The 144,179-nt window shown below is 34.9% G+C and overlaps 1 pseudogene; it reads right to left on the bottom strand.

Annotated features, from left to right (window-relative positions):
- Positions 1–33,097: 33,097 nt before the first annotated feature.
- On the bottom strand, positions 33,098–123,852 carry LOC125138193 (60S ribosomal protein L7a-like; annotated as a pseudogene).
- Between the last annotated feature and the right edge of the window lie 20,327 nt (positions 123,853–144,179).

The following is a 144,179-nucleotide window of genomic DNA, read 5'->3' as shown; positions in this document are numbered from 1 at the left end:
ACATGATGGCTAATCTGTACTACAGATATGTCACTCAGTGATAATGACGGAGATTTTTAAAAAGTATAAATCCAACAGTACTAGGAGAAAAAATATAAGATAACAGGGATATCAACTATTTTTTAAAGATGCAGTGTAGATAGCTGAGTAGAAGCCAAACTAGAAAATCTGAGTGCTAAATGGGGGAAATCAAGATACAAAGTATTGTGAGAAAGAAATTCAGAGAGGCTCAGGAATCTGAAGTACCGAACATGTACAATGTGAGGTGCTATGGTACGAGGGGAAGAAGATATGTCACTGGAAAGATGGCAGTAAAGCTAAGAGAACCAAGACAGAGGGCAACTAAAAGATTGGAACTTAACCAGAACTCTACCGAATGTTCCTCCTACCTTGCATTTTATCACCAAACCAACAGGGCTTCAGTCTAATAACAGTGGATTACATCTGAAAGAGGAGAAAGAAACAGATTCTCTTGGAGGAGTATATATGGAACTCCCAAAGTCGAGAGGGGAGATAAAAATAAGAACACTAGTAAAAACAGAAGCCTGGTACCTTTATCTCCAATAACAAGCTCCAGAAATCATTAAAAAATGAAACCTCTAGCTAGAGGAACAGACATCATCACATTAATGGCCCACTTACCTCACTTTCTATTGTTCCATACATTAAAACCCACATAAACTTTAAACTAGACTTTAACACAATCTTACAAAGCATGGAAAAAGGCAAGGAAAAAAAAAAACACTTTGAAGAAACAAAGTTACAAAAACCAAACTCATAAGACATAGATTTTGGAATTATCAGACAGAGAAATTAAAATAACTAAAATCAGTTTTGATCTAGGGAAAAAACTTTTTTTTTTTTATGGCTGCACCTGTGGCATATGGAAATTCCTGGGCCAGGGACTGAATCTAAGCCACAGCTATGACTTATGCCACAGTTGCCCCAATGCTGGATGTTTAGCCTTTTCCTCCAGCCATGCATCTAACTGCACCTCCGAGGGACCTGAGCCACTGCAGTGGGATCCTTAACCCACTGTGACACAGCAGGAACTCCAGATACCACTATTTTTTTTTTTTTAATAAGGGTAATTAGTAAGCACAGAGAATAGAAAAGACATAAGTTATATACCATACTTCATTAATGCCAGAGAAATTATTAAAAAGGGAAAGAAAAAGAAACAGAAAAACTGAGCTAACAGAAAGCAGTTTAGAATTTGGTATACTATAATCAAACTGTATCAACAGTCACCTTATATGTAAATGTCCTAAACTTAAAAATAAAGGATACTCTAAGAGTGAATTAAAAAAAAAATCTGTAACATATATATGGTATCTGAAGTAACTCAAGTCTCAGTTAAATGTAAGAGAATGCAGAGAGATACACATGTGAGCATTTAAAAAGAAAGCTGAAGTAGCTATAGTCATTTAAGATATAGAATTCATAATAAGAAAATCTATAATGATAAAGACCAACATTGTTACATAATAGTTATTGGTTCAAATTTATAATAAAAATAAGCATTAAATATGCATGGACCTCATAGAACTTCAAAATACATGAGATAAAAATGGTAGAACTGAGAATAGAAATAGAAAAATCTACCAAAATAGTTAGAAACACCAACACCTCTCTATCAGTAATTTACAGATAAAAAAGGTAGAAAATCAGGAGGGAATAGATGATATAAAATGTGCTATTAACCAATTTGATCAAATTGATATCTAGAGAATACTCCATTTCACAACAGGAAAATACATTTTCTTTTCATAGTGGCTCATATGGCTCACTCACCAAAACAGGCTGCATTCTCAATTATAGAACACTTCCTAAAAATTTATAAGAACATAAATGTTCCATGTTACCTATGCTCTCAAACTACGTGGAATTAAACTAAAAATGAAGTAAAAATTAAAAACAAAAAGCTAACTGGAATTGTCCCCAGAATATTCTGAAAATAAACAGCATGATTCTAAATAATCACTTGGTCAAAAAAGAGGTCTCAAAAGAAATTTTAAGTTTTGTGAATTAAATGAAAAATGAAAACAAAACTGATCTGAATTTGCAGGACATGGTAAAAACAGTAATTAGAGGGAAATTTATAGTTAATTGAATGTTTTGTTTTGGTTTTTTTTTTGGTCTTTATTTTTGGCCATTGTAATTTCCTATATGATAAGAGAAAAAAACGATGAAAGAATCTTTTGTTAAAATATTTGGGTTTTGCTCCCAGTTCTCAAAATAGCTATGGAGAGATAAAAGTGAAAGGAGCATTTTTGTTATTCATAACATGCTCCTTTAAACCACAGTGTATGTTAATGAGGTGATTTTTGGAAAGCTCTTGGATGGAAGCTGGTTGCCAGGGGAACCAACCACTTGATTAGAGGGTAGGAACTTCCAGCCCCACTCTGGGCCTCTGGGGAGGGAAGAGAGGCTGAAGATTGAGTTCAATCACCAATGATTTAATTAATCATGCCAAGGGACATAATGAGGCTTCCATAAAACATCTGGAGTTCAAGGAGCTTGTGAGTTGGTAAACACATGGAGGTATTGGAAGGGTGGCACACTTGAGAAGGGTATTGAGCTTTGTACTACTACTTGCATATGTTGCCCTATGCATCTCTTCCACCTAGATGTTTGTGAGTTGTATCCTTTTATAATAAATTGGTAATATAACAAGTAAACTTATTAAATTCTGCAAGCCATTCTAACAAATTATCAAACCTGAAGAACGGTAGTGGGAATTCTGATTTATAATCAATCAGTTAGAAGTACCAGAGGCCTGAACCTGAAACTGGAATCTGAAGTTGGCGGCAGTCTTGCAGGCCTGGGCTTTTACCCTGTAAGATCTGGTGATAACTCCAGGTAGACAGAACTGAGCTGAATTAACCTGAATTGAACAGCAGGGAACCCAACTGGTATCCAAAGAGTTGAAAAAATCAGTTGGTATAAGGGAAAAAAAAAAACACATATTTGGTGTCAGAAGTATTATGTGTGCAATACAATGAAAGAATATCTTCCCTTTTAGAACTAATGAAAATTTGAGCAAAATTATGAAATCAAAAGTATAAAAATGATAGAGAAAATCAACAAAATAAAGTTTTTCCTCAAAAGATCAAGAAAAGAGAAAAAAACATAAATTATATCAGAAAAAAAGATAAGTTCATCACTAAAGATTTAATGGATATTAAAAGAATACAGAAGGAATAATACATTAACGTCTATGCCCATCATTTAAACAACTTAGGTGAAATTGACCACTTCTTTGAAAGACACAAACTACCCCACTCACACAAGAAGAAACACATTATAAATACACCCTGACATATTAAAGAGATTGAATGAATAATCAACAAACTCCCAAAAAAGAAAGCATAAAACTCATATGGTTTTACTAGTGAATTCTACCAAATACTTCAGGAATAAATTATATTACTTTCCCATAATTTCTTCCAAAATTTAGATGCAAAACTAACATTTCCAACTCATTCTGTAAGGCCAGCATTATCCTAACAACAAAAACTGATAAAGACACCACAATAAAAGAAGGCATCACACTTAAGTCAATAATTTCCCAATTTCCTGCCAAAATTAGGATTAGGACCAGAATGTCCTTTCTTACCATCCTTTTTTTATTTTTTTAACATTATCCGTTTTCCAAAAGAGATATTGAAATAAAAGATTTGTGTTCAAAATGACAAGATTGTTTATTTAGAAAATACAAAGATTCTACTACAATAATCTAGAGCTAAAAAGCAAGTATGCAAAGGCTATATGATACAAAGTCAAAATGCAAAAGTCATCCACTTACAAGAAAATCACTTTCCTATATACCAGCAGTAAACAACTGGAAGCTGAAATACATTTAAAAAAAAAAAAAAAAGGCCTAAATGGTGAATAGGCATGATCACATATTGGCAAACTCAATATTGTGAAGATGTTAATTCTTTCCAATTTGATCAACTGATTCAACACAATTTAGATTGCTGTTTCAGAAAGCTGTTTTGTAGATACTGCAAACAGATTTTAAAATTTATATGGAAAATCGCAGGACTTAGAATAACCATGACATAAATGAAGAGTACCATCATTTGGTAACATTGGTTTACCATCAGTGCTACCAATATATAAAATTATTTGGAAGTGTGAATCAAAATATAATGATAAGATTTAAGAAAATATTTCTGTATTCACTCAAGTAAAAACAAGAGAGACAGAAAAGAAGAGAGAAAAAAGGAAGGAAGGAAAGGGAAGAGAAGAGATATCTATTTTTTTTAATTCTCTTTAATTAATTATTCCAATCCAGGAATATGGGATATCTATTTTTTTAAATTCTCTTTAATTACCTTAATTAATTATTAATTAATTAATAACATTAATTATTCCAATCCAGGAATATGGAATATCTTTTTTTTTATTCTCTTTAACTACCTTTATTTATTTATTTATGTCTTTTTTTTTTATCTTTTTAGGGCCACGCCCATGACATATGTTCGTTCCCGGGCTAGGGGTCTAATCAGAGATGTAACCAGTGACATATGCCACAACCATATCCACAGCAACACAGGATCCAAGATGCATCTGCAACCTACACCATATCTCGTGGTAGTGACATATCCTTGACCCACTGAGCAAGGCCAGGGATTGAACTCACAACCTCATGGTTCCTAGTTGGATATGTTTCCACTGCACCATGATGGGAACTCCTAATTTCCTTTATTAAGGTTTTACAGTTCTCAGCATATTAGTCTATGGTTTTTTGGGTCAGGTTTATTCCTAGGTGTTTTATTTTTGAGGGTGCAACTTCAAAAGATATTTTTACATCCATTTTCTACTATTTCTTTGTTAGTATACAGAAATGCAACAGATTTCTAAATGTTAATCTTGTAACGTTTCATTCCTTTTATTTGTCTTATTGATGTGGCTAGGACTTCCAATACTCTGTTGAATAGAAGTGTTGAGACTGGGCTTCCTTGTCGTGTTTCAGATTATAGCAGGAAGGCTTTCAGCTTTTCTGTGTTGAATGTTATATTGGCTGTGGGTTTGTAAATAATTTACTTTTATTATGTAAAGATATACTCCCTCTATATCCACTTTGGTAAGAGTTTTCTTTTTGTTTTTAATCATGAATGGATGTTGGATTTTGTCAAATATTCATGTGTTGACTTTTTTTTTGTAAATGTGGTATATTACATTGATTGACTTGTGTATGGTGAACCACCCTTGTGAATTTGGGATGAATCCCACTCAGTCATGGTGTATGATAGTTTTTATGTGTTCTCATTGTCTGACTTTGGTATTAGGGTGATGGTGGATTCATAGAACGAGTGTTCCTTCTTGTTTAATATTTTTCAATATTTTTAAAAGAATTAGTATAATTTATTCTTCGTAGGTTTGGTAGAATTAGCCTATAAAGCCATCTGGTCCTGAACTTTTGTTTGGAGGGAATTTTTTTTTTTAGAAATTATAACGATTTTTATTTTTTCTGCTATATCTGGTTTACAGTGTTCTGTCAATTTTCTACTGTATAGCAAGGTAACCTAGTCACACATACATGTATATATTCTTTTTTCTCACATTACCATGCTCCATCGCAAGTGACTAGATATAGTTCCCAGTGCTATACAGCATGATCTCATTGTTTATCCATTCCAAAGGCAATAGTTTGCATCTATTAACCCCAAATTCCCAATCCATCCCACTCCCTCCCCTTCCACCTTGGCAATCACAAGTCTGGAAGAAATTTTTTTATTACATATTCCATTTTATTTCTAGTGATCAGTCTGGTATTCCCTATGTATACATCAATTACACTTATACTTATTTTTTTATAACTGGAAGTTTGTACCTCTTAATCCCCTTCACCTATTTCTTTAATCCCCCAATCCTTCTCCCTTCCCATCATGGTACATTATGAAATCACTATAATTTAAATCATAAAGTATTTTTTTTCTAATTTACTTTCCTCCATGTATAAACCATATATTTTTTTATCCATTCATCTGCCAATGGACACTTAGGTGTTTCCATATCTTGGCTATTGCAAACAGTGCTGTGACAGACATAGGAGTACATATATCTTCTCAAATTAGTGGTTTTGTTTTCTCTAACTACCCAGAAATGGATTTGCTAGATTGTACAGTAATCCTATTTTTAGTTTTTTGAGGAACCTCTACACTGTTTTCCAGTGACTTTACCTACTTACATTCCCAGCAGTAGTGCAGAGGTCTTTTCTCCACAGCTTCATCAACAACAGTTTCCTGTTTTTAGGATAACAGTCATTCGGATAAGAGGGAGCTGGTATCTTACTGAGGTTTTGATTTTCACTTCCTTGATGATTAGTGATGTTTAACAACTTTTCAGGGGTTAGTTAGTCAGGCCATGTTTATTTCTTATATGTAAAAATCTATTCAGGTGTTCTCATTTTTAATTGAGTTGTTTGGCTATTTGATGTTATGTTATATGACTTTCTATATTTTGTGTACTGGTTATTGGATATATTGCTTGAAATATTTTTCCCATTCAGTACGTTGCTCTTTTCTTCTGTTGGTTGATTTCCTCCACAGAACAAGTTTTTTTTTTGGTTTGACATAGTCCCATTTGTTCATTTTTGCTTTTGTTGTTCTTGCCTGAGGAGACAGAGTCAATAATTTTTGCTAAGACAGATGCCAAAGAGGATACTTTTTAACTTTCCTTCAGGGAGTTTGATGGTTTCAATATCTACATTTAAGCCTTTAATCACGTTCATGTTTATTTTTGTTGAGGTATAAAAGTGGTCCACATTCATTCTCTTTCTGGTACCTGTCTGTCCTTTTCCCTAGAACCATTTATTAAAGAGAATGTCTTTTCCCCATTGTATATAGTTGTCACCTTTGTCACAGGTTAATAAACTATATGTGTGTGGATTTTTTCTGCAGTCATATTCTGTTCCATTGATTTATATCTCTGATTTTGTGTGAGCACCCTATTGTTTTAATTACTGTAGTTTTGTAGTATAGTTTTAAGTCAGGGCTCATGATACCTCCAATTATCTTCTTTTCTTCTCAAATTATTTTGGCTATTCTGGGTCTTTTGTGGTTACGTACAAATCTTAGATTGCTTGCTCTAGTTTTGTGAAAAACAGCACTGGAATTTTTATAGAGATTGCATTAAATCCAGAGGTTATTTGGGTAATATGGGCATTTTAATGATACAGACTATTCCAGTCCATCAGAACATAATATCTTTCCACTTATTTGTATCTTCAATTTCTTTCACTAATACATATATATATATATATATATATATTTTTTTTTTGGTCTTTTTGCCATTTCTTGGGCTGCTCCCATGGCAAATGGAGGTTCCCAGGCTAGGGGTCTAACAGGAGCTATAGCAGCTGGCCTACGCCAGAGCCACAGCAATGTGGGATCCAAGCCGCGTCTGCAACCTACAACACAGCTCAAGGCAATGCCGGATCGTTAACCCACTGAGCAAGGGCAGGGACCGAACCCGCAACCTCATGGTTCCTAGTCGGATTCGTTAACCACTGTGCCATGTTTGGGAACTCCTCACTAATATTTTATATTTTCAATATATAGGTATTTTACCTCCTTGGTTAAATTTATTTCTGGGTACTTTATTCTTTTTGGTGCAATTTTATTTTATTTTTTTAATTTTTTTTATTTTCCCACTGTACAGCAAGAGGATCAAGTTATCCTTACATGGATACATTACAATTACATTTTTCCCCCACCCTTTCTTCTGTTGCAACATGAGTATCTAGACAAAGTTCTCAATGCTACTCAGCAGGATCTCCTTGTATATCTATTCTAAGTTGTGTCTGATAAGCCCAAGCTCCCCATCCCTCCCACTCCCTCCCCCTCCCATCAGGCAGCCACAAGTCTCTTCTCCACATCCATGATTTTCTTTTCTGAGGAGATGTTCATTTGTGCTGGATATTAGATTCCAGTTATGAGTGATATCATATGGTATTTGTCTTTGTGTTTCTGGCTCATTTCACTCAGGATGAGATTCTCTAGCTCCATCCATGTTGCTGCAAATGGCATTATGCCATTCTTTTTTATGGCTGAGTAGTATTCCATTGTGTATATATACCACCTCTTCCGAATCCAATCATCTGTGGATGGACATTTGGGTTGTTTCCATGTCCTGGCTATTGTGAATAGTGCTGCAATGAACATGCGGGTGCATGTGTCTCTTTTAAGTAGAATTTTGTCCAGATAGATGCCCAAGAGTGTGATTGCGGGGTCATATGGAAGTTCTATGGATAGATTTCTAAGGTATCTCCAAACTATTCTCCATAGTGGCTGTACCAGTTTACATTCCCACCAACAGTGCAGGAGGGTTCCCTTTTCTCCACAGCCCCTCCAGCACTTGTTACTTGTGGATTTATTAATGATGGCCATTCTGACTGGTGTGAGGTGATATCTCATGGTAGTTTTGATTTGCATTTCTCTTATAATCAGCGATGTTGAGCATTTTTTCATGTGTTTGTTGGCCATCTGTATATCTTCTTTGGAGAACAGTCTATTCAGGTCTTTTGCCCATTTTTCCATTGATTGATTGGCTTTTTTGCTGCTGGGTTGTATAAGTTGTTTATATATTCTAGAGATTAAGCCCTTGTCAGTTGCATCATTTGAAACTATTTTCTCCCATTCTGAAAGTTGTCTTTTTGTTTTCTTTTGGGTTTCCTTTGCTGTGCAAAAGGTTTTCAGTTTGATGAGGTCCCATGGGTTTATTTTTGCTCTAATTTCTATTGCTTTGGGAGACTGACCTGAGAAAATATTCATGATGTTGATGTCAGAGAGTGTTTTGCCTATGTTTTCTTCTAGGAGTTTGATGGTGTCCTGTCGTATATTTAAGTCTTTCAGCCATTAGGAGTTTATTTTTGTGGATGGTGTGAGGGTGTGTTCTCATTTCATTGCTTTGCATGCAGCTGTCCAGGTTTCCCAGCAATGCTTGCTGAATAGACTTTCTTTTTCCCATTGGATGTTCTTGCCTCCCTTGTCAAAGATTAATTGACCATTGCTGTCAGGGTTTATTTCTGGATTCTCTATTCTGTTCCATTGGTCTGTCTGTCTGTTTTGATACCAGTCCCACACTGTTTTGATGACTGTGGCTTTGTAGTATTTCTTGAAGTCTGGGAGAGTTCTGCCTCCTGCTTGGTTTTTGTTTCTCAGGATTGCTTTGGCGATTCTGGGTCTTTTGTGGTTCCATATAAATGTTTGGATGGTTTGTTCTAGTTCTGTGAAAAATGTCATGGGTAGTTTGATAGAGATTGCATTGAATCTGTAGATTGCTTTGGGTAGTATGCCCATTTTTACAATGTTGATTTTCCCAATCCAGGAACATGGAATATCTTTCCATTTCTTTACATCTTCTTTGATTTCTTTGATTAAAGGTTTATAGTTCTCGGCATATAGGTCCTTTACCTCCTGGGTCAGGTGTATTCCGAGGTATTTGATTTTGTGAGGTGCAATTTTAAAAGGTATTGTGTTTTTGTATTCCTTTTCTAATATTTCATTGCTGGTATACAGAAATGTGACTGACTTCTGAATGTTAATCTTATATCCTGCTACTTTGCTGAATTTATGAATCAGTTCAAGGAGTTTTGGGGTTGAGTCCTTAGGGTTTCTATGTATAGTATCATGTCATCTGCATACAGTGACAGTTTGATCTCTTCTCTTCCTATATGGATGCCTTTTATTTTGGTTTGTCTAATTGCTGTGGCTAGGACTTCCAAAACTATGTTGAAGAGCAGTGGTGAGAGTGGGCATCCCTGTCTTGTTCCAGATTTGAGTGAGAAGGCTTTCAGTCTTTCCCCATTGAGGATTATATTTGCTGTGGGTTTATCATAAATGGCTTTGATTATGTTCAGGAATGTTCCCTCTATACCCACTTTGGCGAGGGTCTTGATCATGAATGGATGTTGGACTTTGTCAAATGCTTTTTCTGCGTCTATTGAGATGATCATATGATTTTTGACTTTTTTTTTGTTAAGGTGGTGTATGATGCTGATTGATTTGCGTATGTTGAACCATCCTTGTGAACCTGGAATGAACCCTACCTGGTCATGGTGTATAATTTTTTTGATATGTTGTTGGATTCGATTGGCTAAGATTTTGTTGAGAATTTTTGCATCTATATTCATCAATGATAGTGGGCGATAGTTTTCTTTTTTGGTGGTATCTCTGTCTGGTTTTGGAATGAGGGTGATGGTGGCATCATAGAATGTCTTTGGGAGTATTCCTTCTTCTTCAACCTTTTGAAAGAGTTTAAGGAGGATGGGCACCAATTCCTCTTTATATGTTTGATAGAATTCACCTGTGAAGCCATCTGGTCCTGGACTTTTATTTGTAGGGAGTGATTTTATGACCTCTTCAATTTCATTTCTAGTGATCGGTCTGTTCAGTTGGTCTGTTTCTACTTGATTCAGTTTTGGCAGGCTGTAAGATTCTAGAAAATTGTCCATTTCTTCCAGATTGCCAAACTTGTTGCCATATAGTTGTTCATAGTATTCTCTTATGGTTTTTTGTATTTCTGCTGTATCCGTTGTGATTTCTCCTTTTTCATTTATAATTTTGGTTATTTGGGTTCTTTCTCTCCTCTTTTTAGTGAGTCTGGCCAGGGGTTTGTCCATTTTGTTCACCTTTTCAAAGAACCAGCTCTTGGTTTTATTAATTTTCTCTATTGTTTTTTGAGTCTCTATTTTATTGATTTCTTCTTTGATCTTTATAATTTCCTTCCTTCTGCTGACTTCAGGCCTTTTTGTTCTTCTTTTTCTAATTCATTTAGGTGGAGGGTTAAGTTGTCAATTTGGGATCTTTCTTCTTTTTTGAGAAAGGCCTGTATTGCTATAAATGTCCCTCTGAGCCCTGCTTTCACAGCATCCCATAGATTTTGAGCAGTTGTGTCTTCATTATCATTTGTTTCAAGGTAGTTTTTAATTTCCTTCTTGATTTCCTCGTTGACCCATTGGTTTTTTAGTAGCATGTTGTTTAGTCTCCATGTGGTAGGTTTTTTCTCTTTCCTTTTCCCATGGTTGGTTTCTAATTTCATGGCATTGTGGTCAGAGAAGATACTTGAGATAATTTCTATGCTTCTTTTTGGTGCAATTTGAAAGAGGAATGCTTTCTTAATTACTTCTGATAATTTGTTATTGGTGTATAGTGATACAGTAGATTTATGTATTTTAATTTTGTATTGTACAAATTTACTAAATTCATTTATCAGTTCTAATAGTTTTTGGGTGGAATCTTTGGGGTTTTCTTTATATAGTTTCATATCTTCTGCAAACAGTGAGAGTTTTACTTCTTTCTTTTCCAATTTTCTTGCCTAGTAGTTGTGGATAGGACTGAATAGAAGTGGTGAGAATGTTCCTAATCTTAAAGGACAAACTCATGGTATTTTATCATTAAGTATAAAGTTAGCTGTGGGTTTGTCATACAAAACCTTTATTAATTCGAGGTATATTCCTTCTATAATCACTCTACTAAGAATTTAAATCATAAATGGGTGTTAAATTTTATCAAAAGCTTTTTCTGCATCTACTGAAATTATATGATTTTTTATCCTTTGTTTTATCAATGTAGTATAATACAGTCATTGATGTATAAATTTTAAGCCATTCTTGCATTTCTGGAATAAATTTCATTAATCATGGCATGTGATCTTTTTAATGCATTGTAGGATTGGGTTTGCTAACATTTTGTTGAGTATTATTGCATCTATGTTCATCAATGATATTGACCTGAAAAAAAATTTTATTATTATTTTTTATTTGGTTTTATGATCAGAGTAAGGCTGGCCTCATAAATTAAGCTTGAAAGTGTCCCTTTTTCATCAAATTTTTGGAATAATCTTAGAACAGTCAATATAAACTCTTCTTTAGATATTTGATAGAATTCACTTGTGAAGTCAGGTGTACTAGACTTTTGTCCTGCAGAAGTCTTTTGATTACTGACTCAATTTTGTTACTAGTAATTAGACTATGTAGCTTTTCTACTTCTTAATTACTCAGTCTACAATATTTATGTTTTAAGAAATTATTTTTTTCTAGGTTTAACTTTTGGCATATGCTTGTATATAGTATTCTCTCATGATCATTCATATTACTGTGGTTCAGCTGTAATTTCTCCACTTGATCTCTAATTTACTTATGTTGGCTTTACCTCTTTGTTTCCTGATGAATCTGGCAAAAAGTTTATCAATTTTATCTTTTTAAAAACCCAGCTCTCAGTTTCATTCATTTTTTTTTAATTCTGTTTCATTTATTTCTGCTCTGAATTTTATCATTCCTTCCTTCTACTAACTTTGGGCATTGCTTGTTCTTTTTTAGTTCATTTATGTGCACATTTAGATTGTTTGAGATTTCTGCTGTTTTTAAAGGTGGGCCTGTATCACCATGAACGGTACCTCTTAGGATTGCTTTTGCTGCATCCCATAGATTTCAGACAGTTGTGTTTCTATTTTCATTTGTTTCCAGGTATTTTTTGATTTCTTCTTAATTTCTTTCTCAGCTTATTGATTGTTTAGCAATGTGGTTTATGGTTTCCATGTGTTTGTGTTTTTTCTAGTTTTCTTCTTGTAGCTGATTTCTGTTTTCATACCTCTATGGTCAGAAAAGATGATTGCTATGATTTTGATCTTCTTAAATTTATTGACGTGTTTCACAGCCTAACTAGTGTTCAATCCTGGAGAAAGGTCCATGCACACTTGAATAAAAAAGGGAAATTCTGCTACTTTTTTTTTCTGTCTTTTCTTGGGTCACACCCGCAGCATGTGGAGGTTCCCAGGCTAGGGGTCTAATCAGAGCTGTAGCCACCAGCCTATACCAAAGCCACAGCAATGCAGGATCCAAGCCACATCTGCAGCCTACACACAGCTCATGGCAACATCGGATCCTTACCCCACTGAGCAAGGCCAGGGATCGAACCCGCAACTCATGGTTCCTAGTCAGATTTGTTAACCACTAAGCCATGACGGGAACTCCCCTCTGCTACTTTCTAATGGAATACTTTGTGTATGTCTATTAAGTTCATCTGATCTAATGTGTCACTTTAGGCCAGTGTGTCCTTATTGATTTTCTGTCTGGATGACCTATCCATTGATGTAAACGGGCATTAAAATCCCTTATGACTAATCTATTGCTGCCTCTTTCTCCCTTTGTTAATGATAACATAGGCTTTATATATTTAGTTCCTATTGTGGGTGCATAAGTGTTTACAAGTTTTATACCCTCTTGTTGGATTGACCTGATCCTTTTACCATTATGTAATGTCCTTCTTTGTTTTTGTTATAATTTTTGTTTTAAAGTCTATTTTTATGAGAATTGTTATGGCAGTTTTCATTCCTTTTCCATTTTCATGGGATAATTTTTCCACCTCTTCACTTTCAGTATATGTGTGTCTTTTTATCTAAGGATATATTCATAGCAGCATATTCATGGGCCTTGTTTGTTATCCACTCTGTTACCCTTTGTCTTCTGATTGAACCATTTTGTCCATTTACACATAAAATAACTTTTGGCATTAATGTCATTTTGTTCATTGTTGTCTGCTTATTAGTTCTTTACCTTAAAGTAGTGGTTTGTAGAATCATTCAGTCTTCAGACTGATGAACATCATCATATCATTTAATATTTGAACATGATACTATTTCAATTGTAGGAGTCAATTACAAATTTTTCTAAGTTTATTAGAATGGTTTATGCTGCCAGAATATGCAAAAGTTCTAGAAAAATCAAGAAAAGTAACAGCACAAAAGTAATTAAATTTTGGAGACCCCATATTTTATTCCACCTGTATGAATCATAATGGTCTAACTCTCTGTTAGAGAATTTTACTGTTATGAAATCATGTAGAAAAGTAAAATTTAGCTATTTTATAAATTCATTAATTACATGTCTTGGTATGAAGTATCATCAGAACTCCTATTTAATGGACTTCTTTTAATAAATCTTCATATCAGTAACTCCAAAATCACTTTCTTCTAAGTTTTCCACTATTTTAAAAATAGATATTTCCTATTTTACATCAGATCATAAGTGCTATAAATGGAGTATTTTATATTCAGCAATATTATTTTTATAACTGCATAAAGTTAATGTTTCACCATTAAAAAATACAGAATGTCTTTTCATTATAGGATATTTTAAGAATATAGAAAACAATAGTCATCCATAGGCCTATAATTTGGAAACAATTACCATTGACATTTTGATATATTGCTTTTCAGATATTTTTCTAAGCATAGTTTTTCTGTAATTCTTATTTATTATATAGATAATATTGAACAGGAATTAAGAGTGTGAGCTGAGAGTCAGCAAGAATAGGTTTGAACACATATGCAGCTATTCCTTTATTTTACTGCCCAGTTTATCCATCTGTAAAAATGGGTGGCAAAAACTTTGGAAATTTTTAATTCAGAGAACAGTAGTAAAAATTAAAGAGGATAATGCGTATAAGTAACAGGTTTGGCATAGGAACTCATTTAAGTTAGTGCATAACTATGTATGTATAACAAACTTGTGGATTTATTCTGTCATCTTCTTTTTATATTTATATTGTAAACATAAATATAAATGTGTACCATGTGTTCTAGAAACTTTTCAAACATTCAAAGTTATGATACTATTTGAAATTTATATAACCATTAAAATATAATTAAATGTCTAGATTGGCTCAATACATTAGTAAAGGCAACTGTGATAAAGGATTCAAATAACAATAAACTTCTGTAAGTTGTATACTCCAAATCAGCACATTTTATAATTTTTCATAACTGTTCAGACGTTTGTTATAAATAAGTAAAAATTTACAAAAAATATAGTTTCTTATTTTGTCTTTTTTATTTTCTGTTTCTCTTACTAGAGGCAATCATTATAAACTTTATGTGGATATTTTACACATTTTTATATACATATAAACATATATGCACTTGTATTATAATATTCTTCAAACTTATGCAAATATCATAACAGTATTATGGATTTTATTGGTTTATTTGTACAATAATTATATTTATCCAATTATACCAATTCATTGTTAATCTTAAAAATGGCCCCCAAATATTGCCCACATCGTAAACCCTGAAACAGCTGAATGTTACCTTATGTGGCAAAAGAGACTTTGCATGTGTGATTGTCTGATCTTGATCAGGAGATTATTGCAGATTATGCAGGCATTAGAACCATAACAAGAGGAATGAAGTAGGCGTCAGAGTCAAAAGAAAAGGCCACATGAGGATGGAAGCAAAAATTAAAGTGTTGTGCTTTTAAGATGAAGGAAGGGGGACTCAAGCCAAGGAATACAGGTGGCCACTAGAAGCTGAAAAGAGTAAGGAAATAGATTGTCTCTCCCCTCATAGTCTCCAGAAAGAATAACCCTACTAGAGTTATTTTAGACATCTGTCCCCCAGAACTATATATTTATATGTTTAAGTAATTTAAAGCCATTAAATTTGTGGTAATTTTTTTCAATAGCATATTTTTGGAAACTAATACACTATCTTATATTCATGGTCTTTTGATTAGCTTTTGACTTAGCTCTTCACAGTTTTAACATTTAGTATTGGTGTATTTTATGGGTAAATCAAGCAAAAATCAAGTTTAAAAATATCGGTTTGAGGTGAATGCAATCCTTTTGATGTACTGAAATTGCTGATATAATTTATTTCTTCTTAGTTTGAGTGTTCTGTTTCTTTTCCATAGTTTTCGATTTGCACACTTGTTTTGCCTCTCCACTCCATCATCTTCATATCTATTAGATAAGATTTTCTTCATTTATTTCCATATGTTGTCTTCTGATACTCCTAGCTCTATACTGAATTCTGAATCTTTGCAATTATTCCCAGTTTTTTTTCAAAAAGCAGAAACATTAACTCCCAAAGTCCAAATTTATTTGTAAATTTATGCTCTTTTAAGTGGAATAACCTTAGCATATTTTAATTACCCACTATATTAGCTCTCTGCAGCATATGTTTTGTTTATGGCCATTGTTCCTCACATCTCACTTCTTCTTTTTAGGTTTTATTTTATTCTTACTGAAAATTATTCTTTGGTAGTTGACTCAGCATGAATATGTGTGCTGTAAACTGTCTTCACTTTGGTACATTTGAAAATATAATTTTACCCTAAATCTTGATTGTGCCTTTAGCTTGATGTAGAATTCTAGCTTGACAGTCATCTCACAATTATTGTTGCCAAAGTGAAGACAATGCACTGTTGAATGTCATTCCTTGATATGTAATTGGTGCCTTTTGTATAGTTTGGCTTTTTTTTTTTAGATTTTATTTTCTTATTTAACATCAGCTCTTAGAAAATGACTATTTACATTTACTTATCTTAATAATCCTTCACTGAATTTTCAGCCAGGTTTTCTTCAATTCTAGAAAAACCTGTTATTATGTCTTAAAATATTGCAATTCTAATATGTCATCTAATCTTCACTTCAAGAACTATTTTTGGATGCTTTCAACATATCATTTATTCTTTTATTTCTTTAGCTCTTTGTGTAGATTTCCGGGTAAAATAATCAACACTATCTTCAATATTTCTAGCATTTTCTTTGAGTAATTTTTAGAATCCATCCCAAATATTGTGATACTATTTTAATAGTCAATAACTATAATTTTACGCCTAATATTTTCATCGTTTTTTATAACTATCTGTTTTGACTGGTCACTATTTCCATGTCACTAGTATCTGCTAATTTATCACTTTTGTGTTTTCTATTTTTATCATTACCACTTTGAGGAAATTAAACATACTTATTTTAAATTATTTTTAGAGTACTCTAACTTATGCTTATTTTGAGACAAATTGATGACAACTGGATCTTAGTGGGGAGTTTTCTTCAAGCTCTTTGAAGAGGTTCATTGCTGTATATTCATCTTGAATATGAGTGCTCTGTGGTGTGTGTGGGTGTGTGTGTGGGGGTGTGTGTGTGTGTGCGCTGGTTATGCGTCCACTATGACTAACTAACATTTCATTCTTAGTCTTGTGAATTCCTTAATGAAAGTTAGGTTTTCTGGTCTCAGATGATATAATTAATATTACAGATCTTTCCACTCAACCAGTCAACACTTTGGCAAAAGTCCTATTTTGTGGCCTCCTCCTCCTTCTTTCCGATTATTGTAAAAGTTTGATGAAATTGGCAACACTTAAAGAGTCACCACAGTTTCAGTTTGTCTCCACATTTTAAAGGAGTACAGAATACTGCTCAAGATACTGATATGAAATGATGGGACTCATTGAGTCCTCAATGACAGAATGGGAAATTTGATCACAGACACCAGAGTAGAATCAAACTTCTCCAAGGCTCTTGCTGAAAATCATGAGCCTCATGGGATTACCCTCCACATAACATTGTGAGAAAAGTTTTCCACTTTTTGACTGCAGAGAAATTTGTCATCTTTTGAACACAGTCATGAATTTTAATATACGTTAATATGTTCTCATTATGTTCCCCACATGTTATCTGGAGCTCCAGAGACTTCAAGTAGGTGCTAATCATACTATCTCCAATACAATGAAATTGATATCTGTGTGTGTGCATGCATGGGTGTGTGTGTGTGTAAAATACATACATATTTCCATTTTAGGTTATTTTTAGGCCACATTTCCAGAAATTGAATTATTATTTAATTATGAGAGTATGTACTTTTTAAATTCTCTAGATATTACTATCTCTAGATTAATTCTCTATAAATTACAAATTTCTGTTCTAAAGGGTTAAAAATTCATTTTGCATTGCTGTTTCCAAAGGTACTTTTTATTTTAAGCTAAAAATGCTGTAAATGGCTGAAAATATTTTAACAACATTTTTACCTGGCACAGTCAGTCATAAAACTTGCTCTAATTCCTGAGAATTTAAAACATTCTAAGTGTACTATATTTATGTGTTTTATCCAATTATCCATAACTGTTGTGCTTATGAAACTCAAGAAATAATTCATGTTTTCTTCTGTCAGAATCAACACTTCAAACTGAATTATTGTTTAGCCAAAAAGCCTGCAATAGAAAGAATTATCCCTAAAGATCAGAGTGGAATGAGTCATAGATATGATAACTAAGACTGAACCTCTTTAAAGATTTTTGTAAAAACCTACTGATGAAGGAGAAATACAAAATTCTCATAGTGTTGACAGTATAAGAACTGGGATGCAGACACAATTAAATATACTCTCCTAGTAAAACAGAAAATGAAGGGAAATAGTAAAAATTAATACATATTTTTCATACTGTAAAACTACCTCATTCAAAATATATGAAAAAATACCAGTTCACAGCAAAGTGAAAAAGCCAAACATAGTATTAGGGAATGATTTGCTCTTGGCCAAGAGTTCCTTCTCATCAGATTAATTATTTTGTTAAGAAATAAAATGTTAGTCAGTTATTTGATAAATATGATAATCTAACTGGCTTTTATTTATTGTATTTAGTAACTTCTTTTGGTAACATGCTAACATAGCAAAAGCCTTCCTGAAAGTTTTCAGGATATTTATTGATAAGTAGCATGGGTGAAATAAAATCTAAATAAATTTCATACTCTTTTAGCATATATTCCAGGATAGTTGATAAAATGCTAGTGAAATAATGAGCCTGGTTTTGTAGAACCATGAAATGTGTTAATGCATTCTTAGTTCCAAGTAAAGTATGCTAGGGACATGAGAAGAGGAGAGAAACTCTTAGCAAGAGTCTCTTAGTTGATCTTGGATAGGACTGATTCAGGGAATTTGGAGGCTGAGATATAGATGAGGGTACTATTTAGCAGTGAGAACCTCCTTATAAAGGGTATGAATCATTTGAGTCTTAGGACACAAATATTCCTTAACTACTTCACCTAGAATTACAGAATCTAAGCAACCAATTTTATCAGCTTTACTGTTTTTTTTTTCTCTTTTATCATGGAAGATGGTGGTTTTGCAAAAATAATTATGATAATGTAACTGACAGAAAGATAACAGCAGACAACAGATCTAGATGAGTTCCTTTAATGTAATTAAATGCAATGTAATTTTTGCATTTATGTAATGGTAAAACATTTAACCATTAAACAACACAGCGATTAGGGGTGCTGACTCTTGCATAGTGGAAAATCTACCTACTGCTATCTCTGCCTCAAAAACAAAGGAGTTGATAAATGACTCACCCAAGGGTAGGAAGCTGAGTTGGCTGAGGATTGAGTCAGAATTCAAACCCTAGTTGGATCCATGCAGTTCAAACCCATATTGTTCAAGGGCCAACTGTATTTTCTCAATGACAGAGTGGTGCTAATATCTGGGGACTAGCTTCACTAGTATTGAAATCTCAAGACACTCAACTATAAAAGATAATCTCATATCTTTCAAGAGATGAACTTCACCAGTCTCGCTTTATGGAAAAGTATTTGAATTTTTTTTATCACCTCTGGGAACTCTCCCTGGCTACCTGCCTGCTTGTCCACCATTTTCAAATAATTTCAGAACTTTCTTGAAGGATTACTATAAATTTCAATGAATCATTTACCAGTTTTCCTGTACACAATTCCTTTAAGAGGTTTTGGATTCTGGCTAGCCTAAATTCTATTTCTGTAGCCATTATTTCCATCAATGAAAAGCTCTTGAGTTTTTTTTTTTTTAATCAAATAATTCCAGATTTATACCCTAGTACACAAAAAAAGACCATCAGCCTTGGCAGTTGAATTTTTGAAAAAAAGGGAAAAAATTAAATGTCATTAAGCAGAGATATGTTATTTTTCTATGTCTGGGGTTCTCTTGGATTTCTTTTCCTTTTCCAATTTCATTTTTTTAAAGATAAATTGAAACGGGTAGGTACCTTTGCTTTTGGAATTGGCCATGCTCTTTGACATATTCCATGACAAGAAAGTCTCAAAGAGTCTATCAGGCTTTCTTCTTATTTAAGTTTTGTGTTAAGGCCCAAAACATTCTCCAAGCTTACACACGATCCGACACAGTTACTCTTTGTAGGAGAGCAGATAAGAGATTGGGAAAATTGCCCAGATATCAACAGAAAATACACTTTCTTGCTATTTATTCCACAATATATGTGGCAGGAAGTGTCTGGTTTAAAATTCGAGACTCAAGACCTCCTCTTCTTACCCCCCCCCCAGATTTCAGTGCAATAAATAGCAGTAGAAGAATTTGAAAGAGTCAACGTCCTTTGCAAGTCCTATCTTGTCTATACTTTCACTCACAATAGCCTCTGGGTTTTAATATTAATATAACCAAGGGACATATGTACATAAACAAACAGCATTAACATCTTTGTAATATAGTTTAGGATAATAACCTTGCTTCTTTCATACTATCAATTCAGTTTATTAAATAAACATTTACAAAGTTGTCTACTATGTAAAAACCAATAGAGAGATTTTGGTAAGCCTTAACCTGAGTCAGACAGTCATCTATGAAATCTAAAAGTTAATGTTTAACAAGTTATAAAACATTTTTATTCTTCCTATTTTAAAGACATTAAAAATGAGATATGGATATATTAATTGACTCTCCCAAGGTAACAGAATTAATAAAATGAGTTGGGGTATAACTCAAAAAATCTGGTTCTGGAATATATATTTTGAACAATGAACAATGGGAGATAAATATTACATAGTTTTGTTTTTCCTCCACTATGGAAAATTACAAACTGCTGATAATGAAGTTTAGCTATTAAGCAATCTTTCTAATGGCAGATGGTTTACCATCACGCTTGCTGCATCACCATACATCATCTGTTCATCCATCCCAGGATCACAGGCTCTTTGGACTAGATGTTATCTCAGACAGATATGACAAATCCTGTTTTTTTTGTTTTTGTTTTTGTTTTGTCTTTTTGCTATTTCTTGGACCGCTCCCGCAGCATATGGAGGTTCCCAGGCTAGGGGTCCAATCGGAGCTGTAGCCACCAGCCTAGGCCAGAGCCACAGCAACGCGGGATCCGAGCCGCGTCTGCAACCTACACCACAGCTCAGGGCAACGCGGGATCGTTAACCCACTGAGCAAGGGCAGGACGGAACCCACAACCTCATGGTTTCTAGTCAGATTCCTTAACCACTGTGCCACAATGGGAACTCGCAATCCTAGTTTTTTAACAAAAGAGTTTGGAAAGTGAATCTTCTTAGTAATCCCAAATTTCTTCTTACTAATCTTACTAAATAATCCCATGATTTCTATTTGCATTCTTTTTTTACGAACATAAATTCCTCAGGCTGCAGATTCATCTCCCATTTGTTCTCGTGTTAACAGTATATAAATATTAAGATAAATATTATTAGAAACTGCTATTTATTTTGTTTGTTTTTTCAAGTGTATTCCCACATTTCTTATTGGGTAATTTATTTATTCAATTGTATTTCATGAATCTTTTCTTAAATTTAGAGTTTAAAATTGGACATGATTCTTTAGTCCAGGTGTGTTCAGTCTAAAGTACAAGAGAAAGATTTTCCCTGTTTTTCCAAGTATCATGTAAATATTTGTTGATCCCAATATCTGATTACTTATTTAGCAAGAGAATTGTTTGCTAAATCTATTTTTATGGTGGTAACTGATACGTCTGCTTAAGTTTCTGACTGGCAGAAATTATTTTTCATTTTATACAATTTGAGAGCTTCTGCTTCCAAAATTACACATTTATGTCTAGATATGTTGAAATGCATCTTTTAAAATTTTTAACGTTACATTTTGTACAATGGCATTTTTTAATGTCTTATTCCATACAGTGCTTTTCTAAAGTACTAACTATTAGATAATTAGGACAGAATTCTCATTTTTAATACAAAAATACCCTATTTCAATAAAACATAATTTTGTGTTATAGCTAATATAAGTCAGTATATTGCATTAGGAAATTTTCCTAATATTTTGGTAATCATAATGATGGAATTATCTCCGTAGCTTTATAGAAACTTGCCTAGTCACTCTAAGTAAATTGGATTATTGGATTAGATAACACCTTAAGATATTTGGTATTTTATCAATGCCAGTCCATCCACTTAATGTCAATGTACATGTATAAAATATAAATTCCTAAACCATTATTATATTTAAACTATTCTTAATAGTGCTAGCGTGTACAAAAACTATATAGTTCAAGTGAATGACACACCATGTGGAGGTTTTTGACATAATCATCATGGAGCTAATCAGAAATTTCATTCTTAATATGATCTCACCACATCTGATTCTAGAAAATAGAAATGGACTAAGCCATTAAGCATTATCTCTGAATTTATCTTATTTTAGTATCTGCTATATGACATTATTTCTTTTAATTATCTTTCTTCTGACCAAGATAAAGTCTTTTAGACAAGATACTCTCTCAATCTGGTTCATAAACTTTTATTTTCTATCCTTCTTGATATTACATTTAAAAGAGAAACTTAAGAAATTTTGCTTAAGTTCTGTTTTCAGTATCTCTATTGCACTGTGTCTTGGCACATTCAGTTTTCCCTGAACAAAATACTTCCCCAGCCCTGCCTTAGAACTTTTCTTCACAGACTGTGAATCATTATATTTACAGTTGCTGTGATTACTATATGAGTTAATAGATATATATGTAATATCTATATATCTGTATCTATCTACCTATGTATCTATCTTTATGTAAAGTAATTGGGACAGTGCCTGAGCTATATGTGATATATAACTCTTAGATAAAAAGAGGAAAAAAGCTACATTTAAATAATGTGGCATATCCCTTTCTTAGAGTTTTGTGAATGTTACTAAAGATTTTGTCAAGACATAATACTTAATGGATTTCTTTTCTATCTTCTCTGCTGGGCACCAAGCTAGTCAAGAGCTGGTACTATGTCTCATTCATCTCCATATCATCAATGCTTAACATAGTGGTACCAATGGAGTTCAGCAGTTTCAAGTATCAGATAAAACCTAGTCTTCTTAAATTTTATTTGGCTGAATTACTCATCAATAATCAAAAAACACTTAGGTTGAGAGAAGAATAATTACTCCTTCCAAAAGATTTTTTCCAGTCTAATTCAATTTCATATCAAATTGTTTTTCTTCTCTAAGATACACTGAAGTTATTGAGATATACTGACTCCTATTTAACTTATATAGTATTTCTGAATGAATTAAATCAGGAGTCATAGAGAGTCTTTCTGTAAAAAGCTCAATAGTAAATATCAGAGAGTTTGTGGGCCATGTGATCTGTCACAACCACTCAACTCTGCTGCTGCAGTGAAAAATCAGCCACAGACAATGTGTAAATGGATGAGTGCAACTGTTCAACCACACTTAGAAAAAATGGGCAGTGGAACAGAAATAGCTCATGAACCAGAGTTTGCTGAGCCCTGGATTAAATCAATGAATTATTTATACTAAAAGCTGAGAATTCACTGAATGGAGAGTTAGGTTAATTTACTTATTGAGTTCTCATTAAGGTATATAAATGCTTGGTCATCATTTGTTATAATACCTTGTAAAATAAGGAGTTTGGATTAAATCAGTTTCCTCAAAAGGCTATTTCAAGATACACTGATAACTGCTATTTGAATAAGAATTATGTGATTAATATGTCTGGAATAAAGGCATTTAAATAGTTTACTGTGTGTTGCAATACTTATTAATACGCTAATTTGTCTTATAATTGTCTAACTGGAGATATGGTAGTGAAGGTCTCCTAAACCTATCTGACAAGAAAACAAATTTTCCAATAACAATTTCATTGGACATTTATCCCAGGGAGTATAGCTGGAGAACACTGGAAAATATGAACATTTCTATCCCTTTTAGTTGTGACTTTCCACTTCTAAAATTCAAACTTTTTTTCAGATAATAATAATAATACCTTAGTTGTTAGAAATAATGATGGTCACTGTCTCAACAGGGAAGATGGGAATTTTTAACATTTCTGGAATATTTCCACAGGGAGCTTCTTACAATCAATACAGGTAGTCTCATTTTCTTTCCTCAGAATCTCGCCTGATTTCAAACTTTTCAGCAGGGTGGTAAGGGATGTCCTGACTAATCATTATAATTTATTGTAATCCTTTCTCTTTGTTATCTCTTTTGGGAAAAAAATAATTATCTTCAAATATTCATTTTTCTTCTTCTTTTTTTTTTAAGTCTTTGAACTTCCAAATTTTAGTTGAGTATATGAGTCCCTAGCTGGAGATTGTATTCATAGCCTCCATGGCAGCCAGCAGGAAACATGCTTAAGTTCTGAAAAATATGATACAAGCTTCTTTCATTTCACCCTCATTGGATGGAAACTGCTTGTCCTCCATTCCCTCTTCTCCCTTTGGTGGGCTGAGAAGTGGGCCTGGTTGTGGTGAACTATCTCTGGTCATGTTACCAGGCGACACAATGCAGGGGCTAGAACAACGAAATATAAGAAGCCTGGATGCCTACCTGACCTGGATGCCTACCTGACCATCACTTTGCCACTCCAAGCACATCTCACTTAATACAAAAGAGAAATAAACTTCTACCATATTTATACCACTGACATTTTTTGGATGTAGTTTAAAAAAAAAAAAAAAACAAACAAATTTGGGAGTTCCCTTCATGGCTCAGTGGTTAATGAACCTAACTAGGATCTATGAGGATGTGGGTTTGATACCTGGCCTCACTCAGTGCGTTAAAGACATAGCACTGCTGTGAGCTATGGTGTAGGTTTCAGATAAAGCTCAGATCTAGCATTGCTGTGCCTGTGGTGTAGGCTGGTAGCTACAGCTCCAATTCAACCCCTACCCTGGGAACTTCTATATGCTGTGAGTGTGGCCCTAAAAAGCAATAGAAAAGGTAATAATATACTTTATTGTTAAAATGTCAGAATTTTGGGTTATTTTTGTTTCTGCACTCTTGTCTACTAGTCAGATCTACCAGTAAAACTGGTATATAATGTTAACCCATAGTTTTTCCTGTAGACTAGTAACACCCTGGTATTATAATTGGACCACATCAAATACAACCAACCTAGAGGAGAGTTTGAATTACCTACATAGAAACATCAATTCATAGATTCGGTTCTAGAGGTAGGAACATACATTCTTTCCACTCTGTGTTTAGTCTGATGGTGTTATTATCTGCATGTAATTTGGTAGAAACCACTTCTCTTTATCAACCACTTTGAATCATTTACTTACGGGAGTGACAAATGAGGGATTTATTTGAATAAACGTGTGTGAAAATATTTCTGTGTATGTGCATTTGACCAACAGCAATTTTCTGAATTACCTTCTATTTTCAATTATCCATGCTTCCACAGTCTTCCATCAGCATGGATAATCAAGTAGGTTCAGTTAACAAACACGAATGTCTGGAAGGCATTAATAATGCTTGCAAAATGCATTACTAAGTATTATTTTTATGTTGAATGGAATAAAACAGAAAGATCAGTTTACATGTTAAAGAAACATGGAGCAATTTGATTACGGTTCCCTGTATATATAACTTTTTATATGAACAATAACAAATAAAATCTTAGGTGAAACATGATTATAATTTTTTACTAAATCGAATAGTCTATCTGAAGGCTGTTACTTTAATTAATAAAATTCAAAAGCTGTATTTTATTTTAATGAAGATTCATTCATATAATTACTTATCTGCATAAACTTGAAATTCAACACAGGAAACAGGAAATTCAAATGCTATGACAAATAAGAAAAAATACTTAAAATTAAACCTCTGATTCTAGCTTGATTTTATCCCTTTGCATCTATTTTTTTTATAAACTAATGTATTATTCACATTTTGGAAATTTTATGGCTTTTTATTTTTAAAATAATCTAAATGCCACATTAACAATTTTTAAAAAACAGCTCAATTATAGATGCATAAGTTCATTTGGCGATATATACATTATGGGTTGGGAAATGTCATCACATCCTTCATCTTCACATTTTTTATGGCTTCCTGTGGTGAACACCTGTGGCTTGCTGGCAATGAGTTTGCTTCTCAAGACTATTAAGCACTCTATATTTTTAGAGTGGATCAACTCAGAGTTATTTAACACAGGTGTTTCTATAATTATTAAACATTGGGAAATCTATAGTGCTCAAAATCTTTCAGGCTCCCACTTCTACCTGGGAGATAAAATCATCTGTCCCTTACGCAATGCAGCTTTATTGAAGTATTAAGAGAAGGTTAAACTTAAGTTTGCTTAATTGACTTTTAATAAACTAGGCAGATACTTCCTTTTAAGCATCTGACATTTAGCAATATATAGAATAGTTTTACAAGTTTATTATTTTCATAAGGCAAACTAATGTATCGTAAAGATCTTAAGGAAATATATATTATACTTAAAGACTATACCAACTGTATACTTACATTTGTAGAATTTTTGGAGTCCATTATTTTATACACTGTTATACATACTTAGCCTTTGAGTGCATTTATAGATCTGGCATCCCCACTGAATTTTTATATTCCAAAATATAAGAGATACTTTAACATTACATGTTATAGAAAATATAGTATACACGTGTGTGGGTTTAATTTAAGGCAGTGCATGAACAGAGACCAGTTATCTTTAAGCAAATAAAATTATCAGTCATAGCCAATCCCCCTTATCTAATTTTAGATATTTCAAAATTTTTCTTTAAAGCCATGTAAACTCCACTATGCTCTACACTGATTTTTAGATTTTTATCAACAGAAACCCTTGACTGACACCACCAAAGATAAGTATCTTTCCCAAAGAAACACAAATTTATAGGGAACTCACTTGATTTAATAGTATCCTAATCTCATGTTCACTTTCATAACCAGTACTCCCTTATCCCATTTACTCTGAAATGGAGGTGAAGGGGCTTGTTCAAACTACCTGTCAACACGAATAACAAGGGAGAGAAATGGCCTTAGCGACCTCAGTGTATGCATGAATTTGCTCTGCATTGGAGCTGCTGCTGGGGCTTTGGACTCTGTTTCACTCAGTTGTGTATCCCCCTTGCCTAGGCAAGTCATGTGACACACAGTAAGCACCTAATAAATATTTCCAAGTACATGTCTGGGTAAATGGTAACTGGAGACAGAGTCCTCAAGCCTCTTGAGACTTTCAGAGGCTCCTGTTTTACAAAGGTTTCCAGAACATCATGATGATTCCTGCTGCTACTGTCGCTGCTGACAACTCTATCCCCACTAATGGATGAGAACATTATTCAGAGAAAAAAAAAAAAAAAAAACCAGCAGCAATGTGCAGCGTGGATATAGGGCAATATGTACTATGCAAATGGATAGAAAGCACAATAATTTCTTAAACACTTGATGGACAAATAACATAAAACAGGGGAGTTAACAACCATAAAAAATAATACCCTAGATCTCACATCCTCCCCCACAAAAAATGAAGTTTGATGAATAGTTAGTGTTTTTATAATTCTAACAATGTAACAGCAGGTTTTAATTTTTCCTGCATTCACAGGCATATGTGAGCCTACAAAGACAATACCATTATTTTGACACTGTTTATTTTCCTGTTTGTTTTTATTTTTTCTTTTTTTTAGGGTCATACCTGTGGCATACAGAAGTTCCTAGGCTAGGGGTCAAATCAGAGCTGCAGCTGAGGGCTGTGCCACAGCCACAGCAACACATCTGTGACCTACACCACAGCTCGCAGCAACACTGGATCCTTAACCCACTGAGTAAGGCCAGGGATCGAACCCACATTCTCACAGACATGGTTTCATGTTCTTAACCTGCTGAGCCATGAAGGGAACTCCTGGTATGTATTCTACCAGGACTTTGGAGAGATTTAACTTTACAAATAAGGCTTAGCTTAAATTTTCCAGATAAACTGTGTTGTGTGAATGAACTCAAAGAAATAAAAAGGCAGATTCTCTCCTCACCTTCACTATGGAACAGGAAAAGCCCCAGAGCCCAAAGGGAAGAAGCAAGATTTCTTCTCCTCACAGTATGTATTTCATTCACTTGCTAGAAATGTCCTCAGCTCCAGCATCTTGTATATGTCTTTGCCTATCAAAATGGACTTCAGTAAAGAAGTATCTATCAGCTCTTTATACTTTCAAGTGACTGAAGGCAGTAAATATGCCTACCAAGGAACTGTATGCTGACTCATCTTTTAAAAATGCAGTAAACTGTCTTCTATTCATGGAGTTTCAGTTGAGGAACACTGGAGGAGGGGCAGTTAGTAAAATGTTTCCAGGGAAACCTTTTCAGCAGGAAGTGGCAAAACATTGCCCTGTGAAACAGTTTTAAGTATTACGGCACCAGAATGCTAATGTCTCTTGATAAGAAATGTGAAGGCCAGGTATATTCATGTTTCCTTTTCCATCATCCTCTGGCCATTCTACTCCAGTAACTGTAACTTCCATTCATTTCAGACTATTACAGTTTCTCAAATATCACGGCAGACTTCCAATTTTTTTTTCCTGTTTTCTCTGCTTATAACACGTCTCCTGGAGGAGTCTAAGGAGCTACTGTGCATCTTCAAAATTCAATTTAAATGTTTCTTTCCCTTACTTCATCCCTTCATGAATTCCTACTTCCTATCAAACGCTTTCCTAATTAATGTCATTCTTTTAGCACCTGCAGTTTAATTCTCATCAGTGTTTTTGTAACTCTTCATTTGCTTCCCAACACATTGGAAACAACTTAAAGCCAGGAGCCTTCTCTTGTTTCCCTTTGTTTCTCAAGGACCATAAAAACAGTATTACTAAAATTTTTGAAGATATGATCAATGTTTTGCAATGTTCTTCTCTTTGGGGGGGTTTTCTTTACAGTTTCTAAACTTTAATGAAGTACCCTGAATAATTTTAGCTTTTTTCTATATCTTTCACTTTTAATAAAAAAAATTAATACTTATTTGTTAATGTCTGGATTTAGAATAAGATTTTATATTATCTATCAAGAAATGCTTGTAATTTCTTACTTTATTCTACTATCTCTGGCAACTTTAATGTGTTCTACCAGAGACGTCTATTAAAATTGAAGTTTAACATGGAAGCAATTATTTAGATTATTACATATCCTAATTTGGGCAAATTTGTTTAAATGGCTTGAGTGAAAGCAGAGGTTTTCTGTTTTCTAAATAATCCCCACACTTTCTTAACTTGCTCTGCTTGTAATTGTAATTTTTTTCTTATCTCCTCATGCTAGGATTTTGTAAAATTAATGTTAACAGTGGTGGACATTGTTTTTTTGTCTTTAAAGATTAGGACATTCTTAAAAGGAAATGAACTGGGGCCATGTATGAAAGTTTACTTAAGAATCTATGTGCTGTCAATGAATCCCTGTTGTGAAAATAAAAGCTGTTTATTATGCAGAAAGAAATTAAAGTTCAGTTGTGAAAATTTCCACCTCAAAAGAGAGAAACTTAAGTATCACAGTTCATTATACAATAGGAAAAATATCTTTTCAGTATTATGCAATAAATACATACATATCCTTACCCATTCTGTGTCAAAACTTTGTTCCCCTTCTTAAAGCATAAAATAAATATCTAATATACCTAATCTTCTAAATTATAGCAATAATGCCAAACCTTCTTCTATGAGTTCCTGTTCACCAAACATATTTTAGGTATTTTAAGAGTATGGGTTATCTTGTTCTCATAGTAAACATTTATGAAAATTGAGATTAAACAAAAGAAAAATAACTTACTTGAGGTAACACATCTATTTGGTGGTAGAGCTAACATTTAAACCTAGATAGCCAACCCCCAAAGATGCAATTGTTTGATCCTAGAGCCACATTGTTACTAATCGTCATACTATACGTTGACATTTAGGCATTAACATCAAATCAAAAACTTCCATATATAGCAGTAATTATAAATTCGACGGTGAATTTAGCAGATTATTCATAAGTAACATTTGACTGATAAAAATCCTAAATCAGTATGTGTCCTTCTTGCCTGAGTTAACTGCTGAAACAATTAATGCAGCTTTTCCTTTCCCTTCTTATAGATACTATTGAGTGATTTATTGCTAAGCACAGGTTTTTGGTGTGAAAAATTTTCTAATATATTTGATGAATTGGACCTAGGAAAAAACATCTCCCTTAAACAACCAATTTCTGGATCAACTGAGTATGATATAAGGTTCAGAGAGAAGTACTGTCTCCATTGGGACTACATATCTCTTTGATTGGAGTAGTCTTCCTGGCTTTCCTGGTCAGTTTATTCTCAGGATGAATTATGGGGTGGAAAAGCTTATATCAGGAGAAATAAGCAGTCAGGGAGAGGATAAACTGAACCTCATTTTAAAGACAAGATGATCCTCATTATTCTGGTTCATTGCTGCATTATGTATTTTCTCGCAATAAGAAAGGAGATTGTATTGCCCCCCCCTCGCCCAAATATAGTGTTAATTATAATGCGAGGTCATTCAGAGGTAGAACACAATTTTAGATTATTTATGAGTGTTGAGAAGCTTCTGCCTACTTTCTTACAGTAATTAATAATACAGACACTATTAGAACCCAAGAATATCAACCCCAAATCTGCAATTTGGGACTATTTTCTCAACTGTCTACAACCTTGAACTTTGCAAAACTGAAGTTCCTATAATAATAGTTAAACTTGATAATTAGGTCATTACAAACAGAACAGTTGATAAGTGTTTTGAATTTAAATAAGTCAATATTTTCCCTAAAATATCTTATTCTGAAACATTGAGGGTAAAATAAAAACAAAAAAACTAACAAAAAGTATATAAATAAAGTTATTCCATTAGATTGTGATTTTGAATTTTCATGACCTACATATAATAAACAGGATGATTCCTTTAAAATATAAATCTAATCATGTCACTTTTCTTCGAAAGACTACAATAGTTTCCCATTACACTTAGAATAGAATAAAACTAAGACCTTTATCAAGATGTACGGGAGAATTTTAGAAATTATGCAAGTTGCTTTGTTTATCCCTCTGACTGTGACACAACTGCATTTTGTAAGGCCAGAGAATAGGACATTCTTAAATTAAAAGATAATACCACACACAAAAAAGAACTGCTGTGCATGTTTCAGTATTCTTTATTGTCTGGCTTAGACTGAAACATCACTTTAAATGTAAATTACTTTCCCATTTCAAAAGACAAAAATTATGCAAATCAGGTGAAGTTAGGACTGCGTTTTCATCAAAATTTTGCTTATGAGTGTTGAGAAGCTTCTGCCTACTTTCTTACAGTAGTATTGTTCACTTTTTGAGCAACCATATATAACCAAGTGGCTGTCGAGTTGTCAATTCAGACTCCAGGTACAGCTACAAGCATCACAGTAATTCTACATTTGAGGGCAAGCATCTAGCAGCTTTGTTGTGTAATAAAGTGTAGTTGTGCCTTTGTATTGAAATGCATACTTTTGTAAGTTATTTTATTTTTACCTTTCCTTCAGAGGACTGTTAAGACATTATATCGCCTTTAACAATATTGTGCACACATGGGTTAAAAAATGTATGGCTTTCATTTAAAGATGGCAAAATTTAAAATGTAGAGAAGATGAAGAATAAGAAAATTTCCTCTGCCCTCCAAGTTTCTTGGTTAGGGCCCTGTGAATTAGACTGATGAAAGAAAGGTTAACGAGAAATAAACAAGTGGAGTTTATTATCATATGCAGTGTGCACACATGCAGGCAAAAGTGGGTGATGATAACTCAAAGGAATGGTTAGACATTTAGCTTATCTAGAATGTTAGCAAAGAACAATAAGTGTGTAGAGAAGTGACAAGACAAAGGAAAATGTTTTAGGCTTCCAAAGTGGCATATTTTAAGGCAAATATATGGGGGAAACTAATGGAGCAATGTTTGTACTGGCGTGTTTGATGGCAACTTTCCCTCGCATCCTGGCTTTACAACTTCCCAGTAGAGGGGATTTCAGGCATATCTCAAAAGTTTTGTCAGATAAAGAAAGCTCTGGGAATGCTTCTTTCCCATGTGTTGAACTCCAAATGCCTTCAGTTCAAATTTAGGAGGCAAATTTTGGGGTGTCATATTTTGATCTCCTATAATACATTTATATATGTATTCACATACAGATTTGTTAAAAGTGAAGGTGCTCAATTCAATACAATCTGGAAGCTTGTCCTACACCTTCTACACCTGACCGACACTAATATTTAAACTCCTACCATTCTTATTCATTACTCAGCTCCAGCCGTATTATTCTCCTTATATTGTTTGAACACTCTCTTAAACCTGCTCCTACCTCAAGGCTTTGCAGCTGCTGTTCCCTCTACCTGGATGCTGGGCCCTCAAACATTTACATAACTACCCGCTTTTGTTTAAAAGTCATCTCATCTGAAAGGACCACTCTTTCAATTCTAATGAAATATAGAAACTCTCTGTCACAACCTCATGTCCTCTCTGCTTCCTATATCCCACCCATAGCACTTTCCACTCTAGAGCACAACATATAATGGTATGAGCTTTGTCTATTTCTTCTCAACTATCTTAAAAAGCTGTAGATTTAATTTATTTTTTAACTCTTCCCTTTTCTAGAGGCACAATGCAATGGAAATATGAAAGAGAACAGTGACAAAGGGTTTGGGATTAACATTTCCAAAATGTTTTACTGTTCAGGGCAAAATAGATTTACACCTAGTGTAAAGGACAGCCAAATATCTCCTATAAATGGGACTCAAAATATCATCTGAGTGAATGCAAAATCAGCAAAGTATTTAAGCACAAATTACAAGAGCAGGGAAGTACCTTAAGTAAAGATGCTGATAGAGACCTTTTAATGGTTCTATAGAAAAACAAGGTGACATTGGTTTTATTGAAAGGAAATATATTACCGTCTAGTATTTTTAAAATGCATACAAGTTACAGAATTTAGAAGCAAGAGTCTACTTCATCTCTTTGTACTGAATGACTGTTGAGAAATAAGTACTTTCTTGAAATGATATTGAAAAGCACTGTATTAGCTTTTGTAAAGAGTATGTGAGAAAAATAAGAGGGAGAAGGATAGAATTCTTGATCCAAGGTGAAGAACTACGGAAGTGAATATCAAAGATAGCATATACTCAAAACTTAGAAATCAATGGATTATTTTAATATGTGTAAGCCATACATGTTAACAGAAATACTCTATTCTAAGTTATTTTTCATTTTGCTTTTTTCTCAGTTAACACTGGCTGAAGGAGAATTTGTATTTTACATACAGGAAACTCATAGTATATACTTAGCCCAGTTTGGTGGCCAGTTCTTTGCCCTTTGCTTTTTCCAGCTTGGTAATGTGAGCCACCAATTTTGGACCCAGAACATACCTCTCCCAGTGATGGGGACCTCATCATATCTGTCCTTATAATTGGTCCTGATAGCTTCCACCAGCTTAACCAGAGCCCCTTGGTATTCTGAATAAACTTGCATGAAGGTGACAGTGGTGCAGTTCTTGCTGTGGACTAGATGGCCCAGCCTGGCCTTTCCTTCAAAATTACAGTAGGAAACCCTCACTTTAAGACACAGGACAGGGAGAAAGATAACCAGCCCAATGGGATCCACATGATGTGCAGTTACTACCAGGTGAGCCATCTTTGTTCTTCACCAAGGTGGGGACAACATTAACCCCAGATTGAAGGATAGGTGGCCTCTTATTTGGGACATTCCCTTTGCCGGCAGCTTTTTTTCTCAGGCGGAGTCAACAATCTATTCCTTTGTCTGTGATCTGTACTTGTGAGCCAGTGTAAGCAGTTGTGTCGCTCTTTGGTGGTCCCAGGCCTGGTTAACTGGGTGAACTGGTTAACTACAAGATGCACTTTCGACTGCTTATAGAAGACAGACCTTTTCCACAGCAGCTCAATGCAGCTGGGCAATTAGACAAAGCAGGTGAGGTGCGTTTTAGGCTGAGCATCCTATCCAATGACAAAATGCTCAAACAGGGGATTTACCACCTTCTTGGCCTGCTGTTTCTTCCATGAAAGCAGGGGCCAGGGCTACCTTCACAATAATGCTATCAAGTAAATGCCATTATTTTCCACTGTTAACAAAAGGAAAATAACATATAATTATGTGAGTTAAATATAATGAGATCAGGATTATATTTGTGGACACATCTTGACAGTCACCAGAGACTAACGTTTTAACCGTGAAATATAAAAAATCGTGTACAGTAAATTTTTAAAAACAGATTTTTTTTTTAACCCATGGTCCACGAAAAGGAATACAAATACTTACTCCATGTTCTTTTTGAGGCACTGTGCCTGATATTCATAACACAGGCCTATATCATGAAGGAATAATCTCTAGTTATTCATGGAAATCTCAGAACTTTGGAAAACACAAAGCAATGATACAGTTTAAAAAACAAAACAAGGGGGTAAAAGGAGGGAAAAAAGAGGGAGGGCAGAGGGCAAATCACTTAAATGCTCTACAGCTTCTAGTCTGGAAAACCCTTGCTCATTCTTTTTTGACCAAACTGAAATCTCTCCTCCTCAAACATTTTCTATCACCAATGCATTGTTTCTCATTCCCTTGTACTTCACAATATTTTCTTCAAAACACTAGAGTAGTACACAAATTCTTGCACACCGATAGTTATATGACAAGTTGTGTTATTTACATTTAGTACATATCAAACATTATAAAATGTAGAATGAGACTTTATAACCTGGCAGACTCAAGGATTTATGATTAATTTAAATGAGTTTCTATTTATTTGCTTGATGAGAGATTTTAGAATGTCACTTAACAACATGGCAATATGATTGAAAAATATTTACAGAATGCAAGATTAGTTTATGATTATGACAATGAGATAAACATGATATACATAAATCCAAGAATCAAAAGCATATGATATGCAGTTTTTGGTACATGCTGCAGGTATGTGTTCATAAAATAATTATATCACAGCAAAATAGGAAATACAAATACTGGTTTTAATCTATTTTGCAATCTATCATTTTTTTAGCCGTAAGTAAAACTCATAGCATGGGAAAAAAATTGTAAGTATCTTGTCATATTTATGTAAAATGTTCAAACAAGATGTAATAGCTGCTATTAAAGTGTGAAAAAGCTGCTTGAGCAATAGAAATCTTAAATATGTTACTTTGCAAATAGCAACACTAACACGGCAGAGCTCATTTAACAACTGGTACCCATTTATAAAAGAAGTCATTCAGTTCCTGATAGCTGCTGGTGACACATATAATATTGATATATCTTCAAAATATTTTCATTTCTTCCACAAGACCTATTGTAAAGAACTTTTCTATATCTCTTGCAGGGAAGATGCTAAAATTAGTGGATGTGCAATGAAATCAGAAACGCAGATGAAAATCCAGATGATTTTGTTTTCTTGAAAAACAATTAAATGGCATCATTCCCAAATTTACACACCTACAGCTAAGTACTCAGATGAATTTATAAAGCAGCAAGTGGAGCAAATATAAAACAAATTTGAAACAAAATTCAACTGAAAGCAACAGCCTTAAATCTGTTTGGAAACTTATTCAGAAGGCTTCTTCTGCAAGCAGTGTATATACAGCTTCAACTTGTCAAATTGCTTAAAAGAAATTGCATCATCTCACCATTGACTATATCTCCAAATCTACAAGTGAAAGACAAGATAAGACTTAAACTTAGACACTCCCCATTAAGGAAGAAGGAAAAAAAATGTTTCTCCCCTTAACTTGGCTGAAAATGAGCATCAATATAATATTTCAAAATTGCATTATAGTCTCTATAACAGGAATCTGGCAGGTCACAGTGAGAAAACTGCTGTTTTCTGTTGTAACAAAAGAGACTCAAAGATTTTGAAACCAAACCTATGGTTACCAAAGAGGAAACATTAGGAGGAGGGATGGATTGGGAGATCGGATTTGGCATATACACACTACTATATGCAAAACTGATTGGTAATATGGACCTATTACATAGGCTCTGAGAAATCTATTCAATAATCTGTGATGGCCATGTATGGAGAAAGAATCTGAAAAAGAATGGACATATATGTATATGTGAGTCTGTTCACTGTGCTCTGTACACCTAAAACTCACATAACATTGTAAGTCACCTATATTGCAATGTTTATTTTTTTTAAGTTTAAAAGCTAAGTTGTAATAAGTTTGATAAAATTTCACATTTATTCATAGAAAAAATATTTGTGATAGAGACGTTTGTACTCACTCTCAGCTTTGATCAAGACAACAGGATTTGGATAAAAAAAATCCAAAAAGAAATGGAAGGAATAGAAAGAAAATCAAGAACAACCTTGTCAAAGAACACAGCCCCTTATTTTGACAGTGTAGAGATCTCCATTAGCTTTTCAAGAAAAGGTTTACATTTTCTTATGTAACCTGGAGGTTGAACAACTCCTTTTAATGTATCTGAACAGCGAATGTATTTTATCACCCATTTCCTCTTTAAAATATACTTAGCATGGTATCTGTCAGAGCTTTCCTGCGTGTGCACTCTTAGATAAAATTTGTTCTAGGGATACTTTAAATTGTTATTCACAGGTGCAACTCAGTAATTAGAATGTTTAGTCCAAGATATTCATCATCACTGGTAATTTTGATTTAACAACACACTTTTACAACTTTATAGAAATATCAGCCTGCTTCGGGCTGGACATCTTCGATATTAAAAATGGGTATATTTGGCTTTTCTATTTATTTATCTAAACTTCTCCCATAAATAACTCTTTCCCCGTCCTCTTTTTTTAGATGTTGTTTTAAAGGTAAGGGCACTTCTTATCTTAACCACCATTCAGCTCTACGGGCCTGACCTATTTTACAAGAGTTTCTGTTCTGAGTTCTTCTGAGATTCCCTGCAGGCCACCTCCCCCATGCCTTTCTCCTGACTTCTATTTCAGGTAGGTCCTTCCCCACTCTTTCCGTCTGAACCATGAGCTCTGAACATGCACCTCTGAACTCTTGCTGCTTTGTTCCCTCCATGACTCCAGGTGGCGCTCTTGGATAGAAATCAGGACAGCTTGCTCTCTGCACAGTCACCTCAGCTAGGAGAGAGCACTACAGGCATCCATCCATTGTTCGGACTTATCCAGGGAGTGTATGTAGGTCGACCCCAAAATAGAATCACTAAGTCCTTTTTCTTTTACAAGAGCTCCAAGGTGAGAGTCAGATCGTAGTCCATCCTGCCTCTCAAATGAAGGCATACCATATTAAGCTCTCCAAAGATCCCTGTGAGAATCTGCACTGACATGAATGTTTAAGTAGACGGAATGAGAAGGGGAGAGATGAGAATCATATCCTACTTGGATGAAGGGAGGCAAAAAACATCACATCACATTTTTATTCAAAAATATTTTCCTCCCAACATCTTCTCTCCTTTTTTTTTTTCTCAAGGCTTAGTATACTTGAGGTGAGAGGATTCAAAATGCTAATAAGATCAACTTATTTTAATTATTTTAAATTTTCTTTGTAGATTCTTCAAATGGTTATTCATCTTTGGAATGTCATATCTACTGCACGTTAGAGTCAAACTTAAGCTGTTATACTTTAAAAACCCTTATTATATAATAGTGAAGTGACATTGGCTTCAGAAGGCATCTTGGTTACTTAATTATATCCAGATGCACTTATAAGAAATATTTGAGAAAGAAAACACCAGGAGATTAAAGGAAGTGTGAAAGAATCAGGCCATAGACCAGAAGAGACAATCAGCTTCTGACATTTAGTATCCCAGATTACATCTTCTGTTGAGCAAGTTTGAAAATATTATATGAACTTCTCATTAGGAAGTTATTATAACTAGTTCAGTAAAATACGACTACTATTTGATATTCTTACACAGCATTCCAGCTCACTGCATTTAGCTTGTTACATACAATATATTCATGTTTATTTTTATGAATTGATGAATAAATGAATGAACAAATAAGTAAACAAATCCTTCAGGAATCTATTTTAAATCTTCTCAGATATATTTTAAGTGACATTATATAATATTCAACACAGCAGCATAAACCTTCTTGCCTACTACCCCATATTATCGGCTTAATTTCCTTTTTGTATGTTATAATTGGTATTTGATATATACATATTACTGTATTAATTATGAATCCTTCATATTTTCAAATAAGAATTCAAGACAACAGAAATACGTCACTCTTGAAAATTACCTGAGCTTTTCCAGACTTAATCTGGTAATCTCAACCATGTTCACCTAGCATATCTTTAATTTTAAAAACAGTTTCTTTCTGTGATAACAAATTAAGTAATCATAAAGTTAATTAAATATGAAACTAGTAAGAAGCAACCATATCATTGATACAAGTATAAAACCAAAGAATTATTAATTAAATTTAAATCACATTAAAATAGAGGAATTAGAAAATAAATTAATGTAATGTGGCAGATACTGTTTTGCTGAAACTACAGTGTTGCAACACTAGTATGGGATTTTTTGAGTTCCATATACTTTCTCTGGTTTCAGCTATGTGACAATTCCATTTGGGAGTCACTTTTAGTTTGATTATTCAAATGACACTAAAATTTGAGTGTGCCATGAGGTCCCATGGCCTTGGCTTAGCAAGAATATTTTGTTTATTTTTTCCATGACCTCCATTCTTTTCTCATTAACCTGAAACTATTAAAGAGTTGACTGAACAGATCATAAGGTAAATCCACTTACTGAATTCATTGTGTCGTAATTAACTGTAGTTGTAGCTCTAAGGTAACCACTGGAATAATGCAGAATATACTCTGATGTTTAAGCTAAAATTGAAATAAATGAAAACACTTACAAATTTCTCGCAGTGACCACCAAGAAGGAGGAGAGTGAAAAGGAAAATTTTTCAAGACCTTTGGGAATATATGACTCCTTGGGAGATACTGATTTAGACCCTGTATTCCTATGTACTCTAAAGTGCAAAGTTTAAAGTATAAAATTAGCTTATAAAACAGTATATGATTTTATATTAGCCTGTACAATCAATATATTCCTTTTAAAAAGTTTTATTTATTATTTTTCAATATTTGTTATATACACAAACTGTCTGTGGCATGCACATATAAGTTATGAAGCATAAATGAGTACCTGAGAACCTACTGACAATTTAAGAGCTGCAACCTCAGAGTTTCCATCGTGGCTCAGTGCAAATGAATCTCACTAGCATCTATGAGGACGCAGGTTTGATCCCTGGCCTTGCTCATCAGGTTAAGGATCTGGCGTTGCCATGAGCTATTGTGTAGGTCATAGATGCAGCTCCAACTGGACCCCTAGCCTGGGAACCTCTGTACGTCACAGGTGAAGCTGTAAGAGGACAAAAAAAAAAAAATCACTAACCATAACTATAAGGGACTCTGTAACTCTCTCCATCTAACACCTTCCCCATTCAGGACCCTGAATCCCTGACGGCCCCCTTCCCAGTTTGGAGATAATAACATCCTGAACTTTAAACATATTGTCCTTGGCATTTTTACTGATATTTTATGAGATTATTATTATTTTTTTCTTTTTTGGCCTCCCATCAGCTTCTGGAGTTCCCAGGCCAGGGATCAAGCTGAGCCACACACAGTTGCAATCTATACCACAGATGAAGCAATGCCGATCTTTTAACCCACTGTGCCGCGTTGGTATCAAACCTGCACTCTGGTGCCGCAGAGATGCCGCTGATGCTGTTGTGCGACAGATGTTTACATTTAGATGATGTTGTTTCATTTTACTTATTTTTCATTGTTTAAAATAGTATTATAATATATTTAGTGTTTGTGGGTTTTTTCCCCCACTTATTTACTTGTTGTTGGCTCACTTTCATTTTTCTACATTTTTCTGCTCATATAGTTTAATCAATTTATGCTTATTGCTCGAAATGTCAACATGGAACTTCAGGAGTTCCTGTCGTGGCTCAGGGGAAATGAATCTGACTAGTCGATCCCTGGCCTTGCTCAGTGGGTTAATGATTAGGAATTACTGGGAGCTGTGGTGCAGGCCTGCAGCTACAGCTCTGAGGCCTAGCCTGGGAACCTCCATATGCCATGGATGTGGCCCTACAAAGACACATTTTTTTTACAGTTTGGAGATATCTTAGAAATCTATACATAGAACTTCCATATGACCCCGCAATCCCACTCTTGGGCATCTATCCGGACAAAACTCTACTTAAAAGAGACACATGCACCCGCATGTTCACTGCAGCACTATTCACAATAGCCAGGACATGGAAACAACCCAAATGTCCATCCACAGATGATTGGATTTGGAAGAAGTGGTATATATACACAATGGAATACTACTCAGCCATAAAAAGGAATGACATAATGCCATTTGCAGCAACATGGATGGAGCTAGAGAATCTCATACTGAGTGAAATAAGCCAGAAAGACAAAGACAAATACCATATGATATCACTTATAACTGGAATCTAACATCCAGCACAAATGAACATCTCCTCAGAAAAGAAAATCATGGACTTGGAGAAGAGACTTGTGGCTGCCTGATGGGAGGGGGAGGGGGTGGGAGGGATCGGGAGCTTGGGCTTATCAGACACAACTTAGAATAGATATACAAGGAGATCCTGCTGAGTAGCATTGAGAACTTTGTCTAGATACTCATGTTGCAACAGAAGAAAGGGTGGGGGAAAAAAAGTAATTGTAATGTATCCATGTAAGGATAACTTGATCCCCTTGCTGTACAGTGGGAAAATTAAAATAATAATAATAATAATAATAAAATAAAATAAAAAATTTAAAAAATAAAAATTCATTTAAAAAAAACATTGAAAGTCTATGAGAGTCTAAATCTATCGTGGCTTCTCTTCCCTCACAGGTTCTCATTCATGGTGACTGTGTGTATATGTGATATTATGGAAACCTGGGGCCTAGATTAATGCTTTCTCTCAGAGAGAACTTTCATTTTCTTCTGCTGGGACAAAGGGTGTGCTATTGACATGGAACAGTTCCATATCCATGGTCTTATCTCCTCCTGGTATTGATACTTCATCCCTCCATCCACAAAGAACCCTAAATCCCCATAAGCTAAGTACTATTTGGTCTTCTACAGTGTTCTGCAAGCTCCTAAAATCCATAAGATTTTTGTTTTATGCAGAATTTAGCTCTTTTATAATAAGCTCCCAATAGAATCATATCAGGAAATATGCTAGAAGGAGGTACCATACCTATCTGTTCAAATTACACCTGTTTCTTTTTTTAATTTATATATATATATATAATAGAATTTATTTATTTGTTGGCTATGCCCACAGAATGCAGAAGTTCCTGGGCCAATGATCAAACCCAAGTCACAGCAGTGACAATGTTGAATCACTAACTGCTAGGCTACCAGGGAACTCCTAGAGTTTATTTTAAGAAATCATGAATTTTCATATAACTAGAAAACAGAAAACAAAGAATCATAGTATTTTAATGAATTGCCTTGTTCATACTTAGCGATTATTTTTTCCAAAATGCATTACAAAATTGTATACCAATCAAGTAAATTATATATATATATAATTTTAATATAATCATATAAATATTCACACATTGAGTTTCTCTGTAAACAGCATTTGAGTATGTCTGTTGGAGGGGACTTGGGAGTCAAAGAAGAGCTTCATATTTTAATTCTGATGTTCTTTTGTCAACTCATATAATTTGCATAGAAATAGATCATCAGCCTCTCATTGATGGTATCATATGTGTTTGAATTAGTAATATATAATTTAGAAGTGCCAATTGTAGCTCGGTGGAAATGAATCTGACTAGTATCCATGAGGAAGCAAGTTCGATCCCTGGCTTTGCTCAGTGGGTTAAGGATCTCGCGTTGCCATGAGTGGTGGTATAGGTCACAGACACGGTTCAGATCTGGCATGAGCTATGGCATAGGCCAGCAGCTATAGCTCCAATTTGACCCCTACCTAGCCTGGGAACTTCCATATAGCAGATGTGGCCCTAAAGACAAAGTATATACAATTTATACATTTCTATATTAAAATACATTAGTTTACATTGAAGGTTCAAGTTAAAAATCATGGTGTTTTCTAGTCAATTGCTTCTCCTCCACTTCTTAATTCGAGCTATTTCAAAGTGAAGTCATTAACAGTAGAAATGTATTGACAGAGATAGATACCTAAGCTATGTTTGATCTAATTTCTCAGCATAATAATGTATAATTAGGACAATATTCATATTGATTGCATATGGAATGAAAAGCCATAGGTCATGAGAGTTATGCGGTTGCTAGCTTTCATCAACCATGAAGATAAGGAAACAGAAAAGACTATTATACAGAGAAGTAAGGCTAAAGCAGTAGAAGTGAAAAGGATAAGATGTAGAAGATGAAATGTGATTCTACATTTTAAGTGCTTCTTATTGCATGGTGCTAATCTTTTCCTTAGGATTTCCTATGTTCATGTTCCAAGAAATACTGTCTTATCTTTTCTTTCTTCAGTGCCTTCACAGAGTCAGAGTTACATGTGTGGACTCTTGCTTGTATCACCCCCATTTTGTAAGATTTTTAAATTTGTCAATTCCATGTTATATGCCACATTTTAATGCAGCAGGAAACAATATAATCCATTACACAGTTGGTTAACTATGCTTCTTTAAGGGAGGGGAGAGAGACAAAGGAGAAAATTAAAACAATCACTCATAAACCAGTGCTTTATCTAGCAGATGAAAAATTATTTTTTAAAAAGTTTAAAAGTAAATATTTTTCAAAAATAATTTGCCACATTTTAGGTTGCTCTTTCTAATATGTACCACACTGCCATTTGGGAAATAAACCAAATACCTCTCAGTAGTTATAATAATGAAAAGCAACAGTCCTTAAATATGTCACAATTTCTCTCCATGGTTTTATGTTCAACACGACCTGCTGTTTTAGCATAAAAAGACATTCGAAATGATAATAGTTCACTGTTAATGAAACACGTAGTCAAGGTCACAGTAATTTCTTGTCTATAGTGAAGTACTTCCTTTAGATTCTTAGCCTTCACTTAAAGAACTGATGTATTCGGCTTTAAATAATAAACTAAACCAGTCTCTCTTGTGTGAGAACACAGGCCAGGTGTCCAGAAAGATAACATGACAACTTTAGGAAGGAATTTCCCACTCCTTCATACCTTATGAACTAATTCTTTCATTCCTCTTCAAATGCTGGCAAGCAAAGCAAGAATGTTCTTGTGAAAGGATGGAAGGAAAAAGCACATTCCAACTCAGCAGGGCAAATTCATAAGTGATATGGCCATATATTTCTAAAACTAAACGCAAGAGTTGCCTCTTTTTTCAGAAGAGGATAAATTATATATATACACACACACACACACACAATATATATTATTTATGTAAATATTTCTCTGTGTATCTATGCATATAGCTACCTGTGTATGTATGTATGTTTGTATGTATGTATGCATCTATCTTTATATCTATGCATATATATTTCTCCCAAATAAGTATTATGTACAATGGATCTAGGAACCTTATCTATAAGCCATCAAGCAGAAAATAAAAAACTGTATGATATTTATCACAATTTAAAATTTAAAATTACTGAAAAAACTATCATAGTATATAGATGTAGTTTCATCTGTTATGTTTAACATTTTTTTATGTAAAAAAAGTTGCTTGGGGTTTTATAAAATTGGCATCAATTGCTATCTATATGCAGGCCTGTAAATAGACTAGTTGTCACACTCATAACATTTCTTTAATGGAGGCTCATGAAATATTCCTCCTCTGTCAAATACACTGTCTGAAAATTAAGTGTTGTCTATGGCCATAGGTGCTAGATTTCCACCCAATCTGCTTGGACTGTGAAACTCTGAGGAGGGTACCCTTCAGAAGATGGGCACCTTATTGGTGTTCTCTTGCTACTGAAACAAATACCACAAAGAGTGACTTAAGGCACATTTAGTACCTTACAGCTCTGTAGATCAGAAGTCTGACACAGGTTTCCCAAGGCAAGGGTTTGACAGGACTGAGTTCTTTTCTAGAAGATCTAGGGGATAATTTGTTTCCTTTTCTCTTTCAGCCTCTAGAGATTTCCTTCAAGTCTTGGGTCAAGACCTCCTTTCTCTAAATTTCAAAGGCCAGACTGAATCCTTCTCATGCTGCATCATTCTAATTTCCCTTCCTGCATTTCATTCCATTTTTTTATTGGTAACATTGGGCCCATCCTGATAATCTAGAATAACCTCCTTATGTTAAGGCCAGTGGCTTTGCAAATTTATTTCCATGTGCAACTTTAATTACCTTCTGCCATGTGACAGAATATATTCACGAGTTCCTAGAATTAGGATGTGGAAACCCTGGAGTGAGGAAGTGCATTATTCTGCCTCCCACAGGGACAACATGTACTTTCTATGTTAAATTGCTCAATGCTAATTTCCATTTTAAAAAAAAAAGATGATCAATTTAATAACCTAATGTCTGCATTTGAAAAATATTTACAATTATGGATATAAACCAGAACCATCATTTGATATTCATGGAAGAGACCAGTTACTGTCAATAAAAAGAAGAGTTGTTGGAAAAACTATCTGTTTCATTTCAAAGTGAAACAAGTAACAAACTGTGGATGCAATTTACTCTATTTACTGAAAATCAAAGTAATGAATGTCATATGGAATATTCATTATTCCTATGATGAACTCAGTTTATCAATTTTATAAAAAAACAAGCAAACTGTGAATATGACCACATGATAAAACCAAATACGGTAGTTAAGAGACATGAAAAGTAACTTGAAGGGAAAATAAGAAGACTAACTATGACAGTGATAGAGCAAACAAAACAAAATCAGTTGCAAATATTTTCCCTCTGAAATAAGATGCCTAATAATTTGAATTGTTGAGTTTTGAGCAGTTATTCCATACATATAATATATATATATAGTGGTGGGTTTCATTTTCACATATTATTAGATGATTTACATATCTTAGAAGTATTCTTATTTGATCTTTCCAGAGAGGACAAATATATATGATATGTACATACAATGGATATAACATGTAATACATATGTTAGTTATCCAATTACTACATTTTCAACCTCAAAATACAGATGTCATGCCTTCCAAATGTACAGCACTGAGGAAAACAAACAAACAAACAAAGATTAACAGAAACTTAAATAAAATCAGTCAGGACACCAAAATGGGGAGCTCTCACACCTTGTGACAATAGCAGAGCTCAAGAAGAAAAAGAACGACTCCTCTTTCTTAGCAAGGACTCAGCCAATCAAAAGCCATGAACAATTTACTAGTGCTCTTCCAACCTCCTTTTCTTCTCTATAAAAGAGTTCTCCTTCCATTGCCATGCAGGTCATGTCATGCATGTCATGACTTGCCCATGGCTCTCTGTGGCTGCAGAGCAAAATTGCATTTCTCTGCTGATCCTGAATAAACTCATCTTTGCTGGAGAAATATCTAACAGTCTATTTGTTTCAGATCAACATTTTGGTTGTCCATACAGGGCCCAGTGAAAATCAATAAATTCTTCAGGGCAGGTGTGACACCCACAAAGGAGCTGTCACTCACTGCTTTTCTCACTGACCCTAGAATTTGAAGGCACTTTTATCTCTTTTTCCTGGATCCTAGATTATACCCTCTTTGCATTTGAAGCTCCCTAGGCTTTATCTGGAATCTATTTTAAGGTTTTATCTTTCTGGTTTAAGGCTTTGTTCTGTACACGGGTAATTGTTTGGTACTTCTGTTTGACTTTTTGTTTGTTTGTTTGTCTTTTTAGGGACACTCTGGAGGCATATGGAAGTTCCCAGTCTAGGGGTCAAATCAGAGCTACAGCTGCCAGCCTACACCACAGCCATAGCAGTGCAAGATCTGAGCCACATCTGAGACCTACACCACAGCTCATGGGAACGCAGGATCCCTTACCCACTGAGAGAGGCCAGGGATCAAGCCTGAGTCCTCATGGTTACTAGTCAGGTTTTCTACCACTGAGCCACGATGGGAATTGCAGTCTGACTTTGACATCAGAGTCTTTCAACCAAAGCTTGCAAAAAATGCTTTTGGCCTGTTCCTTTAAGAACTGAGGCTGCTTCACTAAAATTGTGCCTATTTCCCAGCCTTCAGTTTATTCCTATAGAATAGGGGTTATTCTATGGAAACTGGCTGAAAAGTGTTCTGCCTGGCTCTTTTCAGACCTAGCTGTTTCCTTAGAACTGGCTGGGATTAGTTTGCAAGGTGTTTGAATTATTTGAAAATTATTATTTTATGATAGAGAAAAACCTCTGAGAAACAGGATTCCAATTATCTAAATGTTTTAGGGTGCCCCTCCAGTGTTCCCCCCCAACCTCATCCTCACTGCCAGCTACAGAGACTCTGACTGATTTTATGTTTAAAAATCATAGTCCTTCCTCATATGTCATTCTAAATAAATGGACCAACTGAACCAAAAGCAATTTAGAATATCAATCAATGGTCATTATGAGGAACTTTTGAAACCCCCAAACTTAATATCCTTAAAACCTAACTGGACTATAATCACTCAAAAGTTTTCAAAACTTACTGGAATTCTTAATACAGTTGGGATTCTGAGGCTTCCAAAGGTTATTGGAAGCTTAAAATTGCCTCTTTGAAAAAAAATGAGTTTGAGATTAACTGAGGCAAACAAATGATTAAAGAAAGATAAAAAGGCCCCCCAAACTGAATCTTTTCTTCCTTAGCTCCTTTGTCTTAGGCTCAGCCTTGGGCCTCATGTTATCTCTCTCCTTCTGCTTCCTGTGACCAGACTCTACCTCTGGTACCATCTTTCTCCTTCCCTCCTATGCCACATATGCCTCCTCTATATCCTAAAATCCCCCACCAAACTTATTTATCTCAAAAACTGTCTCCACTCCCTTTTCCTCTGAACTTGTAAGGACCTGTCCCTTAAAAATTAAGCCTTCCGAGGATACAAAGGTTAAACCCTTAATTTCTTATATACTCCGGACTACACTTGAACTGTGAGCCAAAGTTAATGATTTTCCCAAAGTAACCAAAGATCCTGACAAATTTGCTGAGGAATTTAATATAGTCACTCAAATTTATCAACTTGGTTTATCTGATTTATATAAGTTAGTTTATATGCTTGTCAGTGAAGGCCAGGCCCAGCACTGGATGTAAATCATTAATCAGGAAAATCCTGCAAAATCTTTAGAACTGCAACTGGGAGAGAAGCCCACTGATTTATTATATGATCAGTCTTAGGTAATCACTAGGTGACTTCACTGAGCAACTCCTAGGACCTTACCAAGATTGCTGATTGAAAGTAAATTTAGGGTTGGACCAAAAATAAAAATCTGATGAATCTGTTCATGACTATTACAATCAACTTCGGATTGCTTTTAAAGAAAATTCAGGTTTTCCTTCAGATGTTGACTCTACCCAGGCAACTTTTAAATCTATATGTATTAATGGGCTAAACCAGGACCTTTCCTTTATAATAAAAAAGTACCAGATTTAAATGAAAAACTATGTCCACTCCAGAGTTAGTTACTATGGCAAAGCAGTTCTCTCACATTCTAGATGAGTCACTTCAAGAAAAGACTACCAAACTGTTTAATCTTCAGCTCTATCAAGTGAAGACTTCTTAATGAAACCCAAACCCTCCTAATTCCTGCAATTATGGCAAAGAACCAGGACACTAGCAAAGATACTTTTACAAATTTAAGCACTTTAGGTGCCATCACTGCTCTTAACCAGCCTGTCCAACCTCTCATTTCTTACTGAAGGGGCTCCAAGGAACTATGGAGGTCTTTCCAAGCCTTCCTCTTAATTGGCTTGCAGAAACATTTCTCCAGATTGGGAACGACCCTCTTCTAGCCCTGACACTAAAGCTACATTCTAGAAGCTCAACCCTATTACTACATATAAAAAAAAAAAATCCTGACTCAAAGCACTAAAATAGTTCAAATAGTAGGGATGTCTGAAGAGCCTCAAGTGGTCCCTGTATGTGAACCTATTACCTTTTATGTGCTAAGAAATTCACACCCTTCCTCCTTAATTCCTCTGTGCCTAGCCATTTATTAGGCCAAGATTTCTTAGAGAAGTATCACATTGAATTTTCTTCCTTGAAAAAAGGATAAACAATTCTAGAATTTAACAGTGGCCATCAAAGTAATCCACCAGGTGAATTAAATGACTTCTTTTTTTTTTCTTTTTTTGTGGTCACTAATACGCATTTATTTTATTTTTTATTTTTTTTTCTTTTTATTACTCAAATGAATTTATCATATCTGTAGTTGTATAATGATCATAACAATCTGATTTAACAGGATTTCCATCCCACAGCCCAAGCACATTCCCCCCACCCCCCAAACTGTCTCCTCCGGAGACCATAAGTTTTTCAATGTCTGTGAGTCAGCATCTGTTCTGCAAAGAAGTTAAATGACTTTTTGATGTGTTAATTTGTTCCATCTCTGACTGAACTACAGAAGATTCTTAAAACATTGATCTTTTATTTGCCTCTATTGAATCAGCTGCCACCTTCCTTACGAACAAAATTTTCAATTGATACTGCTGAAATTCACAGTGCACCTCCCTTCAAGATTCAAATACACCTCTCAAAACCTCTTCCCAGAAATAATACTACATAAGAAGCTTTTCCAGGTATAAAGCCCAAAATAGAAGATTACAAGGTGGAAGCCTTCATTATTCCTGGAACACTCCCATTTTGCTGGTGAGAAAATCTAAGAGATGAGAAAACCTCTGAGCAATAAACAGCACTGAAATTCTTTGACACCCTGTTTTTCCTAACCCTCATGCAGTACAAATATCCATTCCTACTTGAAGTAAACTCTTTATTGTAATTGATTTATGCAGTTCATTCTTTAGTATTAAAGGTGATGAAACTAGTCAATACATTTTTGCCTTCACTTGGGAAGAAAAACGATTCACCTGGACAGAAATGCCTCAGGGTTTTACTGAGTATCCTTTTCATTTCTCACAAATCCTAAAGGCTGATCTGGATGATATAAAGTTCTCTAGAGGTTCTACTTTGTTACAACATGTGAAATTTGCCTTTTTGCTCTCTTCAAGCCTCCTCATAGGAAGACAGCATCCACCTGACAAAGCTTTTAGGTGACATAAGGTCACCAAAGAAAAACTGCAGTGAGCTCAAACCCAGGTTTTATATTGAGGGCATCTGATATCAAAATAAGAGCTACACCTAGATCCAGATAGACTTCACATTGTTTTAAGTTTTCCAAAACCCAAAACTAAACACCACCTGAGTGGTTTTCTTGAGCTAGTTGGTGATTGCTGAAATTGGATTCAGTATTTCTCTTACAGACAAACTTCTCTATATTTTACTAAACAATAATAACTTTTTCCCCATTTCCAGGAAAGAACCAGACAATACAGGTTTCAAGGCCTTAAAGGAAAATTTGATGAACTCACCTGCCCTTGAGCATTTCAATGATCAGATTCCCTCTTTCCTTTTCATATATGTAAAGAAGGGAATGCCCTTGGGATTCTCACCCCAAACCACAAGAACCACCAAGGACCCCTTGGACTCTCATAGGGATCATCTCCCTTGCCTTAGAGCCATTTTGACCACACCTATTTTGGTTAAAACTACCAAGAATATCATCGTGGGATCCCCTTTAACCATTTTTGTACCACATGCAGCTGAAAGCTTTCCTGAATTCTCACACTCATCATTTTTCAGTCAGCTGCCTCACTTCCTATGAAGTCCTTTTATTAACTGCTCCTCACATAATGCTCTTACACTGTAGTAATCTTGACCCTGCTGTTATTCTCCCCTACATTACTGGCAAAGTCTCTCAGGACTGCTTTAAAGCAGACAGGTCAATCCTGACTCAATGTTATGATCTACAAGAAATTTCTCTGGCGTATTGCTGACTTCACTTGGTTCACTGATGGTTCTTATTTAAAAGATGAAAATGGCAAATATAGCTCTGGGTATCCTACTGCAATTCCTTTTGGTGTTGTTGAGCCAGCATCTTTGCCTATAGCTACTTCAGCCCAGTAGGTTAAATGAGACACTTTTGCCTGGGCTTATACTTTATAGCCAAGTATGAAACTATGAAACTGCCAATAATTATACCAATAGGATATATGGTTTCAGAACAGATCATAATTTTAGAATATTGCAAAAGTCATGTGGGTCCCTTAATTCCAACAGAAATAAAATTTAAAATGGCCTTTATGTCTAGGAATTCCTAGATGCAATACTTTCATCTGCCATGTTAGTTATTAACAGGATTCCAAGGAATTCTAAACTTGACTCTCTGGGAGCTGAGGGGAATTGCCTTGCTGATATTTCCACAGGGAACTCTGTCCATCAAGGAATTAACAATAGCCAAATCTCTTTAATGATCCAAAGGGATGTTTCCCCAAATGATAACTTAGAAAAACTGGCTAGAGAAGCTCAACAATTGGTCTCAGAAAAGAAAAAAAAAAAACAAGATGGTTTGATAAAAGGATTAAGCTCTGGTTTGGGCCAAAAAATAAATCATCTTCTACCAGGGACTCTAGAATCCCTTCTCCTCACCACTGTACATGCATTAAACCATCAGTCTACAGACAAAATCATGGCTTTTTAAATATGATTTGAGGCGTAAACATTAACAAGTCCACAAAAAGTGTCTATCTCCCTTGTCCCACTAGTCCAAAGTACAACTCAGGGAAGCCTGTGTGTACTGTTTCTGAACATTTTCAACTGCTTAGTAGACCCTTCAAGGTCTGGTGGATGGAAGTGATATAACTTCCTCCATCTGATAAATATAAATAAGTTTGTATCATGGTCTATGTTTTCATATCAGACTGGAGTCTTCCCTTGTATTCAGGCCACTGCCTCTTGTGTGACTGAAGTTATTTTGGAAAAAAAAAAATTATCTCTACATGGGCACTCATCTCAAATTTTACAGTGATTGAGGAACTAATTTTCCTGGCTAGATACTTCAAAAGTCTGAGTTGTCTTGGCCAGTTTTACAACATATTCACTGTGCTTACCACCCTCAATCTTCTGATTTAATTGAATGCACTAATGGCTTTATTAAGATTCAACTGGAAAAATTTGTATAGGCCTTCCAAATATCTTCACCTAAATCACTGCCACCCTTTTTTTCTAAATCTCAGATCTACCCCTTTTTTAAATCATAAACACTCAATCTTTGAGATAGTCACAAGATGTCCAATACACTTGGCTCATGCTTTTTTTGACCCACGACTGATAAAAAGAGAGATACTCCAATATCGCAAAGGCCCAACAGCTTCTACTAAAAATAACAGGTGGTGGGGGAGAGGAATGGACTAGGGGTTTGGGATTGGTCTATGCACACTGAGGTATATGGAATGACTGGCCAATCGGGACATGCTATATAGCACAGGGAACTCTACCCATATTCTTTGATAATCTATGTGGGAAAAGGATCTGCAAGAGAATGGATATGTGTACATGTATGACTGAATCACTTGATTGTACAGCAGAAATTATCACAACCTTGTAAACCAACTATACCTCAATAAAACTTAAAAAAAGTGACTAAACTTTTGTAGGTCAATCTTTTCACAGTATACTATCAGAAGACAAAACTTAAGCATTGTACCTTCAACCCAGAGATTATGTCTATTAGAAAAGTCACTCCAGAAGAACTCTCTTCAGTCTCACTGGAGAAGCACCTATCAGCCTCTGCTAACCAACCCTTGTGTCACCAAACTTCAAGGTACAGACTCTTGGATTCAGGTACCACACCTAAAGAAAGCACCAAGCCTTGACTAGACCTGTACATCATCCACTGATCCAAAAGTAAAGATTTACTAGAAATGAAGTAGAAGATATTTGATGAGACAACTTTCCCAAGGTATCTGCCCAAGACCCATCAGAAGTTTATCCTCAAACCTTTGATGATGACATTACACTTCAGATAATCTCTAGTGTTTATGATCTTGATAATATATGGATTTTCAATTAAAAGTCCCTCAGCATTCAACTTCCCACACTTCCTTGTTACTCAAATGTGCCTGTAATAAGTTTCCTATCTGTTCACTTTCCCTTTGACATGAGGCACTACACCTTAGAAAGGTCCAGGAAGGCACTGAGGAACAAAAAGCTGCCAAGACTAGAAAACCTGACTCCTGATAAGCAATGCATTTAGAGGAAGATGTTGGTCAAAATGGAGAAATATTAAAAAAAAAAATCACTACACAGAAACCTCAGTTTGGGAGGCTAAAAAGAGGCATGCTTGAGCTCTGTGATGATAAGAGAACTTCTTTCCTAGCGAGGATTGGCCAATGAAAAGCCATGGTCTTTTTGTTTAGTACTTATAGTACCTTCAAACTAATTTTCCTCTCTAAAAAACTTTCTCCTTCCATTGCCATGTGGAAACTCACATGTGGCTCACAATTGTTGTAGATCTCAAATTGCAAGTCTCTGCTGTTTTCAAATAAACCCATCTCTGCTGGAGAAATATCTGGCAGTCTATTTGTTTCAAGTCAACAGCATGTAAATTTTTCACAGTTGAAAAAGAAAAAAAAGCCAGCTGAGGCTGGCTTGATACTCTCTGAACTGGACTTGGTTGTGCATGCTTGCTATCATTCTTATTCAGCTTAGTACTGGGGAGAGAGTACAAGCTCAGTATAACCAGGTATTTTTTTTTCTACTGCCTTATAACAAATTCCCATAAATTTAGCAGTGTATGATCCTATTTATTATTCTATAGTCTCCACTGGTCAGAGTCCAGAGATGGATTAGCTGGGTCCTCAGTGTCTCCACAGGCTGAAATCAAGCTTTGGGAGGCTTTGTAATCCTATTTTAGACTTGGAGTCCTTTTCCAACTCATTGATAAGTGGAAAAATTCATTTCCTTATACTTTATAGGATGGGAGCCCTCAGGTCTAAGAAGCCACACATTGTTTTTGTCCCATGGCCTTCATAGCATGGCAGTTGCCTTTCTCTAGGCCGACATCGAGACATCTTTCTGATGCTTCACTTTCCTTTAAATGGCCTGCCTCCCTAAGCAGGTTTGCCTAGGAAAATCTCTCTCCTGAATAAATAAAAGTGAACTGATTAGTGATCTAACACAGGACATTCCATTATATACACAGGTTCACTACACTCAAGAGGTGGGAACTTCATAGGGTGCATGTATCAGGGAGCAGGAAACTTGCAGTGTCTTAGAATTCTGTCTACCAGATCATTTCCCCAAATTTGATGTAAATATTCTAGACTTCACTTCTTCCAGGGGACCAGAGTAGAAAAGTCTAACTCCTAAAAATCAGCAGTGTAATAGGTGTTGTTTCAATATTCAGATGTATGCTTTTAATGCACATTTCAAATGTAAAATGCTGAAGAATATTTTGTCTATTTGAATACAGAGTCTTTTAGCTATGCTGATGTTTTCCACACTTGAATTTCTCCATTCCTATTCCATGCCAAGCTGTCATTTGATAACTTAAATATGAAAAATAAATATGTAAATTTATTTTAAAATTTTTGTAGTAAATATATTAATGTTACACTTTTTATACTATGTTAATATATTTTAATATATTTAGTTTATTGAAAGATTGAGACTTTATATTCTGTTTAAAAGCATATAAACTGATCTGTGTTAATGAGAAACAGACACAACAGTTTCAATATGTCATAAAACTTCTGAGAATTTAAGGGACTGAAAACATCTTACTGAATCAAGGATGTCCAAACTTTACAGAAAGTAGCTAAACTTCCTTGGGTGCCTCAAAATAGAAGAAAAATATAATCACTCTTTGGGAGTCTGCAAGTGAGAAACTTAGGGTCAGTCTAGCATGAAAAATAATAAAAGGCAAATATGTCATCTTTATACTTTTGTTTTTTAGTCCTCAAAAACACTTTCCCATGGTGAGTAAATTCTTTCCCTTTTAATCTTATGCTCACTTTCTAGATGTCAGTGGGAAATTCTATACTGTAAGAAATAATTTCCAGCTTCACGGCAGGAACCAAAATAATATTAGCTGAAATGTGGAATTGTCTCCCCCATTGGGACTGGGAGGCCAAGCAGGAGAAAGCCTTATGTATTATAGCATCTTCTGTGATCGTTTGTAGAATTTGGTGTGTCTCATAATAAATTTCACCTGGTGGCAATCTAATGCGATAACATATGGTCACAGCAGATGCTAAGCTACAACTTGACCTGGAACTGGAAGTTCACTGTAAAGATAAGCAACGTTAGCATTCCTCTATATGGTAGGTGATTTGACTAAAAATATATCTACTTATTATTCATAGAGGATAATCATGGACTTTTTGAATATGCATGTTGTACTTAAAAGCAAAACTTAAATGATTTACACTGTTCACATAAGGTAATTGATACTCATTAAACAAAATTAATTCTCACATTTAATTATCTGTTTATAACCTAGTTCTCTAATATTCAGAATATCATTTCTCAAGAAACACTGTAATAAAGTGTTTATATTCTCCAGCTAGTCTGCTCTCTTTAATTTATAATTGAAAACAAGGCATGTTAATTATAACATAGTTAAATATATAATTGTTGTCATTCTAGCATAGTTTATTGCTATAAAATAAAAAAAAACTTACTAGCAAAAGTACTGAGTATAGCCAAGTTAATTAGATTACTATAAGAACTTCTGGATACTCCCTTGGCTTCTAAATATAAATGACACTAAGTTTTATTAAATATAATTTCACTTCAAGCTATATACTTTGTATTCCTTTTAAGGTATATCCAGTAGCAATTTTCATTATTCATATCTCAGTTATGACTAGTATCCGATTCTATCTCCCAAGTAAAATACAAAGACATTCTGATTATTGCACTTGCATAGCCCATAGCCCTGTTATATAATACACATCCTTTCAGATTATCCCTTGTCATAGGTTTTGAGGTCATTAACCTACCTTCTTGGCCATCTGAACTCCCTTAATATGAGGTATTTTCTGGATGTTTAAAATTTTGTGTATGTGATATTTGCAACTGTTTTTGTTGTTACGGCTGTTGTTTTTTGCTTGTTTTCTCCACATAGCAGGATTCTTCCATTACTGTTGAGTAACCAATCATGTTACTCATGAATTATTGGTTTAAAATAGCAAATTATTATTCCTCGTGGTCTTATGGGTTGGCAACTCTCAAGCGGATGGTTCTTGCCTGAAACTACTCAAGTGACGTGGTTGTGGTAACAGATATTCAGACTTCATAGTCCCAAGAAAAAATGGATTTCAATTTTTTTTCAAGAAGCATTTGTTATTTTTGCCTATCAACTGACACACATAAGCATCTTTTCACCTCCTTTAATAGATTATGGTTGTTAACCTCCTTCTTCGTGTAGGATAAAGTCCTTCTTTGGAAGGTGGGAAGTATTCTATTCTTCTAGAATAGTTTGTTGAAAATATTTTTTCCCTCATTGAATTGCTCTCATCCATTTTTTTCAAGAACTGAAAATACATGTATGGAGGGGTCATCCATTTTTTAATTCCCTATTCTGCTGCATTAATCTATATGTCTGTCCTCTTTAAGTATACCATATTATGAGTTACACCTTATACCAACTGCTTAAATCAGGAAATATGTGCCCTGAAAAAATACTGTTTGCAAAGAAATTTGCACTATTCGAGGTTCATTACATTTACGTATTTAGAATTTTTAGAATCAGTTTGTCAATTTTTATTAAAAAAAGATTTTGTATGCTTTTTGAAACTACACATAATTATGTGAGCATAAATATCTTAGCAATATAGAGTCATCAAATACATGGATATTTTACATCTCTTCAGTAAGGTTTTAATTTCTTTCACCTATTTTTAGGTTATATTTCTTCTTTATTGAAACCAGAAATAAATTGATCATTTAAGGATTTTATATTTTTATGTTACTGTAAATTACATTTTTAAAATTCTATTTTCCATTTGTTTGCTTTTTAATAGAATACAATTAAATTTTATATACTAACCTTGTTAAATTTATTTATTTATTTATTTATTTATTTATTACATCTACAGGTATTTTTCACATTCTTCAGCATTCTCCATGTCAACTACAAAATGTATCATTTATTCCTTTATAATCTGATTCCTTCATTTTCTATTTCTGTTTTCAGGGGCTTCTAGTTTAATACTGTCTAGAAATGATGAAAGAGATATTCTTGTGTTGCTTCTCTTCTCAGGAGAAAGTGTTTAGTTGAATGTTCAGTTCTAGTTATTAGAATGATAGCTGTAGGTTTTTCTTATATACGAATTATTATATCAAGGAAATCCCCTTCTTTTATTCTTTTTAAGAAATTTGTTCTCACAAATTGGTATTAAATTTTTTTGTCCAAAGATTTTAGAACCTATTAAGATACTCATATATATACATATATATGAACCTATAAATATAATAAATTTCACTGATTGCTCTTCAAAAGTAAAAACATGTATACAATAAATATCATGATATATAATGCATTTTATATACTGCACTATTTGCTATGTTGAAATATTTTAAATATATATACTAATCCTGAATCAAAAATAATTATTTAACATTTAAGTACTCATAAATATATAAGGATAATATATTAATCATTAATATATAAGGATACATTTTTCTCATTATTCTTTCAGTCTAAAGAGGGATTTTTGATCCTTCTGAAGATCTGATTCTTAGTTTATATTTTCTATTACTTTTGCATTTTATTGATATCTGCTCTTATCCATATCACTTATTATAATCTTCCTTCCTTCCAATATGTTAATTTTGTTGTATATATTTTTTTCCTTTACACTCTGTAGATGCATCCAAAATTTAGGCAAGTTATATTTTCATTATCATCCAGACTCAAATAAATTATCCTTTCCTTATTATTTCATATTTGACACATGCATACATTAGGATGGTTTCTTAGTTTCCAAATATTTGGATTTTTTAAAGATATATTTCTAGGTTTATTATTGATAATATAACTTATCTGAGCCAGACAATGCCTATGTCACTATCATTTTGAATTTACTGAGGTGAATATTAAGGTCTAGCATATGGTTTACCACAGAAAATGTTTCATGTGTATACAGTATACATGTACTGCAGATTTTAGATGTAGTATTGTACCAAGAAAATCAGGTTAAGTTGGTTTAATATATATTTACAAATCTTCTGTATTCTTTTTTATATTTAAAGAAACCTTTAATTTTAGAACAGTTTTAGATTTACAGAAAATGTATAAAGCTAATACATAAAGTTTCCATGTATTATTTAATTTCTCCTATTATTTAATATCTTACATGACTATGTTCCATTTATTACAATTAACCAATATTGATATACTATTATTAATTATAACACATAGTTTATTCCAAATTCCTTAGTTTTTACCTAATGCCTTTTTTTTTTCTGTTCCAGAATCCCATCCAAGATACATATTACATTTCTTTGTGATTTTTCCTGAGGCCTCTTTCAGATGTGATCATTTCTCAGATTGTCCTTGTTTTTGCTGATCTCGACATTTTTTAGGAGGACTGGTCAGGTACAGTATTAGGATTTCTCTGATATGTTTCCCATGATTAGACTATGGCTAGGTGTTTGGGGAAGAACAGAACAAAGGTAAAGTGCTACTTTCATCCCATCATAATAATGGTACATATTTCAGCATGAAGTAACACTGTTTATGTTGACCTTGATCACATGCCTGAAGCAGTGTTTGCCAAGTTTCTCCAGTAGGAAATTCCTCTTTTTTCTTTAGTTCCTGTAATATACTCTTCAGAAGGAGCTTACTGTGACAGTCTACACTTAAGAAGTGGGGATTTATGCATATACTTCTTGAGGGCAGAATAGGTCTATACATAAATTATCTGAATTTTTTACACATGAGATTTGTTTATTATCTATTTATTTATATAAATAATTTATTCATATCAGTATGGACTCATAAATATTTCAGGGGTCATTATGCAATTTATTTTATGCTCAAGATGTTGGGAGTTCTTTCAGATGCACCAACTGTGTATCTTCATAATATTCCCATAAAAGCGTGTGGTGGGTGAGCCAGTGTTTTTTATAACATATTCCATGCTCATCTTTTATATTTGGTATATTATGGGCACCAATACTAAGTCAGCCATTTCTCCAAGGAGCACTGTGCTCCTTTCATTGAAGAATGGTATTAGAAATCAAGATTTGGGTGCTCGGTTTGCTTGTTGCTACTGGAGTTTTTGCTTCCAGGCTCTTTCCACTGAAAGAGCATGGGAATATATGCCTGTGCACTCCTATGTATTTTCAGTTCTCTACATATACTTCTATATGGAGCCATCTGTATCTATATTCAACTAAGCATAAATTCATTCTGATGTTTCCCACTAGAATTCATTACCCAATGGCTCATTTAAGCCTCTTGATCATACTTTTCTGCAAATTTCCATTCCAACAGTAAAAATCTTAGCTCCCACCATATGCCATTAATTTACACAATAATTTCACATGAATAGAGCATCAATATTGTTAACCTGCCTCCTCAAGGGAAGCAACTTCATGAATAAGTGCACAGTGCTTATGTCCAGTTTATTTGCCTGTCTGACTTAACAGATTTTAATGCTTTTCAAAATTGCTTAGGTAAGCACTGTTTTCCTCATCCCTTTCAATGAGGTTCTTGCATAAATTTGTAACACAGTTAGGATGATTTTCCACTTTTTACATTTCTGATATCCCCAAACTTAGGAATTTTTTTAAGAAATTTCACACATTGAGGTTTATCCTTGGTGCATTAAAGTTTGTTAGTTTTGCCAAATGTGTATGTCATCTGTCCACCATATAGTACCATGCAGGCTATTTCACTGCTCTGAAAATCCCAGGAGCTTCATTTATTCATCCTTCTCCCATCTCCCCACCAAATCCTGGCCACCACAATCTATCTTCATTATAGTTCTGCCTTTCCTGGAATCTCCTATATATGGAATCTATGTCGATTCTACTATGGAAGGGCATCTTGGTTACTTCCAGTTTTGGAGACTGTGAATAAAGGTGCTCTGAAAGTGCAAAGGAAGTTTTTCTTTTGTACACATCTTCAAATCAGTTGGATAAATATCTATGAGAATGACGGCTGGATCACACCTAAGACTACGTTTAGCTTTCTAAGAAACTGTCAAACTGTCTTCCAAAATAATACCACTTTGCATTCTCATCAGCAATGAATGAGGATCTCACAACTCTGAATTTTCATTGGCAACAAGTAGTATTTTTTGGGCTTTAGCCATTCTAATAGGTATGCATCTTGTTAAGTTTTCAATCTACTGGTACTATTAGTGAAAGAAGATTTATTACATTTTAATGAGGTAATTTTAATTGTCAGTTTTTGCTTCCAACATAATTTGAACTACATAGTTAGATATATACATATTTGAAATTATTTATTTTGAAAAACAGAGATTTTTTTTAAGTTAATTTTTATTTTATATTGGAGTATGGTTGATTTACAATGTTGTGTTAGTTTCAGGTGTTCAGCAGAATGATTCAGTTATACAGAAGAAACATTTATCCATTCCTTTAAAAACATCGCTCCTTAAAAGTAGAACTATTTGTCCTAAAGTCTATTTTCTGATATTAATTTATTTATAATTAATATTATGTTATTTTCTCCATTTTAAACTGTAATATTGGGGAGTTCCCGTTGTGGCACAGTGGTTAACGAATCCGACTAGGAACCATGGGGTTGCCGGTTCGCTCCCTGGCCTTGTTCAGTGGGTTGAGGATCCGGAGTTGCCTTGAGCTCTGGTGTGGGCTGCAGACACGGCTCGGATCCCGAGTGGCTCTGGCATAGGCCGGTGGCTACAGCTCCAATTCGACCCCTAGCCTGGGAACCTCCATATGCCATGGGAGCAGCCCAAAAAATGGCAAAAAGACAAAAAAAACTGTAATATTAAAACATATATTTTGTTATCAGCATCTATTTTGCTTTTTTTCATAATGACAATCTATTTTTTTAGGTGATTAGTCCATTTATAATAATTAGAATCAATGATACGACTTTACTTCCTTGCTATTTTTTTTCCTGTTTGTTTCTTTTTTCCCTTTTCCCCTTTACTTGTTTTCATTGGATTAAGCAATTTTACTATTCCATTTTATCGTCACTATTGATAATGATTTTTAGCATTATTTTAAAAATTACTATAGGATTACAATATGCTTCTTTTTTATTAAAGTATATATATATAAAGTGTGTGTGTGTGTATATATATACATATATATATATATATATATATATATATATATATAACTGTAATCTCTAGTTGCATCCATGTTGCTAAAAATGGCATTCTTTTGTTCTTTTTTATGGCTAAGTAGTATGTCATTATATAGATGTACCACATATTACTCCACTCATCTGTCAATAGATACTTAGGTTGTTTCCATGTCTTGGCTATTGTGAGTAGTGCTGCAGTGAACATAGGGATGCATGTATCTTTATAAATGAAAGTTATGTGCAGATATATGCCCAGGAGTGGGATTGCTAGATCATATGGTAGCTCTATTTTTAGTTTTCTGAGGAACTGCCATACTTTATTCCATAGTGGTTGAACCAATTTAAATTCCCACCAACAGTGAAGGAGGTAAGGAGGGTGTAGGAATTTCTCCACACCCTCTCCAGCACTTATTATTTGCAGGTTTGGTAATGATGGCCATTCTGACCAGTGTAAGGTGGTACCTCACTGTAGTTCTGATTTGCATTTATCTAATAATTAGTAATGTTGAGCATCTTTTCATGTGCCTATTGTCTATCTGTATGTCTTCTTTGGAGAAATGTCTATCTAGGTCTTCTGCCCATTTTCTTTAATTGGGTTATTTGTTTTCTTTATGTTAAGTTGTATGAGTTGTTTGTATATTTTGGCGATTATGCTCTTGTTGGTTGCATACTTTGCAAAGATTTTCTCTCATTCTGTGGTTTGTCTTTTTTATGGTTTCCTTTGCTGTGCAAATGCTTTTGAGTTTAATAAAGTACTAATGGTTTAGTTTTGTTTTTATTGTCATTATTCTAAGAAGTGGATCAAAGATGTTGCTACAATTTATGTCAAAGAGCATTCTGCCTATGTTTTCCTCTAGAAGTTTTATAGTATCTGGCTTTATGTTTAGGTCTTTGATCCATCTTGAGTTTATTTTTGTGTATGTTGTTAGAAATGTTCTAATTTAATTCTTTTATATATAGCTGTACAGTTTTCCCAGCACCACTTTTGAATAAACTATCTTTCCTCCACTGTATGTTCTTGCCTCCTTTGTCATAGCTTACCCAACTATAGGTGCTTGGATTTATTTCTGAGCTTTCTATCCTGTTCCACTGATCTATATTTCTGTTTTTGTACAGTACCAAATACAATAAAAAGCCTATGACCATCTCAATAGATGCAGAAAAACTTTTGACAAAATTCAACACCCATTTCTGGGAAAAAAAAATTATCCAGAAAGTGGGAATAGAGGCAACCTACATCAACATAATAAAAGTCATGTATGACAAACCCACAGCTAACATCATTCTCAATGGTGAAAAACTAAAAGAATTTTTAAAAGATTAGGAATGAGATAAGGATGTCCACTTTCACTACTGTTATTCAACATAGTTTTGGAAGTCTTAGCCATGAAAATCAGAAAAGAAAAAGAAATAAAAGGAATCCAAATAGGAAAAGAAGTAAAACTCACTATTTGCAAATGACATGATAATATACCTAGAAAAATTCTAAAGACATTACAAGAAAACTGTTAAAGCTCATAATGAATTTGGTAAAGTGGAAAGATACAAAATTAATACACAGAAATCAATTGCATTTCTATACACTAACAATGAAAAATCAGAAAGAGAAATTAGGGAAACAATCCCATTTGCCATTGTATCAAAAAGAATAAAATATCTAGGAGTAAACTACCTAAAGTAACAAAATACCTGTACTCTGAAAACTATGACACTGATGAAAGAAAGCAAAGATGACACAGAGATGGAAAGATATACCATGCATTTAGACTGGAAGAATCAATACTGTCAAAAAGACTATTCTACCCAAGGCAATCTATAATATGCTTCTTATTTGTTCCACAATCTACCATAAATAGATAATAAGTAAATACTATCATACTTCAAATATAATGTAACTCTTATAACATCATGTCTCATTTTGACTCCCTCTCAAATACATTAGTATTTTATCAAACACATTGTTTCTATTTGTTTTTCACCTTAAAATTGTTATTATTTTCCTTTACACAGCCTATCAATAAAAATATAATGAGAAAAACATCCTATTTTAGTCAGTTTCATAGTCACCATTTCTAATCTCTTTGATAATCTATGTGGAAATGAGTCTCAGTTTTCTACAAATTTCTTTCCACTATCATAACCTCTTTTAAGTATACCTTGTGACACAGGTCTCCTGGTAGTGAATCTCTCAGTGCCAATTCATCTTGAATATTTATTTTCCTCCATTTTAAAGAATATTTTCAATTATTATAGAAGTCAAGGTTGAATTTTTAAACATCTCTTTGGGTATTTTAATATTTCATGTAATTGTCTGCAGCATAGATAATTTCAGAATTTCTTAGGATCTCTCAAATTCATCTGTGTTTAATACATATTTTTTTCTTAGGTGATTTTGATATTTTATTTTTATGCTTGGTCTTCATTAATTTGATTTTGATGTGCACATATATGGGTTCCTTTGATTTGTACCTTGGTAGGCATTTGATAAGCTTTTTGAATCCATGGATTGATATTTAAATATTCATATTTCAATATTTTCAGCTATTATTTCCTCAAATTTTTTTTCTGTTCTAGCCCTCCGTAATTCCAAATACATGAATGGAAGATTGCTTGATATCAATAAGACTTTTGTTTCCTTTTTAGATTTTTCCCTCTTTTTTCTTTTTAAAGTTTTAATGAAGTATAGTTGATTTATGATGTTTTATTTGGGGGAGGATTATTTTATTTTTCTTTTCTTTTATTTTTTTATTTTCCCACTGTACAGCAAGGGTGTCAGGTTATCCTTACATGGACACACTACAATTACTTTTTATCCCCCACCCTTTCTTCTGTTGCAACATGAGTATCTAGACAAAGTTCTCAATGCTACTCAGCAGGATCTCCTTGTAAATCCATTCTAAGGTGTGTCTGATAAGCCCAAGCTCCCCATCCCTCCCACTTCCTCCCCCTCCCCCTCCCATCAGGCAGCCACAAGTCTCTTCTCCAAGTCCATGATTTTCTTCTCTAAGGAGATGTTCATTTGTGCTGGATATTAGATTCCAGTAATAAGTGATATCATATGGTATTTGTCTTTGTCTTTCTGGCTTATTTCACTCAGTATGAGATTCTCTAGTTCCATCCATGTTGCTGCAAATGGCATTATGTCATTCTTTTTTATGGCTGAGTAGTATTCCATTGTGTATATACACCACCTCTTCCGAATCCAATCATCTGTCGATGGACATTTGGGTTGTTTCCATGTCTTGGCTATTGTGAATAGTGCTGCAATGAACATGCGGGTGCATGTGTCTCTTTTAAGTAGAGTTTTGTCCGGATACATGCCCAAGAGTGGGATTGTGGGGTCAAATGGAAGTTCTATGTATAGATTTCTAAGGTATCTCCAGACTGTTCTCCATAGCGGCTGTACCAGTTTACATTCCCACCAACAGTGCAGGAGGGTTCCCTTTTCTCCACAGCCCCTCCAGCACTTGTTATTTGTGGATTTATTAATGATGGCCATTCTGACTGGTGTGAGGTGGTATCTCATGGTTGTTTTGATTTGCATTTCTCTTATAGTCAGCGATGTTGAGCATTTTTTCATGTGTTTGTTGGCCATCTGTATATCTTCTTTGGAGAAATGTCTATTCAGGTCTTTTGCCCATTTTTCCATTGATTGATTGGCTTTTTTGCTGTTGGGTTGTATAAGTTGTTTATATATTCTAGAAATTAAGCCCTTGTCGGTTGCATCATTTGAAACTATTTTTTCCCATTCTGTAAGTTGTCTTTTTGTTTTCTTTTGGGTTTCCTTTGCTGTGCAAAAGCTTGTCAGTTTGATGAGGTCCCATGGGTTTATTTTTGCTCTAATTTCGATTGCTTTGGGCGACTGACCTGAGACAATATTCATGATGTTGATGTCAGAGAGTGTTTTGCCTATGTTTTCTTCTAGGCGTTTGATGGTGTCCTGTCGTATATTTAAGTCTTTCAGCCATTTGGAGTTTATTTTTGTGCATGGTGTGAGGGTGTGTTCTAGTTTCATTGCTTTGCATGCAGCTGTCCAGGTTTCCCAGCAATGCTTGCTGAATAGACTTTCTTTTTCCCATTTGATGTCCTTGCCTCCCGTGTCAAAGATTAATTGACCCTAGGTGTCAGGGTTTATTTCCGGGTTCTCTATTCTGTTCCATTGGTCTGTCTGTCTGTTTTGATACCAGTCCCACACTGTTTGGATGACCTTGGCTTTGTAGTATTTCTTGAAGTCTGGGAGAGTTCTGCCTCCTGCTTGGTTTTTGTTTCTCAGGATTGCTTTGGCGATTCTGGGTCTTTTGTGGTTCCATATAAATGTTTGGATGGTTTGTTCTAGTTCTGTGAAAAATGTCATGGGTCATTTGATAGGGATTGCACGGAATCTGTAGATTGCTTTGGGTAGTATGGCCATTTTTACAATATTGATTTTCCCAATCCAGGAACATGGATTATCTTTCCATTTCTTTACATCTTCTTTGATTTCTTTGATTAAAGGTTTATAGTTCTCGGCATATAGGTCCTTTACCTCCTTGGTCAGGTGTATTCCGAGGTATTTGATTTTGTGAGGTGCAATTTTAAAAGGTATTGTGTTTTTGTATTCCTTTTCTAATATTTCATTGCTGGTATACAGAAATGTGACTGACTTCTGAATGTTAATCTTATATCCTGCTACTTTGCTGAATTTATGAATCAGTTCAAGGAGTTTTGGGGTTGAGTCCTTAGGGTTTTCTATGTATAGTATCATGTCATCTGCATACAGTGACAGTTTGATCTCTTCTCTTCCTATATGGATGCCTTTTATTTCTTTGGTTTGTCTAATTGCTGTGGCTAGGACTTCCAAAACTATGTTGAAGAGCAGTGGTGAGAGTGGGCATCCCTGTCTTGTTCCAGATTTGAGTGAGAAGGCTTTCAGTTTTTCCCCATTGAGGATTATATTTGCTGTGGGTTTATCATAAATGGCTTTGATTATATTCAGGAATGTTCCCTCTATACCCACTTTGGCGAGGGTCTTGATCATGAATGGATGTTGGACTTTGTCAAATGCTTTTTCTGTGTCTATTGAGATGATCATATGATTTTGCCTTTTTTTTTGTTAAGGTGGTGTATGATGCTGATTCATTTGTGTATGTTGAACCATCCTTGTGAACCTGGGATGAACCCAACCTGGTCATGGTGTATAATTTTTTTGATATGTTATTGGATTCAGTTGGCTAAGGTTTTGTTGAGAATTTTTGCATCTATATTCATCAATGATAGTGGGCGATAGTTTTCTTTTTTGGTGGTATCTCTGTCTGGTTTTGGAATGAGGGTGATGGTGGCATCATAGAATGTCTTTGGGAGTATTCCTTCTTCTTCAACCTTTTGAAAGAGTTTAAGGAGGATGGGCACCAATTCCTCTTTATATGTTTGATAGAATTCACCTGTGAAGCCATCTGGTCCTGGACTTTTATTTGTAGGGAGTGATTTTATGACCTCTTCCATTTCATTTCTAGTGATCGGTCTGTTCAGTTGGTCTATTTCTACTTGGTTCAGTTTTGGCAGGCTGTGAGATTCTAGAAAATTGTCCATTTCTTCCAGATTGTCAAACTTGTTGCTGTCTAGTTGTTCATAGTATTCTCTTATGGTTTTTTGTATTTCTGCTGTATCCGTTGTGATTTCTCCTTTTTCATTTATAATTTTGGTTATTTGGGTTCTTTCTCTCCTCTTTTTAGTGTGTCCGGCCAGGGGTTTGTCCATTTTGTTCACCTTTTCAAAGAACCAGCTCTTGGTTTTATGAATTTTCTCTATTGTTTTTTGAGTCTCTATTTTATTGATTTCTTCTTTGATCTTTATAATTTCCTTCCTTCTGCTGACTTTAGGCCTTTTTGTTCTTCTTTTTCTAATTCATTTAGGTGGAGGGTTAAGTTTTCAATTTGGGATCTTTCTTCCTTTTTGAGAAAGGCCTGTATTGCTATAAATGTCCCTCTGAGCACTGCTTTCGCAGCATCCCATAGATTTTGAGCGGTTTTGTCTTCATTATCATTTGTTTCAAGGTAGTTTTTAATTTCCTTCTTGATTTCCTCATTGACCCATTGGTTTTTAGTAGCATGTTGTTTAGTCTCCATGCAGTAGGTTTTTTCTCTTTCCTTTTCCCATGGTTGATTTCTAATTTCATGGCATTGTGGTCAGAGAAGATACTTGAGAGAATTTCTATGCTCCTAAATTTATTGAGATTCGCTTTGTGTCCCAAGATGTGGTCGATTCTTGAGAATGTTCCATGAGCATTTGAGAAGAATGTGTATTCTGCTTTTTTTGGATGTAGTGTCCTGAAGAGATCAATGAAGTCTAACTTTTCTATTGTTTCCTTTAGGATCTCTGTTGCTTTATTGGTTTTCTGTCTAGAGGATCTGTCCATTGATGTGAGGGGGGTATTAAGGTCTCCTACTATGATTGTATTCTCATCAATATCTCCCTTTATGCCTGTTAATATTTGTTGTATGTATCTGGGTGCTCCTGTATTTGGGGCATATATGTTGACCATAGTAACATCCTCTCCTTGGATGGATCCCTTAATCATTAAGTAGTGTCCTTCTTTGTCTTTCTTTATGTCTTTTGTTTTAACGTCTACTTTGTCTGATATGAGCGTTGCGACTCCTGCTTTTCTGTCATGTCTATTGGCGTGAAATATTTTTCCCCACCCTTTCACTTTCAATCTATATGTATCTTTTGTCCTAAGGTGAGTTTCTTGTAGGCAGCATATTGAAGGTTTTTGCCTTTTTATCCACTCAGCCTCTCTGTGTCTTTTGATTGGGGCATTCAGTCCATTGACACTTAAGGTGATAATTGATAGATGATTATTTATTGCCATTTGAACCTCGTGTTCCAGTTGATTCTATGGTTCTCCATTCTTCCTTTCTTTTTTCTTTTTTCTTTTTTTTTTTATGGTTGGATGGTCTCCTGTTATTATCTGCTTCAGTGTATTTTTTTTTCCATTTTTTGCAAATGCAATATTTGGTTTTGGCTTGTGGTTGCCCTGTTTTTTAAGTATGCTAACCCCTTCCCATAATTGTGTGTTTTAGCCTGATGGTCCTATAAGTTCAATCACTTAATTACTATATTAAAATTAAGAAGAGAAACATACAAACAAACAAAAAGGGTTATTTACTTCCTAACATCCCTTGCCCCACATTTATGGTTTTGATGACTCTTTTTTATTTTTTTCTTTTTAATTTTATTTTGTTGAGGCCTGTTCATGATTAGATCTGTATGCTGGCTTATTTGAGTGACTGCTCTCTGATTGCGGTTTCCTCAGTCCTAGTTCTTCCTTCTTCTTTTTTTTTTCTTTTCTTTTCTTTTCTTCCCTTTCCTTCCTTTCTTTTTGGTTTTAGAGAAGCCCTTTCAATATTCCTTTAACCTGGGTTTTGTGTTGCAGTATTCTTTAAGTTTTGTTGTTGGAAAAAAATTGTATTTCCCCCTTCTATTTTAAATGATATTCTTGCTGATAAGTATTCTAGTTGCATATTTTTTCCCTTTAGCACTTTAATATCTCTTGCCATTCCCTCCTGGCCTGTAGTGTTTCTGTAGAGAAGTCAGCTGATATTCTTATGGGGGTTCCCTTGTATGTAACTTCTGTTTTTCTCTTGCTGCCTTTAGGATCCTCTCTTATCACTAACTTTTGCCATTTTTATTATGATGTGTCTGGTGTGGGTCCTGTTTGGGTTCAGTTGTTTGGGGCCCTCTGTGCTTCTTGTTATCTTGAACCCAGATCCTTTAGATTTGGGAAGTTTCCAGCGATAATTTCTTCTAATATATTTTCCATCCCTTTCTTTTTTCTACTCCTTCTGGAATTCCTATTATGCATAGATTGGCCTGCTTTATATTATCCCATAGGTCTCTTATATTGCTTTCCAGTTTTTTTGTTTGTTTGATTCGGTTTTCTGTCTGCTGACCAGATTGAGTGATTTCCATTATTCTATCTTCCATATCACTGATTCGTTCTTCTGCATTATTCATTCTGGTTTTTACTGCCCTTAGTTCAGTTTGCATGTCTGCCAATGAATGTTCTAGTTTTTCTTGGCTTCCTCCTTATATTTTCTAGTTCCTTTCTGAGGGTAATCTGCATTACTGTTCATTAGCTTCTCTTAATTCCCTTCAGTTATTTTCACTATTTCCCTTTTGAACTCCAGGTCTGTCCGAACTGCCGAGATCTGTTTCATTGTGGACTGTTTTAGGTGAGTTCCCCTGTTGGTTTGACTGGGGGTGGTTTCTCAGCTTCTTCATCTTGCTTGTTGTTTTCTTTTTCCTGAGGGAGTGTACTCTCCGTTATCGGGCAGGTTTGCCTTGTCACTGCTGTGGAATATTTCCTGAGGGCTGGCATTGTTGGTCAATCTTTTTTGAGGCTAGTGTGGCTTTTCTGGAGTGTTGATGGGGCTAACAGTTGTTTCTTTGAAGCAAAGGAGGACTTCCTGAGGGCAGACAGGACTGGGAGGTCCACACCACGATGGTAGCAGATTTCAACTCGGTCATGCAGAGCTTGCTCTGGTGTTTTTAGGCTGTGGGGTTCTTGCAGGGGGTTGGCGGGTTGTTGGGCAGCTGTTCCTCAGGAGTGTAGCACCCCCTGGGGGCTGGAGCAGCTATCTGGGTCACTGAGAACCTAAGAGGCTCTTCCCTAGGGCAGCCGAACTCGGAAGGCTGGCCTGAGAATGTAGGCAGATCTTTTCACAGTCTGGCCAAGCTTGTTGCAGCTTTTCTGGGCTGCACGGGGTCCTCTAGGGGGCTGGTGGTGCTGAGCAGCTATTCTGCGGGGTGGGGCACGCCCTGGGGGCTTGGGCGGGTAGCAGGGCCACTGGAAACCCAAGAGGCTCCTCCCCAGGGCAGCCCGACTCAGAAAGACCGTCTGAGATCTTTTCCCGACTCTGCCAGGCTGTTGCAGCTTTTCTGGGCTGTAGGGGTCCTGCCTGGAGCTGGCAGTCCTATGCAGCTGATCCACTAGGGCACCCCCTGGGGGCTTGGGTGGGTAGCAGGGCCGTTGGAAACTGAAGAGGCTCCTCCCCGGGGCAGCCTGACTCAGAAAAACCATCCAGGAATTAGGCAGATCTATTCACTGCCTGGCTAGTCTTGTTCTAGCTTTTCTGGGCTGCAGGCCATTTCTCGGGGGCTGGTGGTGTTTGGTGCTACTCTGTGGAAGTGTAGCCCCTCCAGAGGGCAAGCAGGCCTGTGCAGGGACAGCCCCTGCGGTGGTAGGCTTCAGGCAATTGTTGAGGTCAGCCCTCCTGGATGGCAGGCAGCCCCAGGTTCGGCGAGAGCGTAGAGGGTGGCAGGGGTTGGGGGAGGGGATGCACTGGGAATCACAGCTTTCAGGTAGCTAGCGGGCCTGTAAGCTTGCTGTGGCGTGGGGGGTATTCTATGGGGACCCACACCTTCTTCTCTCCCCTCCCCAGCACGGGCGCAGACAAGGCTCTTTTCCCAGGTTCCCTCTGATGTGGCTTTCCACTTCCCCGCCCCTAGAGTATTGCTCCCTTCCTCTGTGACGGCTTTGTTTTCTAGTCTCCCAGGCAGTCTCTGACCCGTCAAATGGTTTCTAGACCTCCCAAGCAGTTTCCGCTCTGCCCTGGCCCCCTAGCCCGGGGACTAACCTCTGGAGCCTAGGTCTCGGTGCCCAGCCCCCACCCAGGCGTCCCCTGGCCCTTTCTCGGCAACTAACCTTTGGAGGCGAGGTCTCGGTGCCCAGCCCCCACCCAGGCGTCCCCCGGCCCTTTCTCGGGGACCAACCTTTGGAGGCGAGGTCTCGGTGCCCAGCCCCCACCCAGGCGTCCCCCGGCCCTTTCTCGGGGACCAACCTTTGGAGGCGAGGTCTCGGTGCCCAGCCCCCACCCAGGCGTCCCCTGGCCCTTTCTCGGCAACTAACCTCTGGAGCCGAGGACTCGGTGCCCAGCCCCCACCCAGGCGTCTCAATTTTTGGTGACTGTGCCCGTAGTTCAGATGGTCCGTTCGGTTCTTGATCGGCTTTTCCGTACTCCAACTTACTGCTACACTCTTCTCTGCATCTGGAGATTCCTCCGGTTCGTTTGATCTTTCCCCCGTGTAGGTGACTTTCCAGGGTGCGGGATCCCTTTCTCCTCCGCAGTTCCCTTTTGGGAGCACCCGTCCCGCTCGGATTCACCTTCTCTCACTCTCCTCTTTTCTCCCGTTCTGCCCCGTAATGTCACGAACTTCTTGCCATTATTGGAGTTTAGGTTCTTTTGCCAGCGATTGGTTGCTGTTCTGTGTGAGTCATTTATTCTGTAGATATGCTTTTTTTTGTTGTGTTTGTGGGAGAGGGCGAGCGTGTCCCCCTACTCCTCTGCCATCTTGTCCTCTCTCTGATTTATGATGTTTTAATAATTTGTTTTCCTTAATTTGAATAGTTTCTTTGATCTATATTCAAGTTTACTGATCTTCATTATCTACTCTACAATTAAGCCCATCCAGTGAATTCTTCACTTCAGATATTGAGTTTTCAAATCACACTTGTATTGATTTGTATTTTAGTTTTAATTTCTCTACTAAAATTCCCTTTCCCTGCATTATATTCAAATTTATTCCCTTTAACATATTTATAATAGCCATTTAAAATCCTTTTAGGCTAATTTCAACAACTTTGCATCTCTAGTTTTTTCTTATTTACTACTTATTTTCCCCTGTTATGTATCCCATTCTTCTTCTTCTTTGTACACCTAGTAATTTTTATTGTATGTTGGGCATTATAAATGTTCTAATTTTGAGAATGAATTTTATAATCTTCATTAAGTGTTTCTGGGGAGGGGGTCAGGTAGTTAATAATTGGGTCAGTTTTATCTTTTATTTTTTTTTTATTTTATTTTTTTGTCTTTTGTCTTTTTGTTGTTGCTGTTGTTGTTGTTGTTGCTATTTCTTGGGCCACTCCCGCGGCAAATGGAGGTTCCCAGGCTAGGGGTTGAATCAGAGCTGTAGCCACCGACCTACACCAGAGCCACAGCAACGCGGGATCCAAGCCACATCTGCGACCTACACCACAGCTCACGGCAACGCCGGATCGTTAACCCACTGAGCAAGGGCAGGGACCGAACCCGCAACCTCATGGTTCCTAGTCAGATTCGTTAACCACTGCGCCACGATGGGAACTCCAGTTTTATCTTTTAGATATTTGTTTTTAGCTTACTTAGGACAAGCCCATAAGACCTCTCATTAGAGTCATCTTAATATTTAGGCATGGCTTTTTGAGGGAGTTAACTGAGTGCCTACAGTATTCAAATATGTCTCCCGACTGCCTATTAGGAATTCTTACACATCCCTGGATACTGTGCAGTTTCTACTGCCCCAAGGTAATTTTTCTCTTTTGGCATCATGAAGACTCATATTGCATATTCACTATACATTATGTGGGCAAAAACCTAGAGATTCTCATACAAATCTGTGTACTTCTTTGCTCAACACCCTGCCCCACACAAATTTCAACAAACCTTGCAACCATGAATTCCAATACCTATTTTCTTCACTCTCCAAGGCTTCTGTACTCAATGTCAGTACCACTTTCTAGCAGTGCAGTTTTGAAAGTGCCTCCAGGAAAAGTGTAGGATCACGTTCATGACTTCCCTTTTCTTAGAGATCACAGGATAATGCTGTATATATCCAATATCTGAAAAGTAGTTCTTTGGGGGTGTGTGTATCTTTTTAGGGCTGCACCCACAGCATATGGAGGTTCCCAGGCTAGGGGTTGAATCCGAGTTGTAGCCACCAGCCTATGCCACAGCCACAGCAATGCCAGATCCGAGCTGCATCTGCAACCTACACCACAGCTCACAGCAATGCTGGATCCTTAACCCACAGAGCAAGGACAGAGATTGAAATTGCGTCCTCATGGATGCTAGTCAGATTCGTTTGCCACTGAGCCACAAGGGGAACTCCCATGTACATATGTATATATTTTTAACAGAATAGCTATTGCAGTAATCCTTTATTAATTACTCTATAATTGCCGGAAGGAGAAATACCATAATGACAATTTGAGACAAATTCTTTGATTTCTGTTTGAGAAAACTGAGTTTTAGTAAATTTAAGTACCTTTCCCGAGGTTGTAAGTCATCACTGGAGCAGAGTTACACACCCTACTGGGTCTACCACCCAAGCTAGCCATTAAAGAATTTTCTCCTGCTTCAACTAAATGTGCTTATGTCAGCTTCTTAGAATCTTATCATAAAGCACTGCGTAACCATAGTTTGTTTTCAAAGTCTTTGAATCTGTTTCAGTTATGGAAATAAACCTATTTGTATCCCTTTTTTAGATTCCACATATAAGTAATATCTCATTATGTTTGTCTTTCACTGTCTGACTAATTTCACTTAGTATGATAATCTCTAGTTCCATCCATGTTGCTGCAAATGGCATTATTTCATTCTTTTTTATGGCTGAGTGATATTCCACTATATATATATATGTTCCACATCTTCTTTATCCATTCCTCTGTCAATGGACATTTAGGTTGCTTCCATGTCTCGGCTTCAGTAAACACTGGGATGCATGTATCTTTTCAAATTTTGCTATTCTCCATACAGATGCCCAGGAGTGGGATTTATCATATGGTAGTTCTATTTTTAGTACTTTGAGGAACTTCAATAACATTTTCCATAGTGGTTGCACCAATTTCCATCCCCATCAGCAGTGTAAGAGAGTTCTCTTTTCTCCACACTCTCTCTAGCATTTATTGTTTATAGACTTTTTGACAAAGGGGACAGGTTGGGAGAATTGATGGACTGGGGTTTGGGACTGACATATGAACACGGTAGTATATGGAATGATTGGCCAGTGGGGACATCTTTTTTAGTGCAGGGAACTCTACCCAATATTCTTTGCATACATATATATATATATATATATATATATGCACATATATATATGAAAAGAATCTGAAAAAGAACAGATGTGTGTATATGTATACCAGAATCACTTTGTTGTACAGCAGAAATTATCACAACATTGTAAATCAACTACAACTCAATAAAACTTTAAAAAATGAAAAAAAAAAGAACAAAACTAAAGGAAGCATTTGGAACAAAATTTATACCCATTAAAAGACTGCATTATAACCAAGTGAACTGGATATAAAGAACCAGTTAGATATGGTCCTACAGTGACATAGCATGTTGTTTAAGGTTAATATGCCTATAAAAATTTTGATATATGTTTATAATGAAAATAAACATCTAGAGTAAGTGTATGCTTAATTCAACCACTTGATTTCAGCATTATATATACATAATGTTACAAGCACGGTTAAATAATCAGAGGAAAAATGAAAAAATACACAATACTATAGCATCAAATATATCAGACGAAACCTGTTGGGGTATGAATTACATCTACTGCCATTATTTTAGAAATCATTAAATATTTTGAATGGGTAAGGGATTGAAAAATGAAATAGAACACAGCAAGCATTCTAAGATTGAACAATGATATATGTAGACACATTTGATGCATATTAAAGTAGATTGCTAGACAGAGAAACTGACAAAAAACAATCAGACAGATAAATGGAATGTGTCTAATGGGCATGTCAACTCTAGTTCTAGATGTAGAGACAAATGAATTAGACTGAGCATGTGAATACAGATATTCACTTAAGGTATAGTCATAAAGATACAGACAGTGATCCTGCCATAGGCTTCACCACCATATATATTACATGTACATATATATTCTGAAAGAAGCTGAATTTTTAAAGAAATTCAATTCATTTATTTATCATCGTATGTCTCTTCTACTAGGAAGTGTTGTAAAGGAAATAGGATTAGCTTCAAGTTTGAAGGAAGCTCTACATAAATGGGTAAGAGCAAAATTTCTTCCTCATTTTGAATTCAGAGACTATATCTTTTTGGCTGTGGAAAGTTCAGTCAGTACTTAATACCTCAAAGTCTCTCATTTAAAAATAGATGTTTAATAGGTGCTATAAAATAAAACCTATTTTATGTTTATAAAATACCATGTATAAGATAATTAGTAAGGAAATATAGTAACCATTTATTAAATTCATGTGTTAGCATTACTTTTGAACATATCATCTATGATAAATTATTTTTTTCAAAGTTGATTCCAGTATTTATCAGAATGGCTGTGTTAAAAGCCTAATACTCTAGGGGAAGATTATCCCTAGAACTACAAACATTTCTGGACTTTACATGAGGCAATATTTATTATTATAGCTGTCTAAGTTTTAATGATGACATACACAACACACCTTAAAGATGGCCATAGAGCATTTTGTTAATATTACCATTTAGAGCATGCTTTTTGAAAATATTGGTAAATCAACTTACTTATAACTTTGATACCAGTTATCCATCTTTGAGAGAAGGAAAATACTACATCTTTCCTAAGACTGAACAAATGACAAGGACAGTCAGCCTCCAAAATGTTACTCATACTGAAAATTACTTTCTATTAACTACACAATCTCTAAACCTAGTGAGATTCTGGAAGGAGAAAGAAGAAGGATATTCCCCATGCTTTTGAGTTCAAGAGGAGGGATTACATTTATCTGCTGGACTTGAATACAAAAATAGAAAAAAAATAAGAGACATACATTTCATGAATGGATTTGTAAAGACTCCCTGTGTTTAAAATTGTAATAGCCTGAAGTCATAGAGCAAGTGGAGTACACAGCTGAGGGAGTTGAGAAACAACTATGTTTGTAAAGCAAATACTGGTGTGATAGAAAAGATGTAAGATGCCTGATGTGATCAAAATACTAGTGTCACAGTTTGAAAAAGAGAATCTCATTTCCATCAAAATAAGAAGCATAACTACAGGGTCAGTATAGAAATTAAATTATAAAAAGGCCAGCCTGGTCCAGTAACCAGATGCTACAAACACTCAAGAAAATCACGTTCAATTTGACTGACTTGGCCATGAAGAATGAATGTATAGTACTATATAAAATAAAAAGATTTAGAGGGTAAAACTGAAATGACCCTCCTATACAAAGGAAAGTGAACAAATGTTCCTTTGGGGCTATTTTATTATTTCTCTTACCTAACATTTAGATGTTTTAATTTTTCATATTGTTTTAATTCACAGATACACACACTTTAAAAACTTTGATTACTTAACAAAATTCCTGTGAAGAACAAGGAAAAGTAGGGACTATTTTAATCTCTATTTTATGAAATACAAAATTGAAAGTCAAAGAGATAAAGACTTAGCCAATTTTCATAAAACAGTAATCAATAAAGCATGAGCAAAAAGTAGCCCCCCAAATCTGAGTTTTTGTTTTGTTTCCCCATTGCCACAGAAAGGGAGATGTTTATAAAGAATTCATTACCAAGTATATGAAGACAAACTCTTTTATATCCCATTAGTTCATGGTCACAATAGTAGGTGACTGTCAGAGAAGATAAATGTCTCTAGTGAGAAACCTTATGTAAGCTGTTGGAATTTCCACAGTTACTACCAAGTCAAGTCAATAATATCCACCAGAGGATCAGTCTTCTCAATGGTCTTAGGAATTTTTATGAAAAAATGCCCCAGGGAAAGCAATGCCTTGCATGGCTTAGAGCTCTTAACTCAGCACTTGGTTTTATCTTACCCTCATAACTCAAGTATCCTGACTAACACAGAGATTCTTACATCATAATCACAACTTTACAATTCTCATGTTTTAGCCTACTCTTGGTTTTATATTTTATAGTAATTTTAAAGAATCTTATAGAAAGGCCATAAAATGAAGAAAACAATATGAGTATAATAATTATTTTTCTTTAATTTTTTTTTTGTTTGGTCTCATGTATCTCTCACCATTGACTGTATATCTTCTTAGGTTATGCTGTGTACATGTGGAGGGAGGGGTTAATGAGGAGAAACTTTCCAGATGACAAAGCCTGTTATTTTCAGGATTTATGAATTTTTATTACATGTAAAATATAATTTAAGTGAAAAGTCACACCATGTAAGTGAGCAAATAAGTCCATTTAGATCTATTCCATAAATAATTACTTTTCAGTAGAATGTTGGCTTTGTAACATTCTTCACATTCATCTTGAAGCAGAAGGCAGAAGGAACCAAGAGAAGGACTTGGAACATTTTTTCACCTTTCGTGAACATACAGTTCTGACAATCTTTGATGATTTCTTGACTTTTAGAATGACTTCACTTAAAGAGTCAGTAAATATACTTCAAGTTGCTAGTACCAATTCAGATCTGTTTCTTTTCTACCTCAAGGTTGAATTATTTGGGGGATTGAATAAAGCATGCAATTTCTATAAGCAAATACTGGAGAAGGCGGGGGGGGGGTATTCCACACATGCACAACTTTACAAAGCCTCAAAATTTGCCTATGCAAGTTGTAATGATGGTACATTCCCTTTCTCTGTGGATTTTGTCAGGCTAATAAAGGACCACTAAACAACTGTATACATAAAGGAGATAGGTATTTCAGAGAAGAAAAAACATATTTAGAATGAAGAACAAGTTAGAAAACACAGATATCGAAGGAGACAGAGCTGACTGGAGTCCGCTGTACTTCTATGGAAAACTTAATTTGGATAAGTTCCAAAAATTGAAGCATTTTCACTGTCTTTCTATGGCACAGAGTAGAGAGTCAGATAATGTTTACCTAAGCACACTGAGCAGATGGGAAAAAATCCACAGACTTATAAGACCAAAGTGGTCACTTCTTCAAATATAAAGCCTCTGATGATGGCTAGTATGTTTGTTTTCTGAGAATTGCAAGCTAAATGAATGAGACAGTTAATGGAATCTAATTTCTCCAGAGGCAGATACTTCCACAGAGAACCTCAACCACAGATGAGAAAATTCCATTTCTCCAGAATCGATTCAAATAGCTTAATCTAAATTATAATCCTTCAAACTTTGTAAAAGTAGTTTCATACAAAATCAGAAAATATTAAGCCATTCACTAATTCAGGCTGTTTGCCTGAAGAAATGTTTCTTTACTTGACTAATGTCATGATTTGACACTGATTCCACAATGAGCTGGGGAATCAATATCACATTAACTACACCTATAAATAAGTGGTCGTTTATTTACAAAGCATACTTGTAGGCTGTGTAATTAATCTTTACCCTCTTAATGGTACAGCTATACTAATTATAGTATAACAATGAATAAATATAATAAGGCTTAATACAATGCCTCAGCTATGGCACTGGCATTAACAGCCTAGAATTCTCCATTCAACATAGTGAAATCTTATTTCATCTTTCTGTTTAGTATAGGTTAAAAATTTAATGACCTCTTTGGGAGCTTTCAAAATTACAATATTACAAAATTGTAATTCCTCTAAATAAGTATTCTCAAAGAATATTGTTCATATAGATTATGAAGATTGCTCAGCTTCCTTCAAATTTGCCAAGGTTTTAGTAAGAATAAAGACTTCCTTCTTATTTAAATGAGACTACTTCAGAATTAGAAAATACCTTTAGAAGTTGTTTCTTAAGAGGTAAACAATACAAAACAACTATCTCATTGAAATTCTAAACACTCAGTTTCACAACAAATTAACAGGCAAGCTCCATGCTAGCCTTGCACACTAGCTATGCTTTAGTCCTTTGCTGACCACATGCAAGAGTAAAATTTGAAGTGGAACTGAAAAGGCAAGTGTATAACTGAGTTTAGGAATATCTTACTATCTAAATTAGTTCCAGGATATTTTTTCAAGTATGCAATTTGTGTGAAAAGATAACCTAATGATTTTCAGCACCCCTAACGCCATTCTGAACTGGAAATAAAAGTCTCTCATTTCTGTTTTTCTCTTACAAAGCTTTGGAGGGATAATTAAGTATTAATTAGTTGATTTGGCACATTTGAGTTTGAAAAGATTTGATCAAACAATTAAAAAAATAAGTCAAGGATTTAGAAAGAAAAATACAGGTCTCCAGGTATGTTCCTTCATGGAAAACCTCCTCAGGAGCTTCCCAGGTATAATCTGAAACTGGTCCCCCACTGGGAGAACAAGGAGACACTGCATAGAGGGTAGAGCATTCCAGACTGACAGGTGGTAATTTTCATAAGCAAGGGAGTTTACTTATGAGGCTTGCATTCGGCAGCTGCAAAATGAGCAGATTTCCATACCTACCCACCAGAATCTTAAAAATTAAGATTAACTTGGAGTTCCTGTCATGGCTCAGTGGTTAACGAACCTGACTAGTATCCATGAGGACTGAGGTTCGATCACTAGCCTTGCTCAGTGAGTTAAGGATCTGGCGTTGCTGTGGCTATGGCATAGGCCAGCAGCTACAGCTCTGATTGGACCCCTAGCCTGGGAACCTCCGTTTGCCACAGGTGTGGCCCTAAGAAGACAAAAGAAAAAAAATAAAGAAAATAAAGATTAACCAGTTTCCGTCATATATACAGGAGGCCTTAACCAGGTTCGATCATGGACCCAGTCTGGATAGTCTCAATACCGCAATTCCACCCCAGTGTTATCACCTTGGAGCAGCTTGTGGGATTAGGGAAGGCAAAAGGAACACACATTCCAGGAATGGGGAGAAGGAGGAGAACTGCCCGTTTCCAGCTTGCATGTCAGCTGGAAGTCATATCTTTCGAATGACCTCTTCTTAGGAGGTATCTCTCAAAGTCTGCAGTCAATGCCTATATCCCTTAATACTAGACTGAGGTCAACCATAATAACTTTGTTTTTTTTTTTCTTTTTTTTCCCCTTTTTTGGTCTTTTGTCTTTTTAGGGCTGCACTAGCAACATATGGATGTTCCCAGGCTAAGAGTCTAATCGGAGCTGTTGCCACTGGCTTACACCAAAGCCACAGCAACACCAGATCCGAGCTACATCTGCAACCTACACCACAGCTCATGGCAATGCCGGATCCTTAACCTACTGAGTGAGGCCAGGGATCGAACCCATAACCTCATGGTTCCTAGTTGGATTCATTTCTGCTGCACCAAGACAGGAACTCCGATAACTTTGGAAACTGAAATGAAAGACAAAATTTAAACTTATCCCAAGGTATTACACTGCCCCAATGACTTGCATACCAAAATACTTTGCTATACTGAAAAAAACAGGAGGAAATCATACTCAGGAACTGTATTAGGCTGCTCACTCTGAGACAACAAAATGCCACAGATTAGATGGCTTAAACAATAGAAATTTATTTTCTCATAATTCTGGAGGCTGGAAGTCCAAGATCAAGGTGCCAGCATGGTCAGTTTCTGATGAGAGTATTCTTCCTATCTTGGGGGTAGCTGCCATCTCTCTGTGTTCTCACATGATTTCTTCTTCGGGCACTCAGGGAGAGGGAAAGAGAGAGACAGGAGGAGGGACCCTCTGGTAGTTCTTCTTTAAAGGACATTGATCTTTTCAGATCAGTAACTCACTCTTGTGACCTCATTTAACCTTACTTCCTTAAAGGCTCCAATTCCAAATATAGCCAAACTGGGGGTTAGAGTTTCAACATATAAATGTGAAGGGGGCACACACTTCAGTTTTTAATAAGAACTACATGGTTCATATGCAGCAGAAGCATAAGTATCTGCTGGGGAGAAAGGAAAAGAAGATGATTCTTTTTTTTTTTTTTTTTTTTTTGGCTTTAGGGCCACACCCATGGCACATGGAGGTTCCCAGACTAGGGGTAGCTCTGATCAGATCCAAACCATGTCTGAAACCTACACCACAGCTCAATGCAACACCAGATCCTTAATCCACAGCGAGGCAAGGATCGAACCTCATGGTTACTAGTCAGGTTCATTAACCACTGAACCGTGATGGGAACTCCAAAGATGATTTTTTTGAATTATTGAACTTGTCTCTGAACAGCCTAAAATACCTAATTATGTGCATCCAGGAGAACTACCCTAATCTAAGCAAATAATATTCCTTATGTATCCAATTTTCATTTCAGGCTACATTGAAGATAATGTGCAACTCACTTCAATGATATAAATGTTAGGAAATTTCCAAATAACCTTCCATTTTAATCTAGTCTCATTTAGAGTCAATTCGTAAGTATAAACTTTCATATGACTTTTAGACCACCGATTTTTTTTTCTAACATTATGAAAAATGAATAATTTGGTCACTGAATTAAGCCAGAACAATTTAACATGTAAATTAAAATTTTCTATGAAGGAAAATGACTGAAAGTATAAATTCCTGGAAATTGAACCATGGTCTTTGTTTGCTAATTTGCATAAATAAGTTAAGGCAACCATAATATTTCATGTTAAACAGAATGCTCTCACCTATAACCCTTAAAGACATCTTATGAGAACCATCTAAAGAGTGGTAACTTTAAGATAATACACAAGATGCTCTCTGCCAGTGATAAAAAATGATCTGAAACAAGAATTCAATAACTTATTTTTTTAGATCTTCAAGTTAACTGTAAGTTCTTTAGAATAAACATGTATGTACATAAAATATGTCATATATAAAGATGAGAGTATTAATAAATATGAGCGTGCACTCTATAAATGGGATACCTGCGGATGTTACAGTATGACGTGCAGTGTTGAACAGAAGTACTTTCTCTCTCGTATTGAGTTCTCTTGTCTAATAAAGAGGATAACCATGGTAGCTACTTTAGAGAACTATTGTGGTAAACAAATGAGATAATACATTTAAAGTGATAACAACAACAAACAGCACATAGGAGTTTCTACCATTTCTACCATCACATCCATCATCATCATCGTTATCATCATCTTTATCACCAAGTACTACAGGTGATTTTCAGTCTCTGTATTTGCCTCTGGAACCAAGTAGTTCCACTGAATATATTAAGCCTGATAAGAAAAGAACAGAGACAAACTTAATAGGCAAATAATCCTTTCCTGTCATGTGGAGGCCAAATGGCATCATGCGCCACTGCACTAATTTTCACAGTAATTAAGAGAAGATCTTAGGAAAATGTCAAGTCATCTCTTGGCACAGGTAGTATTGAAGAGTCATTCCCATTCTCCCATTTTTCTGATTATAAATATTAAGAATAGGAAATTATGTCTAGTCTTTGGCCTACATGCATTTGCATATTATTAACATTAAAATAGTAGCATATAATCCTGAAATTCAATGAGAAATGTTTCACTTTATTTTTGGCCATGACCATGGCATGTGGAAGTTCCCAGGCCAGGGATTGAAGCTGTGCCACAGCAGTGACCCAAGCCACTGCAGTGACAACACTGGATCTTTAACCCACTGAGCCACAAGAGAACTCCATGTTTCACTTTAAAGGGTGAACCATTTATCTCATAAGTACAAAAAATATTATTATAGTGGAAGGAAAATCCCTTGTCTCTCTGTCCTCATAACTGACAGGTTAATAAAACCACTGGATTGTTAATAGGTTTTAAGTTCTCTAAGCTGTAATTTTTTTCTGGCAAAGATCATGAGTACATCTTACAAGTCTCGTGAGGCTATAACAATTGGTTATTCAATATATTACAGGAAAATTATAGCTTGTTAATATGAGTCATAAATATATGTACCTCTTTTTGATCAATCTGGGTAGCAACATTATTTAGTAGGATAAATATTAAAATAAAAATTAGTAAAAACAAAACTATGTGAGCAGTAGGAGAATTTCAAAGATATATCTGCCTATAGTTTAAGGAGCTTACTATCATGGACTTAGGGAAATTTTAGATATGTTTTTAATAATTCCACAACAATAAACCACAGATGACAGACCTGAGCTACCTGAGCATCCTATCTATAATAAGAAAAGCAATACATAAGCATTGTACTGTACATTTATCTCCCTTAAGAGACTTCAGATGGTAGGTTAATTAAAGTAAACATTATTCTATTCTTACTTCATAAATGCTTAGTGTACTGTTGAATCTAAATAAATATTTAATAATATTAGGAGCCAAAAGAGTAACAAAGTCTTTTTCCTTTAAGAGGTACAGCTTTTTCACTGAAGTAAAGGAACTTTATCCATAAAGGCCAAATGTTCTATAACTAGAGGATTCAGAACCCATAATCTTTAAGAGACCACCATAGAAGTATCTATATTAGCATTTAAATGGAGCAGTATTTTTTGAAACTGGTACCCCTGTTGAAATAATATGTAGATTAACACAAAACAATCTGTTGAGCCATGAGGTGACATTTTTCAATAAAATACATCAACTGCTTCTAAAAATTCCCCAGAATAGATTTAATCCATTTCTTTTATCTAATTTTAATTTCAACTAAACTTTCTATTTCCCACTCCAGGAGAATTCCTTCAAAGCTCTTCTTGATTAGAACTAATAAAAGTGACATGTATATGTGCTTTTATGTAATACTGCATATATATATAGATATATGGCTATAAATACATCTAAACAGTCTTTAAAATTTTTATTATGAGGAAAAAGACTTGTAAGATGTACTCATGATCTTTGCCAGATCATTTTATTATGAGGAAAAAGAATAGTAATCTAAAGTTAAATTTGTTTTTGACAATGAATTTCAAGCTTTCTATGAAAAACTAAAGTGACTTTTTTCTTTGTTTTTGTTTCATATTTTTGTATTGTATAAATGTTATTAAAACCCCCTTATTGTTAAATATCTTCTTTAGCTGTTCTAGTTAGCTGGAATTGAATCTGAGGTATAAGCCAGGGTTTGGCTTGCCTTTTGCATAGAAAGTATACTGTGAAGCAGAAAAAGTTCCTTCCTGGACTGAGCAAGGAAAGGAGAAGGAATATGTGTGTGCAAAGAAAAATATGCCATCTTCCTTGGTCCTGCATCCTTGTACTTTCCTTGTATTCTCCTCCTTTGTCAAATGTATGTTTCTGTATCTTGAAACTTAAGGATTTTGAATAACAAATTTATAATACCAAAATTTCTAGGGACTAAATAAATATGCAGGAAAATGGATAAGGCTAATTACTGAATGTATTTCTTTAAAAAAAATGTAATCCCTCCTAAGTAGAAAGCACATAAATATCTTAGGAGATCTATTTTGGAAGAAGTACAGTAATTTCAAGGCCATACCATCCAAATGGTGGGTTAAGACAATTGATTTGTCTCATGCTATTACCAGAGTTTATATTTGTTCAAGGTGAGATTTATTCAGAATTGGTGAGGTTGTCTGTTGGACATTAGATGAGAATTTTAAGCTATGCTCAGATGGACTGACTGTAAATAAAAAATAGTTTTTATTTTTATATTATATGTGATATCATTTAGCTATCTATCATTTAGAACTTTATTTTTATTTCAGTATTTTGGAAAATGCAAGTGTTTCAATTCAAAGCACTGTGGAAAATTTTAGCACAGGATTAAAATCTATTATGACTCTATGTTCAGAGTATCAAAGAAAAGCTTAATTTCAGCATTGCATTCTTCAAGATTATAACCTCAAATTAGGTATAAAAATGACTTCTTGTTGTCATTATTTTTAAAGCACTTAATCCTGATGCTTAACCCCCTACTTCACAAAGATGGGACATCTGCTCATTTCAATGTATATAACTGAATGACATCAAGCACTCACCTCTGGTCTGTTGTTTAGGGATAAATTAGTATTGGTTCAGTAGATTACACAATTCATTTTACACTTCAACACAGGAGAGCATACAGTTTATAGATTATCTCAGTTACTTAAATTTCTTAGAAACTATACAAAAACATGGGATCAAGACAAACAAAAATATCAAGTTCATCTTTTTTTACTTTTAATAGTCTTCCTAGATCTTTGCACCTGTTAAAGTAATTAAACAATAAGCCATTAGACTGTGGTGGCTCTAATGCCTTGGTGGCCTTCATAAGCAAACCAAAACTAAGCCAGAGTCAATTCTATAAATGCATTTATATCCCAAAAAACAAAATTTAAGAACAACAACCAATCACAAACAGCAGACTAGGGTGTCCCAAATAAGGCAATGACTTAAGCTACAGCCAATCAAATAATGCCCTCTCTTTGCCTCCTGGTCTGAATTATGAAAGCACTTCCCTTCTGAAAGCATGATGAACTCCTATCTGCAGAATGCTGTCAATCACTTTTGATTTGGCCACTGAGGGATTAGAATCTATGTAATCAAGTAAACTCTTGAAAATTCTAAAATAGCTCAGCTTATATTAAACACAAATATTATAATGGAGGAACTGATTTGGACCAAATTGTAGCTCTGGCTTTTATAACAAATGCATTCAACACTGGGTGAAAACATAAGTATGTAGAAGAAAGAGAATACTGAGCTGACTCAAAAGACCAAACTAATGTTTTATGCAGATATAATTCTCAATAATTTGAACATTAGCTAATAGCAATAAGGGAAGAAACCTATGTCTAACTTGTTCTTCTGTTTCCTACATAAGGGCAGATAAATTTCAAACTATTAAATCCCCTTTGCCACTTACTCAGAGAAGATACTGATGATGTTATAAAAAAAAGCATCATATTTTTTCTTGTTACTGTCTAAGGCAGGATTAATTGCTGTTTAGATTCAATCATGAAGTTATTACCCCAGCAATAAAGACTTATATTAAGAAATAACACTCTCATTTTGATGAAGAAGGAAGAGTACAGATGGAGCAATACGTCAATTTCTGATTAAAAAAGAGCAGACGTGTGGAGTCCTGGGACAAGAAACATAAGCCATTCTGGTGGGGCAGATATAATTTTATTTTCCTCAAACCAATTCATTTTTATACTAGTCATACAAGAGGAATATATTACCAGTTACCTCTTGTTAAGCATGACTTTGTTCTGGCCTTAAGAATATGACATTTTATGCCTGATTTTTGAATCTCCTCCATTCTCTTGCATAATATATTGGACTCAGTCTTCAGGGGTGAATTTAAAGAATTACAGTATGAGAGAAGCATACAATAGAGGAAGTCTGGATATTTGTGCCATTATACAGATTCTATAGATTTCAAGAATCAGGTAAACTGGACACTTTGTATGCCCTTCATTCTTTCCTCTTCCAAATAGACTTCATTTCAGTTATTTTTTTCTCTGTTACATTGTTGTATATGTAGGGTGTGAGTGTGTGTGTGCACGTGTATATGCACATGCATGCTCATGTATGCAATAATTTGCCTATAATTATAGGTCACTTTTCTGTAAAGAACATCTAGATTTGATGGGGAAACTGGATAAACTGGAGTTTCTGGATTTGATCTGTTATTACTGGATGATCAAAATCTCTGTTGTCACTTTTGGGACAAAAGTGAGGGCAGTTTATGCATAGGAAGAGAGATGAAATGTAATATTTGGAAAAAGCAATGGAGGCAATATCCAAGAGAGTCACTTGATCTTCATTAAACTATGAAATGGACTAGAAATTGTTTTAAGACACAGAGCTTTGGGGTTTTTTTTTAGAGAAACTATCATGTTCCTTCTTAACACAAAAAATAACTGATGGTATTATTTTTTAAATAGCATTTAGAGCAAAATAACCCTCTTTGAAAGTACCACTGAAAACATGTAATTATTGTAAACTTTGAATATTTAGACTTAGAATTCTTTGTACATAGTAATATGGACACTAATTAAAGGGTATGGTCAGCCAAGAACATGATGATGTGGACATGAATGGTATGAATTAGGCACAAGAGGATCATAGTAATAGAAGGGAAATTCAAAACAAAAGAGAACAGAAAGAGCACAGGTTTTAAAATGTCATAGTTAGGAGTAAGTTAAAAATTAGTGTTTGAACCCCATAGCCTATCATTTAGACTTTCATTCATATGTGACTGATTTATTGATAAAGTATTCATCTAGATCCTACCACTGTCTTAGGTTAAATTGCCTTAATTGATAGACAATTTATATTCATTATATTCCACAGTTTGACTCCCATTGTTTTTTTTTTTTTTTAATCTCAAGATTTTCATTATCCTCATCATGAAGAAGACTTCCTAATATTATTACTTGTTATTTGGAAGCCCATATTTGACATTTACTTTAGGGATAATATTGCCAAATTGGGCAAACCAGTTGAAAACAATACTGTGCATGGTCTAGCCTAGGAAAGATTACTGTTCACTGTGTGTTACATTCTAGAAAAGTTAATGATTATTAAAGGAAATAATGTATGTCTTTGGTGTAGAATCATGTTGATCACTATAATTCTATCTGTTATTAATGAAAAGTGTTATGGGAATAACACTTGATCAGGTACTCCTTAGATTAAGTATATCACAGATAAAACATCATTTTCTTAAAGGTACAATTCTCAATTTCTTGCTTTGTTTCTTTCTGTGAAATACCAAGAATGCTTAAGCAATCTTAAAATGAATATTTTGTTCTGTTGTAATATGCTCATCAACAGGAAGTAAAATACAGACACAAACAAAATTTTATACTCCTTTTTTTTCTAGCAGAATCAGAGGTTCTGATAGTGATCAGCTCTGTTTTTCTCCATGATAATAATATTCTTTGATATTGTCTTATCCACAAACTCACATTTATTATCCAGGCTACATACTGTAAATATGTTATCAAGTCTTCCTTTGAGGCACTTGGAATACCCTAGTTTTACTGTCCAATAAAATGCACAAAAGCAGAGCACACAAATCCACACACAATATCAGAACTGAGGTTGGTATCACTGGGCTAATAAATAAGTCAATGGAAAGTGGAAAGCTAATTCAGGCTTCGCTTCCTTCCATCTCTATAAAAAAAAAAAAAAATTCCTTAGAGTTGTGAATTAGTGTTTCCCTATGTTTGGAATGGGAATAGGGTGAGGGCAGTTGATTGTAATTATCTGTAGAGGACAAGGAAAACAGAAAATTAGGCTAAACATTAAAGTAATTAACAACAAAATCATTGCTTTCAATTATGAGATCATTCTTTCTATATAATTTGAACAGTTTATAGACAAAATTGCCTAACTGAAAATGCAGCTTTGGTTACTCATTCCTAATTTGATACACATTTGCCAATTTTTCATTGTTCAGAGCCAGAGAATTTGTTCCCACCACCATAATTTGTGAGGTATAAAATTGAGACATGCTTTGAATTTGCATTCTTATATTTTTCAAGCAATGCAACATCCTCCAAGGATGTTATTCCTCATTTCTTATCATTTTGTCTTTTATGCATGGGAGTCAATGCTCAAAAACTTCCAAGAAGTCAAAATCTTTACCAATTATTTTGTTATCATATTAGTTTTAATAGTGGTTTTACTAAAGGATAATCATAGAATACTTTGAGAATTAGAAGTTCTAAAATTTAAAACTCGGAATATAATAGCACAATTTGATTGCAAGATTTGTTTTTTCAACTAGCCTAAGGGTTAGACAAAAATGGATAAATGAGTTTCTGACTGTTGGTGATTTAATGTACCATCTGTTGAAGGAAAAACATTCATGGTGTTTTAAAGTCTATGAAACACAAGTGTTTCTTCTTTGAAAATTCTATTTAATAGCTGTTACACAAATATCTATCAATATAATTCACATAAAGTAACTTCCATGAGAGCAGGAATGGGTCTTTTGTGGCTCATTGTCAATTTCCAATAGGGAAATTAATAGAACAAAATAGATGCTTAATAAATAAATGCTACTTAAATTTTAATTAGTTGAATGGATAATATGAAAGAGCAATGAGCTCAGATTTTTACAGCTTCAGAAAAGTACACTATCATTTCACAAATTTATCATATAAAACATAACCTCTCTGGCCATCAATTTCCTTACTTAACACAATTCTACTGTTAACTTATATGGCAGCTTGTGCTCCAAAAAGTAAAATTCTGGCTTCATGCCAAGTTTCCACTTTCAGCAATGTGTGGTTGACAATACATGTGTCCCAAGGCCTAATGTACTCCCACTAGCTCCCACATGGTCAAGGATGGTCTCCCTCTCTTTCTCTTGCTCTAATGCCCAACAGTGACCTCATGTGTTTGGTACCAATGTAGAGTGTGTAACAGGCTCATCTCCTCCAAACAAATGAGGAAGTTGGACTGATGGCTTTTTCTCTCCCTGCATCATGAGGGAGGTTATTAAAATAGCACTTGTGTCGAAAAAGGAAACATTTTTCAACTTAGGGAAACTAAGCAAATAGAACAGAAGTGAAGCAGAGTACTTTAGGGATATGAACCAAAAGCAAATATTATTTAGGCTTCCTGAAGATAAGATAAAGTGCATTTTCTGCCTCAGGATAAGAAGCGCACTCTTTCAAATAACCTGGAGTTTGCTGATCCATCATACAGGCCTATGTTAAATTTGTTTTGATGAAAAGAGTTTACATACATTACCCTTATAATAACCTAATTTCATGTTCCTTGAGCCATTACACTTAAATTAAGTGATAGTTTAGTTAATAAGATGTAACTCATACTAAGGTGATTAATTTCTGTACATTTCCCATGCTGCAAGCATGGAAGTTATGTTAAAAAGAATACTATTTTATTTATTCTTTATTATTTACTTTAAAGTTTATTCTCTTTGTTTGGTTGATGTTTACACACAGATGATACCCAAAAAAGTAAGAGTGCACACACTTTGAAATTAAATACTTACAATATTTAAACATCTATCTTTTCCTTTTATGCCCTACAATAGCTGATTTCCAAAATTGGATAAATAAAATGAAAATTTAGTCTCCCTTTGTTGTTCCTTCTTTTATTTATTTCCTTGATGACTTTACATTTTCATTACAAAACATAATAGATTCATTTAGGGAAAAGAGAATTATGTGGTCAGTATGATGTGCATTTTATCCAAGTTGAAAACATCTTCCTCTGATTCTCATTTGATAATCGTTAAACAGACTAAACAACAACAAAACTCCCATTTAAAATATATTTTATTTAAAAAATTCTAATATTATTTTTTTTAGTTTTTTTTTGCTTTTTTGTATTTTTTATTTTTTGTTAAATTATTTATTATTATTTTTTTTCCCACTGTACAGCAAGGGGGTCAGGTTATCCTTACATGTATACATTACAATTACATTTTCCCCCCAGCCTTTCTTCTGTTGCAACATGAGTATCTAGACAAAGTTCTCAATGCTATTCAGCAGGATCTCCTTGTAAATCTATTCTAAGTTGTGTCTGATAAACCCAAGCTCCTGATCCCTCCCACTCCCTCCCCCTCCCATCAGGCAGCCACAAGTCTCTTCTCCAAGTCCATGATTTTCTTTTCTAAGGAGATGTTCATTTGTGCTGGATATTAGATTCCAGTTAAATCTATCTCTTCAAGATCTTTCGAGTTTCTCAGACCCTCTGAGATTTTATTTGGCTTATTAAGAATATTTTGGCTTTATCCTGTTAGACTTTTAATAACAATGTCAGGGTAAGGTTGTGACTCTGCCTTAGGAGACTAGAATCTTAAGTTATAACCCTAGCTCTACTGAACGATATTTGCCTTACTACCAGCTTTCATCTTTACATTTTAAAGAACTACATCTCTAAGGCTTTCTTATATCTCCCATTAACAAAAAGAAAGCAAATTTACAGTGCTTCAGATCCTTTGCTAGGACTGGAGAGTCCTAGGACAAAGATGTGTAAACAGTCTTTTCCTCCCAATGGCTTTTGGAATCAATTGGGAAGGATATATATACACTGAGTGTGGATCAAACATAGGAGTGGTCAATCAGCTCCAGATAACTGGTTTCAGAGAACAACCCTGAGGAAGAAGTACACTTCAGAGGAGTTTTTTTATACTCTCCCACTCAACTGCTCCTCTTTTTACTATGATTACTTTCTCTCTTCCTCATCTATTATGCTCTAGTAATATCTTCCCCACTTCTCCCGACCACAATTGCCTGAATACACCAAGCTTATTCCTGCCACCAGCTCTTTTTATTTGATCTTCCCTCTAACCTGCCTTCCACTGGCTTTTTTAAAAAATGACATATTTACTTTTTAAAATTAAAGCAATATATGTACCAAATTTATAACTGGAAATGTATTAAAATGATTATAATAAAGAAAACAAAGACCTGCCTTCAAGAGGGAACCCACTTCAACTTATCAGTTTATTTTAGTTTATAACTATGTGTGACATCAAAAAATGAGTTAAGGAAATATTTAATTTTATGAAAATCAACAATTATAGAATGAGTGAGAAAAATAGACACTATCCAGAAAGAGACCTGGCTCTTACAAGGCTTTTCTCTTCTTGGCTGATGAATTCTGGGGATTTTTAGCAATGGGCAGCTTAAAGTTTGGCTTGCCTCTCTTTGGTGAAATCCCTGGTCTTAAGACTGAGTCAAGTTTATTTCTATTTAGTCAAAATACCAGTCTGAGGACTCTTAGATAGGTAACATGGAGCCTAAGAATCTTGGTTTAGCTGGATGATTTTAATTAGCAATAAAACCATACTAAGTACCTATTTTTACCTAGGAAATTAACTCAATCATTAGTTAAGTAATTTCTAGTAAATGAGGTTATATTAATTTAGCTCTTTATTGAAAATAGAAAAATACAACTTACAAAGTTAATATTATTCCCTGAAATTGTCTCAAGAATGTATTTCAATAATTGTTTTCTGAACACTAGCAAAGATATTCTACCAGAAACCTTCAAATTATTAGCCTAACTATAAATTATACCTACTCAATACAATTTATAGAAAAATATCACAAAGATCTCTTTTTTTAAAGGAACAGTTGTATACTTTTATTATTCACCTTCCAATTTTGTTTTATCATTTATATGTATTTCACTAACATATAGTATTTTTTATTAGTTTATCATTTCCCATAGTAACAATTATTGTCTGGCCATGTAGATTATAAATTTTGGGGATTATGTAATAGTTCATTTTTTTTCTCCACAAAGTATCTTGCTGGGAGTTAAACCACAATAGATATTTTTATAGAATAAAAAAGTCATAGATGAAAATATACATGGTTATTTTGAGTAGTTTACTCAAGCCAAAGTTTTCCATAATCACTGAAATATATTGAAGTGGCTAATGATTTGTACCATTAATCACTGCATGCATATTAACAGTAAAAGCATTCATTTTCCCCAAGAGTAGAAATCTCCTTCCTCCGACAGATGAGGTAAACTAAGTGAACTCCAACTGAAACTATATTCTAAAAAGCCACACCATTCCACTATTAGCAAATATACAATATTATTAGTTCTGACACCAAGACCTTTCCAGTAGTCTAAGATATGATACCTCATGCAAGTTATTGCTTAACAATCTCACAGAAGGTTAAGTAGCAAAAAGGAGATTAGTGTTTTTGGACACCATCAGTATATCATCAGCAATATTTCTGACAAATAAAAGTCATTAGTTTGCCAAAAATTTTAATGAAATCATGATTAATAAATGCATCTCAAAGGTCTACATCAAAGTCAAGGCATTTGGGTGATAAATGTAAACATGCAGACCCTGCTTTGCCAAAAGCTGTGTGTTTCCCTTACACAGCTCTACTGATTGATCTGTCCATTATTCTAATACATAATTTATCACATCAAGGGGGACAATTCATTATGTACATAGTATAAGCAGGGAGTTCTAAACACCAAAAACCTTTAGGAGACTTAACAAGTTGTCTAGGTGCTCAAATTATTTTTTCAGTATAAAGTGGAGACTTGAAAACATTAACAAAAATAGCATTGACCAAAACAAAACAAAATCTCCAATCTTATCATTTTAATTTACTTGAGAGCATATTGACACATTCTTTCCTCAGGTAGCATTTCTATTGCCCTCACTGTTTTTATTCCTTGTGAGGGGCCCATCTGTTGTTAAACTTAAATCAATAAGAAATGGGATGGTGTCCCAATTCCTGTCAAATAAGAATTCTGTAGTTGTATTTCTTAAACCATAAACAGCAGCATGTACTATTACTTCAAAGCTCATTGAATTAAATTATACATTATGGTATTCCTCTATTTAAAACAGGAGACACGGAAGAGTATAGCATGTTTGGTTTCAAATCATTCATTCTTTGATGCAGTCATTTGTGAAACTCAAATCTACTGCTATATTTTGATGTGATCTAGAACTCAATAAATGAATTTAACAGATCCCATGAATATCCTATTAAGAAAAATAAACACATTTGTTGAAGATAAAAACTGTGATGATGGATGGGATAGTCCTCTGAGCTTCTGATGTGTTCCTGATTTTTAGAAGGCTAAGAATTTGAATATAACCTTCAGATAAACAGAGAAGGCAGTACTACTAAAATGCCTTTACATTTTTAGACTGCGAACAGATGACTGAGCATACTGATTAGAGGATAGTACCAAATTTTATGCCACCACAGCTCACAATCACTTAACTGCACTTCCTTCCCATCAGCAGGGGGGAAAAAAAAAAAGCCAACACTTAAAATTGGATTTTTTAATTAGTGTAAATGCATTTAAAATTTTCTAGCTCTGAATTACAACTTTTAACTCCATTTTAAAGTTAAATTAATCTATTTCAATTTATCTACAGAAATGATGTACCCATTTAAAGGATTCAATGTTTGGCATTGTTTTCTTAAGGAAACTATAAAAATGAAATAATTTGAAATGGAATATATTTATTTGAGAACAGTGTCTAATTTAGGTACATAAGGAAGCTGTCAGAAATTACACCGAGACATAATTTGCAGGTTTATATCCGCAAGATCATGTTTTTTACCTTTGAATGGCACTATAATCAAGAGGCCATAATCAAGAAACAGCCACGACACTAAAGACATTCCTGTTCCTACTCCTAAAACAGTTTTATGTCCTACTCCTAAAACTGTTTTATCAACTTTGATTCTGCCTTCAGTAAATTTAGTGGCTATTTTGGCATAGAGAGATACAGAATTAAATCAGTTTTGAGGCTTCTAAAATCAGTTTTAAAATCCTATGTTAACTCCCACAATTTTATTTAACTCATTATTTGGGTAGAGATTATCAATGTGGTAAAAGAAATTCTAAATATCTGAATTTAGTGTACTTTATTTACACCCATAGATAATTGATTTAGCTTTTCACTTCAAATAATTAGTATTTCTCCTGATCTTTTGGCTCAACCACCTGTGCCTTCTTTCCGGCCTGTAGGACCAGAGCACCTGCATCTAAGAGGAGCTATGTGATCCCTCAACAGGTATTTGTTGGCTATGCCTTTAAATGATTATGCAAACCATTTCAAGGTGTGAAAGTAAAGGACTTATTTCACCTGCAACTTTGTCCATAATGTTACGTGCTCAAAGTATGTGTCTCCCCCCATATTCATACATTGAACATCTGATCCCTGTGTGATGGTATTTGGAGGTGGGGCCTTTAGATGATAATTATACCATGACGGTGGATCCCTCATGAAAGGGATTAGTGTCCTTACATTAAGAGGCCAGAGAACTGGCTTGCTTTCTGACATGTGAAGACCCAGAAATAAAACGGTTGTCTTCAACCAGGAAGAGAGTTCTCACCAGACACGAAGGAGCCTGCACCTTGATCTTGGAATTCCTAACCCCCAGAACTGTGAAAAATAAATTTCTAAGCCACCCAATTTATGGTACTTTACTATAGCAGCACAAGCTAAATCAATAATGTTTGCTGAATTTTAAACAAAAAAATATTATATTCACTAGAATTTATCTTCAAAAGCAATCTAATTTTTAAAAATATATTTGCCTGCTTTTAATCAATGAATGCTTTCAATTTGTGTCGATCACATTATTTATGTGATTAAAATTTTTCTGAATGAATCACAGACATTTATGTCATCAAAGATGGTTTAGCAGAGTGGGAGACATGCATGGGTTATCCCTAGGTTAGAGACTCTAAACTCCAGTGTCCCATAAAATGAGAGGTTAATTTTACTATCTCATCTCTAAGATAATGTATAAAACAGCTGATACATAAGGAAAAAATTGACCAGCTTAACCTTCAAGTAACACCTGAAGTAATGGATCTGGATCCAAAATTCATAGAATATTGGCCTTTACTTTCTGAAAAGAAGGAAAATACAATTTTGAAAATACATAGAACAAATTAAAGACTAGAAATAGTTCTTCCTCTATACTTACTGTGCTAACAATAACCAGAAAGCAAAAAGGACAGCTGATAAGAGAATCTCATTGATTTTTTTTCCCCAATTACGTTAGGCGGATTCTGTTCATCCACTCTCTTAAATGGATATGAATATCAATTCCCAAAGGTATTTTTAACAAGATTTCAGGGAAAGGTTTCCATATCACTGCACTAACAGGATTTGCATGTAGTTGACAGCTGGGCACATAAATTAAATAAAATTTTATTGATGTGTTAAAAATATGCCGTTTACACGAAATATAGCAAAGTTAACATTTATTTTAGATGAAACAGAAAATAAGAAACATTTGGCCTGAACCAAATGTTAGTATTTGCTAGTATTTGCTGTTTATGTATTTGATTTTGTTTTATTTTTGTAAGTGTGCTTTGCAACAGCAACAAGCAAATGAATTAAATGTGAAATTTCAGTCACTATGAAGTAGATGCTCCTGTATGTCTCTAAAATAGATTACCTGCATGAGTAGTTTAAAGTTAAAGCAGGAAACTAAACAGAATATGACAAGACCTGAGTACTAGTTCTCAGTCTGGCATTAATTCACAGTATTTCTTATGTGAAATGCATACTCCTTCTTCACTATTGGGTTCCTTATTGTTAAAAATAAGGTTTTAAAGTCCCCTCACAACTATAAAATTCTATGACACTATCGCAATTTAAAACTGAACAGAATCATACTGCCAAGGAAGAATAATTTACATAGGAAATAGCTTAACACAGGGAGCATCTTGTTCACAAAATGTCCATGTATTTGTTTGCCATCTCCCATTTGCTTTTCAGCAATTTAGTCAAACATGATTCATGCACTAATCTAAAATGTTGTGATCAGCATATTTTATAGAGCAAAACAACAGCAACATCCAGAACATTCTTCAATGAATTGCTTCAATGAAAAGCAATCAGAAATCCACATTTTCGCTCAAAAATTAAGGACAGTTTATTCAATGAACCAAGGACCAGGAAAGATTATAGTTTCGACTTTACCTGTATTGAAAAATTGTTCACTAGTTTTCTTAAGGCTTAATCATGGAATGAAGTAGAAAAGCCAAAAAGTAAAACAATGAATTAGTTATAAAAGATTACACCCACTCCTTAAGAGTAACACCATGTAAAAGTTGATTAAAAAGATAAATAATCCTTTGTAGTTTTCTCACATTTAGAATTTTCCCTACATACTCACAGCAAGTAAATTTAAGAATATCTGTCTATTGCTTCCATATACCTAATTTCATATGTGGAAGCTTCTTCACACTTGCAAAACAAATCTTGCCTACTGTAAAAAGCATAAGGAAAAAGTTTCAAAAATGTAGCCACAACAGGGGCTACTGCAATATTTATGGTGAAGATGTAGAGAGGAATGCTTAACAGAGCTGAAATTCACCTTGTTTCACCATAGTATTGATCTTCTTTGACAGTGTTTTTTGAGTGTTATATGTTATTGCTTTAGAATTACGTAATTGGAAGCAACACTGATATTTTATGATGAAGGGATCTAGAAGTATGTATGAATATTAACTTATTTGCAAGTATGGAGTAATTGGCAATGTATTGTAAATACATTATTTCTTTTATTAATAGTCAAAATCATGCAAAGTAATAAAATAGGCTTGATCATTTTCATTTCACAGATTAGGAACCCCATACTTTTCAGGATTATATCCTGAAATCTAAAATCTATTAATTAGTATAGACACACATTTATATCTGTGGTTCTCTCCATTCCTCCACCACTCCCCACACCACTAGCACATAAAAATCATCTAAAATGATTTTTAGATCATTTTAAAATCATCATGCATATATAAAATGCCCAGGCCCTATCCTAGACCAATTAAATAAAAATCTCTGGAGGCAAGCCCTAGAGACTATGATTTACTTAAAGCTGTAGAGGTGATTTTTTTTTAAAATGGCCACATCTGTGGCATATGCAAGTTCTTGGGCCAGGGACTGAATCCCTACTGCAGCTGCATCCTACTCTACAACTGTGGCAATACCACATCCTTAACCCACTGTGGTGGGATGGGTTTCAAACCCACATTTCCACAGTGACCCAAGTCAGATTCTTAACTCACTGTGCTACAGCAGAAACTCCTAGATGGGATTATTATATTAACAAAGGGTCAACAACCACAGCTTTATATCAAGTATTCTGACTCTAAATGTTCTTAACTATTCTCCCACTGTGGCTTTGATAAACGATACCTGAATATAAAATGCGCCTAACTAGAACAAATAAACAATCTTTGACACAGGATAACCTAATGGTTAACATCACAAATTTTAGACCCAGGTAGTCTGGATATGAACCTCCAGATGAGAGAAAATATTTGCAAACCATATATTGGATAAGAAGTCAGTATCTTAAATACATAAAGAACTCGTACAGCTCTATAACAAGAAAACAAACAATCCATTTAAAAAAAAGGACTAACTAGATATTTTTCCAAAAAAGATATCCATATGGCCAAGAAGTACATGATAAGATGTTCAACGTCACTAATCATAAGAGCAATGCAAATCAAAACCACAATGAGATATCACCTCATATCTGTCAGAATGGTTATCAAGAAGACAAGCAATAACAAGTTTCAGAGAGGAAGTAGAGAAAGGAAAATCCTCCTACACTGTAGATGAGAATGTAAATTGGTTCAGCCACTTTGGAAAACAATGTAGAGATTCTTCAAAAAATTAAAACTGTATGACCCAACAACCCCAATTTTAGTGCATATCCCAAAGAAATAAAATCAGGATATAGAAAAGATATATGCACTCCCATATTTATTGCAACATTTTTGGTAATAGCCAAGATATGAAAACAGCATAAGTATCCATTAATGGATGAATGGATAAAGAAGATGAACTTTATACATACATTAGTATATTATTCAGCCATGAGAAAGAAGGAAATCCTGCTATTTAGAACAACATGGATGGATCTTATGGGTAATACACTAAGTGAATAAGCCAAATAGAGAAAGATAAATACTGAATGGTATTACATATATGTGGAAACGGAAAATTAAAATAAATAAATAAATAAAAAACAACTCACAGAAAAAGAGATTAGAAAAGTGGTTGTCAGGGACAGATGGGGTGGAGGACATAGAAGTTGGTAAAAAGGTACAAAATTTTAGCAATAAGATAAATAAATCCTGGAGAGCTAATGTATAATATGGTGACTATCATTAGCACTGTTTTGTGTAACTGAAATTTGCTGAAAGTAGAACTTAAATATTCAGGTTTTGATTTTTCTTTTAACTCTAAATAATTGCATTAATCAGCAAGATTGCAATTATTACATATTAGGCTTTTACAAAATTAACCAGGTATTTTAATTGGTCACTACTTATGATGAAATTAGTTCTAGAACCAAAGCAAAATTAGTCATTTTCAACCACAAAAACATTCTAAAGCTTCTGCAAATGAGTGCAATAAAATTTCCCAAATTAAATATATATGCATGTGTGTGTATATTTCTTAAAAATTAAGAAATGGGATAAGCTATCTATTAGATATGGTCATTGGAGAGTTAAATGATTTAGCAGGTAATATTGAGCAGCCACAACAGGAGTCTATACTAGCATCAAATACACATGTGTATGCATGTGTGTATATGAAAAAGTAACAAGAAAATAGGAGTGTAGTTGACAGGATTTAGTGGTCATCTAATAGGAATTCTGGAAACAAGATAATGAAGAAATATAGCAATAATATTTGAAAAGAATTCTTCTTAGAAATTTCCAGAATTACCAAAAAGTGCAAGTTGTCAAATTTGAAACAAATTCTAGTTAGTGAGAAAAATAAAAAGCAATTCTTACCTACAAAAATCCTAATGAAACTTCCTAATATTAAAATAAAGATTAAAAAATACAGAATGTCTATCAGTAAATAACTTTACTAACTCTTCAAAAAAAAAAAAAACCCAACAAGACTATGTGTTCATTAAGTGATAATTTTAAAGCATAGAAGACAAATGACAGCCAGCATGTTATACCCAGAAGTCTACCTTTCATGAATAAAGACAAAAATGACACTTAAAGATACATATATAATAACTGAAACTTTGGAATATCTGACCTCTCACTGAAATAACTATAAAAAATATACTTAAGCTAGAAGAAAAGTAAACCCAGAGGAAAAACAGATGAAATAATTTTTGGAATAACAAATATGTAGGTATATTAAATGAACAATTTCTAAGAAACAGAAAAACTTAAAAAATAGACTTCTAATCATGGTGTTCCTCTTTGACTACATACAGAAGATGAAATGCTGACTGTGTATGCAGAAGGGAGTATGGATTTTGGTGATAAAGAAAAAAACATGCAGGTGATGAGGAAATTTAGAAAGATAGAGATGCCAAGGTAGAGACAAAGCATGTGTTTCAGTAATGGCAATAAGAATAGTAAAGAGACAATGCATTTGGTAACTATTATAGTTGAATCTACAACACTTAACTAGTGTTTAAGATCCATTTAATTTGCTTTCTAAACTATTATATTAATACACCATTTTTTCAATCCTTTTCCCCCTTGATTTTTAATAGATTTTAGTGTCATTATATTCCAGTGTCCCATATTTATATTCCAGTACATCTTGCAGTGATAAAATATAATTTTCGTCCAAAGAATCTGATTATTGAAACATGATAATGAAATATAACTCTCCTATATGTCCAGGAAATGTGATGATAAAACAAACACAATTTGTTATTTTAAGCATTTCTTTGCAAATGGACGTCTTTCAGCTCTAGAAAGTGTTTGTTTTACTCTTAGGGGTTGTGCGCCCTGTGGAGAATGAATGCATAGGGAATGTAACCTTTCTTAGGCCTCCATTTTAATCATACACTTGTCCAATCTTCATTTTATTCCTTGGAGGCACTAGTCATCCTTCAAGAATGCCTTATTGTAATTAAAAAATATATATACTGAGTTTGAACTGTTGATTTTGCAGATATTTTTGTTGGGAGTATTGTACTCAAGCATAATGTAAATGGAGTACATTATAATTACATTTATACTATGAAAAGTACAAATAGAAGTTACAGAATTGCAATCTACAGGTTTTGCAGACATCTCACACATCCGTTACTATTTCATTAAAATCATTATATATATTATATATTATATATAAAACTTTCAAGGATTTTGATCATTCATGTAAAACATATGACAGATTAGCCACTAATGAAATAAGTTTAAATATATTTTCCTAAGGGAGACAGAGAAAGGATATCTGTGGTTTTTTTTTTTTTTTTTTCTTTTTAGGGCCGCAACTGTGTCATATGGAAGTTCCCAGGCTAGGGACTGAATCAGAACTGCAGCTGCTGGCTATGCCACAGTCACAGCCACAGCAACACCAAATCTGAGCCCCATCTGCAAGTTGCAAGCAACACTGGGTCCTTAACCCACTGAACAAGACCAGGGATTAAACCCCCATCCTCATGGATCCCAGTCTGGTTCTTAACCTGCTAAGCCACAATGGGAATAGTTTTTCAACTATCAAAATATCTAGGGGCAGAAACATTCAAGGATATGCAGGCTAAAGTACACCACAAGAACTAATGTTACTCATGACATTGATTTTTTTCAAGTATATGAAGATATTTGATGGCTATATCCATTCTCCACATTCCCAATAAATAGTTGGGTCAGGTATCCATACTCCCAATGCTAAAGCAGTTGGTGGGAGTCGTTGGCAGAGTTAGCATCATCGCACGTAATCCCATCACAGCACCTGAGTCCAGTGCTTTGCCCCCTTACAGAGAGGATTAAGAAAGAAAGTAGTTTACACCTGTATATGTGTGTGAAGAAAGTAGGATAAGAAGAGGGAAGATGGGGGAGAGCAAGAAAGAGCACATGCAATGGAAAAGGAGAGAGGAAGGGATGAATGTGAGCTTGAGAGTTTGAGTGCTAGAGAACACAGCAAGGGAGCATGCCATTTGTTACAATATTTTAGTAGAGTTCACTTTAGGTCTTGTTTGAAGAATTTCTCCAAATGCAGGTATTCATTTCCTAACTCTGTGAGCTCAAGGTCCCCAAACCACTGAGCCTTTGACTGAGACTTTGGCTATGGGAAAATTCCTTTGGGGCACAGGAAATCTCCCAGAACTCATTTATCACACTGTGTTTTTACTTATTTCTGGGTGTATGTATTAGTTTCCTGTTGCCACTGTAACAAATCACCACAAACTCAGTGCCTTAAAACAGCACAAATTTATTTTCTTATAGTTCTAGAATCAGAACTCTGGAATCAGTAACACTAGGCTCGAATCAAGCTGTCAGCAGGGCTGGTTTCCTCTCAAATTTAGGGGAAAACTCATTTTCTTTCTTTTTTTACAGCATCTTGAGGACTCTCGCATTTTCTGACTTTCAGTTACTTTCTCTAGACGTCGCTTCCATTTGTTTCCATCAGCACATTGCCTTCTCTTTTCCAGTCTTTCTCAATTTCCTACTTTGCTCTTACAAGGACTTCTGTCATTAACATCATACCCTCCTGGCTAACACATAATATTCTCCTGTCTCAAGATCCTTAATTCAATCACACATCTGCAAAGTCTCTTTGCCACATAAGGTAACATTTTAGGATGTGTGCTTTGGGGAAGGTCATTATTCAGTATACCATAGTCAATAAAATCACTGAGTTAGGAATGTAAGCTTTTTTCATCCTTGTCGGCAATAGAGCCATCATAAAACAAGAGCTTATTCTGAACATAGAAAGCAATTTTTAAAAGGTAGTAATATCAAGATATATTATTTGAACTTATAGAGTATTGTCTGGTTTATAAAAATCTTTCATCACTCATTGAATTTGACTCTCACAATATACCAGAACAAGATGTTTTGTTTCATGTTTTGCAAATGGTTACCGAATCAGAGAATTCGATGATTTGACCCAATAGGCTTATTTTATTTTGTCACTACATCGACTGGTTTCAGCTTTAAAGAAAGAGCTTAGAGTTCCCTACACTGCCCTTATGTCAAGAAAAAAGTCTGAACAAACAAAATCAGTGACTTTTCTTGGCTTCATCAGAGAACTAAGGTCTGAGAACAAATTGCTGTCCCGAAATTTGGAGAATAGGTGCATCCAAGAGTGATACAGCAGCCTCGAGCTGCTCACCTGAGGCAGAAGCCAGTGGAGCCACAGACTGGTACGAACACTTAAATGGTCATTTTGATGAGTTACTGGGAGAAAAGTGAGGTCTTGCATACAAGTGAGAAACAATATTAGAAGGGCCCTCAGCTTCACAGGCCTTCCCTCCAGAAGCTCCACCAGACTCTCACTTTGAAGTCTGGAGAAAGATTCCTTCATAGCTCTGGCAAGAAAAGCAAAGAGTACCATTGTGAAATACTCCTGGGGCATTCACCATAACAAAGTTTATTCTTTAACAGAAATACTTTGTCAGAGCCCTGTGGTAGCTAGGAGAAAGGGAGTTTCATTCAACTCCACTCTCCTCAAGCCTTTCTGCCTCTTGTAACAGGAAAAGCAAAACAGTGAGAGCTTCAAGTCAATAAATGGGAATGTTTCAGTCAGGGAAGGGAAAAGGAATCAGAAATAAAAAGCCATACCACCATAGAAACACCAGTGAAGGTCACAGACCTGAGATAAAAGTCCATGATAGGACTGAGATCTACTCAGATGATTACAGAAGTCTGTCATCCTTCCATACTTTACCCACCTCAGTGAAATTTCAGTGTAACAATAGATTATAGATACATACTCTTTCCAAGGGGGAATCCTTAGGGAAGTCCAAAAGGGAAGAAAGACAATATCAAGGACACTAGAGAATGTGAAGCCCCAAGGAACTATGATTGTAACATACAATATATACAGTTCAAGTCCTCATCAAATTAAAATCCTGTGACTAAAGCCCTATTTCTCTCACTGTCTAATACCTGATGCAACATGTCTGGCTTTCAACAAAAAGTTATAAGGCATGCCAAAAAGTCAAACACACAAACACACACACTCACACACAAATACTCTGAACAGACTAGGCTGATACCAGAATGAGAATCAGACACAAATGTTACAAGCAGATAATATGCATCAAAAATGGATAGCAATAGGTTAAAGATCTGGAGTTGCCTGGATTCACTCCCCAGCCCAGGAACTCCATATGCTGCAGGTGCTGCCAAAAAAGAACAACAAAAAACAAACAACAACCAAAAAACAGTGTGAAAAAAAATGGGTAGTATAAGCAAAGGCATACATCCTAAGGAGGAATAAAAAGACACTCCAGAAATACAAAGGAGAATAACAGAAATGAAGAATGCCTCTCATGAGATCATTAGCAGATTCCATACAAATCAGGAAAGAAGCTATACATCGATAAACCTAAAGACAGGTCAGCAGATACTTTGCAAAGTGAAAGGCAAAGATTAGATAGATAGATAGATAGATAGATAGATAGATAGATAGATAGATAGATGTAATAAGCAAGCAGAACAATAAATGCACAAGCTGTGAGAATGGCAAAAGATGTAACATACATGCAGTTGGGCTTTCAGAAGACGAAAGAGCAGAGGAAGAAAAGAAATGGCATAGAGAAAAAGGTAAGCATGTCAGAGAAGAAATATATATGGGTAAAATAAACGTTTTATTTTTCATATATTTTTTTCTTTTTAGGGATCAGATCTGAGCCACAGTTGCGACCTGTGGCAACACCAGATCCTTAACCCACTGTGCTGTGCCAGGCCTGGAATTGAACCTCCAACCCAGAGCTCCAGATTCACTACCAACCCCATTGCACCACAGTAGAAACTCCTATTTTTCATTCTTAATTGATCTAAAAAGATAACTATTTAAAGCAGTAGTAGGTATAAGGCATTGAGTATGGGTACAGCACACAGACAAGGGAAATGAATGTCTGCAGTGTCCCAAAAGAGAGGAGGAGAGACGAGAATCCTCACTTCTAAGTCACCTGCACTATATACAAAGCAATACAATGTATTAGAAGGTGGATTTTGATTAGCAAATGTATATTCTAAATTTCAGGGCAACCACTTAACTTAAATAGCAAGTATAATTAATATACTTAGAGGAGAGGTAAAATGGAATCATAAAATGTTCAGTTTGGAGTCGAGTTGTGGCGCAGTGGAAATGAATCAGACTAGGAACCATGAGGTTGCGGATTGGAACCCTGGCCTCACTCAGTGGGTTAAGGATCCGGCATTGCCTTGAGCTGTGGTGTAGGTCACAGACGCTGCTTGGATCCTGTGTTGCTGTGGTTGTGGTATAGGCCGGCAGTACAGCTCTGATTAGACCCCTAGACTGGAAACCTCTATATGCTGTGGGTGTGGCCTAAAAAAGACCAAAAAATATATATATGCTCAGTTAAAACCAGAGAAGGCAGAAAAAGAGGGAAAACAAGAAACAAATGCAATAAATAAAAAACAGTTTCAATATGTGAGATATTATCACTTTATATATGAATGTCAACTACTCCATTGACAGATTTTCAGAGGGGGTAAAAAGTTGATGCAAATATACATACATTGTGTAAAAGACTCTCCCTTACATACATACTACAATATATAAAAAGATAATTAACAAGGACCTGCTGTATAGGGCAGGGAGGTCTACTCAATGTTCTGTGATAACCTATATTGGGAAGAAGAATAGATATGTGTATATGTGTAACTGACTCACTTTGCCGAAATAAATACAATATTGCAAATCAACCATACTCCAATAAAATTAAAAACAATAAACAAAAAGAACCTCCCTTGAAATAGAATCCACTCAGTTAAAAGTAAAAATACAGAAAAAAATACCATACCAAAAATAATCAACAGAAAATAGTAGTAGCTATATTACTTTCAGACAAAATCAACTTTAGAATAATGAAGAATATCAGGTTTAAAGAGGGACATCATACAATGAAAAAGGGATCAGTTCTCCAGGAAGATATAATAATCCTAAACGTGTACGTATATAACAAAGAGCTTCAAAATACATCAATCTAAGGTAATTAAATTTAAAGGAGAAATAGACAACTGCACTATTATAGTTGGGGAATTACTGATTTTTCAGTAATTGAAACAACTTGTGGATTGAGCTTAAATTAAATCAATAAGGATATAAATGAACTGAACAGCACTATCAACCAATTTGACCTAATTGGCATTTATAGAATACAACATACTAATGATATCATAATACATGTATCTTTTTCTCAATATCACATAAAATAGCACAAAACTAGACAATATTCTTGGCCATAAAAACCCTTAATAAATTTAAAATAATAGAAATCATACAAATTAAGTGCTCAGATAACAATGGAATTGAAGTAGAAATCAATATCTAAAAGACATCTGGAAGTTCCCAAATATCTGTAGGTTAAATGACACACTTTTAAATAAATATATGTATTCTTAGAGGAAAACATAGGCCAAACACTCTCTGACATAAATGACAGCAACATCTTCTCAGATCCACCTCTTAGAGTATTGACAATAAAAACAAAAATAAACAAATGGGACCTAATCAAAGTTTAAAACCCTAAACAACACAAAAAGACAACACAGAGAATGGGAGAAAATCTTTGCAAGTGAATTGACCGACAAGGGATTCATCTCCAAAATTTATAAACACCTTCTGCAGCTCCATACCAAAAAAACAAACAACCCCATACAAAAATGGGCAGAAAATCTAAACAGACAGTTCTCCAAAGAAGACATACAGATGGCTGAGAAACACATGAAAAGATGTTCAACATCACTCGTGATTAGAGAAATGCAAATCAAAACCACTCTGAGGTACCACCTTACACCAGCCAGAATAGCCATCATCCAAAAGTCTACAAACAATAAGTGCTGGAGAGGGTGTGGAGAAAAAGGAACCCTAGTACACTGTTGGTGGGATTGTAAATTGGTGCAACCACTATGGAAAGCAGTATGGAGAGTCCTCAGAAAAGTAAACATAGAACTCCCATTTGATCCAGCAATCCCACTCCTGGGCATCTATCCAGAGAAAACCACGACTCGCAAAGACGCATGTACTCCAATGTTCATTGCAGCACTATTTACAATAGCCAAGACATGGAAACAACCTAAATGTCCATTGAGAGAGAAGTAGATCAAGAAGAGGTGGTACATATACACAATGGAATATTACTCAGCCATTATAAAGAACGAAATACTGGCATTTTTAGCAACATGAATGGACCTAGAAACTATCATGCTAAGTGAAGTCAGACATACAATGAGACACCAACATCCAATGCTTTCACTGACATGTGGAATCTGAAAAAATGACAAACTGAACCTCTTTGCAGAACAGATGCTGACTCACAGACATTGAAAAACTTATGGTCTCTGGAGGAGACAGTTTGGGGGGTGGGGGGATGTGCTTGGGCTGTGGGATGGAAATCCTGTGAAATTAGATTGCTATGATCATTATACAACTACAGATGTGATAAATTCATTTGAGTAATAAAAATAAATAAATATATGTATTATAAAAAAGGAAATGTATAAAAACCATAACTTAAGCTATGCACTAGAAATCTTGAGAAAGAAGAGCAAATTAAGCCTAAAACAAGAATTTTTTAAAAAGGAAGTAAGAAAATCTGAGACTCCATAAAATTGAGAAAAAGCAGAGAAACTAAAGAAACCAAAAGCTATTTTTTTCAGTAAAACATCAATAAAACTGATAAATCTCTAGCCAGGCTAACCAAGAAAAAAATAGAGAAGACACAAGTTATAAATATCAAAAATGAAAAATGGTTTACCACTACTAATACATGTACATTAAAAAGTTAATATGGCAAGATAATAGATAAATGTATTCATACACAATTAAAAATCTAGATGAATGCACAGTTGTCACATTTACCAAAATTTACAATGGGTTGTTACACAGGTAACACTATTTGTGTTACCTATAAGAAAATTCTATCAATAATTGAAAATCTTCCAAATAGAAAAAATTGAACTTAGATGATTTCACTAAGTAATTCTACGAAATATTTAAGAAAGAAAGTTCATCTCCAAAATCTCTTTAAGAAAATAAAAGCAAGATAATCAATCCTTACTCATGCTGTGATGCCAGCATAACCCAGAAAACAAAACCAGATTCAAATATTACAAGAAAAAAAGATTATAGACCAAACACTTTCAGAAAATCCACACAAAATCCTCAACAAATCCAACAAATATGAAAGGATTTATTTTCCAAGACCAAGTGGGCTTTATTCTAAGTATATGAGGTTGTTTCAACATTCAAACTCTATAAATGTAACCAACCATAGCCATGCATTAAAGGAAAAAAAAAATACACATGATCATTTTCACTGATACAGAGAAGTATTAGAAAAACCCAACATTCATTCATGATAAAAATTTCACATACATTTCAATTAAAAAATCCTAAAAATTACCTGGTCAGTAATCTTCAAAAAGTCCGGTCATCAAAACCAAAGGAAGTATGAAATATAATGAATAAACATAATGTAGCTTCCTGGATGGGATCCTGAAATAGGAAAAAACAAAAAAAATAGACATTAAACAAAACTAAGGAAATCTGAATAAAATACATACTTTAGTTAATAATTATGATGTATCAATACTGGTTCATTAATTGTGACAAACATACCATATTAATATAAAGTATAGTAGTAGTATAATGTGGGTGAGGGTTTTGCGAATACTCCATTCCTTTACAACTTTCTGTAAATCTAACACTTCTAAATTTTAAAAAAGTTTATTCAAAGCAGTTAAAAAATTGGAATGACTAAATTAACATATTTTCTTTGAATTTTTTTTCCTTTTAAAAAGAATATATAAGCTTTATACAAATAAAAATGGTATTCTTTTTTGAGGGTGTGGAATACTTAATTTGGAGAAATAAGGAAAGGTAATTTAAAATATGGTATGAGATAGTAACACTGCAGCTTACAAAGAAAAATTCTGGTTTGTTGTTACAGTTTTTTTTTTTTTTTTTTTTGGTCTTTTTGCCATTTCTTGGGCTGCTCCCTCAGCATATGGAGGTTCCCAGGCTAGGGGTCTAATCAGAGCTGTAGCTGCCAGCCTATGCCAGAGCCACAGCAACGCAGGATCCGAGCTGTGTCTGCAACCTACACCACAGCTCACGGCAACGCGGGATCGTTAACCCACTGAACAAGGGCAGGGATCGAATCCGCAACTTCATGGTTCCTAGTCAGATTCGTTAACCACTGCGCCACGACAGGAACTCCTGTTGTTACAATTTTTTAAAGACAGCTTTCAATTCATTCCTGAAGATGTTTGTACCTAAGGGAGTTCCTGGTGTGGCTCAGTGGCATAGAACCCAACTAGTATCCCTGAGGATGTGGGTTCTATCCCTGGCTTCACTCGATAGGCCAAAGACACGATGGAGTTCCCGTCATGGCGCAGTGGTTAACGAATCGGACTAGGAACCATGAAGTTGAGGGTTCGATCCCTGCCCTTGCTCAGTGGGTTAACGATCCCGCGTTGCCGTGAGCTGTGGTGTAGGTTGCAGACGCGGCTCGGATCCCGCGTTGCTGTGGCTCTGGCGTAGGCCAGTGGCTGCAGCTCTGATTCAACCCCTAGCCTGGGAACCTCCATATGCCTAGGGAGCGGCCCAAGAAATAGCAAAAAAAGACAAAAAAAAAAAGGCACGGTGTTGCCATGAGATGTGGTATAGGTCACAGCAGTGAGGATCCCGTGCAGCCAGCAGCTTTAACTACCATTTGACCTCTAGCCTGGGAACTTTGATATGTTGTGGGAGTGGCCCTAAAAAAAAAAAAGAAAGAAAAGAAAAGAAAAAAAAGAGAGAGAGAAAAAATGTTTGTACTTCAAATATTTTTACAACTGTAAAGTTGTCCTCTACAATCATCTTTATTTTTTTAACCTGGAAATGCTTTGACTCTCATTTGAATTTTAAAGTTTTTAGACCTAAACAATTCAAAGATTGTTAAAATACATACATACGCCTTTATTTCAAATAATTCATTATCAGCACAATAATGTGCTGTGTGTGTGTTTTGGTAGTTTGTATATTTTACAAATAGATACTATGAATTAGCAAGAGATTTGAAACATCTCAATTCAAAATAATGCAGTGTTTTATACAACTGCTTCTTTGAGGGTAGAGTCAAGTAAATGTCTTCCACATGTTCCTGAGAAAATAAGAGTTTAACTGGGGTTACTTATTACTTCAGTCCCTTTGATTTGCTCCATTTAACCCAAAGGCCATAGAATAAAATATCTTCCCACACTAAATTTTGGGGAATGTGTGAGAGTGTGTGTGTGTGCACGTGCCTATGCACAAAGGTGTGTGTGTTTGGGGCATTGGCATGATATTTAATTTTTTCAGTTTAATATCATGTAAGTAAAGATATATTAATATAGTGAAACAAATATGAAAAGAATACTGATTAGTATTATTTTTTGAAAGGAACATACAGTCTAGGTTATTTGAAAGTTGTCATTATCACCATTCCACCCAGGAGAGGAGACTAATATTGTGGCCTTTCTTCTTTTCCAGTATTGCTTTGTAAGAAGGTAAAATATGAAGATTGATGTTGTTATTAAAATCTAAAACTACCTTGTGACTTAATCCTCTCTGCATAAACCAGTAACAATTGTTGCCCTAGCTTATTTTAAAATATTCTCAGTTATACAATATGCTGCATTCAAAAGAAGAATATGTATTTTGAGCATCTTAAATTAGAAAATGTCTCCAAAATCCAGAATGGATTACCTTTCTCTTCATCTCTCACCCCCTTATCTATGCTTCCAAGATATATTAAAAAAGAAAAAAGAAAGAAAGAAAGAAAGAGAAAGAGAGAGAGAGAAAGAAAACACTAGAAAATCTAACCATTTTGTGACTTGGTGTCCAAAGCAATACATCTGCATAACTGTCCTCAGAATATTTTCCAAAATGTCCATATCTACACAAAGGTTAAGGAGGGGAGGTGGCTGTAGGAAATATGTTATAAATTCTAAAAAGAACGAATATTTTTTTGGAGTTCCCATCATGGCACAGGGGAAGCAAATCTGACTAGGAACCATAAGGTTGTGGGTTCCATCCCTGGCCTTGCTCAGCAGGTTAAGGATCCAGCGTTGCCTTGAGCTGTGGTGTAGGTTGCAGAGGCAGCTTTGATCTGGTGTTGCTGTGGCTCTGGAGAAGGCCAGCAGCTACAGTTCTGATTAGACCCCTAGCCTGGGAAACTCCATATGCTGCGAGTGCAGCCCTAAAAAGACAAAAGACAAAAAAAAAAAGATGAATTTTTTTTTAGGTAGGTAATGGATTTTGAATATGATAAATAATGCTATTGTTTTAAGTTCATTTTGGAAATACTGCTGTTAAGAATAATACTTATTATTATTATTATTATTATTTTTGTCTTTTTGCTATGTCTTTGGGCCACTCCCGCAGCACATGGAGGTTCCCAGGCTAGGGGTCGAATTGGAGCTGCAGCCACCAGCCTACACCAGAGCCACAGCAGCGCAGGATCCGAGCCGTGTCTGCAACCTACACCACAGCTCACGGCAATGCCAGATCGTTAACCCACTGAGCAAGGGCAGGGACTGAACCCGCAACCTCATGGTTCCTAGTCGGATTCGCTAACCACTGCACCACGACGGGAACTCCAAGAATAATACTTAGAATACAGATTAACTATAGCCCTGTTAAAGACCCTGTTAAAGGACATATATAATATTATTTTTTTCTAAAATTCTTTAAATTATGGATTTTGATTACAACAAAGGGTAGATTTGCATATTTCCTTATGTATATATTTATTGTTAAATAAAATAGCCTACGTTTTATTTTATAAAACATTAAGCTATATAACAAAAACATGGCTTATTTTAAAGTGATAAAAGACAAGTTATCTAACAGATTTTTAGACAATAAATTTGTTGAGTGTTATCTAACATGTTATAACTAATATGTTTTTTCCATAAAGCTTATGAAGAAATTACCTTTGAAGTACTCTCAGGTTTTTTTTTTTTTTTTTAAATGTGTCTGGGTTACTCTTGGTTCTTTGCCCTTCATTAGATAGACAGACAGACAGACAGCTAACAAATTGATTAATTTCTCCACTTTTTAAAATCTTATTTACCTGGGATTTAGGTGAATAACATGTATAATAATCCATTAGATGCCTATTTTTCTTTTCAAACATTAACACTCTGTTAGGGCAAATGGTATATTTAGAACAGACATCAAAAGTTGAACAGAGAAAGAAAAATAAAAATTTTGGTGTGACCAGTTTTACAAAACACTGTGGATTAATTTCGACTTTCACACCATAAACTTTACATCTGGGCAGAGAAATTCACTGTGTTGCAGGTTAAGCAACATTAAATTTTAAAACACCACCATGATTTCATCCTATGAGCATTTGAGAAACTTCCGTATTTTAGCCCAGTTGCATATTTAATGGGTTATACTCTACTAGGCAGCAGCAGCATTATGAAACTTCTGAATAATTGAGGTCTATGGGAATGACATATAGGAATGTTATTAGGATTTTTCATTTTTTATTACAGTCAATTAGACACTGATATGCTAATAACTTTTGAGATCATGCATTTATCTGCTTAAGAGAGCAGGCAGGAAAAAATTATCTGTGTTCTAAGCCACAGAATATAGTAGCATAGAAATATTCACAAAGAAAATTTCAAAGATCTTGTTTACTCAGCAGATTAAGAGAACTCTGGAGACAAGGGGACAAATGTGTTAGCTATTATTCACCAAGCCTCTTAAATAACATTAATGAACACAACATTTAAATTACTAGTCCTAGTAAATTTGTGTATATCTTATAATTTATGTCTGCTCAGGCAAAACACAAGCACGTTATTTCAAGGCATAATGCAGGGCTCTTAGGGTCCCACTACCCAAGACTGCAACCGTAGCTGCAAAAACTATTCATTGGTATTGGGTCATGTGTAAATGTAACTGCTAACTATGTATATGCTCAAAGTTTGTAGAAACAATGAGCTTTTAGTCATCAGTTTATTCATGAGGTCACACTCTGATCTGATTATTTTGAAATACAGTCCTCTCTCTCCTGAAATCAGTTCCAAGTGATTAAGTATAATATTTGCTCCAGTTTTTTTTTTTTTAAGATACATCATGGACAGTAAAGACCATTATTAATAAAAATACATTCTCTCTTATTTTATGAGCAAAACGTTTGACGAAATTTCCTAGTCAACCTTGTAGTTCCATAAGCTGTGTGACAAATTCCAACAAATCAAGCTGATTAAAAGTAATGCATATAATTTCAGGATTGCCTATTACAATTTTTCAGGTGAAATCTTCATGTTCTTTCACACTCTATGAACCACCCAAAAGACAGAAATTGTTATGACCAGAGAGGAATCCTTTTGAAGGATGACCATCTATCCCAATTTGTCTGGGGCAATAATAACTTCAACCTGGCATTTTGAAGAATGATAAATGATTTCCCCAACCTCTCTCAAAGATATCCCATTTTGAATAATATATTATATGGTCATCCCACTTAAAAACTACATGATAAGAGATAAAATAACTGACACCTGAAGTCACCAAGAAATGAACAATGTGAATCTACCCAGAACTGTTCAGTGAGTGAAAAATAAACTTATATTATTTTTGAATATATTATACAACTTAATTATTCTAAGACTCTCAAGCTATGGAAATAACCTTTAATAATTAAAGTTTTATCAAAGATGGATTGAAATTATATGAAAATATATTTTCTGTGCCTCTTAGGTGAACATATGAATTATTTTTCTGCTAACATGCTAGTGAATTACATTACTTAATTTTATAATGTTAAATCAACCTTGCATTCCTGAAATGAATCCAATTTTATGTTCAGATTCATGATTCAGACCACAAGTGTCTTATTTAAGATTTTTATATTCATAACCATGAATGATATTAGCATTAAATTTTTCATTTCGTTATGTCTTCATCAGTCTTTGGGTCAAGGCTCTACTTTTCGTAAAATAAAATAAAGTCCCTGTTATAGTTTGCAATAGTTTGAAACTATGTGTTTCTTATAAAGTTGGTAGAATTCACTAGATGCAGTATCTGGATTTTTTAATTTTTTGTAAGATATTAGGATAGTGATTCAAATTAATAAATTATTACAAGATTAACGAGATTTTCTTTTTGGGCCATTTTTAATAAATTATTGAGAAATGATCAGAAGTTTTCCTACTGATATAAATTTTAGTTAATATATTTCATACTTGCAGAACACCCCATTTTGTTCCATTTCTGTTAGAGACCTCTTATTTTTTTACCTTAATCTTTGCCAAAATTTGTCTATATTTATAACTGTCAATGAAGACATTTTGGCAATTTTGACATTCTCTATTGCATTTTTCTTTTCTATTTCAATACTCTATGCTTTTGTTTATTTTTTGCACTGACTTTCATATATCCTATTATATATATATAAAGACATACATTTTTCTTTAAGTACTATTTAGCTGTATACCAGAATTTTTATGAATAGCATTTTCTGTAGATTTCACTTTATTTAAAATTTCCATTATATTTTCCTCTTTAATCCATTATTTTTAAGTCTCTTTATGCTCAAGTATCTGAATTTTTCTGGCAATCTTTATTATTGACTTCTAACATAATTGTATTATAGTTGAAGTATGTTAATATTCTGAATTTTATTTTGCTTGATTTATCAGCCCATTATGAGGTGAGTTGTTTGAACTAGTCCATGTGTGCTTGAAAAGAATATATATTCTTCACTGTGCTGCAACATTACCCATGCATCAGATTAATGCTGGCATTTCAGTTATTTGTATCTTCTGTATCATTTTTGAATTTTTGTCTGCTTGGTCTATCAATCATTGACAAAGCCATAGTAAACAAATTTAAAATCATAAAAAAGATATTTTCATTTCTATTTGTATATTTGTCAATTGCGATTCTAACTGCATACAAACACACATACACACACACACACACACACACACACAACCCCCCATAATTGATTATAGATTGTCAAGTAGTTTTTCCCAACTCATTATATTTATCATTTAATCAATTTCAGACAGGTTTCTATAAGTCTAATTTCACATTTAGGGTTGGTTAAATTTTGCATATTGAGAAATAAGTTTTAGAAAGACGAAGCAACATCCCCAGAGGCATATTATTACTAAACAGAAATCTGAGTCTGATGATCCTCAGAAACAACACCTCTATCCACAGGTACAGCTTCCCATATATATTTAAGCATAAACATGAAAATACAGAAATAACTAGTAATATAACATATCCTTTTTAATGTATTTTAATCAGCACTTATTCATTGCAACAAATATCAAAATTTCTCCAATAGCTGGAACAATCGAATATGCATTTGCACATGTGAAAATACAAAATATCAGTATATGTTACTTTTAATTAAAATGAGAATGAGGTTTATACTAACAGTGCTTAAATTCTGGATGTTTTGCACTATATCCTGACTCTAATGCAACATAAAATACAGGTTTAAAATGCTTCTTATCCACATGTGTTATCCTTCAGCTGATCTTCTGAAGGAAAACTTTACTAAAACAGAAAAATTATGAATGATTAGGTATTGGTATACTCATCTGTGCGGTCCCATTATTTCCTTGCAGTAAAGATATTTAATGAAAGATCTAAAAACAGAATGTCTAGAAAAGGGGAAAGGAGATGGAGTCCTGATCCTAAGCAATTTAATTAGAAATGTATTTGTAGAGAAAGCTCCTGTGTCTTCTTTGGCTTCATCAATGGCTTGAATTTCCCATTTCAGGGTATAAAAAAATTATGCTCATTTTCAAAAATTGCCTGATATTTTTACTTCATCTTGAAACAACTGAAAAAGCTTCTTGGAAATTGGTTTATTTTGCTGCTTTAAGCATTAGCCCACCTATTGGTAGGACTCTGAATAGGATAACAGCTCTTAATATTCACCTGATAAAATTGTTAACTTACATATTAAGACAGTGAAAACTAAAGACTTCATAAATGATTACAGAACAAAATAAATACAAAACATTTTCTTCTGAGTTCATCCATGCTTTTCAGCCATGAAACTTCTTTCTAGTTTAGTTTAGCTTTGGTTTCAAGAGCATTCAAAAGGCTAACTCCACTTGGTTCCTTAGGTGTGATTTATAACAAACATTAGGTTTAAAATTAGTTTTTTGTTGGAATTTCCCTGCGAGTCAAGGCCCCTTAGGAAATTACTACCCTCACTTGAACCTGCATGTTCTGTAGCAGATGAATTATGGCTCAAAGGACAACATTCATTAAGAAAAAGTTGAAAAGAATTGGGGAAATCAAGGAGGTAGCAAAAACAAAATTCTGATTTAATGTGTTCAGCCAATATCTCAAAAGATTGAATTCTCCCATCCACAACAGGAAATACATTCACTTTGGAAAGAATAACTAAAGAGCATCATTCTTTAACATTCACATGTATACTTCATTTCCCTTAGGAGAAAGTGAGCAGGCTGCTCTAGAGAACTTAATTCAGGAGCTTTCACAATTTTTTCAATGGTAGATTTTAGAAGCTAGTTCAAGAAAAAATAAGGTAAGAATAAAGCTAAAGAATGATATAATTGCAATCATCGAGAGGGATTCCTCCTGTATCATTTATACCTCAGAATCTAATTTTTATAGCAGCAGAGTGATTAGGTTTTGTTTTGTCTTGTTGAGAAATAGATAAGTGAACAGTGCTTTAAAGGTTTTCAGATAATATTAATTAAATAAGCATTTAACCATAATTACTCCTTTCTAAAGACTTTATAAAAAAACTACTTCTAATGAAAACTTACACAAATTTCATTGTAGAAAAATAACTGGAATCAGATCAAAACTGTATAGTTAAACCAGAGAAAAAAATTTTTTTCACAGTTCTTGAAGGCCAACAGTCCAAGATGGAGTTTCTGACCAATTTGGTTTCTGGAGAGAGCTCTCTTCATGGCTTACAGACAGGGATGGGCTAGGGTGAGGTTGCAGGGAGAAGCCCTGTGGTGTCTCTTCTCACCGGTATACCTATGTGCAGAGCAGCATTATTCACAGTAGCCAAGATGTGGTGACAATCCATATGTCCATCAGTAGATGAATGGACAAACTGCAATAGAATATTATTCAGTCTTAAAAAGAAAGTAAATTCTGACACTTGACAGAACATGGATAGACCTTGAAGATATTAATCCTAAATAAATTAAGCATAGGACAAATGCTGTATGATCCTACTTATATGGAATACCTAGAATAGTTAAATTTATAGAGACAGGAAGCAAAGTTGGGTGAGAAGAGAACCCCCATTCTCTTTAATGCAGTTTAATGGGTAGAGTTTCAATCGGGCAATATATAAAATTGTGGAGATGGATGGTGGTGATAGTTGGCACAATGAGAGGAATGTACTTAATGCCACTGAAATGTATACTTAAAAATGGTTAAAATGGTAAATTATATGTTATATATGTTTTATCACATTAAAATAAGTTTGGAGTGTGCTTGCCCAAAGAATTTAAACAATACAGAACTATATGAAGTAAGTTTATTTCACTATTTATATATAAATATTTAATTCATTTGGCTTTATTTTGGTGTTAGGGATGACGTGGATCCAGCCTTTAAAACAAAACAAAACAAAATATATGGAGAGGTATTCTTATTAACCCAATAGATACAGGCTTTGAGGTTTTCATTTGCTTATTATTTTTATGGCCGCACCTGAGGCATATGGACGTTCCCAGGCTAAGGGCTGAATCAGAGCTGCAGCTGAGGCTAAACCACACCCATAGCAACGCTGGATCTGAGCCTTATCTGTGACCTACACTGCAGCTTGAGACAACACTCGATCCTTAACCCACTGAGCAAGGCCAGGGATCAAACCTGTATCCTCATGAACACTATGTGGGTTCTTAACTTAGCCACAATGGCCACTCTCCATTTGCTTATTCTTAACCACAGAGTTGTTGTACAGGGTGGGTACACAGACAAGTTTCCCTGGGTTTCTTGGGATTAGAAATATTTCACTGAAGGCAGGAAGGTCTGAGACGTACTGGCTTAGGGTTAGAATCTGTGTAATGTAGAGAAGAATAACCAGTTGCTAGTTGATTGTAATCATGTTTTAAATAGTTAAAATAAGTATTTTTGTCTGAAGAAATGTCCAATCACTTTTTCTTCATACATACTTCAATATAACTAGGAAAGAGGATTATAAAACTTTAAAGAATTGCTATTCTGACCACACTAAGATCTCTGCTTTGAAGGTCTATTTGAGATGTATTTACTTTTTATACCTTACTGCACACCCATATGTCCCTTCACCTAAAGCTTTTTCTTGAGAAGTAAACTTGACCAAAGAAAATATATCTTGAAAATAGGATTTAAGTCAATACTCAGGAGAGAAATTATTTTATTTGAATCTTCTGTTTAAGAGAGAGAGAGAAACCCCCTCTTTCTGATTTTTGTCATCAGAATTAATTTTTTTTCAGATATAATGGATATATTGAGCAAAGTTTTCAAGATCCTTTCCTTTGCTCGAGTAGTGGTTGAGGGTGTAGGAAATGTAAGAATCTTACTCTCAAAAATATGGAGCCAGAATCCAAAGCCAAAATTACCTTCACTTTACTATCTCAAATGGAAGGCACTTAGGGAGATTTAAGTTCAAGAACTGTTGATTTAAGAACATTCTAATCTTTGCCATTGCCCCATATCTAAATTGTTTAGATTTTCTGCCCCTCCCCTAGAACCCACTGATTTGCCTTAAGACTCATAATAAGAAAAACGATCCATCAAAGAAAGAGTATTATTACACTTATGTGTAGAACATAAAAACACTGAACACATAGAAAAAAAGAGCATGACAGTGGTTTTGTAGGTCTTGCAGGGCTAAGGGGATGGGGAAATAGGGAGATGTAGGTCAAAGGGTACAAATTTTCCGTTAAGAGATTACTAAGTTCCAAGGATCTAAGTAAGGTACAGCATGATGACTACTGTTAACAATACTGTATTGTCTACTTGAAAACTGCTATGAGAGTAGAGCTTTAATGGCTTCATCATAACCAAAACAATAGCAAAATGGAACTTAGGCAAGGTGAAAGATGTGTTAACTTTAATGTGGTAAACATTTTGCAACATACATGTGTATCAAATTATCACACTGTACCATAGTACACCTTATGTAATACTATATGTCAATTATATATGAAAAAAGTTGGGAAAAAAAGAAAACTGTCTGGGCCCTTGTCTTTGGGGCCAACCATAAGTGGAGATTAGTTTGTAGAAGGAAGCTAGATCTTCAAATGATTATGTCAGGGATGGAGGCTTCTGAGATGTGAGGAAAGCAGCCTGCAGAAAAGGTCCTGAATTTGAAAATGAAAGGAAAACTTGATAGAGATAATTTAAACTTGAGAAGGAACTCTGTGATTCAGCAGTGACAAAAAAGTCTTGAGGAGGATAAAGGTAAAAGGTAAAATGACAAAGGTTTGGTGTGTATATTTGATACCAAAGAATCAGAATGAACTAATCTATACAAGTTTTCACCTGTATATGTTTGATCTTTAGGAAAGGGAAATAGATTCTAAGCTGTTTAAAATGTCCAAATACTAGAAATTAACTTTTATTTTGAAATATCATAAAATCTATGAATTTTTGAAATCCTTAAGTTTCAGAGCTACCTCTGCTGTATTTCTGTCCAGTCTCTGATCACCCAGATTCCATCTTTAGCCCTTTTCTTATCTACTCCCTCAGATATGCTGGGGAAATTGTTTAAGATCTTCAAGGACTGAAGTTATTTCAATCACTACCTGTAGGCTCATGAACGGCAACTTTGTGGCCAGTTCTTCCCTGTCTATACGATGTCCTCCTTGACAATCCCATTCTCCTCCAAATTAAACACATCTAAAACTAAACTAGCTTTCCTAGACACTAACTTGTTACCACTTACAGCTTCTATATAATACCATTTGCAATGCACAGGTATACACAATCAGAGGTTCTCTTTCACCTTTATATTATGAGGGTAAATTGATAATTGATTTTTATCTTTTCAGCAATTTACACTATATCAAGCCTGTAAGCAGTAATACTGGTATAGACAGATATTTGCATGTGGCATTTAGTATGCCTAGAGTGAATATTACCTAAAATCAAAAAACTGGGTCTTCTACCTGAAGAGTAGACTAGAGATCAGTTTTAAGTCTGTGTGCATAATCCTAAAGAGGGAAAGCTATTTGATGAGACGTTGCTGTTTTCCATCAAGATTGAAATGCAGTTGTAATAAAACCTTGTTTATTTGCACAGAGTTAGATGTTTAAACAAGTCGATAAATTTTTGGAAACACAGGAAGGAAAGATGCTTTGTTTACTTTTATTTCCACATTAATTTCAGTACTGACAGAGAATGACAAAGCGATAGCCTCAGAGACCACTAAAATCACTTCATTCACAAAATGGGTGTTTTATGAGTCAGTGCTCTGCAGACTGCTCCTGTCAGGAGGGCTGCTCAGGGCTCAGCAGATGGCCACTGGAGTTTGAAAGCATCTGTTCACTCTCTCTCCTTTTGTCAGTCCAGAAACCACTAAAGATAAAGGCTTTCATATAATAATACTATCTGCCTATGAAGACCATGTTATATCTAGCGAGCACCAGGAAATTGGGTAGTTTTGATGAATATGATTAAGATAGAGTCAAGGTGTGAAAACATGTGGACTGAATAATAGAGGCCATATTATTCTACGAGAGAGAGTAGCAAATGTCAGGTCATGAATTGACTGATGTTGGATCTTATTAATGTAACTCATAAGTTAAAACACATTTGCCATGTTCAGAGAGAGTTCCAATTTCAAAACATTCCAAGCCCTGCAAAAACTAAGCTTTCCAATATATGTTTTTTCATACAAAAAACAAGTGGACTGAAAAATATTAAGCACCTGCTTGGTGTATGCAACATGGTTAGGTATAGCTAGGGTTGGCAACAATAGAAATAGTATTTCTGCCTTTTAGGGGTTCAAAAGTTTTAAAACAAAAGACATACCAAAAAGTAGGAGTAATGTAAGAAAAGCATTTATAAATTACACCTGAGTCTCTTCAGTCAGGTGTAAAGATGGTCATAGAAAAAGTCTCATGAAGAAGTAAACACTTTAGGTGAATTCTGAGGGACAGGTTGTGACAGGGATTATGAAACAGGCAAAATTCATTGTGAAAGTATTGTCAAAAAGAAGAATAGTCAGAAGTCCCAGGGTGAGTTCAGACACACTGGATAGTCTAGTCTAGAGGTTTTCAATCCCTTTTAAGACACCTAGTAGAAAGTATTTTATTACATTTCATCTTGTCTTAATTTCAATTTTACAAAAAACAAGTTGCAAAAAACAGTTTTGTATGGTCTTTATGCTTTGCCCACACTCACCAGTTGTTGACAGTTTTCCTTTTACTTTAACATTTTCTCTTTCCCTCCCACAATCTCTGTATGTATGAGGCTCTCTCCTGACATATCTCCATGATTCTCAGAGCACTTCTTTAATGTCTGGTCGAGGAATGCAACTCACTTTTTCTGACTCAGCCCTATTTTTGGCTACATCCTTATTCCTTTTTTATGGACAACAGTTCTTAGAAAACAAAACTGGGCACCAGGTATATTCATTGCTTCTATACCTTCTCAATGAACAAGACTTGGAAAAATGTGTATCTTTGCATTTACCTATTAAAAGAATGAGCTCTTATTGATCAATTTTATCCAACATTCAGGGAAACATCTGACTATTAATATTATTATTATTATTATTACTGTTATTATTTGGTCTTTTTAGGGATGCATCTGTGACATATGGAGGTTCCCAGGCTAGGTGGTTGAATCGGAGCTATAGCTGCCGGGCTACACCACAGCCACAGCAATGCAAGCCACATCTGCCACCTACGCCACAGCTGACGGCAATGCCAGATCCTTAGCCCACTGAGCAAGGCCAGGGATCGAATATGAGTCCTCCTGGATGTTAGTCAGATTTGTTTCCACTGAGCCACATGGGACACTCCCTAAATATTTTTAACTCCCTTCTAAAACTGTGAGAAATCTGATCCTCACTACACTTGCTCAAGCTCAGCAAACATAGGAGATAGTTTCAAAAACTGGTAACTTATACCACTAAACAAACTAACAAAAAAGGAAATCTAACTATAGTTCAATATTTGTTTACCTTTCTTTTTTGTTTCTTTGAAATAAAAGTTAATTAGAGTGGAATGTGCAAAGTTAAATGTATAATTTGAGTTCTGACAAACATACACAGCTAACAGAATATTTCCATCACCTTAGAAAATTAAATAACATGTGGCTGTTTTTCATCAATGCCTTCACCCTCCACAGAAATAAAAAATGCTGTGATTTTTTTTCTCCACATGGATTGGTTTGGTGTTCTACATATTACAAATAGAATCATATAGCATATAATTTTGTGTACTGGGTTTATGTGCCAAAATTTTTTGTGAGATGCATTTTTTATGTGTATTAGTAGTTTATTTTCACTGATGAGTAGTACTTTTGTTACATATAATTTACTACAAAATATTTATGCCTTTTCCTATAAATAGACACTAGGGCCACTTCTAGTTGTCTCCTGTCTAAAGCTACTCTGGACATTCTTGCATAAGACTGTAGACATGGGATGTCACTAATCTTGGCCTAAATTAGAATTTCAGGGACAGACCTTTATAATAAGCAATCAATCTTCCTTTTTTAAAAGAGGCTGCATCATTTACATTCTCATCAGCATGTATGAGAGATCTAGTTGTTCTGAATCCTGACCAAGATTTGGTGTTAAGAGACTTTTAAATTTTAGCCATTTTGATAAATATACATATAAATTTGACTTTAATTAAAATTTTCCTTATGAATAATGATGAACTTTTTCTTATGTTTATTGGATGCTTGCATATCTTTGTGAAGTATCAGAAAATTTTCTGCTCATTTTTGTAAGATTGTATTTTTATTATTAAGTTGTAAAAATATTTTACATTTCTTTAATACAGGCCTTTTGTCAGGTATACATTTTGCTTGGGCATTTCATTAATTTAACTATTTGGATAATATCTGATTTAATAAAGTCAAATTTATCATGTTTTCCCTTATTATTCCTTTCCCTCTCCTAAGAAAACTTTGCCTACCTCAAGTTACATACAGAATGCATTACTGCATTTTCTAAACTTTTAGAGTTTTAACTTTTGCATGTAAGTTTTGCTCCATTGCCGATGAATGTTTTTATATGTTATTAGGTGGGATTAAGGTTCATCTATTCTTTACGTGCATCTAGTTGTTGCAACATCGTTTGCTTAAAAGACTTTACCTCCTCCACTGAAATACTTTGGCACCACTATCAAAACTTAAATGAACTTTTAAGTGTTTGTCTATTCCTGGATTCTTTATTATGATATTATTTTTTTCTATTCTCATCCTAATAGCACACAATCTTGACTATGCAGTTTTATATTTAAAATTCAAATATACTTTTGTATATCTGAATGTGTCTTCCTTACTCTTTCATTTTATAAGGATATGTCCTGGCCTCTCTCTTGGTTTCCCTGCCCCCTAACCTTCTCCTTTTTAATGAGACTGCTCTTCAGAGCATAATCTATGTTCAATATGTCCTTTTTTTCCATAGTGATTTCAAGATTTTTTTCCTTAGTCTCTGGTTTTCTGTATTTTGACTATGTGGTTTTCTTGTCCTTTTGGCAGTTCACTGAGATTCTTTGATCCATAAATTTATGCCTTTTCACAAAATTCTAAGAATTATTGGTGTTTTCAATTGTGTTTGTCCCTTTCTTTCATTTAACTCACTCTGCATTTGAAAGACCTATATGTTAGGCTGTTTGATATTAATACAAAGGTCATGGAATCTCTGTTCCTTTTCTCTCTTCCTCTCTATTTTTTTTTCCACTTTTTAGCACTGCCTTTGATTTTCCAATTAAGTCATTTAACCTTTTTTCTAAGATAAGGATATTTATTCTTACAACTCCTAACTGGACTGTCATAATCTAGTGAATCACGTTGAGCTTTTCATTTCCATTGTTTTCATCTTTAAAACACTTTTTATATAAAATGCTTTTGGTTGATCTAAAAAGAAAAGCATTTCATTTGCAGCAATATCATTTGCAGCAACATGGATGGACCTAGAGATTATCATACTAAGGGAAGTAAGCCATGATATCACTTATATGTGGACTCTTAAAAAAAGTATACAAATGAACTTATTTACAAAACAGAAACAAAGACATAGAAAACAAATTTACGATTACCAAAGAGGAGAAAAGGAGGGATAAAAGAGAAACATAGGATTAGGAGGAGTACAGGATTTATATATATGTATAACCTGAAACTAACACAACATTGTAAATCAACTATATTTCAATAAATCTTTTTAAAAATAAAATTAGAAAGCACTTCAATTAGGAAAAATAAATAAATTCCACCAGGGCCTAGGCCGGATTTTGGGTGGCTCCAAGACACAGGCTCAGGCTGAAACCCAGCCCTCTTCATCCAGGCGGCAAGAGGTAGCTAAATTTTGTTCACAGGCCTCAGGCCAGTCTCATCTAGGCTGGAGGCCCAGACTACAGAACTTGCAATTGCAACAGCTAACCCTTGCCTTTGAAGGGATTGTTGTTGAAATAGCACCTAGTCTAGAAACCAACCAGACTCTGGAAACTTCTAGATGGTACTTAACTATTTTATCTTCTTAACTATGAAGCAGAAGACTAAGGACAATGCTAAATCCAAGGGGAGGACCCCTGACGATGATTAAGAGAGAAAGTTCAAGGACAGGAAAGACCAGTTGTACTACAGGTATCTACTCACTTTGTCTGTCATCGTTGTCCTGTCCTCATGAGCCTGCTGAACTCTCCTGGCACCAGCCGGGGTACTATTTCCTGGATCGACTTCATTCATGAGATCCTGGCCAAGGGTGAAGTGCAGAGGGTCCAGGTAGTGCCCCACAGTGATGTGGTGGAAATCCACCTGCACCGCAGAGCCCTGGTGTTTGGGTGGCCTTGGCTGGCCTTAATGTATTGAATGAGTTTTCAAATACTGACACACTTGAGAGAAGGTTCCATTAGCTGAAGATAAACTAAGTACGGAAGGCAAGGGCAGGATCCCGGTTTCCTAAAAGCTTAGCGGCTTCTTTGAAAATGCCCTCTCCGCCTTGGGAACGCGGGCTCAGCCAACCCCTGGTAGTTTTTTCATCAGGCTGGAATGACTGCAAGGGAATGAGTAATCAGTGCTTCTAATTGGATTAAAATGGCTCCTTTGGCGACTGTGGATGGCACAAAGATGGGAAAGGGAGGCAGCCCGTGTTACCTCGCCCCGGCGGTGGTGGGAGGACACTGTGCGCCCAGCCGGTAGTGCCCTTCGGGCGATGAGCCACCTGGAGTCCTGGGAGAAAAGCCTCTGGCCGTGCCCGGGGCTGCGCAAATGGTGGAGATCAACCTGGCAGCTGGCAAGAAGCACTCCGCCCCGATGTTCGGCTTCTCTAACACCAGGAATAGCAGAGGCCTAACCAGCTTCTGGTGGAAACCGTGCCATGGGCACCACCGACCTTGTCATTGTTCTGGCGTCCACTGACCGAGCTGATACATTTACAATGCTCTGCTGAAGGCCAACCCTGCGGTCGCCAGCCCCTTTAAGGACCCGTGGGACAGCTGTGTGGGAAGCCGCGCATGCCCACCTGCACCTTTCTCATTCAGTTCACCTGGACGTGGCGCCTGTTGCTGCCGCATCTGAAATTCTCTGACAAGAACAATGTTAAGAGGGCTGTGTTTCTGAGTCAGTCTGTGCTTTTCGCTGCAGGCTGCTGGAGCACAGGGAGGCAGTAAGAAAGTCTTCCATCACACCAGGGACAAAAGCTCCATTAGGCATTGCCCAGATGCTTCCCAAGAGACCAACACATCTTCATCATGAGCTGCTTTTAGAGCAGATATACATGGCCCTGGTTGGCCGTCCTCCTCCATCTCTTTCAACAAGGTCACCTCCAGGGCCCAGAACATCTGAAGAAGGTAACCTGCTTCCACTACTGTAGAACTGGAAGTGGGGGTGGGGTGTGGGTTATAAGAACCAACTGTGGAAGTCCAGACCTGTGGCAGGCCTCTCTCTCCCCACCCGGTTGGGAGGGTATCTTTCTGCAAGCCAACATCCTTTATATACTATTAGATATAAAATATATAACTGACAAGTACCTACTACTATATAGCATGGGGAACTATACTCAATATCTTATAATAACCTGTAATGGAAGAGAATGTAAAAAAAAATATGTGTGTGAGTGTATATGTATATATATACACACACACAGGTGAATCACTTTACACCTGAAACTAATGCAACATTGTAAATCAACTACATTTCAATAAAAACTTTAAAAAATATCTGCTCTGGGTCCCAGGAAGGGGGAGGGGATATATTCTTGCTACTTAGGAATTGATCTTGTCCTTGGTCCCAGTGTAAAGACATCATTTTATGATCATAAATTTAGATATAGATGCATTGTATTAAAATAAGAAAAGACCCATATGCAAGTAGCCATAGGCAACTGGAAATACATGCATTATTCATTCATGAGCATGCAAAGTAGAGGTGAAGACTGAAATAAAACAAAGACTTCAGATGTTTAATGAATGAGAGAAAGAAACAGAGCTGGCTTTGAAGAAGTCAAGAAAAATGTGGGCTTGGAAGCAACTATTAGATTGGTAATTTGCGAATTCCTGATTTTTTTTATAGTTGATAATAAGGAATTTGGAATATTGGAGAGTTAAGGAAAGAATAAGGAGTTAGCATAGAAAGGTAGTGATTGTGAGATATTAGGCATTTAAAAGGAGGAAGATAAAAATGACAACATCAGGGTTAAGGGGTGTTAGTTGATTATTGCCTCTTTGATGAAACTGAAGTTATAAAGGAGAATAACTGAAGCACACAGGACTCAGGCTGAGTTATAACTGAAAACTTAAGTGGAGAAATTACTTTTTGGCAGTAGTGCAAATGCTTTTTGGCCTGAGGCTAGAGCATAGGAAGAAGGAGCTAGGAAAGTAGAGAATGAGGAAAGACATCACTTTAGATAACTTTGATTTCTCAATAAATACGTTGGATTCATCTGCTGGCTTAATATGTGCATATGAAACTGAGAGAAGTGGGAAAGTGTTGGAACAGATATTGTGGAAGTACAGTCGAAGTTGAAGAAGTATTATCAAAATATTTTAGGGCCTAATAGATCTTAGTATCTTTCACATAGTAAGAGTTCAAAATGTTCATACTGAATATGATTTTCATGAGATAAGCATTTGGTATAAATAAGAACAAAACTAGATCAGATAAACAATAAAGAAAGCTATCCTAGAGAGGAGGTGATTCCCATCCTTTGTCTCCCTCCTGATTTCACCCTAATAATTTTTAAAACATGTTTACACATAATCTTATCAATATCATCACTTACTATTTGAAGTAATTTTTTTTTTTTAATGGCTGTAGCTGTGGCATATGGAAGTTCCCAGGCTAGGGGTCGAATTGGAACTATAGCTTCTAGCCTATGCCATAGTCACTGGCCTACACCACAACCAGAGCAACGTGGGATGCAAGCTGCATCTGTGACCCTTGCCAGAGCTTGCAGCAATGCTGGATCCTTAACCCACTGAGCAAGGCTAGGGATAAAAAAAAAACCCACATCCTTACAGATACTGTGTCAGGTTCTTAACCCACTGAGCCATAATGGGAATTCCCAAAGTGATTTTTAAAATCATTTCACTTGTGCATAGTTCCTGAGAAATATGTTTGCCATAATTTCCCTACATTTTTCTTTTCTTTCTTTATTTTTAGCTTATTATAAGATCCAAATATATATAGTATATGAAGTAATCAAAGAAATCACCATTATGGTAAAGCATTCTTTTAAAGTCTAACATATGAATAGAGAATATCAATATATAATATTCTTCATTCTAGTAATGCTGGACAATATATATAATTAAGAAACTCTATTACCAACAATCTAAGTTTGTACAATTAAAATATTGTATAAATTCAATTCTGCACATTTTTTTCAAATAAAGGTATTATAAGCATGCAGTTGTGATGGGGCACTATCTTTTATATCAGAACACACAAAGATTTCCCAGGATATTATCAACTTAAATATATACAAATTCTTTAGTAGTCCTTTAAATGTGTAATGCTGAATATATACAAAATGTCCTCTTCTACTTAAAAGGATTTGACTTGTGTGTTTTAACTTAATATGACACATGGGTGAGCACTGCACAGCCATGAAGGGTTGTAATTTACCCTCTCTTTCTTGAGAACAAAATCCCAGGGATAAATTTCGAAGGATGAGATTAGTGGTGATCTCTAGAAGGAAAAAGCAAAACAAAACCAACCAACAAACAAAAATCAGCCCAACTAATGTTATTGTTGACATTGTTCACATTAATTATTGGGATTGTCAACTGAGAAACTCAGATTCATTCAATTGAACAACTAGACTTGGTTTACATATTTATTCTGATATTAAAAAGTAAAAAAAGGAATTCCTATTGTGGCTCAGTGGTAGTGAACCCAACTAGTATCCATAAGGATGTGGGTTGGATCACTAGCCATGAGCTGTGGTGTAGGTCACAAACCTGGCTGGGATCTGGGGTTGCTGTGGCTGTGGCATCAGCTCTGATTTGACCCCTAGCCTTGGAATTTCCACATGATGAAGGTTCGGCCCTAAAAAGCAATCAATCAGTAGTAAAAAAGAAAAAAAAGTGAAAATTATATTTCTCTACTTCTTTAGTATTTCATTTCATTTCCTATAGATTTTCCTCAGTTTTATGCTAGTCTGTATTTCTAAAAAAATCTGCTACAATATATATTTTTCTTTTTTTCCTGAATTTCATTTTATATTTATTTTCCTTTTTTTTCTATTTCTTTCTCCTATTTTTTTTTGTCTTCTTTCTTTTTTCCGTAGAGGATCATATTTTCCCCTTTAAATATATAATTTATTTTTATTTTTCCTCACTTCCAAACGTTGTCACTGTTACCCATTTTAGCATGTTGAACTTGTTACTGTAACTTCATATTAAATTTCTATCTTAAATGTTAGGTGCTTCTTGGCAATTTATTCAACAATGAGGCATTGAGAATCAGCTTAGAACTTACCTTACTGACTGATTTGGTCAGGACAAGACAATAAAGAAAGTCTTTGGGTTGCATTTGCTTTCCAGAAAATTATAATGTCATCATTTATTTCTATAATAATCTAAGTTTGGTTGTTCTAGATCTTGAACTAGATATTTCTAGATACTGAGCTAGAGAATGGGTGCTAGGGATCAAACCACTAAGATCAAATCATCTTAACTTCCTGCTTTTTCATAGAGTTAGGAATGTGGTCCCTAATTCTTTTCAGTGGATAATCAGTAAAGGTAATAAAAAGAAGAACTTACCTATTACATATTTTCTTTGGTTATTGATCAAAAATAAAAGTTTTGCAGGTTCTCTGCCTTAAAAGCCTTTAAGAGGTAGTAAGTCACTTAGTTCAGTATAAATTGGCACATGGAATAAAATATGCAATGCCAAATCAGGGCTAAAATGTTAGAAATAACAGAAATAACATGAATGAGTAAATGTGTAAATAAAAGGAGTTGGGCTATCTCAGTATAAGCAAAACAAGTCTGTTTTTCCTCTTTGTAAGTCTGTGCTTTGGGTGGTAGGCTTAAGCTGCCTCACTCATGTCTTTTGATATGCGTCCACTTATTTTAAACTAAAGAACTTTGAAACTCATAAATGGATTTCTCCAGAAAGACACCTCCGATTTACATCATACACTCAGAGTTCAGTTCAGGATCAATGCTTTCATTAGTGGAAAGGCTTTAGCACTTTCTGGGAGCAGTAGTTCCTGGAATGGTAAAACATTTCACATTTGATATCAGGGGTAAACTAGAAATTATGGCCTGTCCTAGTTGGCACTGAGAGCCCCATTTTCCTTCTCCAACTTGTCCATTGTCCTGACCAGAAAGAATATGTTTTCACTGTTTAGCCAAGTTACATCTGAGTCGATTGCCAGGGTTGAGGAAGCACTTATGTAGCCTTCTTCAATTTCACACACAAAAAAAATGAGCGGGTAACATTTACTATGAATAAATCAATAAGACTGATGTACTAGAAATGCAGTTTGAAAAGGGCAGCAGCCTTCTAAAAGCTTTGGAAGCTAACTTTTAACTTGAGATAGCGAGGTGAAAGTTGAATTCTCATAGTGGGATTATAGCCATTATCTTTTTTTATGTGTATAAAGGAACTGTAACTCACTGGGACTTATGGCAATGGTAAGAACTTTTCCAAGAGATAAAGAAACATAATAATTGCTTGTTAGTGCCTCAAAATAGTTTGTTTATTCTGTTTAAAAAAAAAGCTATTTATTTTGTGCAGTGTCCACGTGTTGGTCTGGATTAAAATAAACCTTAATAAATGACAATGATTGCAATAGAATTATGAGGGCAGAAACCATTCTTTATATTTTAAAATGTAATTCTTTACAGGATAGAATCAGAGAATAAATAGTAGATATTCCTACCCAGTGACAAATCATTTTCTAATTAATTAATAATCCAAAGTACATTTTGGTATGGCATTTATGAAGCTTAATTTTTAACAGTGATGATACTTTTTGGTTTATAGCCTTTAGTGTCACACTGGAATTCTGACTTCAAAAAACATTTTTGGTGCGTTCCTGTTGTAGCTTAGCAGGTTACGAACCCGACTGGTATCCATGAGGACATGAGTTTGATCCCTGATCCCACTCAGTAGGTTAAGGATCTGGTGCTGCTGTAATCTGTGGTATAGGCCACAGCTGTAGCTCCGATTTGACCCCTCATCTGGGAATTTCCAAATGCCATGGTTACAGCACTAAAAAGCATAAAAGAAAAAAAAATGGGAGAGGAATGCAATATTTGTAGCTATACATAGCAGTAAGGAATTGCAGCATACAAAATAATACCTGTGGAACATTTTTGAAGTACTTTATAGGCAAATGATCTATTAAAAGCAAGGAAATACTGATGCTGCAGGTAATAGAGCTAATCCATTTTTTAAAAAGGTCATATTTGGAAGATAGGGAGCATAGAGATACTTGTTCCTAAAGCTTACCACAGCTCCCAGAAAAGTTTATTCTTCTACATCAAACTTGCAGGATTTCCTGAGGCCTCTGTATTTCTTTGGTAGATTGATTTTAGCCATAAGATAATTCTAAGGGCTTGAAAATGACTTTTATTTCCTGGTTTATTCCATACAGAAGTGATAATAGTAACAGACAGTAGAGAAAATAGGATTGAAAAGTTAAAATAGTTGGGTTTTTAATCACTTTTTTAAATGATATTTTAAAAATTGCTGGTATGCTTACATTGAAAGCCTTATTTTGATGTTGAGGAGATGGAAGAATTGAGGAGATTGTGGGGAGAATGACACAGGATGAAAATATGCCTTTATCCTCTATGAATGTTGGAAAAATCAGATGACTGCACACATTGGGTGAGAATAATTTAAATAGAGGAACACAGAGTATGGATTGAGATTAGAGAAAACTAGGTTTTATGTTGCCATGTTAAATGGACTCATATGGTTCCAGTGTTTCTCCCATGACTTAAGAATACATGGAGTTAACTGGATATGCTAAGAGCAAATGAGTAGAGACCAATGTTTGTGTTATGCCAAAAGCTCTGTTTGGAGGAGAGGAAGGGGAGTGACTGGGGGGAAGGATTTATATTTTACTAATATCAGGGACATTTTCATGACATTTCCAATTCAGAATCTCTGTTCTAGCAGCAAAGTTCCTTTTCTCTGCTATAAAATTTATCATTCCCTTCTTTCATCATTCAAAGAGCTCCTAAATTCTTTTTTCTGAATACTCCTAAGTAATTAATTTTTCTTTCTCAGCTGACATACCTAACTTAGCAAACAAACCTGATGATTAGTACAACAACAAATATTTTCTAATGCATGCTCTTTAGGGTCCCTATGACCTTCAAGAACATCTCTCAAGGATCTTATTAATATATTTATTCCAGCAAATGAGGACCTTCCTAGAGTGTACATTTGCTACTGTAACTTGAAAATATTCTCAGTGTCGATTACATAGATGTGAAACATCTCTATCATTCAAATTCTTGTGTGGCAAGGGAGTTTTTGATAGTTGGAAACTCCCTAGCACTTTTTTTCCAAAATGTGAAATGTATTCAAATAATGATTTTTTTAACCCAGGATCTTAAAAATGAAACTATTGTGTTATAGAAGAATAATCTTTTTTACTACCCCCTCTTCTCTGTCAATTTCTCTTTCTCTCTGTCTCTCTAAAACTTGAAATTATTGTAGCTGTTAAAGAAGGTTAGTGAGAATTCAGATTCAAAACTGTGAGCCCAGTAATAGGCTTTGGAAAAAGGATAAGAGATTGAAGAAAACAGTGACATAGATTTGGAGGAGTGAAGGATGAGTAGCAACTATTTAAAATCCACAAAACTCTGTGACTTGACTAGATAGCAGGATCAATGAGAAGGATGTTTCTGGTTTGGTTAGTTGGGACAGTTGTTAAGGGGGCTCCTGTCATTATAGCACAGATTACTGAGAAGGGGATCGTTTGGAGAGGACAGATCAAAATTCTTTATCAGAAAAGTTGAGTGTGAGGTAAAGGGACAATCCACAAATCCTTGTTAAGCAGAGGGTTCAATATATTGGTTCTCAGGGTATAGGACCAGATTTCAGGCTGTTTATTTATATTTGGTTTTCCCTGAGTTTGACAATAATTAAAAGAAACAAATGGGTGTGGTCTCATGGAATGCACAGGTAAATAGATGTAGAAGAATTTTCACAGAGATCTGGAAAAGGAAATTTAAAAAGGTGTATATAAGAGGAAGAGAGCGTAACATGGATTACCAGAATACTAGAACTAGGAAACTTTCACAAGAAAGGCTTGAAGAAATTCATGAGAAAAGCTTTTCAAGTGGGGAATATCTAGTGGAGGGAGATACTACTGAGAAATTAAGAAAAATCAAAACTAAAGTATTCATTGACTTTACAGTTAGGAAAATCCCAGAGATTTACTGAGACAAGTTCCAGTAGAGTCTTGACAAGATAAAGGCAGATTGCAGGGAGCTGATGGATAATGAGAAAGTGACAACAGGAGGTAGATTACTCTTCTAATGAATTTGTCTGTGAATGGAAGGAGAAGGTGAACTAGTAATAGGAGAAAATAGAGGTTGAAGAAAAAAATGTATGTGGATCAGTGATGTGTAGAATGGGGTTCTTAAGGTTTTAAGAAAAGTAAACTGAAATAATTATTTAGGTTGATACGTTTGCATTAAAAGTATATTTTTATTTCTTTTATGGCCTCACCTGTGGCACATGGAAGTTCCCAGGCCAGGGCTCCAATTGGAGCTACAGCTGTGGCCTATGCTACAGCCATGGTAACACCAGATCCAAGCAGCATCTGCGACCTCTTCCGCAACTTGCAGCAATGCTGGATCCTTAACCCACTGATTGAGGCCGGGGATTGAATCTGCATCCTCACAGAGACAAATGTTGGGTCCTTAATCCACTGAGCCACAGTGGGAACTCCTAAAAATTTATAAGCATATACAGCTGTTGAAAAATAAGATGTCATTTATCATTATTTACTTAACTGATATTAAATATGTATTTATCATTTCTCTTTGACTAAAATGTCAGAAGTCTGTGAAAACCAAAACAGGTTCTTTCATTTCTTTTTTGTTGTTGTTGTTGATGTTGTTGTTGTCGTTGCTATTTCTTGGGCCACTCCCACGGCATATGGAGGTTCCCAGGCTAGGGGTTGAATCAGAGCTGCAGCCACCGGCCTACACCAGAGCCACAGCAACGCAGGATCCAAGCCGCGTCTGCAACCTACACCACAGCTCACAGCAACGCTGGACCCTTAACCCACTGAGCAAGGGCAGGGACCAAACCCGCAACCTCATGGTTCCTAGTCGGATTCGTTAACCACTGCGCCACGATGGGAACTCCAGGTTCTTTCATTTCTAATTTGAAAATCCTAGCAATATTGGTGAAGAGGAATTTATAAATCATAATAGTTAAAATTTGAGAACTGCAGGATCACATATTTATTGATGTCCTCCAGTAGTATTTTATAGTATGGTTTATGTGTGTGTGTGTTTGTGTGTATGTGTGTCCTTAATATACTTAAAAACTGCTCTGTCTTTCGAATACAAGAGACTTTTTTTTGTCTTTTTGCTATTTCTTGGGCCACTCCAGTGGCATATGAAGGTTCCCAGGCTAGGGGTCGAATCGGAGCTGTAGCCACCGGCCTACGCCAGAGCCACTCGGGATCCCAGCCGCGTCTGCAGCCCACACCAGAGCTCAAGGCAACGCCGGATCCTCAACCCACTGAGCAAGGCCAGGCCAGGGACTGAACCCGCAACCTCATGGTTCCTAGTCGGATTCGTTAACCACTGCGCCACGACGGGAATTCCTGAATACAAGAGATTTTATCCAATGATTTCCTGCTTCAGTGCACTGAGTACTGGTTTTGTACTTAGACAGCCATAGCACACAAACACAGAAAGTAACCCCCTTGCTATCTAATGTCAGAAAATATGAGGCTTAAATATCATCTGTATTAGGCAAACATGCAGACACTCTTTGCCTTTTCATTTGATATCTGTGCTCTCATAGTAAATGCCCAATTGCTGTGATTTTCTAGAAGATAATCCTAATAGTATAGTTCTAACAAAATATAAAACTAGTTGAAAATATTTATTCAGCATTTATTTTTGGAAAGAAAATGGTGATACAGATACACTTAAATTATGTAAGATTTTTAATCCATATAAATTATTTTTCCTATTCTGTAAGCAACTAAAACAATTCATGAATATATCTTATTCTGTTTATCTAGCATTGCGCTACTTTGTCAGGATATATTTTTTCAATGTTTCCCCAGTATCCATAGCATCCTCCAAATTCTCTCAAGAATGATCTAGATACTTACTGCAAATCCACTGATTTGAAATTTCATCTGGAGTGCAGAAATGTTATCTACCCTCTCAAAATTAAATAAGTGAAAAAAAAAATTAAATAAGTGTAGTAACTTCCATGTCTCCATGCTCCACAGAACAATAAGAAGGATTCTGAGTAGGTTATCCTTTGTGAAAGAATCACTCTCACATGCTAAAAAAGATGTTTTAAAAATCACTGGAAATTATGTTGATTTCTTCCTCTCAATACCAAGCCATTATTTTGTTCCTTGATTTCCTTATATCACTATAGTTGCAATGTGCATTCTCCTTGCTCTATATGGAGCTATCCAGATCAATAAAAATAATTTTTTAAAAGTTAGTAACACGGAGTTCCCATTGTGGCTCAGTGATAATGAACCCAACTAATGTCCATGAGGATGTGGGTTTGATCCCTAGACCCACTCAGTGGGTTAAGGATCCGGTGTTGCCATGAAGTGTAGTGTAGGTCACAGACACAGCTGAGATCCAGCATTGCTGTGGCGTAGGTGGCATGTGCAGTTCCTATTCAACCCCTCGTCTGGGAACTTTCATATGCAGTGTGTGCAGTCCTAAAAAGACAAAAATAAATAATAAATAAATAAATGTTAATAACGCAATTATGGCTTTCACTGGTACATGTCAAAAGCCTGTCAAAACCAAAGCCAGGAGTTCCCATCGTGGCTCAGTGGTTACGAATCCTACTAGGAACCATGAGGTTTCAGGTTCGATCCCTGGCCTTGCTCAGTGGGTTAAGGATCTGGAGTTGCCATGAGCTGTGGTGAGCAGATGCGACTCAGATTCTGCATTGCTGTGGCTCTGGAGTAGGCCAGCGGCTGGCTACAGCTCTGATTAGACCCCTAGCCTGGGAACCTCCATATGTCACGGGTGTGGCCCTAGAAAAGACAAAAAGACAAAACAAAAACAAAAACAAAGCCAATTCTTTTATTTCTAACAATTGAGCTAGATGATTTTGATGTCCTACCTAATGTCAAGAAAGGAATTTGCACTCAATGTCCCAAAGATGAGTTAGAGCAGTGCTGGACTGAAGTGCACATTTTAAGTAAGGCTGATCTGAATTCAGATTCACTTACTGTATAAGTGGGAAATTTTCTTATCTTCTCCATTATCATGTCATTTTTTTCATGGATCTCTGCTACCACATTTGCCTTCTTATAGCTTATTCTCTGCAGAATAACCAGGATGACCCTTTAAGAGCACATAGATAAGTTTGTGTCAGCTCTTCACTCAAAAACACATATAAGGCTACAAGTTTCCCTACTCCTTCCATCCTTGACTTTGTCTGCTATTACTCTGTGCCTTGTTCCCTCCATTACAGACAGATCATCTTCCAGGATGGTCTTCAAATATCAGGCAAGCTCCCCCTTTAAATCTTTCCTACTGGTAATTATTCTTCCTAGGATAATATTTTCCTCAGAATTTTTACAGTTTTTCTCAAAAGTCACCTCCATTTTCTTTGAGATCAAACCTAACTATGCTATATAAGATGGCAAACCCTCCTTCTTACTCCTATACCCTTTTATCTGCTTAAAATTTTTCATAGCCTTGGAGTTCCCGTCATGGCGCAGGAGAAACGAATCCAGCTACGAATCATGAAGTTGTGTGTTTGATCCCTGGCCTTGCTCAGTGGGTTAAGGATCTGGCATTGCTGTGAGCTGTGGTGTAGGTTGCAGACGCGGCTCGGATCTGGCATTGCTATGGCTGCAGCATTGGCCAGCGGCTACAGCTCCAATTAGACCCCTAGCTTGGGAACCTCCATAGGCCGTAGGTGCGGCCCTAAAAAAAAGACTAAAAACCATTTTTTTTTTTCATAGCCTTAATCGTCTTCTAATTGACTTTAGAATAATTTAAATTCTGTCTATTGTATGTCTCTTTACAATAGAATATAAACAACACACGCAATCATACTTGAATCTTTTGTTCACTTTAGCACCCCAAAATGAGCATAGTGAGCACTCAATAAATATATGATAAATAAATGGATGAGCATGAGTTTTCCTAACTACAAAATTTCAGCTTCTAATCCTTTTCTCAGAATAAGCATTTTTAAAGTAGGTAAAAATAGTCTATATTTAGCCCAGCACTAGGCATACAGCGGGTTGTGTTAGTGGCCATTATTGTGCTACTGTTATTGATGCTATTATCATCAATGGAAGATTCATAATTAGTGTTTGAGAAAATGAGCTGAGCCAGATGCTAACCAATTACACATACACAGGTACACATACACACAGAAACACTTCACACACATACACAATCTGAAAGATTTGCTGAAGCTTCATTTTATGGTGAAGTGACTCATTCTGGTATTTTGCCAGACCCTGGCAAACAGAAGATTGCCTTGTTATTAACAACCTGTGAAGTGGTAACTCTGAAAAAGACATCAGGCAGAATGTCACAGTGCGAAGCAGTGCCATGAGCAGAACCAAACTCTAAAATTGTGACTGTGATTGAAAAAGAATAATCAAAAGCATTTCAGGACAAATCCCCTCCCTCTCTCTTACACACACACACACACACACACACACATCTGACAACATCAATAAGACATTTTTATATATCTAAGAGGGTAATAACATTTTGGAAAAGCTAATATCCTCCTTCAGAAGAATTTTATGGAGTACCAGTGACTTTGTTTTTAAGATGCATTTGCTACATTTCTATTTATTTATTGCCTGTCCATTATTAAGTTCCTAATGTTTTCTCTGTTGTGATTATAGGCATTGATGTATCTTGCTACTGCACAAAAATATATGTCTATTGAAAGAGACAGTATGGTTAAGTTATAGTGGAAATGACCATGTCTTTTTAGTTACTGTTTAGACTGTTTGAATTTAATCATTTAATCCAAAAAGATTAATTTTACTTTCATTTCAGTGTAGAAGATCTACTAATGACATGAAATTAAGTTTTCATTTGGTTAATTACTTGAATGAGGGTCATCCATATCTATCATCAGAAGCAGATAGCTGAAGCTATTAAGTTACAAAAATAAATTCATTCTCTATGCATGTGAATCAGCTTGGAAAAGCTAGAGTAGATATTGGGATATATAAAAATGGAATGAAATATAAATGCCACACAAAACATGCTAGGAGAGAAGCTCATCCTCATATACAAGACAGAATTTATATATTTGAATCTTTAATGTTTTTATTTATTAATTTCACTAGTTCTGGGTTTTCTCTAATGCTTAAAGGCAATTTTCTTTTGTTTCTCTCCTTAGTGAATATGAAGTTTTTCTACCACATTATTCCATTCACAATTATTTTCTTCAACAATTTTTGTGACATTTAAAGGCTTTTAAGTTTCCTTTAACTCAACTAAAAAGGAAAATGTAGTCATTAATTATAGTATAAGTCCAAATATTTTACACAGATTTCCCTTAACTAGCTCTCATTTTGCTCTGTGTGAGGTCTGAATGGGCAATGAAAATATATTTTCACAAATAATTTTAAACTATAGTAATTATGGAAATTTTGGACCTCAGTGACTCCTAGACTAATTTTTATAGTAAAGCCATTCTTAAAATTGTGTTAAAAAATCTTCTAAAATTCAAAAATAAGATTTATATATGTTTTATACATACACACACATGAAACAAACATAAATATATTGCACATTTTTTCACCTTGTTAAGTAATATTGTAAACAATATCTAAAGATATACAAAAAGAGACTGACCTTTTAAGATGGTAAAATAGACACATTTTCCTCATAAACACACCAATTCAACAATAATTCATAAACATACTCCCTTTGTGAGAAATTCAGAAGCTAGCTAAGAGATTCCTGCATCCTGAGTGAGTGTGAAACCAACATCAAAACCAGTGGGGGCATTCCAGATACCCTCTTGTCATAATCCCTACCCATAACACAGTGCCATACTATCTGTGTAAAACCCAAAAATCCCAGCATCTCTTTCTTGGGAGAGAAAGAGGTACATCATGTGTCCAAACTCAGTGATTTTTTTCAGTGGCTACCATAAGGACTGATTTCGATCCAGCCAGTCTCAGAATTTTAAGAGAAAATGGCATACTGTAGCCACCCAGAGTCAGGGAGAACAGATGGTGATTCAGGCTGGCAGTCACCATGACCACTCCCTTCAGCTAAGCACAGAATTAGCAGTTGAAAAATTCCAGCTTTCAGCTTCTCTCAGAGGAGGGAAAGAGGTACAGTGAGCACCTAATAATCCAACTTATCTTGAGGACTGCCTGAGGAATTGGCCTCAGTTTCTCGTGTCTCACAGTGGTGATGGGACCTTCATACTTTGCATCCTAGGAGCCTTTAAGAACAAAGAAAGTGGAGAGTTCCCTTCATGACTCAGCAGTTAATGAACCCAACTAGGATCCATGAGGGTGCAAGTTAGATCCTTGGCCTTGCTCAGTGGGTTAAGGATCCAATGTTGCCATGAGCTGTGATGTAGGTTGCAGATGCAGCTAAATCCCATGTTGCTGTGGCTGTGACTGTGGTGTAGGCCAGCAGCAGTATCTCTGATTCGACACCTAGCTGCAAATGTGGCCCTAAAAAGCAAAAAATAAGAACAAAAGAAAGTGGATCAAGCTAGCACAAAGATCTGAGAATCTCTGGTCAGGCTAATTGGTGATGTTCTTATGTGGTATAAGACTAATCCATGAAGACTAGGAAAGGTGGTCATTTGTCTAATACCAGATACCAATAGAGAGAGTTAAGAAAATGAAGAAACAGGGAATTATTTTTTAAATAATGAAATCTTCAGAAATTTGCCCTGTGGAAATGAAGATATATCATTTACTTATTGGAAAATTCAAGGTCATAAAGATGATTTCCAAGGTCACAATAACATTCATGGGCAGAATGAGATTACCAAGAGAAGAAAGTAATTTTAAATAGAAATCATGATCTGAAGAATTCAATAAATGAACTAAAAAAAATCTTTAGACGAGTTCAACAGCTGACTAGGTAAGCTGCTGAAGGAAGGATCACCAAATTCAAAGAAAAGTCAATGGAAATCAGTCAGAAGAGAAAAAAGAAAAAAGGAAGAAAAAGAAGGAAGACCTAAGGAATGCATAGACCTAAGGAACAAACAGACCAATATATGAATTATAGGCATCCCAGAGGAAAAGAGAAAGATAATGGACCAGAAGAAATTACAGAGAAATAATAGCTGAAAACTTTATACATCTGTGATAGACATGGATATCCAGATCCAGAAAAGCTACAGTATTCCAATAAGATGAATCCAAAGAAGTCCATACTGAGACAAATTATAATCAGATGTCAAAATATGAAGAGTGTTTTGAAAGCAGCAAGAAAAAGCAACTTGTCAAATATAGGGAACTTCCATAATTTCTGAAGCACATTTCTCACCTAAAATGTATAATCTGGAAGGAGTGGGGTGATATATTCAAAATGCTAAAAAAAAAAAAAATTAAATAAGAAAAAAACTACCAACCAAGAATACTATACACAGCAAAAATTAAAGTGAGATAAATACATTTTCAAACAAAAGCTGAGGAAACTTATCATCACTAGCCCTGCCTTAACAAGAAATGCTAAAGTTCTTTGAGTTAAAAATAAAGGATGCTAAAGAGCAGCACAATAGATTAAGAAAGTCTAAAATTCATTGAGAAATGTAAATAAATAGACAAATATATGATGATTACTAAATCACTTTAAATTCTGGTACAAAAGTTAAAATGAATATATTAAAAATAACTATAACAACATATGTTAATGTATACATAATCAAATTAGACAAAATATCACATTACATAAAGATTTGGGGTATAAGTAAAAACATAGGTTTTATATGTGACTGGGTTAAGTTGTTATCAGCTTAAAACAGACTATTAGAACTACAAGATAGTTTATGTAAACCCCTTGGTAACCAACCAGACCACATACCAAAAACAAAAACCCTATAGATGTTATACAAGAAGGAGAGGAAGGAATCAAAGCATATCAATACAGAAATCAACAAACACAAAGGGAAAAAAGCAAGAGGAGAAGAAGAACAGAATAACTATAAGACAAAGGGAAAACAATGAACAAAATACCATAGTAAATTATTTTATATCAGTAATTACTTTAAATATACATTGATTCAACTCCCCAATCATAATATATAGAGGGGCTGAAGGGATAACAAATACCAAACTATATGCTACCTATAAGAAACTTACTTTAAATTCAAAAGCATACATAGACTAAAAGTGAAGGGGTGGAAAATATAGTCCTTGCAAATGGCACCCCAAAGGAAGCAAAGATGGTTATATTTATATCAGACAAAAAAGACTTTAAGTCAAAAACTGTCACAAGAGACAAAACATAATACAGGCCATGTATGAGAAACCTAAAGCTATCATAATAATGACGTCCAAAGGACTTTTGACCAAGATCAGGAGTAAGGCAAGGATGTCCACTCTTTCCACTTCTATTTAACATAGCATGGAATGTCTTATCCAAAGTAATGAGTCAAAAAAATGAAATCAGAAGCATCCAAATTCAAAAGGAAGTAGGATAATAATCTCTATTAGCAGGTAGCATGATCTTATATGTAGAATCTTAAACATCACATACACACACTCACACACACAAAATAATAAAAGAACTGTTAAAACTAATAAAAGCACTGAGTAAAATGGCAGGCCACAAAATCAACATTCAAATATCATCTGTGTTCTCATTTGCCAACAATGTACATGCTGGAAACAAAATTAACAAAACAATCGCATTTACAATAGTGAAAAAATACATTAAATAAAGTAAGGATTAACAAGTAAGGAGGTGAAATAATACACTGAAAACAAAAAATATTTGATGAAAGCAATTAAAGAAGAAACAAATGGATAGACATTCCTTATCCATAAATTTGAAGACTTAATATTGTAGAAATCCCATACACTCTATCTATAGATTCAAAGCAATATCAAAATCTCAGTGACATTTTTTATAGAAATAGGAAAAAAAATGATTTTAAAACTCATATAAAACACAAAAGAGTCCAAGTACCCAAAGCAAGCTTGATAAACTACAAAGCTGGAGGCATCACATCCTGATTTAAGATATATATTACAAAGGAATAGTACTTACTACTACTGTATTGGTATAAAGACAGACCAAATGGATTAAATTAGAGACTCAAAGATAAACCCACGCATATACAGTCAACGGATCTTCAATAAAATTTCCAAAAATGCACATTGGGAAAAGATAAATTCTTCAAAAAATTGTATTGCGGAAATTGTTTACACACATGCAAAATAATGAATTTGGACAAAATTTACAACATACACAAAAATCAACACAAAAGGGATTATATACCTAAACATAAGACCTAAAACTGTTAAATTCCTATGGAAACACATAGGGGGAAAGCTTCATGACATTGGTCTTAGCAGTGTACACGGATATGACAACAAATGTGGAGGCAATAAAAGAAAAATTGACAAGAATTCATTAAGAAAATTTTGCATTTCAAAAGAAATAATCAACGCAGTGGAAAGTGAAACTATGGAATGGGAATAAATATTTGCACATCATATGTCAGATAAGGAGTTAATTTCCAAATACATAAAGATTTTCTACAACTCAATGGTAAACAAACAAATAAAAACTAATCTCAATTTTAAAATGGGATAAAGATGACAAAAGACATGGAGGAATTGAATGCATATCACTAAGTGAAAGAAGCCAATCTGAAAGGCTAAAAACTGTATGATTCCAATTTCATGACATTCGGTAAAAGGTAAACCTATGGAGACAATGAAAAGATTCATGGTTTGTGGGGGTTGGGAGTATATAAGCATAGCAGAGGATTTTTAGAGCAGTGAAAATATTCTGTGTGATATTATAATGACGGATATATGCCATATACATTTGTCTAAATCTGTAGAATGTACAACACCAAGAATGAGTCCTAAAGTAAACAATAGACTTTAGGTGAATATAATATATCACTGTAGATTCATCCTAGGTAAAAACCATACCATTCTTGTGCATGATGTTAATAATGGGAAAGACTGTGCAGATGTAGGATAAGGAATATATGAAAAATCTCTGTACTTTCTTCTCAATTTTGTTGTAAACCTAAAACTCCCCTAAAAAAAGAAAATCTTAAAATGTGGTAAAGTCTTGAAGAAACAGTTTTCAAAAAAAAAAAAAAAAAGACTTATATGTGACCAACTAGTAGTATGTGAAAAGATGCTCAATATTACTGGTCATCAAGGAAATCCATAACTAAACGAAAGTGAGATATTATTTCACACTTGTTAGAATGACTGATATGGAAAAAAAAAAGACAGCAGTTGTCAGTGAGGGTTTGGAAAAGAAGGAACCCTTATACACTGTTAGTGGGAATGCAAATTGGTATAGCCACTATGAAACCAGTACACAGGTTCATCAAAAAATTTAAAATAGAGCTACTAACAATAGGATCCAGCAATCTCATACAGGTATTAATCTAAAATGATTGAAAGCAGGATCTCAAAGAAATTTTTAGAACCTCAACATTCATTGCAGCACTATTTATAGGAGCCAAGCTGTGGAAACAACCTAAATATCCATTGATGGATGAATGGATAAAGAAAATGTAGTCTTTATGTACAGTAGAATAATATTCAGCCTTAAGAAGGAACCCTTGCATTATAACAACATGGATGACCTTTGAAAACAGAAGTCTAAATGAAATAAACCAGTCACAGAAGGACAAATACTATATGATTCCACTTTTATGAGGTACCTAAAATAGTCAGAAATCAAAGAATCAGAGGGTAGAATAGTATTTTCCAGGAGCTGAGAGAGGGTGGGAGAAGGGGAGGAAAGGGAAATTGCTAGTCACTGTATATACGGTTTCAATTATGCAAGATGGATTTGTTCTAAAGATCTCCTGTGCTTATGGTTAACACTACTGTATTGTACATTTAAAAACTTAAGAGGGTGAATCTCATGTTAAGTGTTCTTACTACAATAAAACAAACTTTTTTCAAAAATCTCTGCTGAAATATTCGTGTAAATTTGCTTCTCTGAAATGTTTCATAAAATGATATAAAATGATAAAATCCTCTTTACCAGTCACTATATTTTAGGGCTATTAAAGCACTTTTACTCTCAACTGGAATCTAACAGGAAAGTTTCTGCTTCAATTTTTCCCTTTTGCAAAGTCACACTATTCAACAAGTTTCCTCAGGAGCATCTTTAATCATTTTACTGCCCTCTTCGAAGTTTTACAATAGCTTTTCATTGCCTATCAATAAAAAGGAAATTTTTCTTATCCTAGAATTCAGAAACATCTATAATGTCTTAAAATCTGTCGTAACTATAGCCGGATCATCTACCAAACAATCAGACACTCAACTTGAGCCTATAAAGAAGGGGAGGATGCTGAGAGCAGGTAGAACTAAAATCAGGGATGCCATAATTAAACACTGGTCTCTCCAAGCCAAAATATATTTTTTCTAACTTAGTGTCCATGTCTTGATCTGTGTCAGTGGCGATAGCCAGTGGTGGCAGGTAGGGCATGCCATATTGTCATATCCAACATGAAAGCAGAAGTGACAAGGAGACAGACAGCTAGTAAGTAGAGCTTCCATTAATGGTGAGAAGATTCTTCCTAGAACTAAGTAAGGGGCAAGATCCAAGACAAGAAATTTGCTGTGTGATGGCAGGGATATGCAGTGTTATTTAGAAATAGGCATGGCATGGAGCAGTGGGGATGCCAAATTCTATGGACTGAGAATCCTCTGTGATTATAATTAATAACTTCAGCTAAGCAAACAGGAGCTTGCCCAGGACTCATGTGATTAATTCTGCAAACTGGCATTCTTAGTCACCCATCCTAGCTCACAGCCACTGTTTTGCTCAAAATGTATAAGATTAAGGATATTCATCAGTGGCTGATGAAGAAAATAATAGTACCTACAGCAAATTTCTGCTTTTGTTCTCCTGTAACCAAGCTAAAATGAGGGGTCTGAGGAAGGGATCTTAGGGTAAAAGTGAACAAGGCTTTTAAAATTCAGGAGTCTTTCTTTTATCAAAATGATTATTCAGGTGAGTAAATTGCATTTCATCATATGCAGATTTTGTTCCTACCTATGTTTCAGTAGATCTCTTGGTGGGGATTATATACATTATTGGAAGAACACAGGCATAATCACGTGGCTCATTTCTTCTGATGTAAAGAAAGTAGAGACTCTCATACTAAGTGAAGTAAGTCAGAAAGAGAAAGACAAATACCATATGATATCACTTATATCTGGAATCTAATATAGGGCACAAATGAACCTTTCCACAGAAAAGAAAATCATGGACTTGGAGAACAGACTTGTGGTTCCAAGGGGGAGGGAGTGGGGTGGATTGGGAGCTTGGCTTTAATGGATGCAAACTATTGCCTTTGGAATAGATTAGCAATGGATCCTGCTGTGTAGCACTGGGAAGTATGTCTAGTCACTTATGATGGAGCATGATAATATGAGAAAATAGAATGTGTACAGGTATGTATAACTGGGTTACCATGCTGTACAGTAGAAAAAAAATTGTATTGGGGAAATAACAATTTTAAAAAAAATTAAAAATAAAAATAAAGAAAGAAAGTAAAGCAAGTTAATTTACAAAAAAATCAGCCTTAAAAATTCCATCAAATTTTTACTAGAATCATCAGGTCAATGTACAAAATTAAAAGAACAGCCAAAAGAAGTATGTCATCTTTTGTTTTACTTTTTTTCTATTTTTGTTTTTTATTAAATTCTGTCATGTTAAAGAGAGGAGCAATAAGCACTATCTGCAGGGATAAATAATGATTTTTTTTTTTACTGACTCTGATATTGAAGATACATTGCAAAATGAAGAACAGGAAATGATTTCCTTCTTGTAACAGTTTTAACTTTTGGGCTCAGAACCTAAATTCCTATAGGCATTTGCCATGCGGGTAATAAAAATAGTGGGGGAGTCTCAATGCCAAATCATAATCACTATTTCTATTTCATTAAATGCAAATATAAGCATATTGTTTACACAACTATATGTGGTAGGGGGTTAAATTTTAAATTGAAAATCTCAGCAAAACACATTTTAAAATTAAAATTCTCAATTACTTTTGTTTTAATTCTATAATACTTCCATTAGCAACAGAAATGATTTTTTTTTATATTTACATTAGTCAGATCTTGTATTTTGTGCTGTACAGATTTAGACTCAGATCTTTTAGGGGGTAGTAGCAATGTATACTTTAATCAAGGCTTAAAATTGAAAGTAATAAGACCTTCATATAGTGGAGCTATTTAGGAGCATGGGATAAA

The sequence above is a fragment of the Phacochoerus africanus genome, chromosome 1, assembly GCF_016906955.1.
Source record: "Phacochoerus africanus isolate WHEZ1 chromosome 1, ROS_Pafr_v1, whole genome shotgun sequence".
Lineage (NCBI taxonomy): Eukaryota > Metazoa > Chordata > Mammalia > Artiodactyla > Suidae > Phacochoerus > Phacochoerus africanus.
The sequence above is the reverse complement of the archived record's forward strand: the minus strand, read 5'-3'. Positions and strand labels throughout refer to the sequence as shown.